The sequence below is a fragment of the Lasioglossum baleicum genome, chromosome 15 (genome assembly GCF_051020765.1).
Source record: "Lasioglossum baleicum chromosome 15, iyLasBale1, whole genome shotgun sequence".
Classification (NCBI taxonomy): domain Eukaryota; kingdom Metazoa; phylum Arthropoda; class Insecta; order Hymenoptera; family Halictidae; genus Lasioglossum; species Lasioglossum baleicum.
The window spans coordinates 1,808,810-1,911,293 of NC_134943.1; the positions used below are offsets into that span (position 1 = coordinate 1,808,810).

At 36.9% G+C, this 102,484-nt stretch overlaps 8 protein-coding genes across 12 annotated transcripts; 4 read left to right on the plus strand and 4 right to left on the minus strand.

The window, feature by feature from the left end:
• The first annotated feature begins 2,926 nt into the window (after positions 1 to 2,926).
• Lov (BTB/POZ domain-containing jim lovell protein) lies at positions 2,927 to 28,760 on the plus strand. Of its 4 annotated transcripts, none has more exons than XM_076438795.1 (3): positions 2,927 to 3,628; positions 11,970 to 12,330; positions 16,502 to 28,760. In XM_076438795.1, the coding sequence occupies exons 2-3, from the start codon at positions 12,140 to 12,142 to the stop codon at positions 18,483 to 18,485; spliced, it is 2,175 nt and encodes a 724-aa protein (XP_076294910.1). In that variant the 5' UTR covers positions 2,927 to 3,628; positions 11,970 to 12,139; the 3' UTR covers positions 18,486 to 28,760. The 4 variants fall into 4 exon arrangements, with proteins under 4 accessions (XP_076294910.1, XP_076294909.1, XP_076294912.1 ...); XM_076438794.1 differs by lacking the exon at positions 2,927 to 3,628 and adding an exon at positions 3,659 to 7,139; XM_076438797.1 differs by lacking the exon at positions 2,927 to 3,628 and adding an exon at positions 7,146 to 7,402.
• A 4,984-nt stretch (positions 28,761 to 33,744) lies between these two features.
• Positions 33,745 to 62,803, plus strand: Nord (neuron derived neurotrophic factor nord). The gene is made up of 7 exons (XM_076439916.1): positions 33,745 to 49,936; positions 57,370 to 57,500; positions 58,374 to 58,683; positions 59,542 to 59,782; positions 60,248 to 60,481; positions 60,644 to 60,799; positions 61,441 to 62,803. Exons 1-7 carry the CDS (start codon positions 49,659 to 49,661, stop codon positions 61,846 to 61,848), a joined length of 1,758 nt encoding a protein of 585 aa, XP_076296031.1. The 5' UTR covers positions 33,745 to 49,658; the 3' UTR covers positions 61,849 to 62,803.
• Positions 62,804 to 63,673: 870 nt separating this feature from the next.
• On the minus strand, positions 63,674 to 67,319 carry Smyda-5 (SET and MYND domain containing, arthropod-specific, member 5). The gene is made up of 5 exons (XM_076439918.1): positions 67,177 to 67,319; positions 66,039 to 66,479; positions 64,569 to 64,946; positions 64,129 to 64,464; positions 63,674 to 64,043 (listed from the first exon to the last, which is right to left on the minus strand). Exons 2-5 carry the CDS (start codon positions 66,464 to 66,466, stop codon positions 63,737 to 63,739), a joined length of 1,449 nt encoding a protein of 482 aa, XP_076296033.1. The 5' UTR covers positions 66,467 to 66,479; positions 67,177 to 67,319; the 3' UTR covers positions 63,674 to 63,736.
• Positions 67,320 to 69,129: 1,810 nt separating this feature from the next.
• On the minus strand, positions 69,130 to 71,681 carry Smsr (Sphingomyelin synthase related). The gene is made up of 6 exons (XM_076439919.1): positions 71,178 to 71,681; positions 70,476 to 70,807; positions 70,052 to 70,380; positions 69,838 to 69,978; positions 69,617 to 69,771; positions 69,130 to 69,545 (listed from the first exon to the last, which is right to left on the minus strand). Exons 2-6 carry the CDS (start codon positions 70,773 to 70,775, stop codon positions 69,142 to 69,144), a joined length of 1,329 nt encoding a protein of 442 aa, XP_076296034.1. The 5' UTR covers positions 70,776 to 70,807; positions 71,178 to 71,681; the 3' UTR covers positions 69,130 to 69,141.
• Positions 71,682 to 72,796: 1,115 nt separating this feature from the next.
• LOC143216651 (uncharacterized) lies at positions 72,797 to 74,267 on the minus strand. Of its 2 annotated transcripts, XM_076439921.1 has the most exons (3): positions 74,244 to 74,267; positions 73,346 to 73,840; positions 72,797 to 73,274 (listed from the first exon to the last, which is right to left on the minus strand). In XM_076439921.1, the coding sequence occupies exons 2-3, from the start codon at positions 73,613 to 73,615 to the stop codon at positions 73,179 to 73,181; spliced, it is 366 nt and encodes a 121-aa protein (XP_076296036.1). In that variant the 5' UTR covers positions 73,616 to 73,840; positions 74,244 to 74,267; the 3' UTR covers positions 72,797 to 73,178. The 2 variants fall into 2 exon arrangements, with proteins under 2 accessions (XP_076296036.1, XP_076296035.1); XM_076439920.1 differs by lacking the exon at positions 74,244 to 74,267 and having other exon boundaries at positions 73,346 to 74,236.
• Positions 74,268 to 75,243: 976 nt separating this feature from the next.
• On the plus strand, positions 75,244 to 80,047 carry Sec63 (translocation protein Sec63). The gene is made up of 12 exons (XM_076439914.1): positions 75,244 to 75,647; positions 76,275 to 76,377; positions 76,459 to 76,573; positions 76,658 to 76,763; positions 76,970 to 77,193; positions 77,272 to 77,433; positions 77,581 to 77,809; positions 77,902 to 78,047; positions 78,166 to 78,313; positions 78,404 to 78,887; positions 79,046 to 79,337; positions 79,612 to 80,047. Exons 1-12 carry the CDS (start codon positions 75,524 to 75,526, stop codon positions 79,753 to 79,755), a joined length of 2,277 nt encoding a protein of 758 aa, XP_076296029.1. The 5' UTR covers positions 75,244 to 75,523; the 3' UTR covers positions 79,756 to 80,047.
• A 166-nt stretch (positions 80,048 to 80,213) lies between these two features.
• Positions 80,214 to 84,905, minus strand: Ikkbeta (inhibitor of nuclear factor kappa B kinase subunit beta). The gene is made up of 13 exons (XM_076439915.1): positions 84,830 to 84,905; positions 84,261 to 84,350; positions 83,959 to 84,158; positions 83,730 to 83,888; positions 83,346 to 83,563; positions 83,165 to 83,269; positions 82,926 to 83,064; positions 82,535 to 82,723; positions 82,225 to 82,433; positions 81,856 to 82,140; positions 81,633 to 81,782; positions 81,256 to 81,555; positions 80,214 to 81,163 (listed from the first exon to the last, which is right to left on the minus strand). The coding sequence occupies exons 1-13, from the start codon at positions 84,843 to 84,845 to the stop codon at positions 81,100 to 81,102; spliced, it is 2,124 nt and encodes a 707-aa protein (XP_076296030.1). The 5' UTR covers positions 84,846 to 84,905; the 3' UTR covers positions 80,214 to 81,099.
• On the plus strand, positions 84,353 to 96,067 carry L(3)80fj (lethal (3) 80Fj). The gene is made up of 13 exons (XM_076439913.1): positions 84,353 to 84,926; positions 85,006 to 85,108; positions 85,874 to 86,069; positions 86,190 to 86,529; positions 86,606 to 90,419; positions 90,592 to 92,077; positions 92,152 to 92,788; positions 92,876 to 93,220; positions 93,286 to 93,479; positions 93,557 to 93,768; positions 93,960 to 94,213; positions 94,461 to 94,682; positions 94,789 to 96,067. Exons 1-13 carry the CDS (start codon positions 84,912 to 84,914, stop codon positions 94,915 to 94,917), a joined length of 7,947 nt encoding a protein of 2,648 aa, XP_076296028.1. The 5' UTR covers positions 84,353 to 84,911; the 3' UTR covers positions 94,918 to 96,067.
• The last annotated feature ends 6,417 nt before the right edge of the window (positions 96,068 to 102,484 follow it).

Here is a 102,484-nt window from a genome sequence, read left to right on the forward strand (position 1 = left end):
GCAGAGTAATCGATAAAGTTGTAGATAATTTTACATGCGCATTATGTGTGAAACTGATAGAATTCCCATAAGATTCTTTTGGCGAATTTTGTGATTTGAACGCCTCGCATGAGGCAAGACGGAAACCTATCAAATACGCTCACACGCGAAATGTCAATATATTTATTGTTCTGATGTTATAATATTGCAATTTACAATTCCTTCTATTTACTGTAATGGACTAGATGAAGTTCAGCATAATTAATTGCCGGTGGATGTAAATACAATGCTGGAAATACATTTAAATATAAATATTTGTAAAGTCATAGAACCTAAAAGGGAATGCTACCAATTAAATTAATTTTTATCAAGTTAAAACAACATGCAGTCGTAGAATGTGATTTGTATACATATTATTAAAATCAGACACACCACAAATGATAGAATATTCAAGTCGATTTCTTGTATTGGAAAAAGAATCATAATTTAATTAATGAACTAAGTTTCTACCAGTGACATTGCGCTGGTAAGGCTGAAGTTATTTAATAATTCAAATTATGGACAGGTTCTCGCTCATCGATACGCTAGAATACTTAATCCTTTTTCACCTCATGTCAGAGTAAACTGAATTAACTAGATGGAAATTTGCATGGCGAAAATAGTTTTAAACTCGGAAAGAACTCTATTTTCCGTCAATATCTCGCCGCAATTAAAAATTACTGATTTTGTTTGAGTAAGGTACTTTAGACTAAAATATTACATTTGTCGCTGTCGGAAAAATCAGTTAATACTTCAAGTACACCGAATATCGACGCCAGTTTAATGCTAAAATGCCGTTTGGGAAATCTCGTTTCTACCGCAATATATTTCATCTTTGTCTACGAGTTTTCATGGAATTTATAAATAAAACAATATAAACTTCATTTAGGCTTTATACAATTGCTTTAGTAACTGATAAATAATTATGTATTAATATATGTTAAAATTTTAATTTAACGTATTCGTATGTGTATTACCAAAGTTGACTAATATATTGTTTATTTGTAAATATTTCTTACAAAGTGTTGTCAGCAAAGTTTACTTAATTACTAATTACTAGACTGCGGATCTTTATGCAAAATAAAAATATTTTACATTGATTGTGAGAAACAGGAATAACATACAAATTGATTTCACCCCTTAACGACTTTGCTCGATTAAAAGCAACATTACAACATTCTTGAATTTTTAAAATCTTTTACTGTTTTATATATTTCGTCCAATCAATTTCTTCATAAATGCAGAAAGATCCGCAGTCTACTAATTACTTACACTTTACACCCAGACATTACAGAAACAATTTACTGTAATTCTGTAGTTCGTTAATTAAACCCTTGGCATACGAATTAAATAAAATTCAACGTGACCAAAAATTCCATTTATTATTCAACTTATTATTTGTGCAACGTTAGCAATGAATTTTCACATATACTCAAAAAAATATGCTATTGGATGATATAATAAGCATGTTGCTAATAATATGTTTTGTTAGTATTAAACAATGTTTTACTTCGGTGTGTACAATGTCATAAACAGATTGCAGATTTTACAAGTATTATTTTAAAAAAGAAATGAATGCCTACGAGGTTTCTATATCTTTTAAATAGCACCTTGACTGCCGCACTAATCCCCATAAAAGTGACCCAAAATCAATAAAACTCGAAAAGTTCATTATAAACGGGTTGCAGATTTTACACATTTATGACAGCACAATGTGTGGGTATAATCCCAAACAATAAAAACCTGGAAACAATGTAAGGATACCGATACATAACCTACAGCTTAAGAAAATTGTTAAAGAGGGTAAGAACTGTTTGATTTGGAAAACATTAGGTTGGAAAAAGAAAGTTCTTGCGGCTTTTATTATAAAATCAAAATAACAAAAACCGTAGAAACATTCTTTCCGATCTAATATATAAAAATGTACCAATTACAGGAATTACATGTGTGTGCGACTTTGCAACTCATCGATCCTAACAAAAATTGTTTCACTTAATAGATTGCAATAAAAATTGATTTTTCAAATTTGATAAAAAGTTCTGTGAACCCTATATGATGGACGTGATACCACAGCGTAGCAGTGAATTTTAGTTAGTTTGCCTAAAAATGCACAACAAGTCATAGAAACGCACGACGTATCTAAATACTCCGACGTCAAATGATTACTAAAAAGAAATTAGATACAATAAAATTTATTTATATTACGAGGCAATAGTAGTAAATGTTTGACACCGAACGTTTCATTGCAACAGAAAGAATCCGTACCGCAAGAGTCTAGAAACTCGTCGAAGGAACGATCTATCCAAGCACGGTAGTAAATCCCTGGGATCTAGCGGTGCCTCGATTACAAATCCTTCGGCAAGCGTGAAACACGCCGGAACACACCCCGTGCCGAGAGAAGTGACCAGTCGGTCGTCGTCGGGCAAAGGGGCTCGCAGGTTAACGAGCAGGTGTATTTCTCCCGAAGGCAGTGATATTTAGGGCAGGAAGAAGGCAAGGAAGGCTACCGGACCTCCGGTAGGTAGAGAATCCGCAGGTATCTACGCGAGGGTGTCTCGAGAGAGAGCATGGGCAAAACGGTGTGTCTAAACCGGCTAGGAGGACGGTAAACATTCGACGGTGGCGTGGGTGCACGTTGCGAGGCCAGACGAAGCGAGGCAGTGTCGAGGCAAGAGGGCAAGAGACAAGAACAAGGCAAGAAGAGGCAGGAGGCAAGGTAAGGGACACACGTACATGTTGAATCGGCGTAACGCGTTCGACGGGCCACCGGAAGGACGGCGTATGGCGGAGAAGCGAAAAGATTGAACAGGACAAGAGAGGAGAAGGAGGGTCCGATGGGCTGGTACCCACCCAGTTGGAGGTGGCACAAGGAGGTGGGACTCTTCGCCTCGTTCTCCACTTTCAGTGGCAAGTCCGAAGAGGCAGTCACAACGCGACTGCTCTAAGAGCCAGGCCGCCCGCCGCCACTCGACCGCACACCTGTTTCGGATCGTGCATCTACGTGCACACCCGCGCCCACACTCTCTCTCTCACACACGCATACGTACATACACGCCTGTCCGAGGTGCATTCACACCGAGCCGTGGTTGACAGTCGACGCGTCCACCACCTGCGGAATTCCACGCGTGCGGCACCGACGCCGGCACGCGTTCGCCAACCTGTGATAAAACACTACCTGGACAAGAACCTGGTCAATGATCGATCAGGCCTGCAACGGTGCACTCTCTCTCGTATGTGCCGGGACGGTGATTCATTTAACTCGATCCGAAGGACGAAGAACGTTTGTTGTGACTCGTGTGCCGACTGTAACAGCTGTCGGAGTCCACGTGTGCGAGCTAGGACGCTGTGATCCGCACCCAGGCCCGTAAACCCGAGGAATTGCGAGCGATATTTTTACACGGTTTCAAAGTACATTCCGTAACAGTGGTATTGTGATGTCCGTGGGGATCGAGATCACTACGATGTACCAACCGCGTCGTTTACGCCGAGATTGCACGTGTGCCGGGACAGATTATAGTGATGTTCTGTGCTGAAGTAGAGAATTTTGCGGATAGTGTGGCTGAGAAACGTGCGTTTCGGAACCGTGTCGAAGAACTTACTGCCCTTTACGGTACGTTTCGGGTCTTGAACTTTGGATTACGTTTCTTGCGATTTTTCTCTATCACATTTTGCTACGTTTACACGATGACGATTTGATTTTTCGACCGGTGTTTAAAAAGTTTTGGGTATCCGCGAAGGTTGATCATATCGCCGTGTAGGTTCGGTTTCTCGTAGATTTTAACGTGTACGGGAAAACGTTCTTGGACGCTGCTTTCGGAAGTAATCGCGATATTTTGGTCAGTGACGTGTATAGAATATGATGTTACTGTTAATGTTCGAGATCGAGAGTAATTTATCGCGACGTTTATATACTTGTGTAAATTTATTTTGCTTCGTTTGTGCAGTCTTGCGTGTTTAAACACATTCCCGACAACACGTTTTCTATTATGACGAACTAGACAATCAACGACATTAGTCTAAATGGTATTTGTACAATATAATGTTTATTGAAAATACGAGGAACGCGGCCCGCCTTCAGTGTGAATAAAACTCGCAATAATAGTATTTATCGATGCAACTTTTTGAATATTCAAAATCGAAAATATACGTGGTCTCAAACACTGCTAGAAAAGTTTTGCCAGCATTAACAATTAGTTGTAAAAGATAACAATTACCCGCGGTATTCAAAAAATTATTCATCACGCCTCTAAATTTTATTTAAACGGATTGTTTTTTAACCCTTTACGTTCATAACAAGTGACAGTGAATGTCCTCCGTTGATAGTTATTATTTTCTTCGTTCAACAAGTGACGCATGTTCATCAATTGTTACCTGCAAATCTGTAAATATTATTTAACTGTGAAAGGATTTGTTTAGATAAAACTACAAATGTTTCATTTAAATCGTAATTTTTCAATAGTTAGTTTACGTCATTATAGACAGTGGATCTTTGTGCAAATCGCTTGATTGACTTTGCAATAAGGGGGAATCATTTCGTTCATTCCTTAAAAGAGTACCAATATCATTAGTCAGCAGTAAACATAACATTGCCGTGCATAATTCAGCTTTGAATCACAGAAAGTTAAAATTTAATCAAGCCTACTGCTTAGTATAGTATGTCGATCAAAATCAACAGGAAAAAGAAAAGAAGACGTACTGTAAAAGTTTACTACTGAAAATGAAGCCTGCCGAATGTAGTTTAAAAATCTTTTAAACTGTTACTCCTAAGTGAGTTAAAATAGACAATTCAGATTTGTTTATCTTATTAGTACTAGGTTCATCACTAGTTACCATCATGAAGGGGTTTTTACAAAAATTGATATATAAATTTATTTATTTGCGTGTAAGTTACGCGGTAAAAGTCACGTCAAATTTCAAAAAATTCAGTCTTGTTAATCGCTATAACAAATCAAAATTAATCGCTGTGAGTATTCAGTACATTCAGTGTTAAATCCTAATACCACATTTCTTACAATCAGACTTGTTGCATTCATACTGGAGGTAAATAACAATCTGTTTTTTTCTTCAATTATTTAATAAGTTGACTGAAGTTACATCTTTCTGCTCTCTCTCTCTCTCTCTCTGTTTTATATTTCACTTACTCATTTTGTTCATAAATGCATAAAATCCACAGTCCACTTATAACCATACAGGTATTGAAATTTATTAAACGTAGGAAATAGTAATACAAGATTCTTCTTTCATTGGAGAACCCCAAAGTCAATAGGTCGATTAGAGTTATTGCGGCAATAAGGGTTTGCTTAACAGCCAAAATAACAGCTGCAGATATGTGAGAAATGAGAACAAGGATATTGAAATGAGAATGATTATTATGTCGACCGCGTTTGTATCGCGACTACTCCCGTTCTAGGGTTCTCTTCTTCTACAACAATCATTGCTAGTATCGCGGATTCCATACATTCAAATTGGCGAACAAAAACGGTGAAAAATTAAAAGAATTTCTAAACATCCGTATACTACTTTCAACTTGTTAAAATTGTCAAACCAAAACGATTTCGATTTAGCTCCTGCGTGTTGCAACTGATGCAGAAAGTTTTGATTTTGTATGAAGATCTTCGGTGAAACGTTTAGATTTTCTGCACGTGAGATATTTCCTAAAGAGTGCCAACTCCGAAATAAAATAAGAAGCATAATTTTACGAGTCATATATCTACATAACAAGGAAGTTTCGCATTGTACTGGCTCGAGATTTCCTCTAAAAATTCCATACATAGTAATCCGGAGCGTATTAATCCTTGCATAGCACACAATTACGGACACGTGATACTTAATATTCGTGTAAGTCCTGCTCACGGGGGAAGGACGGCTCGAGACTTTCGGGCCGTGCTTGCAGTTTATCGCATCGCGAAGTCTACAAGACGTAAGAGTATTCAGCCGGGCGCTACATAAACGCACACAAGCGAGCACGCTGCCAGCATAAGGGAGAGCCCCGCGTGTAGGTGTAAGGTGAAGGAAGGAAACTATCTACAGTTCCTACTTTCCTATGGTGTCCCGTTGCGATTCGAGATCCTTCGAACGGTCCTGAACTTGGAATTCACCCTCTCAGTGCCACCTCCGTCGGCGGCCTTGACTCCTCATCTTCCTCGAAATCTTACCGACTCTCGCTTCGTATTTATCTTCCCCGGTCAGCGATCGACCGATGAACTTCATCCCAGCTTCAGGGCAAACACATCTTCGCTGTAGATAATTTTTTTCCGGGCACAGTGGTCGATCTCTCGGAAAATCTTCGCAACGAGAAAACAGAGGATAGGTACAAACGAACAAAAATTGAAAAATAAAAACTCGTGGATTCGATCGGAGTACCGGATACTTCCGGTCAAAATCACAAGCTCACTCTCTCAGCGAGAAAAGTGTGCGTGTTGCCGAAACGGGGTGGACTAAAATCCGTAGAAATAAAGGTGAAACCGGGGTACGATATCAGGATAATCCACACACGTGGAATCTCCCCACCCCCCGGAGCCCCCGCCCCCTCGGGGTGTGCATGTCGTACTTTTCTTATCGGTTGCATCGGTTCGCGGATAAGCGCATGGATTCGTGCCGGGCGGCGGAGGAGAAGGGGGGAGTGGCACGGAGAAAACGTCCGGCGGTAGGAAACGCGAGTTAGGGCAACAAGAAGGAACGCGTCTCTCGTGGAACAGTAGGTTTCCCTTGAAGTAGAAAGGAAGGAAAGGGGTAGTTGGCGGTCCGCGAATGTTAGAGCGGCAGGACACACGCCAGAGGTGCCGAGAGGTGGTGGTAGGGTTCCTGCGCGCGGGGCGGTAAAGTGACGAAGAGGAGGCGGCGGTGGTGGTAGCGGGGAGCGGGACGGGGGGACAGGAGGGATAGACGGTAGAAAGGGGAGGAGGTCCCGAGGTAAGAGAGAGGGAGGTTGGTTAGTTAGTGCGCGAGCAAGTGAGTGGCGTGTATCGTATAGGAAAAGAGACGACATCTCCCGAGAGGGAGGGAGAAGTTTAAGGAGCGAGAGGGGCGGGGATCTTAGGAGGGGCGCCTAACGTCACGGCGCATTCACTCACCGGCCGTCGCCGACGCCGCTGTGCCGCACACGCAATCCACACGATACGGTCAGTTTTCTCTTTGCAAAGTTTCTTCGATTTCTTTTTCGTTGCTGGTGACACCTGATGTTTTCCTTCGTTCAGTTATCATGTTTTGACGTTTCGTTCGTTCCGTCTCTTTCATTTTCTTATTTTTTTTTCCTCGTTGGTTCTAACTTTTTCGTTTTGATCGACGATCTATCGAGAGATCGTCCGCTCCATCGAAGACGATCGGTGCCGAAAGTGTTCGCCAAACGGAACGATTAATCATCCCCGTGGCCGGCTGATAACTGGTACCAAAGTGATATCGAGTATATTGTATAGTGGATACGCGGGTACACACACCGGGTGTGCCCCGGGAATCGCGAACCAATCCGATTCTTCTGTGAACACGTTTGTGCTTTTATCGAGAAGACGATTGGTGACAGTGAGGAATCAGCTGATCGTTTAGGGGCGCCACGCTCTCTTATCCTTTCTCTGTCACTCTCTCTCTCTCTCTCTCACACACACACACACACACATACACACTCACTCACACTATCACCCGCGCAATCCTCTCTGTCTATCCTTCGGCGACGTCTTCTCTTCCCCTAACACACACACACGGCAGCTACCACGCGGCCCGCCGGCTGTGTTTAGCTTTCCCGCCAACGAACCATCCGCGCTCCAGTCGCGCGTTACTCTGTCGGACCATCGTACCTATAAGTTACCTTCCCGATCTCCTCATATTGTAGACACATGAGTACGCAACGGGACAGTGCCTGGAGAGATCGCTCCACAATGAAGTGAGAGAAGACGAGCTGCTCGCTTGCCAACGAACGCGATGGTATTCGCCATCCAAGTGACATGTGTGTTTTCTCCGGCTCATCTTAGTTATTTCGTGTGCAAAATGGACTGTGCTCTGTGATCTTATGTTCAGCAAAGATCGTTGCTACCGTCTCGCCGGAAACCACCGTGTGTATGCTCGATGCCACGTCGAGATCAGAAGGCGAGGTAACGAATTACGATTGATGTGTGATCGTTCACAAGGATTTGGTTCGTATTTGCATTATTCACGAAGCAAAACTATCGGAAACAGCATCGTTAGATTGTGAATACGCTGATGTCGGATCAGTATCAATGTAGCGGACGCGATCGGTATTGTTATTAATTAATCCGTTTCGATTATCGGGAGTGTAGAGAAGATTTCACATGAATCTCTGTGTCGACTAACCGGCCGTAATTAACGTACGATTTCGAATTTCGTTCCGGGTGAAAACGACTCGCCATCGTTACGGGAGAACAACGAAGGACGTTAACATCGAGAGTATACACGGTTTCATAGATATTTGAACGCGCTTTTTTCGAACACGTGCAAGCTCGACAACAAAGTTACGACGAGTTTTCGACAGGCGCACAGTGACGTAGCACAGGATCGCGAAGCCTGAGGATTCGTCTGACCCTCGGCAAACCAACCCTGGAACAATTTTTTTTCTTTTTCCGCCGTAGTTTTTATCTCGTCGAAACTGCGGTTCGTGTCTGTGAATAAATTCACCGGTTAAATGTTTCGCGTTCCCCAGTGTTTGCCTGTTTTCCGTAGTAGGTACGCGCGATGTTGCGGGGTGTTTTCGCTGGTCATCTTCTTTCGTTGACTTCCAGGTGGTTTTCGTGTGCCGCAAACCCGTGAAAATTCAGCCTGCTCGGTAAATCAAGGCTCATTCGATGCGCATTGTTTACCCCCATAGAGGAATTCAAGTTACAGGTCGAATTGATGATAGTGACGCACATTATCTCGAAAGACAGTTGAATAAATCGCAGCATACGCGCGAAATGAGAAAGCTTGCGCGCGCTCCGCGAATCGGCTCCGAGTATGTTGCTATGGTCTTGACTGTGCGTGCGAAATCCGTAACATTTGCCCTAAGATCGTGCGAACATTTTTGCAATAACGTTTCATGATTTCTTTGCAATTTTTACGCGAGCTTTAGACAAAATGTAAGCAGATAAAAGTAGAAATTTTAATATCATGGTTAGTTATCCGTGAATTTATCTAGTGAATAATAACAAACATAGAGAGAGAAATATGCGAATTCCATTGCCGAGATCAATATTAAATATTAACATCTGCAGCAATTTCAATAATAACAGTTCTTCTAGGGAACAGTATTTATCTGACTGGTGACTTCAATGCTTGATTTTGACGTGCAAATACTTCCAAAATCGAAATAAGTAGGTGAAACGAGTCTAAACAATTCATTGCTTCCAAACACGTAGTGTATTTGTGATCTGTATCCCGCAAACCTGTATACATAGTGATGTTCACACACAAAATATTAGAAGTAAAACGATACTCGAATGAATAAGCATACAAACACGCTAATAATTATTTTGCATTACTCTAACAACTTTTCTTAGCTCCAAAATGTAATGAAACTCTGCACTGATAATCTACGTAACAGCGAAAAGTAATTCATAGTAAATCATTTTATAACGTTCCAAATGGCAAAGTAAACAATGTCAAAGAATCACGTAAAAAGTTTAATTATTTTGTCACATGTGTGTTATATCGACGATAAAGCCTTATTTATTTATTTAAGCAGGTCCTTAATTATGAAAATCACGTTTTCAAGATTTAGACAATATTTTACATTGTCTGAAAAACAATTTCTTTCGTCGTGTTAACATTTGCAAAGTATTACGATCATAGACATTTTGATTTTGTAGTATATGGTACAATTTGTCACTAAAGTTTCTAATTTACTACACAGAGTAACAGCGGATAGCAAATATTTCGTAAAATATCTCACAGTTTAAAACTTTTGATCACTGCAGAGGCATTGCCGTTTTAAACATTCTTTCTTAAATCGACTTGATAAACTACAAAGCGTAGTCAGTGAAAATTACAATTTAAGAAAGAAACACAGCTTCGTTGTCAATATTTTAACAAATACCCACGCTGGAATTGTTCTAAAATTATTCTATAAAGTATTCACTTTTCCGCAAAATTTCTAATAACAAGCGCTCTATTAGCTACAAAACGAGTATTTTTTACAAATTCCTGAACAGCAGGAGACAATTAATGGAAACCATCATGTGTCGCAATACATATTTCAAAACTTTTCTATCACTGCGGATTTTTCGTTCTGAATTTTCCTACCACAATAATTGCTTCTTTCTACGACGAGAAAAATGTTACTAAATATTCCATATGTAGATACCGAACAATTTCTGAAGGGTAAAATATCAATATATAATTTAAATTTATTGCGAAATTAATATCTCTCTTTGCAGAAACTGAGAATCAATGATGTAGTATAACAACGCGCGCCATTACTCGCCACGCCATCATTGCCGCGCCATTTTTACGCAAGCAAAAATTCGCGAGATGCGTGAAATCTAGATCGCGTTGTTTCGGTAAAAAACACAATAGACTATTCACCAGTCTCTTAATATTCAAAATTTACATTATAGAGTGTAAAAAAGTCTCTTCATTCGCGCAATAAGCTCGAGAAATAACTGCCATTCTAAGCATGCACATTTTCTAAATACTACAATTTCCGTCGACTATGTTTAAATACTCTCTTTGCGTACCTATCCCACGAGTTTATTCGTCAACATCCGCTTCATACGTATTAAAAGCGCCCCTCGGTCTCGCTCGCACCGCCGCTAACCATCGCACCCCATACACTCACCTGCTCCTAAACCTAATCGGCCTAATGAACCGTGCGCAGCAATGATCAAAGTGTTCGAAATCGAAGATTTTAAAAGTACAGAAGAGAATAAAGCATTCTCTCAATAACCGGCGATCGTAACCTCGAGCGGGCAAATCCCGCCAAAAACCACAAACCCTTATAACCTGCCCACTGCTAAGTAAACAAAATGTTTATGCGAAAAAATCTTCGCGTCTAGAAAAGTTCAAAACAATCTTCATTGTATATTCTATATAAATAAACTAATTTCTGTTTTGGGAGGGAGGAATTCTAACATATGTACATCGTTGGCCATTACTGTCCACCCTAATCGCTCCAAGTCATCATTTCAATGAACTAGACAAGAAATGGTACAATTACCTCTATTGACTGCATAACTTGCGTTTTTTCTTCTATAAAAACAAGCAAAAAATAGTTTCATTCACTATTTTCCATACTGGACATGTTCGGAACAGATTGGAAGCTCGTTGTTGTTCAACCTTAAATCATAATTAATCTCCTTTCCCCCACCCCTGAATTGTTTTCCTAATGTTTCGCAAGCATTGCAGCTACTTTGAGCGGGATCAGAAGTATCGGTGGTCTCTAATCCCTGATGTAGCTAGCTAGAAGTATCAGTCTGTCTTTTGACCTTCGATGAAGCTAGGTAGATGCATTCGTATATTTTAACCCTGGTGAAGCTAGTTCGAAGCATCAGTCTGTCCTGTGACCACCGGTGGAGCTAGCTAGAAGTATTAGTGTTTTCTGATCCCTGACGAAGCTAGCTAGAAGTGTTAGTGTGTTGTTTGGCTCCTAATAGACCTGGTTAGAAGTATCGATGTGTCTTCTGACCCCTGTTGAAGCTAGATCGAAGCATCAGTCTGTCCTCTGACTTCCGATGGCACTAGGTAGAAGTATTTGTAATTTTTAATCCCTGACAAGTATTAGTGTGGCTTTAGACCCCTGAAAAGGCTAGCTAGAAATACTTATATCTTCTAACTCTTGATGAGGTAGCTAGAGGTATTAGTATGTCTTCTAACCCTTGCCGAAGCTAACTACAAGTATTAGTGTGTCTTCTGGTCACCGATGAAGCTAAGCTTCCCAATATACATGGTTCAAGAAAGGCTCGGATCTCTGTATCCTCGACGTTGATTGAAGTCGTCAGAACGATTCACCATGTGATTTGTTTTGTTTCCAGGAGAACAGCGCCGTTCAAGATAGTGTCGAAGGGGAGGCATCGTTCACGGTACGTGCGTGGCCACTCGCGTGCGTGCATGGAAAATAAAGACGACCGCAGAACCCCGAGGTACGAAGGAGCACGAGGCGGAGCAAGGTGGCTCCGCTAACGACACGAGCGGCGGTGAAAAAATGTCGAGCGCCGCGGACAGTCCCGATGGGATGGCTTTGCAGTCGCACTACTCCCTACGATGGAACAATCATCAGGCCCACATACTACAGGCTTTCGAGGCACTGCTGCACGCCGAGATACTCGTCGACGTGACCCTGGTCTGCGCCGAGACCAGCCTCAGGGCGCACAAGGTTGTCCTTAGTGCCTGCAGGTACGAAACGATCATGCTGTTTTCTTGTTTGTCCATCGTGCTCTCCATTATCGGGACGCTGTTCTTCTCCTCTCGATACACGAACGCGTCCCGATCGGTGTCTTTTGTGTTTTCTGTGTTTCTCTCGGTGCCGTGTGCTTTACTAAACGCCGCGATGGCTTCGCCTATCAGCCGAGGATCGCGCGTTAACACGTTGACTACCGTGTCATCCGTATTTGGCTGACACAATCATTTGTCTGGATTTCAAGATAGACTTTACTGAAATTCTTTGCGGCGCAAGCAGACTGCAGGAGGGTTGGAAGAACAGTTAATATTATAAATCTTAACTTCAGTTCGTGTATAGTTTCATCAAATAGAATAAAATTAAAGGAGAAATTGACGTTCTTCGTATTACAATCGGCGAGGTACCGACGTACGCTGTCTAACATTTATCAGATACCTTAGTCAGAATAGATTATACATAACTAGACTGCGGATGTTTATGCATTTATAGAAAAATTGAGTAGACAAAATTCAAAATTGTTGGAAAATTGCTGGAATTGAAAATGTCAATTGTATATGATTTCTCCTCTATTAAAATCATTAAGGGAAGAAATAACATTCAATTTGATTTCTAATTCTTGCAATCGATGCAGACAATTTTTATTTTGCATAAAGATCCGCAGTCTATACATAACTATTACAAGTTTGAATAACCCTTCGTGAACAACGCCTAATCGACGGATTCTTTCGGTGTTACGGACCTGTTGATGATTTAGAGTTTTTGATATTTTCCGTAGCTGTCTTCAAATTCTAGAAAGTAAACAATGACGTCGTGCCTGGTGGTGGTTAATTAGATTGTTCTGATTTACACAAATATTTATGCGTGAAACAGTATACGGTCAATAAATTTAGAGGAGCTGCTCGTATAAGTACATGAGTACGCGCCACGTGAACAGGTGAACATGTGCAAAATAAAAACAAGTGTGTGAAAACAGAGACAATCGAAACCAGTATGGAGCCTCGATGTCGCAATAATGTTGATATCTATTATATCTTTTACGATGATATCTTTTACGTTCTTCAGCAAACAGAATCAAGCTACATTTTCCTACATTTCTGTAACTTATTAACAAGAATAGTACATAAATACAGGAAGAAGTAAATCATTAACAAGAATAGTACATAAATACATTTCAAAACATTTAATCTCCAGTTTCTGTTTGATATTGAAGTTGCACTAAATATTTTTAATCGGCTAAAGTTTTTACGGGGCTGGTTAAAAATTATTTACTTTTTTTATTTGACTAGCAAAAGTATTCGCAAGTCTCTTTTTATCAACACGTTCGAAATAGATGACACATTTAAGTCTTCGCATGTGAATCCGTTAGATACGTCACATATCGGTCTCATAATAACAGTATCGTCCCTTATTATGATTCGTTTATAATCATCTTATTTAAAAATTGATTTGGTTAATTTTCATAGAATTGCTTGGTAGAATTCAATAACTTTAGATAGACAATAATGATAATAATCGATAGTATACAATTATTGAAAATCCTGTAGACTTCCGGTAGATAAAGTGTTAACAAATTCACGAAACATTTTTATTCACCAATTTGTAGAAAGGAACTGTGCAAAACGAATGAACATTAGCCTCTTGCACCGAACGAGAATTCGACATTTCCTAATATATTTATTAACGACTGTGTTCGGTCAGAATTTATTGATATTCTTCAAAGATATTTCCTAAGTAAAATAACGTGTAGCCATTTTATACGTTATCTATGCTGATAATTTGAAGCATATATGCCGATGGCATTATACTGTTGTACGTTCGGATCAATCTGCCTCAAATAAAAGATTCGCGTGCCTTGTACAAGAATTGCATGTTTATTTTGTCGAATAATCTCTGTGAAAGAAATGTTACACAGCAATATCTCAAATAGATTAACGCGTTATTCATGAAAGTATTTCTGTGCATTTTAATTCGATCTTTTGAACGGAAAATGAATGTATCGCACACTTTCGACGGAAGTGAAACAACTCGGAAGAACATGTTCTCCAGGAAATTGTTTTAGAACATACTTAGGCGTTATTTTATTAATCAAATTCATGAACAAGAAGAATGCTGATAAATTAGGCTCGATAGTGCTTGTTCATAGTAATAGTTCATAATGAAATGTATTTCTCGAATACAACAAAGTATTGTACGAATCGGAAGGGTGTCACAACTTGATTGCAGATTTTAGGGATTCATGACAAAAATTAATAAATAGGAGAAATTGTAAACTATAATAGTAAAATTAGTTTAATCGTCATCTCAAACTAGTAAAATCATTAAGAGAATTTAACAATCTCATATTATTTTCAACCTATTGAGAAATGAAATAAATATCTATATTACTCCATCTGCTTACAATTGTGATAGAAAATTTTGCATAAAGATTAAAATTATCAAAATTATTTAGCTTCTGTTCCCCGCACTTTATCTTGCACAAACATTCGCAATCAAACCATAACTGTTCTCTATCAGACGCATAATGGAAATAAATAAGATTTGCATGATTATCAGAAAGCATTTCCACGAAAATCGTATAATGATAGTTACAAAATTGCGTTTCTTTTGTTGGTTTCGTCACAGGTGTGCGACATGAATGTACGCAACTGATTCGTCTTTAATATCATATAATTATCGTTTATAATTTGTTTTTCTTCGCGGGACAAATAAACCCGAGCAACGCGCGAGTGCAACAACAATTTAAACGACGGACAAGGGTTAAAAGAAGTTTCTCTCGCACAGAAACGAACGCTAACTAAACTTTTTCCTTAACAGTGTAAATTGACCTACGCGATATTTCCTCGTGGCTTACTGGTCAACTCTATCGAGTACACGATGTTAATTCTGCTCTTGCCACGCGAAAGTCTTGTAGCTACCTGGCGATTCGTAAGGGAACGGGGCTAAGTCTTGCTTCAGCTTTTTGCACGCGGTTTCAATCTGTAAAGCATGCTACTCCTCTATTGTCGACTGGCCATACTAAGAACCGAAGAACATATACACCGGGGGGACAACAAATAAATGCCATTTCCGTCCGTGTCCGACGTTAGGCCATTTCCATTCCGTTCAACTCTGACGGCGTAACGATCGCAAATAAAATATCTTCGGTGCGCACGTTTCGGGCACAGTCAGACTCGCTAAAAGAAAAATGACTTTTACCTTTCAAGCAAGTTTAAAAGACTATAAATACACGTGTAGTTGGTACGACGTCCAAACTCTTTTAATCATCGTACGGATTATGTATACTCGGTTCTTGCTGTAAGTAAGGGTTGCGTGTCTGATAATAGCGGAGTAAATCAAGCGTAATTGTCTTATAAGAAGTAAAAGAACTGGGGAAGGTTAGAGAGAGAGAGAGAGAGAGAGAGAGAGAGAGAGAGAGAGAGAGAGAACGAGAGAGACGATAGTACGAAACGCGTGTATGCATGCTTAGGTACCGGTTGCTATGCTTTCTCGTTCCGTACAATGTAACAGTATGAACGATATAAATCTACCTTTAAGGAGACAGTGCAGTCAGGTATTATTTCGTTGACAGATCCGTGTCAATAATTACTTGGTCTCCTATTGTAGGGTTTTAGGATTTTGATCAGCTCCTGACATCAGCCATGGAATCTTCCAACTCCTCTAATCCACACTCGTTGTTTCTTAAAACAATGTCTTAACATTGTAGACCAGAGACGCCGATTGACGTCTGCTGTTTTTCAAACGCTAATTACAGGAGACGCTGGTTTACGTCTTTCAGGTTTCGCGTGTGATCATGTCATACGAGTAAATGTTTCGGAACAATCAACGGGAGAAATATTAGACAGAAACAGATAAAAAGAATTAAACTGCGTCGATGCATTAGCAACGAATTATCAAAATTAATAAAGAAGAAAAACAAATTCTTGTTTGGCTCCACTACCTTGCAATTGATGAGGAACATTTTTATTTTGCATGAAGATCCGCAGTCTTCGTAACACACTTTTGAAAGTATTCATTAATTAAGACCATATTGTGGGATTATGGTGTGGGTCTTCTAGGAATTAAGATCGTATGCAAGCGTTCCGTCCACAATATGATAATTTAAAGAATCCTGATCCCATAGTATCGCATCGATAACCATGTAGTAAGACGATGCGTTTACGTTTTCAGTCCGTTCTTCGAGAGGATATTCGCGGAGCACCCCTGCAAGCACCCGGTGATCGTGTTGAAGGACTTCCCGGGTCACGAAGTTGCAGCGCTGATCGACTTCATGTATCGCGGCGAGGTGCGTGTTGGTCGCGAGGAACTCCCAGGACTGATGAGGGCGGCAGAAAGTTTGCAAGTGCGTGGATTAGCGTCATCTGAGCCGAGGCCGGCGTCCCCACCGGAAACACCGACTGCCGATCTGCTTCTTGGCGAACCGTCGACGCCCGAGGGCGCCAGGCACAGTACCCCTGAAGAAGATGACAATGCATCGGAGAGCACGGCGCCGCCATCCACGCGAGAACCAATGGCGGCCACGGCGCCAACAATCTTTCATCCGGCGAGGGATCATCGCGACAGGTTACCGCACATGAGTCACTTGAACTTTGGGATGCGCGAGCTACGGGAGAGCTGCGGATCGCCGTTGTTACCTCGACGAAAACAGGCACGACCGCGAAGAAGATCCGGCGAACTGGTACCGCAGGATCTCAGTCGACCGCATCCGCCGGCAAGCCTGAGCCCACCGACGAGCGGTCTGAACCTGAGCAATCAGCAACAGTCACAGCAACACCAGCACCATCAACAGTCAGCGATCTCACAGAACCAACAACAGCAGGAGGATATCGCCGAGAACCTCTCGATGAAGAGGTCCCTGTCGCCCAGCGGAACCGATCATCACCACATGAAGGCGGAGAGCAGCGAGGCGGCAAGCAGTCCGAGAGGATCACCATTGACCGGCACGAGTCTACTACACCCTGACGGTTCCCTCCAAGACATTCCGTCTGCGGCAGCAGCAGCGGCGGCGGCGGCTGCGGCAGGCTTGCCGGCGATGTCGGCATTGTCGTTGACGCCACCGCATCATCACAGCGAGTACCTGACGAGTTTGGGCCAGCTGGCGGCCCAGTGGTTGCCAAGTCATCCGCAAGGTCAACTGCCACCACCACATCAGGGTCACCATCCGCGGGAAGGCAGTCCGCATGGGCCCAATAGGACGCATTCGTATCAGCAGTCTCAACAACAACAACAACAAGATTCGCAGTTGACACCGCGGCGCAGCTCCGTCACGTCGATGTTTCCATTGGACAGTGTGGCGTCTCTAGGCGGAGGACTATTCCCTCACGCTGGTGCTCTTGATAGGGGGTCCCTTTTAGCGGATCTCCACGATAATTTTAAACCGGAAACGCTGCACGGACTGTTCGGCGCGGCAGGGCTCGGCGGTCATCATCCAGGGAAGAAGCCCAAGAAGCACAGGGGTGACGGCGACACACCGCGCAGGTGGGGAGAGCATGGTAGTCGAGGTTTGCCGGTAGGAAGACCGAAAGGTCAGCACAGCGCGCCCAGAGGAGGGCCCCCGAGGTCCTGGACGAACGCGGAACTGACCGAGGCGCTTCAGCATGTGTGGAATAAGAAGATGACGACGTCGCAAGCGAGCAGAATCTTCGGTATTCCGTACAACAGCCTTCTGATGTACGTGCGGGGCAAATACGGGAAGAGTTTAAAACTTGAACAACTCAGAAGGGATTGCACGGGCGCGACGGCGGGCGACGTCGTGATGAACTCGTTGAACAACAACGTCAAGACCGTCCAGCCGCCCACGCAAATGACCCACCCTCTTGCTGGACTACCACCTCATCCAGGCGACGACAGTGGATTTCCTCATCATTCGTTGCTCGGAGGTAACCTACCGCAGGGTTTCTTTCCCGACTTCGCGGCGGCGGCGTTCCCCGTGCCAGTTAGTATGGTGCATTTACTACCGCCAAGTGAACAGAAGGCCTTCGATCCAACCGGGAACCCGGGTGGTGGTGGTGGTGGCGGCGGCGACCTGTCCACGTCGCGGAGTAGTCGAACACCGTCGCCGATTGACCATCATCACCACCATCATCACGAATCGTTGCAGCCGCAACCGCCTCAATCAGCGCCCGCGCTACTTCAACAAAACGGTTCGGATTAGAAAAAAATGTCGCTTTACTCGTGATCATAGGTACGCGCGGTAATATTTATTATCCTTGTTGAAGGACCACGGACACGTCGGTGTCCGATCAACCAACCATCCCGTTTAACGATCCCTCGACACGTACACGAGACACATATGCCTCGCGGTTGCCGTTTAGCACGCGAGCAGCGATCATACACACGCGACGACACGGGCGAGTACACACACATACATACATACATATATATACACACACGGTGACACACATGGCCCCGATTTTTCCGCGAGATTGTTCTCTTTTTCACAAGACTGACTATCACCAATTACAGCTCCCGGGGTAAGTTCGACGGACGTTCCGCCCTGCTCAATCCACGCTTAAGCCACGCTGTCACCGCGTTTCACTTCCCCACCTTTTCACTGTTTCTTTCAACTTTCTTTGTCTGTCTTTCTCCGTCAGCAAAAATATTGACGTCGCCCCCTTTGTCCGTCGATCGCGAAACGCCAGACTCAGTCGAGCGTGCCGGCGAAATTCTCTCTCACGAGCGAGATCCGTCTCGTTTCCTTCGGACACGGTCTTCGTCTTCTTGGTTAAAATTAGTGATCTGTGCCCCCGGAGACAGAACGGGGGAGTACGAAGAAGATGAAGAAGAAGAGGAGTCATCACCGGTGTCTTTTCTGGTGCTCGTTCCCTATCTCCCCTAACTCGCCAACCACTACCGCTACCGCTACCACCCCCTGACCTTCTCACGACCCCTCGGTACGCATTTAAAGTTGACGGAAAAGCGGTACCACTCCGGCTAACAAAGATGCAACGAGGCGTTTCGAAGCGGAGATTTTCGCCGGCGTGCGAGACCACTCGTATCATCACTATAAATAGTTCCTGCTACAAGAGCGATTATACCAAATAGTACTGTAAAACGGCTGAGTAAATACGACGGCTGCTGTATGGAATAGCAATTGCTGGAAAAATGCTCACACTCCGATTGCTTGGGGATCGCGGACCGTTCGCCGTGAAAGTGACGCACGATACGGGAGAGAGAAAGAGAGAAAGAGAGAGACGACGACGCGCTTTCTACTTCGAATCATCCTCGTGGCCTGTGATGTACATGAGGTAAGGATCGAAAGACTTGAACAATAGTGTTTAAATGTTATATCTACAGATTGTTAAGATAAACCTGTTCCACATACGCGTTCCGAGGCAGCAAGGTGACACGCGCGCGCACACACATATATACTTCGCAGACGATCGTTACCAGATTTTGACAATCATGCAACTCGCTGACACTGTATACAGAGATTATTTACCCAGTGGCATTTCGTATCGCGGAATATTCTTGTTCACCGAGCAATACTTGTTATCATCCGACACACCGTGTATTACCGTCGCGGTACTTCACACGCAGACCGTTGATTAAGTAAAACTCTCGTGGGATGGTCCCTGGCTGCCTCCGTGGACTGCGTTCAAACGAGCTTCCAGTTGAATATTATTTTATACGTTTCCCAACCACGTTGACCGAGGATATACAGTTTACACCGATACCTACACAAATATATGCGTGCATCACTTTCTCGCGCGAACCGTTCGCGAGTCGTTGCCTGATTGGATTCTGACACCGATAGAACGCCCGCGACAAATACTTGCGAACTCTGAAATCTGCGCTGATTCGTAGAACGACGTTACGATCGGGGAGGGGTTGGTGTTGTGCATTTAAAATATTATACATAGTCACAGGCAGGGTGCTCGCGCGCGGACTCGCCAAGATTCGCCTAATTCTCGCGACACCCCCGGCTTCGGAAGAGTTACGGTGACACGTTGATCCGGTATCGTTTCCGATGGGTCGGTGCAATAACCGCGCGGTTGGATCTGTAAATAATGTTTTCGGGATCGTTACGAACAAACGTCTCGGCTCTATTCGCTGACACTTGTTGCTCCGTTAATTCTTCTTTTGTATACTATCTTCTTCGAGGGCGACCCCCAGCGACCAGCGCGATTCGAGCGTCGGGAACACGGGCGTCGCTGTTACGCTTATAACACGAACAAATCGACCGGTCGACTCGTTGGAGAACGCTCGAGAGGTCGACGCCCCCTTCGAGTCGCTCAGAAGAAAGAAAGAATGAAAGAAAGACGAAAGATCTGCTCCCCCTGACGCTTGTCCTTTCTTCCCGACGGGAGAATATGCATGTCCGTGTTCGATCGCGCGAATCTTGGCGAGCCACCGGAAGAATCGCGAATCTCGCTCTCGGCGAACGTAACAAGAGTCGTATATCATATTCGAAACGAAAAATGCTAGAAAGGAACGAGGAAAAACGATACGGTGTAAAGGGAAATATAAACGGAACGAACGAACGAAGGTACGAACGAACGAACGAACGAATTCGTAACGATTACGGACGATATGAATGCTAAATGGAAATTTTAATCGTAGACCACAATTTCGCAACAATATTTCGACAACCAGACGGAAGCGCAGGGTAACTAACACATCAGGGATAGCCACAGACAAATCTACGATAGATAAAGAAAAAAAAAGCTACATATTAAACTGTAAAAGTAATGATAAAGAAAAAAAGAAAAAAGTAACGTGTAAAACTATAATACATTTACGATGATTATTTCGTTAAAGAACTTAAGAAAATAATAAAAAAAAAGAAAGGATGATTTGCGAGAGATAGAGAGGGAAGAGATAACGAAGAGGAAGCGGCAGGAAAAAGTGATTAATTTCGTTATTGTCACACCTTGCTACATCTAGCGAAAGCAAAATTAAAGATATTATTAATTAAAAAAAAAAAGAGAAGATGAGAATAACTTAAGTAGAATGTAATGACGGGAGAAAGAGCGTATGGATACGACGAGAGGGGGGTTAAGTAAATATTAGAGAGACCACAGGCTTTGAGCCCCAAAATAGCCTGTACAATACAAACTGATATTATTATTGATTATTAATATTATATATAATATATATACAGGGTGTTCTAAAAGAGTTTATAACTGCTTCGACGGATTGTACCGCACGTTTTGCCTCGTACATTACATTGATGCGAATCTTTTTATTGTTTCAATAATATTCTATTTTATTCGCTCCTAGTATCGATTTGACAATAGCTTATCTCTGATTTAGCTTGAACGGTAACCTTGGTTTTTTTTTTAATACGTTCTTGTCGTTCGTCAACCGTATTCATAATTCATCGTTTCGACGTTCACGGTCAACCCTTATGTCAATTACTGGGTACCTGTGTACCCACTTTTAATTTCTTTTTCCAACTCCTTCAATATTTTTTATGAATAAATAGGAAAATTATCGTAGACTTTTAATTCTCCGAGGATCATAGATTAATTTACACACAAATATGTAGTGTAACATCATTAAATGTCGCCGGAAACGGTAATTGACACAAGGGTTAAACGCACGTGATGTTTACACCGATGATGTTTCTCGAGGAGACACTCGAAGCGGTACGACCACGTCGAAAATGGTTTTAACAATTTTTTATCCACTCTGTTGACGCGAGGAAGAGCGAAATAAGCTGTGGCGCTCTTGCGAAAGAACAAAAAATCAGAAACAGTAGGGAGATTGCGTGTGAGAGAAGTAATAAAACGGAGGAGAAATTAAAACGCGAGCGAAAGATTGAATGATCGACCGAACGAATGGTTGTGTGTGCGCGTGTGTACGCGTGTGTGAGCGAAAGAGAGCGAGAAAGAGAGCAAGGGAGACACACCCACACACACACACGTGTCTCCCTGAAACGTTTGTAATTGTACGTAACGCTAGAAGTGCAGATAAAATTTAATGATCGTACGCGTGAGTATGAGAGTGACTGCCAGAAAGAGACTACGTAATAGACATATGTGATAGGCACCCATGTGCAGACTTCAGTATTATTTTGCAGTTAACAGGGGGGGGGGATACAAGAAAGGATCAGTACGTTAGTTAGGTATACTCTTTTTAATGAAAAGAAAAAGACCGAAAAAACAAACGAAATGGAGAATGAAATCTACGCCTGTTTCGTTGTTCGCGAGGCCCTTAGGAGATTGGGGAAACGACTCTCCTGATCGCCGATGGCACATTAGAGCGTGTCTTCTTCTTTCGTGCCCCTAGTACCGAGGGAGGGACAATTCGGGAACATTTTCGGGACGGGGTGGGCAGGGTGAGATGAGGGAACGTAAACGATCGAGCATGTCGAGAACGAAAGATACGCGAGAGATAATCGGACGACAGTAACGGCACGATTGCGCGCGCGAAACGGTGAGAGAGAGAGAAAGAACGATAGAGAGAGAGTGAAAGACTCGTAAGGAAACGTGCGTTGCTTATTCACGAGTACATACGGTCAGCCCGCGCAGAGTGTTTCGGAAACCGTGCCCGAAAACCGGAAGCGATTTTTCGAGACTGGAAATGAGTTGGAAAAAAAAGAGAGGCGACGGCTAGGTACGTTTGCAAAGTCTTATTCGACGCATGCTCGACATTCGCATTCGATTTTCTTGGAAGAAGTGTTACGCGAGAAAATTTCTTTTCTCGTTCTCTTTCAATCGTCTTTTTTTCTCGACTCACTTCTCCGTCACGAATCAACTCCCTTGGCGGTTATACAACGCAGGGATCTTGGAAATACTTTGCGCGTGCATACACGACGAATACACGGTGTTCTCGAATGATTCTTGTCGTTCGGGCCATCGCGTCGGTCGGCCCGAACCGCCGCACGCCGCCGCGCCGAGGCGAGGAATTATTCGAGGCTCGTGTGCACACGCGAACACTATCGAGACTGTCATTGTCACACCGGGATTGTAGATAGAGAAAAAGGAGAACGAGAACGGGCAGGTGGCGTATCGATTGGTTGCTCTTTATTACCGCGAGACGTACGCATGATTACTGCGTGTGTAGTACAAGTTAGTTGAAGTTTTAAAGGGTCGCGATAACCGGTTAATAAGGGTTGCCCCGATAATAATTATTGATTCGTTATTAGAGAGATTTCGGGATACGCGTACGCACGTGAACCGTGGGGACAAATAGATTGGGGGATTGGAAGGGTGGAAAGGTTGTATTCGAAATGGTGAGAAGCACAAATTCCATCGGAACGTTATTATTATTCGTTTGTTACGCATCCACCGAATGCAATTACTAATTTTTTCGTGGGTAACACTATTATTATTACTATTCTCATTAATAAATTTTTTTATCGCTATTATTATTATCACCACCGCTATTATGTATTATTATTATTATTATTATTATTATTATTATTATTATTATTTATCATCAATTATCATTCCTTCTGTTACGGATACGTAACGACACCTAGAAACGCTGCTATTATTATTACGCATTAGTTAACGGGTCGATCCCCGACTGATCGATTTACTCGCGCTTTTTATGATCGCCTCTGGCGGGATACGATCACGACATATCATTAACTCTATCTTGGTATCGTTGACTTTTTAGTTGGTCTCCGACGCGTGTCAACCGTCGGATGCTTCTTCCGACGAAAGTTGATTTTTTGGCCGGGCGACACGGTGTCTCGGGGAACGAAGTGCGTCGAGGAGGTCGCGGTTTCGCTCAATCACGTGAAACTGGAAGGAATATCATGAATAAACGATCCGAAATCGAGTATCAGTGAGCAATCCGGTTCAATAAACCAGCAATAATGAACCCTGAAATAGCATTTTCTATTCGACCATCATCGCGGATACTCATCTCATATTTAAACTGTAAGATGAATTTTATACAAACGTTTTCCATTTGTTAGAATTTGTCAGAAAAACGGTGCACTGCTTATCGATAATACAATCCAACAAAGGTTTATTAATGTATATTCCAAGACTGATATCCTCGAACATTTTCGGATTTTGTCCTCGAGACATCGTTACGCTCGGCCGAGATGATCCTCTTATCAAGATACTCTTTCATACAACGTTGTCCGTTATTTCTTTATTCGTTAATCATTAAGTAAGGATTACCGTCATTACTATTGTTATCAACGACGCAACAATATCGCGATCGTTCTCATTTACATATTGTCGTCGTCGTCGTCGTCGTTGTCATTATCGCGATAACTTCGCAGCCGCCTCCGCGATTCATAGTTTTTTCTACCGTCGCTGCCGCGATCGCAACTATATTTGAAAGATACATACACTGTTACAATTGATACTACCTATCTACCGCTATACGGGCACAGTTTATATACCGAATGGGACACAGGAATACGACAAACGAGAAACACTTTTGATTTTTCTGGGACTCCGCGAACCGAAGTCGCCATCTTAAGTTCCTACAGTACGAGGATGAGAGTGTACGATTTTATCCGAACAATACGAGAGAGGAAACGAATAATGTTGGGAACGAAGCAAATCAGTGGAGAGAGATAGAGCGAGCAGAGAAAGTGGGAAAAGTATTATTTACTCGTTGACAAAAGTGGAGACAGAATGATTGAGTGTCAGAGAGGGAGAAAGAGAGCGAAAGGAATACCGAGCGATAGAAAGAGTGCGAGAGACAGGGAGAGAAAGACAGAGAAACAGAGAACGTGTACGCAAGAGAGCGATTTGCCTCCGAAAAATAATTATTTTTAATTTACGTGAGACTACACTTGTAAATAGGATCAAAGAGCGCGCAGGCGATTATTTATGCGTAATATATACATACATATATATACATATATTATATATATATATATTTATCGATAATTGTGCAACGTGAGCATTGTTCTTCGGATACAACCTGCAATTGAACGATAGGGAAAAATGGATCAACGCAAAAAATTGTGAGCAAGAGAGAGAGAGAGAGAGAGTACGTATAAGTGTATGAGCGAACGCATGTGAAAGACGTAAGCAAGAGAGAGATAGGGGGGGAGGGAAGAGAAATTGTGAGCGAGTGTGTAAAATTAGACACGCGGTTTCTGTTTCGTCGTGCAATATTGTAATTGTGAGGAAGTGTGCGAGAGTTTCCGGAGTTCCGTGCATCGAGTGGAAAGTGCATCACCGTATCGGAGGGTACGCGTCATCGTTGCAAGATGGCGCCGCGAACTTTTCGATCGTTTGCTCGGTCGCGGTGTTATCGGCTGTCGATACTTGTCTCGCGTTCTCGATAAAACAGACGATGCGTTCGGCGCAAAAAAAAACAAAACAAAAGAGGGATATCGTACGGTTCGATCGTTTCGGCGGGAAATTTGATTTTCGAACGGGATTTTTTTGCGGGTTTCTGTTCCGTTTTTCCTAAGGCAGATTTTCACTCGACACGGACAAGGGAGATCGTTCTATCGGTCACGTTCGATCGGGTTTCAAATGGTCGTGACATGGAAACCGTCAAATCGAATTTCACCGAGGAAAGAACAGAGGAGGAGGAGGAGGAGGAGGAAGAAAGAGAGAAACGAAATAACGAAACTCATTGTATAAAGCGACAGAGAAATGAAAACGAAAAAAAACCAGGAAACAGATGAAATAGTTACTTGCATCGGTTGTGCTGTCACGTAGTTCCTAAATCGCCCTAGCCTCGCCCCGAGCGCACGAAAACGAGAAATAAACAAACGATTAACGCTCTTTTCATTCGTGGTACGGTAAACGCTGCGCCTTCGATACTCTTGGTTGAAGGAATAATTATTACTACCTTTATTGCTGATTATTATAAATATTATTCCTCCAACGATCACGAGTTGTGCCACGGGCATGTGACCGTGCCGTGTACATCTAGTTTGAACGATAGCCCTTTATGCGCCACGTCCGATAAGATCGAAAGTTCTTATTGCAATAATTAACATCGTTGTTATATAGTTTTCTTTTTTAGAATATGTATACAAAGAGCGCGCGCGCGAAAGAGAGAGAGAGCAAAGAGTGAGAGAGAGAGAGAAAAAAATTTTTTTACTGTAAATCTCTAAGAAACTATGCTTTAATTCGTGACGGGCGCCCAGAATAAGTGATATATATATATACATAAATATATATAAATATATATATATATATAAAAAATATGGTGCTGAGCTGTATTTACCGTACGACGAACAGAAGCGTCTTATGAAATATAGCAGAAATAATTAAATAGAATGCGATCTGTACGATATGTACGATACACGGTGAAAGCTTGAACCGCGATACAAGGGAGGAAACGACGATAGGAGAAGCGCGCACATCGCAGAAATATAATATAATGATATATTTATACTAATTACGATTGTACCATAACGATTATAATACTACTTATTATATTATACAGAGCCGTCGCCACCCAGTATATTTTTTACAGGTTTACATTGTATTACAGTTTATAAAGTTTGATATACAATAACAATTACCTAAGCGACAGAATACCGTGGACGGAAATTGCCGCCGCGATCCGCCTATTTGTTTATAGGGGGCATCGCGGAACGATTAACGCCACGGCGCTGCGCCACGTTATTAACTACAATACTACCGAGTGTTCGAGGATCGACGTTCATTTCCATCAAAGTGACAAAATCGAAGTCGCCAATCGTAGACAATTCCTATCGGGATCGGGCAAGGTCGATCAGAAGTCGCGAATCTCTCTAACCGGAAAGGGGCGAGACTTCTTTTCCTCTTGCCATTAATTCGATTTTAGAACGAACAGAAATTAATGTTGTATACGTATCTAGTTGTACAGGGTATGCGAAATGTTACCGAAGTCGAGGAGCGTCCTTCTTCGGAATGAAGAAGTTTAATAAACATGAATGCAACAATTATTTGTTTCTTGAGTTTCGAGCGTTGCTCTTTTATTGCATCGAGCAGATACGAACTTTGTAAGGATAATTTCCTTCATGTCCGTTCGCAAAATCCATTCAGTCATCGCATTCATTGCAAATATTAGGTCGTCCCAGAATACCGCGACATGATTCCTTGCATTTCGTTGGGGCATTGGCATTTAGTAAGATAAATAAGTAAAATTGGTAAAGTGATAGCAATGGGATATTAATAAACATTCGCTTTTCATGTAATACGTTTACTGCCACGCGTATTTGAAGAAGAAACGATCAATAATTTTTCTACGATTATTACTAATAACAGTTCGTTAGTTAACCTTACAATCTAGTTAACTTTATGCATTAATAAATTTAGTCGATCATTTTTAACTCCATCGATTTAAGTCATCGATGACCACCGTTGAACGTGTTAATCAATTAAACGAAATTTTTTGAAAATTGGCAGATGTTTATGAAACGATCTAATGCATTGCGAATATCTTGCTTGACAAACGAAAAACTATCGTGTCACATATGAATTGTATCGAATATAAAGTGAATGAAATATAGTATTACAATTTCGTTGTTCGAAACTGTCCAATCGCATAATCGATATGCACGAAAAGAATTATGTCTCCATTTGGGGCAGGGTTTATGTGCATCTAATTCCACGGATTCCAGCTCCCCCTCTCCGTGGAACGATAAATATGTTAAAGGGGAGCCTGTCCTTTGCACGAGACAGTAGTTCACGGAATGAGTATAAAGACTACCTCGGTGCAAACCTTGAAACTCAAGAAAAAATAGCTTCGAGACGCTTTCCTTATTCACGAGTACCGAAGCTCGAATAGCTTTCCACGCATATTCTGTATACGATTGATCATAGCCGCATAATGTGGATACAATTGGATTACTATCGAGCAGAGTTCAGGCTAAAATAGTTCGCGAACGAAAGAAACGAGAAAGGTAGAACCGGAGAGGTTGTGGACTCGCAGTCGATGTCTCTTTGCTCTGCCGGGTGGACAAAGAACTTTTTTGTTTTCACTATATTAAGACGAGGTGAAGGAAGAGACTGCGGCTCGTATTCGGCGATGTATAATGAGAGAGAATAGTTCTCGAACGAATCGAGAACTCCCTGCGCAAACCGAGGGAATCATGCCTCGTTCCTCGAACACTCGTTGCCGATAATGCATAAATGAATGCTACATGACTTGTGATACGTTTACCGCTGGTTACTACAGAGACTTCCTAGCCGGGCCTACGACAGGACCGGCACCACTAGTTCACTCACGCACACGATTCAACGTTTATACGGATTTATTACGGATTTATTGATTAATCGAATTATTACGTACGTAATTAAATTAGATGAAGTATTTACAAAGAGAGATTAAACGAGGATCGAACGAACAAAACGAAACGATGCAGACTAACTAAACGGTGTTGATGCGCGCACGAGGCTAGGACGAGGCTAGCTACCTAAACCCCACGTTCACTCTTCGGACTAAAAATGAAATACACACGATAAAAACACACGTACACACACGACCCAATCGTATTCACCCGCCCTGATAATGAGAATTACTATATTAACCCCAATAAAAACTGTACATACAATTGCAACGTTCGCGGTGTTGTTTCTTCGCCATTTCTTTCCAGCCCCACCACCCTCCATTGTCTTTGTCAACTGTTTTGTGGGAGCCAACTTATGGATAACTCCAGTCTTTATGCAGTTGTGGTAAAACTGAGTGAATAAATTACATTATTTTCATCTTGCTGAAATTGTTAAGGAAACATCTTACATACAGATCCGTAATATAGAAATTAGTACGATAATATTTGGTAAAATATGTTTCCATTGAACGACAATTAGGATTAAAATGAAAAATGAAAATAGTCAATTTATTCAGTGGAAAAACATAATTTATTTCTGACTTGTCGCAGTTTAATGTTTCTATTTTTATACTGTTAACTTATAATTAATGGAGAAGAATTTAAACACAATTTCAAAAACTAATGCGAATACTTTACTTAATCTCCTTCAAAGAGACAAATTAAAATTACTCTTTTCTTATAAATGAAGATTATCAGAAGCTTCCTAAATGAAAATGCTTGTTTATAACCTTGTAAAAAGCATGAAAGAATAAGTTTACTAAATTTCGAGTAAATGTGTGAAAAATTGTATAACGATTAATGCAAAATTTATTTTGTATGAACATTTATTATTAATTCACTTTCCGTTTAGTATTATCTTTGTTGTATGTATACTTCTCGTTATAATGGTATTCATTATATTTTTAGCTAATAAAATTTTATGTACTGGCAGAAGTACATATTTTTTTGTAATGACATTGTACCTAATTGATTTTATTACTGTTACTACATATGCAGAGATAATAATTATTTCAACAGTAGTAACAAAGACTAATAATGGGTTTTGTATATAATGTTTCTTTCAGATATGATTAAAAATATTTATAGACGCAACAATTTGCATTAGCATTATCTACATTTTTCCAAACCAATCTTTAATACGTAGATTAGATTGTCAAATAATTGCCCTACGAGTGGGAGTATGATTGCAGAAAATGATTAACATTAAATGTATTTTTAATGAGGTAATTATTATTAATAGACAATTCTAATGTAAGTACAATTTCGATAAAGCATTTAATTGTCATAATAATCCATTTTTATGTTGCGAGGTATAACACGAGGTAAAAAGAATAGTTAAAAATTAGCAATGGTTATTAGGCAGTGAAATTGAATACACATTTACATTTTTATAGTTAACGATGGCAAGGTAGAATTACCTAGATTCAAACAAAGGGCATAAAATTTCACTTAATGTTTCTGTTTTACTCGTTTTAAAAGATTTTTTAAAACAACAAATTCGCAAAAAACCGTACAAAATATGAAAAATGTGGAAAACAATATTCAAGCTGGCCTGGAAAGAGTAAGTTGTGTGTAGAATGCTGGTGCTCGATCCCGAGGAATCGCGGAAAAATCATGTCGAGCCCGTAGCCGAATATCGACGTACTAATTTTCTCTGGGGGCACACGGGACCCGTTCCCTTCTCTGGTATATACTCTTCGGGAACGAGAGGAGGCCATAACTCGCGAGAAAACGATAAAGCTCGCAAAGGCGGAGATAATTCGAAGCTCTCCGAAGTCTACCGCCCTCTGATCCTTATCCACGGATCGCTAAACGAGCGACGGCCACACGTAGCCGGGGGCAATCGGCTGTCACCCGGATTGATGAGCAGTCGAAGGTTCCGAAACAATTATTGTTATTCTGATTACATAATAAGCCGGAACGTTAGCATCCGTCGGACCATGTCGGACGTTTCTGCCCGTTGGTAAATGGGTGGAACAGAGAGGCGGTGATCCCCTCCTGCCGCTGATAGAGAAAGGTAGAACTATAGGAGATGAAAGAAGAACGAGGGTGGCGGGTGTGTATACGGTACACAAGTTCGAAAAAGGTAGGAGAGGGTTAGGGGGAAGAGAGGTCTGACCGAAAGAGAGGAAGAGGGATCTCGCGAGAAAGAGACAGTCGGAAGGAGACGGAGAAACGAAAGGATCTAAAGGAGGAGGCAGCAGGGAAGAGGACCGAATCTGAAGGAGTGGAAGCATAATTCCGAAGGGACTCGGGCCGGAAGACCAGTTCCGCGAATTCGCGTAATCGATTCCGTCATGTCGCGGACCACCCGGGCACGGTCCTAATAAATAAGTAATACGTCGGTTCAACCGAAAGATCAGGATTCCGGGAGGGGTGAGAGAGCCAAGGAGATGCATTGTATGCCGAGAGCGGTACGCGTACACACTGTTACCGTCCCGCGGGGTGTCCTCCCCATACCATCACTATATTTGCGACTCCGTTTTCTCTACACTCCGCGACAATACTACACTCATGGACAAAATGATAACACACGTGTGCTATTAATCACCTTGCACTACGATTTATTCGATTATTTGGAAAGCAAGTTTTTTCGAGGGACAATGAAACACTATTTTTTATTATTTAGAAGCGACCATTTTGTTCTATGATCTCTTTTGAAAAAGAATATTTATATTTATTATATGTTTGTGTAATCTCCAACTACACATCGGCAACGACAAAATAAATCTTTATTTCGGTTTAAAGGAAATTGGTAATTTACATGTTGTGAATCACTTGTTCAGTCAAAATACGACATGAAAATCCCTGAATTGTGTTAAAAATCAAGGTGGTGCTATAATTTTGGATAATTGCTTTAATGCTTCTCATGAAATAAACAATAACACGGATTTGTATAGTTTTGTATAGAGTCTAGTGTCTCATGTCGTATACAGGGTGAATCACGAATCGTGATCAGTAGAGATTACTCTATTATTAACTGTCCGATCGCAAATGTTTTTATCACACATATACTGTTGTAGAAAAAATTAACACCATTTTTTTGCAATTTTTTTAAATGTTGTGATATGTTTCCGAATTCGCCTTGAAATCCTCTAAAAAATAGGCGTAAAAAAATTATAAGTGTATTTGCAAAACCTTGAAGGTGACCTTGAAAAATCATAAAAAAAAGAGTTGACGAAAAATTTGCTATAATCACGTGAAAGCTGTCTTGAAACCATGTTATACCTGATAAAAACATTTTCGATCGGACTGAAGATAACAGAGTAATCTCTACTGATCACGATTCGTGATTCACCCTGTATAGTGTAGTGGGTGTCCCAAAACCCCTTCGACTCCGGGAAATGGGAGGTTCCTTAGGTCATTTGAAGCAACATTTTCCTTTGCACCAATGTCAGCCGGGGCTTTGTTTAGGAGTTATTAACGAAAAACACGGACCAATCAGAGCGCGATCTAGACGCGCGATGGCACTTTCAGCCAGGCGCTCCGGGAGACGAGCGGGGTGTAACGCCGCGATGCCGCAACGAACAAGAGTTTCTCGAGATTATGTGAATCTTCCCCGATTTGGATGAGCTTTGGATATGTTGTCAAGACCATGATTCTGAACAACATTTCCCTTTACAGTTTTTGTCAGCCGGCTTTAGTTTACGCGATAAATGTAAAAACTTGTAATTGTAAATCGATCGATTGTACTATCTTCTACCCGATTTGGATGAGCTTTGGATATGTTGTCAAGACCATGATTCTGAACAACATTTCCTTTAGACTTTTTGACGGTCGCGGAAGAACTTTACTTGTCAATTCATATGGGTGGATCTCTTTACCCGACTTACGGCAACGTTACCCGAACGAGGGAAGAAGCAGAAACTGATTGTATTAAAAACTCACTTATTCAGCCGTAAATCCATTTGCTGCTTCGAAATGTGTGTCGCTGGGTCACTCGGTGACGAACTGCACAGATGTCTTCAGGTATACGACAGTACCGAAAGCTAAGGGACGTACGGCCAGGTCGACGAAGTGCACAGCCGGTGGTACAAGGCCTAAAGGATGCGCGGTCAAGTCGACGATCCAGAATTTCACTTTCATTTTCGAATCGATAAATAATTCGTATGTTTATTTCACACAGATGCCTTGAAATTTTTCCACACTCACAATCACTGTTCACATTTGTCAACACATAGTTATGCACTAATAATAATTGCCATATCCCTTGTCCTGCTGCACAAATTACAACAATCAGGTAATGCAATCACTAGACTGCGGATTTCATGCATTTGTAGCAAACATGAGTAGGTGCATTTTAAGACACTAGAGAGATTAAAATAATTTCAAAACACCAATGTATTATTTTCAACTTCTTAAAATGATCACAATCAAATATCTGTCTGGCTCCTGTCCCTTGTAATAGCGGCAGCCAACTTTCATTTTACATAAAGATCCGCAGTCTAGTGATTACATTAAATAATCGTTTACTTAGTTTAAGCAATTATTATTAGTGCATAACTATGTGTTGACAAATGTGAACAGTGATTGTGAGTGTGGAAAAATTTCAAGGCATCTGTGTGAAATAAACAAACGAATTATTTATCGATTCGAAAATGAAAGTGAAATTCTGGATCGTCGACTTGACCGCGCATCCTTTAGGCCTTCTACCACCGGCTGTGCACTTCGTCGACCTGACCGTACGTCCCTTAGCTTTCGGTACTGTCGTATACCTAAAGACATCTGTGCAGTTCGTCACCGAGTGACCCAGCGACACACATTTCGAAGCAGCAAATGGATTTACGGCTGCATAAGTGAGTTTTTAATACAATCAGTTTCTGCTTCTTCCCTCGTTCGGGTAACGTTGCCGTAAGTCGGGTAAAGAGATCCACCCATATGAATTGACAAGTAAAGTTCTTCCGACCGACAAAAACTGTAAAGGGTAATGTTGTTCAGAATCATGGTCTTGACAACATATCCAACGCTCATCCAAATCGGGGAAGATTCACATAATCTCGAGAAACTCTTGTTCGTTACGGCATCGCGGCGTTACACCGCGCTCGTCTCCCGGCGCGCCGGGCTGATCGTGCCATCGCGCGTCTAGATCGCGCTCTGATTGGTCCGTGTTTTTCGTTAATAACTCCTAAACAAAGCCCCGGCTGACATTGGTGCAAAGGAAAATGTTGCTTCAAATGACCTAAGGAACCTCCCATTTCCCGGAGTCGAAGGGGTTTTGGGACACCCTGTATGTATGACTTCGCAATTGGCCGTTGCGCACCGCCACACAAATTATCATTTCCAGTAGGAGCTTCTTACGAATCTCGCATCGCGAACGTCTAATTAATCACTTGAACTCGCTAGTGACCGTAACCGATGAGTTATTTTCAACTATCCGCGTGAACTATCCGCCACTGTCCTTCCGATATAATTTATTCGCGATTTATCGGTAGATGACGAACACCGCGATCGCGTCGCCGATGTCGTTGTTGAATGATAAACTATCATGCTGGGCTTACGTTTGGACTCGACGGGTTTGCTTCCGATGAAATGGTGAGATTCATTGCAGCTTTCTCGATTATTGGTTATACGGTATTACTTAAATGTACACTGGACACACACACACAGAGCTAAAAAATGTTTAGTTGGAACATTTTTATGGAAAAGAACTGTAACAGAAACGTATTTACTATTTGTGTTAAGGATGTTGATAGAATGTAGAGAAAAATTTTTGAAAGACGTTACAAATATGTATAATGGTTATGAGTAGGTGTAATTTAAAGCAGTGAGAACATTAGAAGAATTTAAAAATACTGTTATATTATTTCCAACCTATTAACCATATTATGAAAGAAAATAAATTTCTATTTCACTCCAGTTTGTTGCAATTCAGGTAGAAAATTTTTATTTTACATGAAGATCCGCGATAATAACAGTTAATGATTTCAAATTCCTCGATGTATTTCTGTATTAAGCTACACAATTTGACCACCATTGAAATTGTTGACTAGTTGAAATTTTAGCATAAACTTGGAAGATGAAATATAGCCTTACGTATGATGCCCTACACGCGTGAATTCCCGCGAATTTCTACGGTCTTTGCAACTGCTCTGAAACTATTTTGAAGAGACCTATAAATACGTACCTGCTGAGCGCAATATGCGACAAACGTATGTACAGAGACCAAATGTTTGTATTCCGTATGTGCACGAATTGGATCTGTCGAATTAAAACACTGCAATTGACTCTTCAGCATAATTTCCTAGAACCACAATTGACATAAATTTTGCATTCATTTGAACATCGAATATAGTTAGTTACCCTCTAACGTGTACAACTAAATTAATGAAAATATAGAGTTTTATCTGTTCTTAGGATTATTTTACTTGGAAAAATGTAATAAACACGAATTGCGTTTATTTGTAATTAAATATGTGATTGGTTTATAAGAATAGTGTTTCAGTGAATTAGCTAAAATTGATATGAATGTTTAGAAAAATCTCTTTATAGGAAGGCGAGTGTAAGTATTTAATAATTGATTAATATACCTTATTGTTGAAGTAAAAATATGTACATATCTGTTTGTCTGAGACAATAACTGTTGATGTTAAGTAATTATTCAATGCCAATAAATAAATACAGTTATAATGAAAATGATGAAGCAGTGACGGAATACGTTACCGCAATGTTTATTCTGCAAACTTTGGAACGGTGAAGATATCTTTCATATCGTACGTTAAACTGAACGTGAAAATGAAAAGTTTTAATGAAATGCCACATAATTTTTTGTACAGGTGTACTGTTTACTCGGTTACCTCCTGGCCGTACTGCTAAAAAGTTTGAAATTACGAAATAATTTGTATGAATTCATACTAATTTTCGTGGGCCATTTCAATAATGTATGGCATTCTTCTACTTTATCTCCGCTATGCATTAAATCAAAACTGTTAGAAGTGGAAGGTCGCAGGCAAACAACGAATGAAAGTAGGAAGGCTTGTGTCCATAGAGCTTCAAACGAATGAGCGTTTAATTGTTACTGGGAAATTAATATCATTCAGACAATAATTAAAAAGCATTCCAAACCAGAAGAAACATTCCTCAAAATGAAGATTTCAGTCTTGTTTTCTGACATATTCATTCATTATTTTTGTAGTGTTTAAAATTCATTGTCACTAATACTATAATAAGTAGGGCAACGGAACAATCTCCGCCATGATTTTCCGAGAGAGAAATTATACTTATAACTAGTTTTACTTTATGTTAAACCCTATTTTATAATCTGTTTATGAAAAATAATAACTTATGCAATATATACAGGATTTTATTGTACACATTCATAAAAATGTAATGCCAGATAGCACACGACGTCTTAAAGACATCCATTTTACGTCTATTTCAAGTTTGAAAGTCTTACGTCCTAAGAAGACGTCTTTAAGACCATAAACAGTGTGGTTTTTGTAATATGTACCCATAATCTAACAATACTAGCATTGGTATTATTTGTTCGAGTTAGTGTTTTTGCTTCAATTTCAATTTCAACTCTTCAATTTCAACTCTTCAATTTCAACTACAATTTCAACTCTTCAATTTCAACTTCAATTTTTATTATCTTTATAGTGATTTTAATTGCAATTGTTATTTTTATTACACTTTTATGTCAATTCCACATGCTTTCTTCTGACAAAGCTAGATTTAACTTTAAACTCGTTTTTGTCGAAATCTATTTTTACTCTTCCCTTCTTTTAATTTAATTAACATTCGGGACATCTTTAAGACGTCTTCGTACTATCTCGGATATAATACACGACTGATTAAATTGCTATAGTATATGTTCCAAACAATTACATGTGAAGTAAATAGCCAAAGTTTGTATTATCACATAAATGTATGCGTTCATATCTGTTTATACACAAATCAAATTTTATTTTTATAACATTTTGAAAATTACAGAACATACTCTATACGTTTGAGACAAATCAAATAACCATTTATGCTTAAACTATACGGTTAAAGAAAGTTCAACCAGCAAATTAAAAATCACAAACTTTATTTATTACCAATTCTTTTGCACTGAATATCTTTAAAAATATAATGATACGTCTATTTAAATGGATGGTTTTTTGTAAAAAAAGAACTTTTAGTATTTTCAATATTAAAAAAGTTATCGTCTTTTTAAGAGCGTCCGAATATTAATGGGAGTCACAGTGAATGCACAAAGTCCATTCAGAGCGAGTATATTCAAAAGGAACGTTCTGTCCGAACGCACGTAAATCTAGAAACTAATCCGCAAGGGGCGCGTTATGGAGCAACATAAGCGAGCAATATACGTATAATACGTACGCGTGTACCTGTACAAGCTCCGAATAAGATCTCAGGTTGCCAGTGTGATACCTGAGCACCCGAAAGGGACCTCATGTGACCGGGTGAGATTTTCTTGCACGGTTATACGGTAACGCTTGGACCGCGTAACACTTGGAAGGTGTCGGTGGGTCCTTCGGCCAGGGTCACTATCACGAGGTGGTGGACAGCAAAACGCAGAGTAGGTCTTCGCCGCGTGAAAACGAATAGAAGACAAAGGAGGGAGAGAAAGAAGGACGGAGACGACGATAGAGAAAGAGATCAACAAAATAAGAGAGAGAGAGAGAAAGAGGGAGAGGCCGAAGGGGACGAAGGAAAGACTCGCATTTGAGCGAGTTACGTGTAAACTCGATACTCAACTGGATCATCAGAACCTGACATTCGAGGCTCTGCCATGGCTTGTCCGAGAAACGATCGAGCTAGCTAAACCGAAACTCGTAAAAGCAATGCCTTGCGGTGTAAGTCTTTTCGAACCCTTCGCATCTACGACTAACGTCATTTGTTCCAATATGTTGCGGCTAACCACCGGCTCCCTATTACGGCCAGTTTACTACAAACGTGTTTATTCCTGCTAGAATATGAACAAGATGTAAAGAAATGCATCTAGAACACTTTCAGAGAGTGTTGTTAAACACATCGCCTGTCAAAGGTTATTAACATCGATTCACGATCGAAACACACACCCTTACCCTTCGCGCATCTCTGTTTCCCTTATCTCGCTTCATTTTATTTTATTCTGGCCTTATTGTGTGATCAGTGGACTCAGGTTTTTATGCGTTCTTGACTAAAATGAGTAGGTGCAATTTAGAACAGTGAAAAGATTATTAACATATTATTTTCACTACATTAAAATTATTAGTGAAAAACATAAATTTTCTAATCCTTCTAATAAATAAATACACATTCCCATTTTCAAGTTATATCCAGTTAAACAAAAATAAAAATCCCACTGTTTAAAGTATTTGTTCCTGTAAAAATAAAGTGGAAAGCACATTAGCATTATTTCTATTATTACATTAAACATATTCTAGTTACAACTGACATTCAGTGTGTTCATTGTGAAATTAATTATTGTGAAGTTTAAGTATTGAGAAACGTCATTAATTATAGGAAATACTTTGCTGATTTGCTGTTTCATTGCATTCATGCGTTCTTTGATCTTAATATTATTCTGCGTAAAATTAAAAACAATGAGAATTACACTCTCAATTAATACATTCTATATAGGAAACGTTTCTTTCTTAAAAAGTAACAAATGAGTATTTCAACTGGTCCTGAAGTACAGAAATTCTTAATCAATGAGGAAGATCGTGCGAAAAAAAAGAGACTGATCGTTCACCCTTTGTGAAGTCGATGCGACGCGCGATTAAAGGAACGCCATCACGTTCAAGGAACGTTCAGAACTTTCGTAGCGCAGCATTAGCAACAGGGGTAGTAGTTCCTAGCGTTCGTTTTACGAGCACCAGTCTCGAGTTTCACCATTTTCTGACCCGCGGTAGCCTTTGACTTTTTCGAATGAGAGCGAAGTCTGCTCGTGTTTCGTTTAACTGGCTCCTTCGTCTTCGGCGACAAAAGACATCGCGGAAAGCAATTTCGAGATATCTAATGAGAAACTATCAGCACGGGAATGAAAAATAAATGACGTGGGACGCATTCGTTGACCTGACACGCGACAAGGTTCCTGAAATCCTGTTGAACGTTGCCTACCGTTGCAAAATACTTGATCAGTTGGAATAATCACAATCTAGAGAGAATAACAAAATGAACGGTACGTCAATCTACTGTTTCATGAATTTTTGCCAAAAATGAGTAAGTATAAAAACATTTAAAGCAATTTCTAATATTTTTACATTGTTGTCAAGCTACCCGGTTTGATGCACAATTCAGGTTGAAAGTTCTTATTTTTCATACAGATTTGTGTACACTGAAAAAATCGTATGATTATTTAAGTAATAATTGTAAATAATAGAGCAGTTTGAAGGAATAAAACAAAATAAATGAACCGTGAATAAATTCAAATAGCTTTTACCACTGCTAAAGAATGGTGACGTGAATGATCAAATATGTTTTGGATAGTATAGTGTGAATATTTGGTTTATAGTATTTGCAAAAAGATTCTTCGCCGTAATATTTTTCTAACTTCTCTTGCGCTAAGCTCTATCTAGTTGTTAAGATCACCCTGTATACGTTCTTTGCGAATAGTTACGGTAACGTTCGCGGTTGTGACGGTCATTATTTCATTTTGCATAGTTGTTGCCGCAAATAAAGATCAAGATATCTGGTCAGCATGGTTGTCAAGAAGCAGACCTATCCAGTTCGCTCAGTAAAACATTTCCTGCAAAGTTCTCGGAATGGCATGTAAAACGATACCCATTCCTTCCTACTGCATTTAACTGAACTTCTTTGTCGAATGTTGAGATTGTAAGATATCAATATTCTATAATTACGTCGATTCCATTATGAGTGAGTGCAACCAGTTTTATTTTAAACAAAAAATTCATTTAATATAATTACAAACACATTATGGTAACCGGGAAGGAAGGCGGTGTGAAGTGTAAAGGGATTTAAATGAAACGGTGAAGAAGACTACACTTATTGTTAGCTCTTTGTCTGCTACTAAAGTCATGACTAGGCTGCAGATCTGTATGCAAAATAATAATACATAAAAATATGTTTTCTTTTTTGATCGTTTTAAACAACTGAAAAAATGTACTTGTCACTCACTTTCATGCGTTTATAGGAGATAATCTTTATCATTAATATATCATTAATATTAAATAAGTATGTTAAATAAGGTTTAATACAATTTAATACTGTTCAGTTGCTTCTATAGTGACTAATACTTCTATCGTGAATATAGTGAAGTATAATTCTTCACTCTACTTTCTTGACATTCGACTAACAAAATAAAAATTCGCATAAACATTAGCAGTCTATTCACCACTATGATTGCCGAACAAACTGTAGCTTCCACTTGAGAATTTGTAAGACTGTGTTTTATCGTGCAATTATTAATGAATTTGTAAGACTGTATTTTATCGTGTAACTATTAGTTAATTTCGGTATTTCAAGGTGAAAGAAAAAATCGAATTTCTTTATTAAAGCGATGAACTTTAATCAATAAAATATTTTCTTATTTATTCTTATTGGAAAAAGATTTATTTAAACTTATTTATTAAAGTTCATTGCTTGAATAAAAAATGGGGCTCTACTTCACCTTAAAATACCGAAATTACTTTCTTGCCAACCAAATAATTGTGATAATTTCATTTAAAAGGTTTCCAAAGTGGTGTTCGAATAACAAAAAACAAAATGACAGTCGCTTTGGCAGAATGGTTTACTATCATCGTTCTGAACCCTCCGTATGCTATGCAGGAATGATTCGTGACTCCTAGGTGACGCATAGGTACCCTCATCCGAAATACGACGAAGACCGGTTCTGAGCAATTGTCTTATATTGGAGTAAAATGGTATTAGTGAAATATCATAAGCCTAGAACTCGCAGGAGTCTGAAGGTTAATTGTCTGCGAGAAATTATAACAAAGATTAAACAATCCAAAAGGTATTTGACATCAATCTTTAACCCTATATAACCCTTCTGGGAAGGTACTTGTAGAAATCGGTGGCGATCAAGTAGCTGAGAGAAAGTTGCTGAAGAACTCTCACTTTCATAAACATTAACGTGCCAAGTTAACCATTTTGATCACGAATTATTTATTCCTGGAAAAATCATGGCTTTGCTAAGCAGTTCTTTGTATAAAACATCTCCGAGGAGGTCCCCAAGGGGAGGGGGGTGTATCTCTGGTTGTGACAATATGAAGACAACGTTTAAAAACAATAAAATGTACCGAATGTAGATACACCAAGTATTTATTTAGTATGTCTTTATATGAGGACGCCATGACCGAAAGGGTAAAGTCAAGATACGTTTAATTGGGGTGTCATCTTGTAAACGATCGATAATTGTTTTAAAAATTCGAACCTATGGGTCGTTTTGATTTTAACCGGTTCTTTTAAAGAGTATAGTCGGCTACTCGAGGCACGGGCCACAATGTTGCAGTTATAGATCATCCTGCGGCCGGAGGCTACAAAAATAACTACCGAAAAAGGTTCAAGTCCTTTACAGTGAATCTGCCATTTATCAAGACTGACCCGAGGATAATATCGAAACTTTGGATCCATTATATAGCGATCACAGAACATCTACACTACTTTATTGCCCGTAACTGCCTGAAGAAAAAAGGTAGAAAGCAATTAATCCGGAAACACATACGTGGTTGAAAAAAGTTAATGGAGTCCATGTTCGTAAGATTGAAATTAAAGTAGCCCACGTTGCATTTTTTACAACATTGTTCCCTTCGCTCTCCCCCACTTCCATGCTTGCTACAGTTTGTTTGTCTCATATATACATGTACCTTAGTCGAGACAGAATGTATTTGTATATGTATGACGCAGAGGAAATTGAATTCGTTTTCAAGACTCCAATTTGCTTTCACTTAAAATTAATATATACCAATTTGTTTATGACTGTCGTGGTACTTCAATATTATTAAAATTCCGTCAATTAAAACATTATTGCGTTACCAAAGATGGCTTTAATTATTACACCTTACACGACGCAATAATTCGATCTATTTACATTGTGGCAGTACGTAAATATCATTTGACAATAACTGCTGTAATTAAAATTTATATCAATCTTTGCGTTAATTAAACAATAAAGTCGTGGTGCTTTTATTGTATCTTACTAATTTCATACATTACTCGAAGCTTTAAGTTTTAAATGATCTGCACAAACAGTTTAGGTTCATACAATTTTATAATGCTCTCCTCTTTTTTTAATATACTTTCATTCCATGAATTGATTTATTTCTCTCATCAATGTGAACATAAACAATTAATCTGCAGTCGTACTTGACCTAAATATTTTGTATTCATTTTATCGATGTTTCATAAGCTCTTTTAACTGGTTTCAGTTTTTAATTTTATAATTATTTAAATTATAAACATGCTTTAGTTAGAAATTTCGCGAATAAAAAGCACTTTTTGTTTTGAGAAAATTGCATTTGTTGAAGTGCATTCAGTTACCGATTTTGTTATTGTCAAAACAGTACCAAGCCTGCAAAAATATTTAAGGGAATTTTGATAGTATAGTATCACAAAAGAATGCAACATAAATTAGTCATGACGCAGCTATTTCAAACGGTTGGGTATGTATGTGTCTAACCAAATGATGCAGCAATATATGTAGCTGTGTATGTATTATCAATTCGTTCGTGAATATGTAGAACGCGCGATTCAATATGTTGGGTTGAGAAGATAAGGCATCTAAATATACAAAGTTGCACTTACCATTCACCGGTCTCTGTCAGGGTCCTGAACCAAGTGATGAGGCAGCAGAAGATCTGATTTCAATACATCAACTCGTTTCTGAACAATGCATATGTATTATATCATATAAAACGTAAACGTACATTGCAAATATGCGATTGTCGTGGCGATGCAACATGTATATCATTAGGCTATCGCGGATGAAGTTACCGGTTTTTTTAGAGACACCTGATATTACTCGCGGTTATTGGTTTAAATGTTAATCAAATTATATTGGACAATGTGTGGCAATAGGTGTACAATGCAACGAATTCTTAAAGGTTAAAGGAATTGCGAAGAATTATTTCTTCCTGGAACAATGTACAATTTGCATTGACATTCCGGAGACTATTCAAGATTATTATTATTATTATTATTATCTATGTTCAATTTATTATATGCTGTAATAAGTCGATTCTTACGAGTTTCCAGACTACCAACAATATTGTTCGTCCAGAAATAAAATTAAAGGTCGTTAAACTAATGCAATTTTCACAAAATATTTTGGCTAAATCCAGTTCCACTCGAACAAGCCGTTGCTCCATTGTGCTATAAATCACATTTGAGGGCGAGTTGCCAGTCGTGCGTCTTCTAATAATATCTAAACTTCATTTCCCAAAATTTGCATGCTATTCTTTTAGGTATGCCGTTAATGTCAATAGCACTCGCTTTAGTAAATAAATTTACTTCTTAAACTTATGAGACAAATTCCAGAGCTTAGAATCCTACTTTGTGATAGTTATTCATGTAAAATTACAATATATAAGCAAAACGAATTTATTATTTTTCCAGGCCTTGAGTAGCTTTGATTGTTGCATTCTTAAGCCTATTCACTTCTAATTTGCAATAATTAAGTACAGTGCGTTATTTACTGCACTAACCTTTGTGTAGTTTCCACAGCAAAAAGAATGTATATTTCAAAAAGGAATAACTTTATTTCAGATTAATGTTTATTCACCATCCTCATTGTTAGAAAAGTTAGAATACAGTACTAAAATTTTACCTCTTATTTCAACATTTTCAACATGATCTCGTACATCTTATATAAATAAAATTGCGTTTAATTAAGCAGCCGTTTAATTGCTACACAATTTATCAGATTAAGTATTCGTGTTGCGATGCATTATCACGATAGACGATCACTACATATAATAATCAAATACAAAAACAATGGTTAGGTGAATATTATCTGAAATCTTGTCACGAAAAAGAGTGTATATAGTGATAAAGGCACCGATCCAAACGATAACTCGATAAAAAAACGATACCTCGATGAAGCCGTACCGCGATCGTTTTTACCCCTTGTATCGTTTTGCTTCTTCGAACAATGCTCGTTTTTCTTTTCGCTTCTTCTCCCGAGCGTGCCTATTGCGAACATGATCCTTACGAAATCCGGTGTTCTCTTATATGAATTACGTTACATTGTTATGTAACGGGGATGGTTCCGCATTGCGCGAATAACTCGATGCGCACGTGCATCGATCTTCGAACGAAATTAGAGAGCGGGAAATCGTGTCGAAGAACGCATTCTGTGGTCCACTATACATTTCCCTGCTTAATGCACAATATCAATCCTCCCGCAATCGTATAAACGTTCCGCATTTATCTGTAACACTTCCCTAAATTCAATTTTACCCACCTACATACGCTTGCTAACAATCGTTTTGTAGTATTGTATTTAATAGAAATTCTCTTAGTGGGATGAATGCTTTATCAATTCTAATATGCATATAAAAATATTCATTTAATCGCCTGTCCGTCACTACTAAGTACCTACATTAAACCTCTATTGTTTTGAATTTTTATCAGCAATCTACACACTTCATTTATCATTGGACTGCGGATTTTTATGCATTTATGAAGAAATTGGCTGAGTGAAATATAAAGCAGTAAAGGATTAGAAAACTTTAAGAACATTCGCCATGTTGTTTTTAATGCAATGAAGCCATTAAGGGATGAAATCAATTTTTATTTTATTCCTGCTTCCCACAATCAATGAAGAACATTTTTATTTTGCATAAAGATCCGCAGTCTATTTGTCATGTACTAAAATGTCAACACAGCCTGGGGTTTATCATTTTTTCATAGTTCTCTGTGAATATGCTAAAATTAGACATTTCAAGAATTAAATTTTCAAAAGGTGACCATCTAAAAAATATGTAGAAACTATTAGGGGTAGCCATAACTTCTTTGCCAAAAAAATGCTTCTACGAGTGTATGGGAATAATATTACATATTATTATATTAAATTCTTCCTCATTTTCTTCTACATATTTTCATTAGAATTGTTTGCTCATTTGTTTATCAACTCCACAATCTCTTTATCATTTGTAACATTTATTTTATCGCTATTCAGCCATTCGATTATAACGCTTTTATCAGAATTTCCACCGCCTGGCACGTTGCGTAAAGCTATAAGCATTTCATTGTTCTCAGATTCTTCGTTTATTTCAGTATTTGATAATAATTGATTCCACGCATTTTCCAACATGATATATTTGACTCGTGATGAAAATGTCAAACTTACTTAACTTGTAAATTATACAGATTCTATTTTTGTATCATGAATATTCAACTACTGGATTAAATGTTAGTCATATGATAAATATAAATTTGTCCCTCTTGGAAGATTATTAACCACGAAGAGTCCTATAACTATAAATTTAGTTGAGATATTTACAAACTTAGCGCGTCGTTTTAAAGCTCGGACACTTGTAAAAAGTATTTGATCTTCGTCGTTCGCATTTCTAAACGCGATCCTACTTTAACTTGTTACTTTTCTCGATAATACGGCTGCCGAGCTTACCGATTTATCCCAGAAACTTATTCTGAGCCAATCATCGCCGAAACCACGTGAGTAGTGATTTTAGCAATTCAAAATAAATGGCGACTTTCATTTGAAAAACAAAGAACGCGGAACAGTTTTTAATTTTCTTATAGCTGTCTTGCATATATTTTTTTATATCTGTCTTGCAAACAACCCCTCAAAACTGAGTTTTGTTTTTTGGCACTTGTTATAATGTTCGAGAACAATTTGTATATTAATTAAGAAAACAAAAAGGTTCTCATATTATAAGCTCCAATGAGAACAGATATAAAAGAATCCTTGAGATAGAACATTTTCTGTAACAGGAACTGTTATAATACAATACAAATCAAAAATTTTCATCTCGTTCGAACTTATAACACGTAAACTTTTTTAAAAAAAAACGGTATACCACGTATAATAAATTCCAATGTAGCTGATGAAAAAGTTCTGAAACTTTTTCGAAGTCCAAACAGTCAGTTTACTCAGCGAGTATAGTCTCTCTCCGATGAAGGCGTGAATGCAGTTCGTCTTTCGATGCTGGCAGGGACTGTCGAGAATCGATCCTACCACGACATCCTCATAAAGAAACATATTTCTCTTCTACAGGTGTTTCGCGCTCATTTGTCGGTGTCTGTCGTTCCCGAAGGTGAGGTTTTCACATGTACATAATATCGGTTGCACGATTGAATGGTGAGCGGATCGGAGAGAAAAAAAGAGGAGCGAATACCGAAAAAGGCTGATCTCGCTTAACCGGTGCACCGTTACTGATTACACGGGATGTACGGTGCCCTTCATAGTAACAATGCAATACGGTGTATTCATAGCAGATGCACACCTATATCACCGAGAGTTGCCGATCCCGATGCCTGTATCGCATCTCCCGGTGTTGCTATACACGCGCGAGCCTCATACGAGCCTCCTGCGAGATGATGCGAGCGCGCGTGGTGGGCCCGAGCAGAGTAGCAAGCGTGCGCACGCGAAAGACCGTGGAACCGAAGCCGAACGGAGAAAGAGAAAGAGTTATATGCACGTACGACGTACGGTCACCCTGCAATCGACTCACGGGAGTAAAGGTTTTACCGATGGCATACCCCCATACACGCAGAGACGAGCATATAGGCAGAGGTTCCCACACTGCAGGCCATGATTTATTGGCCTGCCACCCGCCAGACCTGCTGTCATCATCATCCCATGGTTGGTCCAAGATACAGTGAAGCGTACCGTATATAACTTCCCTTTCTGCACGATCTTCGCGCCATATCGGCTCCTTCTTTCCTCGCGCCCCGACGAAACAGGAAGGTCCCGTTTGATGCCGCTCTACAACCGTCCATCCGCCTTGCTTTACCTTATGCAGCTCTCGATAGCCGTCGAGAACGACCAGAGAGCTAATAATTAGCTCTTCCTTATCTACGCCACGGCTACTATGTCGGCGTGGGTAGCTCGCGATTCATACCTTTTTGTTCCTCTCTATCTCTTTCTTTTCTTTTCGTTCTCTCCCATAGACGCGTCCCTTTCTAGTCCCCGTGTCACGGAGTCGATCATGGCTGGATAGGCTCGTCGGCGTCGTTGGTCTACCGCTTTTGTCACCAAAGTTGATCATCAGTACTTGATCTCAGGCGAGCGGAATTCGTCGCTCTCGATCACCTCTTCGCACCTGAGTCTCTTTTTCTTTTTCCTCTACCTCTAGCGTTTGCTTCTTACTTTTGTCTTTGATGCGTCCCGTGCCACGTGTGACGCCGAGGCCGCACGCGTTCGGAACATGTAATTTTATAGCTGTAACTGGACTGCCGATCTTTATGCAAACTTCTGAAAATTTTCAAAAAATACTGGAATATAAAATTCAACAGAATCTAGCACGATTTTTATTCATTTCAGATCTATACAAAGGCTACACTGAAAATAAGATTCTATTTAATTGCACTTTCTTAAGTGCTTTATCTGTAAAGTGAGCCTAACTTTTTTTATCAAACATGTTATTCAAACCGAGTATCTAAAAAAAGGAGTAGATTATACTTTAACTGAAAAGAATCGAATTTCATTAAAAAGTGAGCAATGTTGACATCACTTGTGGCAGAAAACTTGTAGATAAGATTTTAGTATCGTATCATACTTGGTACACCCTCGATAATTTAATATTTAACTTTGTACAAACACAGGTACACATGTCAAGTATTAATTAATAGAACATAATATGACATTTATTTTTCTCGTGCCAGTATGGAAAATAATAAGGATATAATCTGATTAAAAAGTGAGCAATGTTGAATCACTTGTGGCACAAAACTTGTAGATAAAATTTTTTTAGTATCGTATCATACTTGGTGCACCCTCGATAATTTAATATTTTACATTGTACGAGCACAGGTACATATGTCAAGTATTAATTAACACTAAACGTACCGAGCCTTAAAATACATGTTCCATTATAAAAATGACAAGATTGATTTTATTTAGATTTTGTGCAGCTCCTATTGTAATATTTCTTACGAAATTATTTTCATTATATCAATAATCGTAAAATAAAAAATCTGGATCCGGTCATTTCAACTGGTGATGGTAGGTTTAATGTTAGTAGAACATAGTATGACATTGATTTTGCTCGTACTAGTATGGAAAATATCACATACATATAATGCAACTGTCTTGTATGTATCAAGTCACTTTGACGACCCTTTATTTAACGTACACTTACTGTAATCAAAAGTTAACTCGGGAAATGTGTCGAAAACGCAAGAGCTTCTCACGGACTACCCCCGATTGCTCTCATTCCTCAAACTACGGATTCAACGTACTTACAATTACAGTACTAAAGTAGAAAAGTAGAATATTCATCCTTGAAACGTAAGTCGCGTATATATAATAAAGTTTTTACGTTTGATGTTTTGTTTCCGAGAGAAACGAACTCGATAATTCGCCGAGTTCGCGCGCGCGTAAGCATTTGTAAGAAGAAACGGTAAGTCATGAACAGACACGTTAGACGCTGATGCCCATTCAGTAGCACGTGCACTCAACCAATTTTCAAACTCGATCTTCTACTTATTTATTTGGATGAAAATCAATTTCTGCACCAATCCATGATAAAAAAAACGGGTATACTGAAAGAAAACGAAAAAATTTCGTTCTTGCACACCGGACGCGGATCTTTCAGTCGACATTTAACAGACCAGCCACTGATGACTGGCGCTTGTTTTCTTAGTGAAATAGTAGTCATTCATAATCGGCGTTGCGATATTTTTTCACATCGAGACAAAATGAATACCAGCTGCTAAACAATTTTTAACAACGTGAGTATTTAGAAACGCGTTACTGCTAAGGAAATATTTAATCATACAATTTGCGCAAAATTGACTTATAATAATTCTAAAAAAAACAGGGTTACTACAATTATTAGTTACTTGATAATAAAGTTCGAAACCTTACTCTAGTTCATTTCAGAACGTGTAAATTGATATTCAATGCCTTTAATTTTATAACAATTATTTTGAACACATTGTACGTCGGCAACATACTAACCAAGGTTTTCACTGTTACTGTATATACACATTAACCCGTTGACCACCGTCATTAATTCACTTAACACCTACTCGTACCGTAGCCGGACAAACGACCAGTTTTGCATATTTTCTTTTCTTTTGAAATTACAAATAACACATACATTTTATCATTCGATCAGATATATCGATCGACCATACATGGGTGACGGAATTATTTGTCCACATTCAAAAATTAATTATTACGCTAATATAACTATTGCACCAAATTCGATTAATATTTGGAAAATGCACCTGGCAGTTGAAGGAGAATGCTCATTATCAATTCACTTATTTTATTATATATGTACGTGACATTTATGGAATTTTCGAGGTTGTTGAGTTTGTGTCGAGGTTATGAAATTGATTCGATAAATTTCTTTCTCCAAGCGTACATATTATATATTGTAATAAAAATGGCAAAAACTGTAAATAAATAGAGCCTTGTCATTTTTGTGAGCAAACACATTTTAATCGGTTTCGGTGCTCGGTAGATCTAGTGTTAATGAGGGGAAACAAAGAGATCGGTAAGTTTTCGGGCTGCATTGTTCGGAAGTATTGCAACAGGCAGGTTCCGAAGCCGGTACCGGTGTTCGATGACCGAGGGTTAATACATATAAACGACGCCGTTGATACGTAACCCCGCGAACTTGGAATTGGTTCTCCAAAGATTCCCTCGAATTAGGGTCACCCACGTACACGTGGTCGGGCACTAGCACATGCACGACAAAACATAACAACGAGTGTGTACGGTTTGATCGGTCGTGGGGGACGAGGCAGGGTTGAGAGTAAGGGAAAGGAGGCAGGAGCGAGGAGAGGAGAGGGAGGGTTCCTTCCAGAAGATGGGGCAAACACGAAGTCGCCTCGGTAGGAAGCGAAGAGGGGTTATTTCGTTTCGTCTCAGCGTGGTTTCCCAAGCGGCAGCCTCGTTCGCTGACTGGCATCGTCTACCGTTCGGCACACAGTCGAACTCGTTCACCACTGGACGACAGACGTAGCGGCGTCTCGGCAGTCATCCTCCACACTCTAGACACAACCCGAATAATACCCATTTCCCGCCTGAGAAAAATCGACACCGTCATGCTCCGTCACATATTGCAAATCGGTTTCCTCCTCGTCAGTGTGTCAGTGTTCGCGCGTCAAGGCACCGGTTGCGCATTCTGCGAGGGACTGTCGCAGCAACAGTTGCAGCTCCGACAGCTACAGCAGTTATCCCAGCACCAGGGATACAGGACAATCGGCAGCCCTAGGCCCTTCGGCGCCGAGCGTCCAACGAGGGTGCAGGAGTTCAACAGGACCGGCGTGCTACACCCCGAGTACCAGATACCAGCTACCCTTCGACCCGACAATGTATCTCAGTGAGTACTACCCTCTCCCCTTCGTGCATTAACTCCTACACTGCGCCGCATGACTGTAGACCATGTTTTCAAGATTTTCTTACTTTCGAACAATCATTCAGCAGAACCATCTCCATGATACGAGAAAACATAGTTTGTCCGTGTCTATATCGAGATGAAAGAGAGAAATTGTTTTCATCCCGTAAAACTATAGCCCACCTTCATTATTAACACCTTTCTTATCGCCGATTTCAAGCTAAAAGCCAGCTCTTGCAGTCACAAAACTTTTCTTCAGTTGGATAGCAGATTAAAGCCTTGTTTTAACAATTTTAGTCTGAATTAGGAGAATTGAAAATAGTTATTAGGTTGGTAACTAAATTCGCGACCTTTTGTTTCGTAATTCTTTTATTGTATCATTATAACCTCGTTCAGTGATCATTCCTTTTGAACTGTATATCAGTGGAAAGCTCTGAATTTTGCGGTTAATTTGATATAAAATACTCGTGCTTAAGAAATATATATAAATGACTTTGTCTGAGAAAATGTGGAGGTCGCGAACTTAGTTGCCAACCTAATATATCGCTATCAAGCCTTCTCGTGTCAGCAACATTCGGAGAATGAAAGACAGTGTGTTAACACTTATGTTATGAAAATTTATGTCTGCACCTACATTTCTAAAATGCCATTAAACAGTCAGACGCTCGTGAAGACGTGAATAGAAATTGGGATCATGTATGTTCATTTTAGACATTCATAAAATTGAGAGCTGATATTCTATGTTCTCCATTTAATGTTGTTCCCTAAATTGTTTTTTCCGTTCAGAAGAAATTCAATCTCGGTGGTCCAAGTGGATTTCATTTATACCGGACCTTCCAAAAGAACCAAAATATTTTTGCAAACGTAATTTCGGTGGAGGAACTCTAGTGCCACAAATTGTGTTTTAAATTAATAATATTTTCACTCTTTTTGTATTATGCAGGTCTTTCCAATTCTTTCCGTGTAGTACTATCAATATTTGGAAATCATTATATAAATGTTATCTTGAAAATTTTAGTGGTGCTATAGTTATGCTCCACAGTGTACTCCTCATCATTCTCCTCGCCGGAATCGGTTTCGATTCGGTTCGATTCGACCGTCGCAGAACGAGTAAGGAGAATAATTGAACTTGCCAATTGTCTCCGTTGTTTTGGATTATATAGTCAAATCTTTTCGGACAAAATTACGTTACTGTAATTACTTACGGTAATGATGGTAGAAAATTTCCATCCAATATTATTTTCTGGGGGATTAAATAAAAGTTCTGTATTAAGCACAATACATAATATCGAAGGATAATGTTACAGGCTAAATTGATATCACAATTATTTTATTTAATGACAATTAAATGCTTGAGACGTGGTGTCGAACCAAGCATACAAACATTGACTTGAACCACTTTTGTTTTTAAGTAGCTCAATTTTATTATTGCGTGCAAGCTATTTTTGACGACTCAACTGCGAGGATTATAAAAAATGTCTATAATTATTAATGTACTGTGAATTTTCGTTTGATCTTTTTTAGTTGTTCCAGGTGAACAAATGTCGATGGGATTAGTTTATAAAATACTGTTTTATGCATTTGCATATCTATTTGGAGATTTGCATTTAAATCGATAGTGTAAAAACCGGTAACAACCATCTCACAACAACAACGACAACAACATAAATAAGTCTCGTTATATATTTATAGTTTCGTTCTATTAAAATCTAGCTTTTTTACTGAAAAACCCACAAATTGTTAATCGATTGTGATTTTAAACTCATTTACAAAAGACATTAATTAGGTCAAAACCTAATGTAACGTATATACGAAATACATATGCAAAAAGTGCAGTAGAAATTACAATATCTTTACTTCGATGTGAACGTATCGAGGACATTAACGGAGGAAATTTTAATTTACTCGAGTAATAACCATATTGCAGTCTAGCAATAAAAGAAGATGGTGTAAGAAGGTCTTTTGTAAAACCTCACGTTTTACTACCTCCTGTCGCGGAATAAAGAAATAGAGTACAAGGTGCACATGTTGCATCAATTACATGCGTAACAGTATACTTTTAATTTCGGTTTATTATGAGTCTTTCATCCTCTAAACCTTTCAGTTCTGGGAGATCTCATTATTCAGGACAAACACATTTCTTATGATTCATTTGCATTATAGTTGCACATACGAGCGCAAATACAAATGTTTATTAATTCAAATTCTTTTATTATTCGAAATACAGATTATGTGATTCATAACTTTCTGTTCGAAGCCCTCCATCAATAATGCATGCACGTCTCAGATAATCAAACAAAATAATTTCTCAAACAGTTTTATGTATGAAATATGGATTATTAAAACAATAGGAAATTTCTATATCTATGTATAATAAAAGATGGATTTGAGTATTTCAGAAGTTGATTAATTGAAGCGGAAAATTCAAAACTGAGTGATAAAACGCTTAAGTAATACGTGATGGATTTGCTTGTAAGAACTGTTTTGCATTCGTGTAATGTATATATTACATTTCAATTCATTCGGAATGCGAGACCCTTAGGTCGGACAATATAACAGAAGCACAGATATACCTGCAAATTACATTACCGAGTACGTATTACTCTTCTGACTATCGAGTGTTCGGATCGACCAAAATTATTAATGCGTTTTTGAAGCCATTATTTTCAGGAGATAATTATCTTCTATATTTTAATGTAATTACTCGTATATATGTAATTTGTATGTGGACGATAGAGTCCGTTTCTTAGAGAAAGAGATTCTCTTATAATACAGATATCGGTGCACTCGTAAAAAGACAAGCTGTAAATATTTATGCAATGTCCAGGTTTTGGAAATCTCAAAGATTGACATCGACTGGGAATATAATTTTCATTATAGAATATTTGAACATGACGAATTAAAACATATATTTTATTAGTAAATCACAATTTTGAAAGGTATTGCTTTGCAAAAAGTATCAAAGTTGCACAACAACATAAACACACTACTCATTATTTGGTCATACATGTGTGGAATAGTTATGTAAATAATACCTACATATTACACAACAATAATATACCTACATATATTTCAAGGCTAACAAATGTTACATAATATCGGCTAAATATTACTCAATTGTTAGAGCCCTTCAAAATAAAACTCTGTGTTCAAATTATTTTTAATACTCTCATTTACTTATTCGAATATAAATATATCCGAACACGTTGGCAGTTTAAATGGTTAGCATTTGTAAACATTTTTTTATAGATTCAGGATGTTTATTGGTTCTGGTTCGAGCAAAAGTTATGATTTTGACAAAAAATTCTCCCCCAACGCGATCACACTTATCGTACGTATGATCTAAAATTAAACGAATCTTAAGAAAGGTGCATTCACTTTTCACCGAACTATAGTAACAATTCGTGTGAATTTCGTTTGCGCCACACAGCTTGTTTACCATGCACGTGTACCAGCGTCCATGGTGCCTCGAACGTTTATACGCGGACGTCACGCACCCTGTACAGTGTTTCATCAACCGTGGCGCAGATTTTGCAAATGCAATTTGACTCATTCTCCTAGCGAATCATCATTGCCCTTCACAGGAATTATTATAATTAAGCGAATGACGCTTTGACTGCCACGTCACTATCATATAACTGACACAATTTGTTTACATTTTAAAATTAATTCTTCAATAAAAATTTTATTGGGATCTACGAGGTGTGAGAAAATAGTGTCTTACACACATGTCACCTGTTTTATATATTTTATTCTACTATTATTGAAATTGTAAAGACTTTTCTATGGCAAATGATTGAATATAAATTTCTTTACTCGCACATACATTTTATAAAAATCACGAAAAATCGAAATAGATTAAATCTTGTCAGTTTTATAAGGCAACACGCACGCGCGCGTGCCAGTAACAAATTCGTAGAAGTTTTAATAATTTAAGAAATGGATCTCTTTACGGAAAATAAAAATCTTCAGCATCATTTACAAGGGGCAAGATTTAAATAAAAATGTATTTCCCATTTTAATAGCTTTAATCAATTGTACTTAATATAAGAATACTTTTATTATGAATGCATAAAATTTACAGTCTAGTAATAAATATATTTATTTATGCCTCAAATATGCCAGTAATTTTTAAAAAATAGTACAATATTTCATCAATGTGACGATGTTCTCTAAATTTACATTTTACCCTTAGGTAATTCAAAAGTTTTGCAATGGCTGTGCTATGTGTAAAAGAAGTTTAATCATTTCGTTCAAATTAGCAATCGCAAAAGAATTTATTAGGCTACGTTGGTCGAGATAAGTTGTTGGTTTGTGAATGAAACTGCGAACGCTATTGAGCAATTTGATATTGACTTAAGTCATCATCGGTAGATAAAGTGTTAAATATGCATTTCTTACTCTTTTGTTTGATAAAAACGACGCAGTTTATCGAACTGCAACGGCGAGCTCCGTTCTTTTATATTACAAAGATTTTTATTACTAAAGGTGACAAAGCACTTACCCCAATTAGCGTTTCACTTTCTAATTCCATGTAGATATTACCAGTATAGAAGTAATAGGTTCTCTACTGATTGCTGACTACATATAATTGATTCTACGATTCCTTAATTATGCTATTATTCTTCTAATTTTTTAATTTTCTCGAATAAATACTCCTTTTCAAACGGTACACTAATTACACTAAACATAGGAATACCTGAATTCAAATACATATTGTTTACTAATGTTAATTTACTATTATCCTTTATTCGTATTTTGAACGATACAAATATTAATTTGTAAACAAGTAGAAAAGTGATAATACGATTTTTATGTATATACCATAAATTAGATCGAGATAGTGCACAGAAATTTTCCAAAAAGTACCTTAATTGCACCAATAGTGTCTCCAAACTCTCTACTTTTTTGCAATGGATCCACGACACTTAATGGTCCGATGCGTCGCGACGCTACGCGTCATAAAGTTTTACTATCAGATGGTTTCCACGAAACTCATACATGTATTTGACTCAAGAGTCAACTTGCACATTTGCTGCGTACATTGATACACCAAGCTGCAATGTTACACATCAAATTAATATTTAAACCATAGACTTTTTACCATAATGCATTACTGTCTTTATAAAACAAGTCGTTCTTCTAAGTATAGGATATGTATATTGAATACATCTAATTTTCCATACAGAACTTCTAAAATAAAAAATATTTTCTCCACTTTCAACTACCATATGTAGATATCAGTAAATACTACACATTTTGCAGATTAACTAAATATTTGAAACTGTAATTAATTTCAATTATAGCTAATTTATTGAAGCGATTTTCTATTACACGAGTTTGAATACGGTGTAGAAAACAAATGAAAATTTTGAAAAATAAAAAGTTTATTGCTAGATTTGTTCAACAACGTACTTTCCATTCTGTTCTATTACTGTTTGCCACTTTTGATGTATCATTTTATTGAATAAACCTATAAATAAATATCTCAATTTTATATTTGAATTTGAGTAGTTGGATCCAAAACTAAACAAGAATCCGGATAGGGTAACAATGAAGCCATAAAGGGTTATAATGAACACGTTAACAACATTACCATCAGAATTCTAATGTTCTAGTAGTGAATTCCTATCATTAGCTATTTATATTCATAACAAGAAGATCAACGTTGACATCAAAGAAATTGATTCACAAATATGTCAAATAAAATTGAGCAGCAAAGAATTGTTTAGCTTTGGCTAGACCATCAGAATCATGCACCTTGGACAGGTTAAAACTAGAACCACTCAAGGAGCTGTCTTCTGAAATGCATTATAAACAAGACACTTAAAATGACAGTGAGTAGTTGGGTCCAAAATTGACCAAGAACTCGAAAAGGGTAATAATGAGCCCGTTAACGCTACCGGAAAAATAGCAGGTCTAGAAAAAAGGGCTGTAAAAATCTATATTCGCATAAACATCCTTTGAACGTTTGGAAAACGTAGTTTGGCAAGGTTCTCGGAAAGTCCATTCAGTGTTGGGCGCGCAGACCGCTGATGAGCTAGTCCCGAAAGCTCGTTCGGATACCTCCTCGTGCGGCGGTGGCCAGGCAAGGCAAGTCAGAGCAAGTCGGAGCATGTCAGAGCAAGCCAGAGCAAGCCAGAGAGCAGGGCAGAGCAGGGCAGGGTCTAGGGTAAGCAAACGGTTGAGGAGACCGTCGTATCTCGTTGGCTCGCGTCGCGACGCCACGCCACGCACCGCGACGCGTGCCATACTATCGGGCGCGGATTTCCAGGAAAGTCGGTGAGATGGCCTAGCCGGGCCGAATGACAAAATCAATTTGGGTTTGTCGTGGGACAAACCGTCCGCCAAAATTAGACGTCGGGGGTCGTAGCTGTGCGACCCCAGACGCCGCGACGCCGGCATTGTGTGTAGACGCTAATTTTACAATAGCCGTTTCAGTGCCAGCCCATGAACGAAAGGCACGTGCGACGTCCCGACGTTCTCTCGAACGATGCTAACGGGACGGGGAGAGTCCGCGGCAACGACATCCTAAGGGATGGGGGCGACGGAGGGGGATGGGCTGAACGGGGTGGGGAGGAGAAGGCAGAGAGAAACAGCGAGAAAGAGAGAGAGAGAGAGAGAGAAAGTGTAACCACGACAGCTATGCCGAGGCGTAAACTTAACCGGTGCGATCTTTAAAGAGGGACTTTTGCACGGATACGATCACACATTATGACTAAATATAAACGGCCGTCTGCGACAGTGTGTCTGCGACGACCCGTGCACACGTGGACGCGTGTACGAATCCAGTGATCTTGGGATTATGCTGGAATCTTGTAATTACACTTGCCCGCCAAATTATACATCGGTATGAAAATTCTTGACACTACCACTTCACACTTACGATGTTGAACAGTATCCCGTCTGAAACGAAAGTTTTTTGAGACGGCTCATGCAAAAGTGACGTAAGTCAATGTTTGTCTCTCTGGTTTCACACCATGTCTCAAGGGTTTAATAGTCGTTAAATAAAATAATTGTAGTATCATTTTTGACGTGGCTTGCATAAAACTTGGGTGCTATTGTGTTGTATTGTCCTATTATTAACCCCTTGTCATTGTTGCAATATTAACGGCTCATTTATCTGTAACCAACAGCTTCGCAAATTAAGGGAGTCCTCTGGTCTAGAGCGTCATTTTGTAGGCTTGTTTGTAAATAAATCAGACGACTGTTTTTCATTAACCAATCGGTATATTACTAAAATTCTATATTTATATGAAAATGTGTAGAATGAATATAATTTTCTCCATATTAGTTTAAGTACCAATTAAAAAGAGCTCATGGTACAGAGTTTAACATTGTGTTGCATGTCGTGTCTGGATACACTTAATGCGTATCGAGCATCAATGTCATACTGGATGCAGATAAAATTATTGCAGGTTCTATTACCTGAGTCCACGCGAAGGCCCACCCCTAACATTGCTTGTTAGCCCCTGTAGCGGACCAATAACATGGACGGTTAGCTACGTCGAACCACCTGAAAACACTGAAGAGTCTGAAGGTGCAAAATGTAAGAACAATTCAATATTGTACTGCAACACGAACCAACATTATTAAACCTCAATTTACATCGATAAATTATATTTCATTCGTAATGTTATATTTTAGAGAAATACATCTCAAAATACAATCAGAAAGGGATGAAGCATTTTACAGTATGTGAAAATAGTAAATGGGCGAATTTTCACCCTGAGGAACGTAAAGGGATTTACACAATTCACTACAATATTTATAACTTTACAAAGGCGGTAGACTCGTTTCCAGAATTGCAAGGGTGCGGAATGCGCGTTCTCATTTCTCGATGATACAAAGATGGAATTTTTCAGAAGTCAAAAGCGCTAGATAAAAGATCAATCTGGGCCGCAATCGCCCTTGAAAGTCCTATTTTTACGTTTATGAGGCGTAATTTACATTATTCGGCAGCATATAGCTGTCACAACTTTGTGAAAATAACTACATGCGCAGTTGTATGCTTCCGAATAATGCAAATTACGCCTCGTAAACGGAAGGAGAGGACTTTTAAGGACGATAGCGGTCTAGATCGATCTTTTATCTAGCGTTTTTGACTACTGAACAACCGCATTTTTGTATTATCGAGAAATGAGAACGCGCATCACGCATCTTGCAATCCTTAAAAAAAACGAGTCTACTCCCTTAATAGAAACGTAATTTTAACAAAAGAAATTGCTTTCTCGGGCATTTTAGTGACACTTGTTTTTCGAAACATTGCAACCCATGATTTAGCTTTGAGTTGTTGTTAACTGATTTGTGAAGAACGGGTCTACTTTGATCGATCTTACGGCATAAAAAAAAGCAAAAGGTACTAAGCTTGGATAAAGCTCGAATATCTCTAATGAATAAAGTATTATGATCGATATAACAGCGCAAACACGATGGCCAGTGAAGACTCTGAAGCCAGGCTCCCCCCTTTTTACGTACCAGGGCGCGGAGGATCAAAATTTTACGATACCGAAGACACGCGCCGGCCTCTACTGGTTCGAAATTAAATCCGTGGACCCTCCCGATGGCAACTTGCAAAAGTTGATACCGAGCACGGTGCTTTTGTACGCGACGTCCAGCGGTTTGGATCATATCCCGGAGTGGTACATGAACGAAAGAGAAAGTCGTCATCGCTCATTGAGATTTCAACAGCGGAGGAGCAAACGTCGACTCACCGTCTCCTGGAATAAAAGGTAACACGCGACAAGATTTTTGTTAGTTCTACGTGTACACGAATTTTGGAATGTTTTATCAATAGACTGCGAATCTTTATGCAAAATAAAAACTATTCAACTATTCAAAGGTATGTATGTAACTCCTTAAACTCGTGGCGGTACCTTATGGAACAATAAACCGAAAATGTTTAATAAACTTCTTTCTAGCGAGAATGAAATTGTCAAGCGTGTTTTTAACCCCCGTACGTTCCTTAGGGTGAATGAACACACCATTTCTGTTTATAGATAGAGTAAAATGTTTAATTTCTCTGTTTGCGTTGCAGAATGTATTTCTGTAAAATTTGATGTTATAAATGAAACTCAATTTAATGCTACGATCTCGTCTGTAACTATTTTGGAGGAGCGTATGAAGGTTAAATACGGCAAGCTGTCTGTGCATTGCCCGCTGCATCTACTTATAACAGACGTCCTACGTCTTCATGGTTACGGCGAGAGTTATTCATAATCGATCTTATCATCTCATATGATAATTGAATGTTTATTAAACCATTGCTTTTCATAAATTTAATTTTTAATTCTAATTTCGGTATTTTAAGGTGAAATAGAGCCCAAGTTTTTTATTCAAGCAATGAACTTTAATGAATAAGATATTTTCCCTTTTGTTCGATGATCTTTTGCCAAAAAGAATAAATAAGAAAATATTTTATTGGTGGAAGTTCATCGCTTGAATAAAGAAATTCGATTTTATTTCACCTTAAAATACTGAAATTACTTTCTTGCCAACCCAATATCTACATAAAAAATCCGTGCAATTTTATCATCAGCTGAATAGCATCCCTTGTTCTCCCTTGAAAGATATAATGTTGATTTTTCCAGCAACATTGACCCTCACCTTTCACGCTACTGCTTAGCTGTCACGTCCGGATCTCAAGCTCACCCGTTGACCCTTTGCGCGGCACAGAATGTCCTCCATGTTCATCCACACCCAGTGAAGGGCGGTTCTTCTAAGGAGCAACAACATCGTGGTGTTCCGGAAGGTCTTCACTGTGTGCGTCAAACGAAATTAACACTGCATCGGATGAAGTACGACACTACGTACAATTTCACGTTATACGTGGTTAGTAATCGAGATTTGGGAAGGTGTACTCCACTCACCTTTATGCTACAGGGCATACTTTCTATAAATATTCGTCAGAGTCGATACCGTACACGTTTTAACGAGTCCTGTTTTGAGACAGAAAAGCAATCTGTTGAAGAAAAAACATTTTTATAACAAAATGGTTCATTCCATTTAATAATACTCAATAATTGCTAAAACAAAATTGGTGAAATTATGAAACATATATATATATGTGTGTATAACCATCGTATTCTCCAAAATTAATATTCACAAAAAATCAATTTCAACCATCTTCATTTGACCAATTGTGTTCTCATAATCTCGTATTTTACACCAGTACATCAAATTACAACATAATCTTAGAAAATAACAAATTTTAACACTTTATAAGATAGAAAATGGGTTGATGTTTACACCAAAAGTTCCCTTTGAAAATTCTAAATGATTTTCTTATTGTTCCAGGTAAACACGCGAAATAATGTTTCAAATCGGGTGGCCACGGACACCATACGATTTCGAAAAACTCCGGAGCTAATTTTACGAACTGGGAGTTACACTACGGCCAGTTTACGCAAGAGCGATGGATTTGTTAATTTCCGATACCGTCCACCGGAGAACACTTCGAGTACATTTCATATCTTTCCCTGTGGCGGTGGCATTGTCAAAGCGAAGTTAACTGCGCCAGGAATATTAAGGGTAATAACTGTTCAATTAATTTCTATTCGCGTAAACCATTATCTACAATGATGCTTGATATTAAGATATTAAGACTTTATATGGAAAAATGGGAATATCTTTCCCGATATTTTCCGCTTTCTGTAGTGAAGTACGAATACTACAAATAATCTACATTTATAGGAAAAGGAAGTAGTAGGGTATGCATCGTTAAGGGTACCACTTTTAACTTCAGGAAAAGCATACACATTGCGAATATCCGCTACACCGCAAGAGTTAGCACGAGTGTTTGCTATCAAGGTATTAGCTACACAGGAATCGTCTACGATATTTCCACAGGTATGTTCTTAGTCATTAAACAGAACTGAGAGCGTAAAAACAATTTCCGAGTACGCAGAAAAGAAAAGAGATAAAAAACTGCATGAATATCCGAAGGAAAGCCCATGCATATTACGTGTCTGTAAATGACTCATTCGTTATAATAACGTTACAATAACTAAACGTTTTACAGTCATTCAAATACATGTTACAGTAAAGTCGCGTTTACTGTCCAACAGCCTGTGTTCTGCACGGACATACCGACATCATTTTTTTATGACTGTGTCTACCATCTTATTGTACCATCAGAATCCCATGAGATCTGAATACATTCAATCCTGTTATTATTATAAAGGAATATGTCTTGAAAATGCTACACGGAATAGCCCCGTTAATATTTTTAGTGTGTTCACAGAAATCTTGCCTATTTCATTCGTACAAACAGTCAGAGTTACTAATAATTATTATCAGTCACTAGATAATGAAGTTTGCACCTTGCACTATATTTTAGTTCGCTTCTGAACGAATAAATTAATATTCAGCGTACGATTAATTTCATGACAATCGTTTCTAAGTAAATCAAAAGCGCCGGTTGTGAGAATCGTGGCAGTCAACGTATTGAGAAAAAGGTAATCATTGGACAATGTGAACCTTGTATTTAGATACCATCGAGAAGTACGCCACGCGAGTACAGATCCTTAAGAACCTGCCACGGCGTGACAATAGGAGTGGAATCGGCGGGTGCAGCAAAGTATTGCATCCTGGTGCGGGAATTGCGAAGTTCCTCGTTGTTGGCCAGCGTCACTACAATTCCGGACCAATGTGGTCTTCATCGTCGACGACGTTCCGAGTATACGTTCGAAGTTTGCGAAGAAAGACTAAGTCCGCCAAAGGATCGCGCGCTTCCTTTCACCTTAACGCGCATGCAGCCAGGGAAAGCGTATCTCTTGCAAGTCACTGCACAACTAAAGGGTCAATCGTTATCTTATCCTTTGCTAGGGGTACGCACACGACGTGCCTGTGCACGTCGTTCCGAAAGTTCCCAGGAAACAAATAAAACCGACCAATGATAAATGTTGACTTCCCAGCCACTCGGTGTGCAGAATTTTTCTGTTCGCTGGTTTGGTACAAATCAAATGTCGTTTCCGTAGCATTAGATTTGCAAAGCCTGTCGATTTTATAATAGAAATCATGAGTATTATTTTTGGCTATACACGCGAGGGGGTTGGGCAAAATCAGAGAAACATGTCGGATACAAAGAAAATTAAAGGGGTAGCTTCATCTGGTAGTTTGAGTGAATCAACAAAAGCAATTAAAAATAACGTAGATGCAGTTTACAATGAATAAGAAACCTATACTCTTTTCTTACTCTTTCAATATAGACAACTTAAATGTGATGCAATGAAATCGCCACCTTTATGTGCCAAAGTGAACAAATAAATACTAAGTATATCTATTAAGCAGATTTAAAGGAAGAGTATATTTTATACATTTGTTACTAAATGGCCACTATACAATTTTCTAAACGCAAAACACGACTTATATTATAGTGTTTCCACTATTTTGTCCAACCCTTATATACGTTGACTTCGATTCGTGCGAAGATCATGATCAATCATCCCCCATATATTATTTGTATATAGTACATTTTTTATACCTATTTCAGTAAATATATATATGTATACATAGTACTAAATCTCTAGTACTAAATAAAACTTTAACCATACGTAGTGTTCCAAGTAAATATCGTATAATTCATTAAAATTATTACCAAACAGTTCTGTACATTTTTCTCGCAGATTAATTAATTTTATTGTTCCACACTTACAAAAACGGCGAGGTAAATAAATGAATCTTCTTGTTAAACAGTTGGACACCAATGGTACATACTTCATGATAACTAAAGCAGACCTGATGTTATAAAAATTACTATATGCCGCTAATCTAGCGGTTTAAAATCTAGATTTGCAAGCGATCGTGATTCGATCAGATTTACCTGAAATTTGCATTTCTTCCCTATTTTAAGATACATCTGTTCTTATAGAATTTTATTATAAGGAATCACACACTAATGTGGTTTTGTCTCTACGCAGTGAAAAAGAAAACGTACCAAACTTTCGCGAACACTTGCGAGTATCTATAAAGATAAATGTTCCTGCCATTTCCACGTTCTTATCTATAAATGCTAGTTACACGTTCATGCTGTACATACAACATAATAGAGAAGTCGTGAAACCTTCATCATTTAATGTGAATGTATTTGGTACACATGTATCCGCCATAAATGCATTAAATCGGTAATTTACTAGTAGGATATACATTTATAATTCCTGTATAACCAATTAAAAAATGCCTCGTATCTATATTGTATAGTATTACAATAAGTATATTGTCCGCATGTAAACGAATATATTCCCAGTAAGCAAAATGCTCGATTTTGAACGGGTATCTACGCACGCATATGTCCGGCAGAAAGACCGGGAATCTGCCCGGCCCGGCTCCAGCACAAGCTGCTCGGCCAGGCCTGGCTGACTGGGTTCTTTCTTTGATAAATCTGATAAGCACTAGTGTCATTCCCTGAAAAAAAGAACAATAACAAAAGTCTCATGTAAAAGTTCACTTTAGAACATGTAGACAAGATAATGTACGAAACTATATTATACCACAACTGATCAGACGTCCGCGTACAATTCTATCGGGCAATATCGTGCCCCGATACTTTTGCACACCATTGTATATCTACTGTATAGTTACGAGTAGTTGTGACATAATTTTTATATCGCATATACATATACAAAAAAAAAGTTTATTTTAATTGTATGTTATACAATGTATACTGTATAGTTGTAAGGTCTTATAATAAACAAATGACTGTAATGTAAGTAGCCATCGTAAATGTAACATAAAACAAAGTAATAAAGATATTTCCGAGAACGCGCGTTTTAGTTTCACCGAATATTACATTTCAACTTCAATTAGGGTTCTAAGCTTTCCGCCAGGCGAACTCGGCGGTTCCGTTTGCAGTAGGGCAATGGCTTCTAATGAAAGACTTTTCCGATTTTGTCCTGGGCAATTCGATAGCTCTCGCAAAGTGACCGCAGTATACAACGACAACCTTGCACCGTAGGGGTCCAATATCTTGGTAGTTTCTATAATCCGTTTGCATAGTTCAATTTTCCTTGGATCACTCCGGGGTAGCAACTGAATCAATGAGTGGCTGACACTGATGCACAGCTGATGATTAGGATGCAATAATGTGGTAAGCCTGAAATATCGAACATATAAGACAGCATTTAACTATTTCATACTTCATTGAGGTAATTCTAGCGCTGTCTGACAAAAGACTTTACCGAGAAAGGAGCTCGTTCAGCGAGCCTTTCGTCGCTTTGCTCATAGCATCGTCGACATCATCTTCCAATTTACCAATGAACTCTGTCACCTCTGCAACTGTTAAAGTCCCAGGACACGATTGGCATTTCCATTCTGAATCGAAATCTAGCGGATGCTTGGGTAAAATGAAACTGTTGTCCTGGGGGCATATTAAAGTGCCAAGGTGCGTACCCAATTCGGTTGGATCGGAGCATCGTTTGCAGTGGCATGAAAAATATTTTGTATCTCGGAGGTGAGCTCTTCGGGTGAACGTTGCCCAAAGTGCGTGCGTGTACATTGTACTCAGGTGCTCCCCTCTAAAAAGTAGAAATGTATATGTACGATTCAAATAGACTAAAACTTTTGTTATACAAAGAACATGCAGGCATACGTTGTTTTACTATTTATCAAATGAACATACTTTTTGATAGAGCAAAGGGCTGACACCGTGATACGAGGTCTCCCCTTATCATCGATCTTAAAAGTATGCCTTGTGTTAGCCAGACAGGAGTGCTCCAGCAGGCACGCTGTTTCGTAAATAGCCACTGAGCCCTCAGGTGGGTTCGTTTCCAGGGCGTTTACATCTATTAAGCCACAAATTTTTCCTATGACATCCTTGCATTCCGGTTTTTCTGACAGAAGGCGTTGTATATGGTGACTTACTTTCATCACCTCATCGTACGCGATTGTTCCCTCACCGCGGGACTCTTCGTGGCTTTGTAATTTTTCTAAAGCCGTCCAATGTTTCGACTTCTTCATCCACAATATGCACATACGGATAACTAAAAGAACCTCGCATCTGCAATAAAGAACAACGATTACATAAATGGAACAACTCACGTTGACCACCGAATCAGCAAGCATATCATTCCATAAAATCGAGAGTATTCAATGAAACGGAGATTTAAAAATTTGAATATATGATGTTCATTACTCCTTCGACTTTCAAGGAACTATATCAAAGAAACAATTATTTTTAAAATATAGACAATACTTTCATCACCCACATATACGTAACGCGACAACAAAAGTATTAATGTTACATCAATGATGAAAAGAATACAGTATACTTTAAGGGCAAAGGTATATTTAAGAAAATAATCACTTGTATACATTTACGTCGGACATGCTGCATGTTTTTTTATTTTGAAAATGATTTTCTTTTCGTTTTTTAACACGCCATCGGCATTTTCGGGTTCTCGCACACCGCTAGCTGTGCTCTATCCATTAAGCTAGAAGGCTTTTAACGTTATTAGGCACCTGCATAGATCTCTTTATAGATAACTAACTTTATAAATAACATTGTAGATAACTTAAACTAGACGACATTATTGATAACAGGGATACATCCCAGCCGCTGTCACGAGCCGCTGTCCGAGTAAGCAGATATTTACGAACAACTATTCTTCTGGTGATAGTGACTCAATGTAATTAAATTCTTTGATGTTCCCTTTAATCTTCATTAAGCTCTGATTCACCTGTCGATCGCTAACTCGCATGTTACTTTGCTTGTTACAGATTAACATCGCTCCACGGGTCTTAAACTTTTAATGCGCGCATAGAAAAATTTTGAACATTTGGTAAGTGTGCTTCAAATACATTATTTGTAAATGTCCATGGTAAAGTTTCTTACCACTTCTGATTGAGATTACCGTCAACTCAATCAACTTGGCAATTAATTACATTTCTTATATTGATTGTAAACGCAAAGGATTAGTTTTGTACCGCAAAAAAATGGCCCGCGGCAGGGTTAGACACTTAAGGTGGTATGTATTCTTGTTTTCGAAGCTGTTTTTTCACCAACTTTTGCAAGAATATGCTAAAACCGAATGCTTAAAAATGAAAAACCAGAATGTATCCCCTTACACGGTCAATGAACAATTTTACAAACCTAGGAACAATCTTCGCCTTTACCAGCAACGAACACTCCTGACCGTGTCTATGCTTATCGCGAAGTCCTGGACAGTCTGATTCGCATGCAGGCCAAAGGCAGATGTAACACCTTGAATCAGCGGATGTGCATTTTTTGCCACAACCGACGCAGACTCTTTGATCCATGTGCAACGCCGGACCCCAAACCAAAGGTGATTCTGTCACGATCAGATCACCGGGACTTAAGTCCCTTGACGCTAATAAATGTCGTCCGAGTTCAGAATTCTCATGAATTTCCCATGCCTGACAAACTGACCGGTGGTTAGGCCAATCTTGTCGCTGATGATCTTTGCTGCAATAAACTTGTTGCTTGCAACTGCTGCATCGGAGAGTCGCGTTTATCCGATCACCACAAATCGGACAGCCATTGTCGGTTCCTGCTGCCATGCTTTCCAGATTACTGAATATTCAATTGATTTAATGTATTTTTCGGGTGAAATTTGAGCCAGTTCAAATGTTTATAGGAAATATTAAATTTAACAAGTTAGCTCCACGAGCTAATAAGACCCTATGACTTTTCAGAATTGCATGTATTACAAAAGAGTATATCTAACAAAAAGCTGCGTATTCTGAATCATAAATTGTATTTGTAAATCACAGGATACACATGAATATTAGCAATGACAAACATTATAAGCACTACCGTAAGTATTTTATTAAGACCTCGACAGCCACGTGAATTTCATTTCAACATATACATATCATTTACTTTATTCAAGCAGAAATTATTATTAACTGCGTTACCAAAAAATTACCATTTAATGGTATTTAGTTTATTCTAATAATTTTTAAACAATTTGGTAGCATCAGTTATTTGCGTAAATTGTGAATTTCATATTTTTGTATTAATTTTGTGTATTAAAAAAAAATAGAGCTTCTATTAACATTTATAATTATTAAAATTATATAAGTAAAAAATTTCGGATAGAAAATATCATAAGAATTATTTGGTATAATAAAAATACATATTATCGTAATCGTTAATCAACAATAGTACAACGATAATAATATATATTTTGTTATTAAGTCATAAATTTGTAAATGAAAGTAAAATTAAATAATTGTGTGAACACAGATTATACATAGACTATACATACCTTATGTACAGTTGGTATCAAATTTATTGCACAAAATTAAAATAAAATATAGTACACTTTTCGTTTGCAACAAATGTTTTATTAGCTTTTCATTTTTCCAAATGAAAACATGAAGTTAATAAGTAGAAAAGCATGGAACTTCTGCTACTGAAGATCAAGTCTGAGACGGTCGTCGTCTGCGCACATCCGATTTAATTATAGACACGGTACACTTGCGTAGACGTTTCTATTTCCGGCAAATAAAATTACGTGAAATTCTCTCTGAAAAAAAGTATAAATGTAACTCAACTAATTATAATAAACAATTTATTGTCCATAAGCGTACTTTTCATGTCCAAAGAAACAATTTATCGAACGGTAAATGAAATTTGTGCATATTACATAAATCGTCATCGCCCATGTTAACATTAAATGTCGATAGAAGAATACATCGTGGAAAAAAGATAATCTTCTCAATGGTTTGTATGTATTTATGATAAACTCAGCACCCTTCGACGCTAATTCTAAAGATAATACGGACTCCATATTTACAAACATCTGATATAATGGATATGCATAATGGTATTCAGTTATTAGATATTAAATCTATCAGATGTGCGTGTACGTGTAAAGAAATACAAAAATATTTAAAATACAATAAATATCGACTAACAGTCGGACTGAACCTATTACAAAATAATCACATAAATATTAATATATATAAATTCATAACTGTTACATTATTCCTTTACTATTCTCGCATTAATTACATGATTAATAGTACGATATTAAGAGCCTCGAGTTAAAATAATAATAAATTCCACTAAGAACTCTAACTGTAGCAAATATAAATGTAATGAGTCATTTTGCAATTAGCCTCTTATCGACTATTAGTTGTCAAAGAATGTAAACTGTTTACTTCTCCTACGTTATTTAAATTGCGTAAAAGAGAGACAAACCTTACTATGCTCGAATTACATACATGTACAAACATTAGATATACATATATACATGTGTGTATTCGCACATCCTATCAGTTTGTAAACATTCAATGATAAGTCTGATCATGGCCGTCGTGTAATCACTAACATTTTGGTCGCTGGTCATCCCTACTATTTCATACAGATTTTTCAAAGGCAATTAAAAGTGACTGACAATGATCAGACGAACATAATCTCTGCCAAGTAGATTCGAGACTTAAAGTTAGTACATAACTCGTACTTCGTTTACATAAAAAATATATACATATATAAATTAAAAGTATAAAAGCTATCGATTTTTCTACTTGGTACCACTCTGCTCTATTTCTCTATTTCGCCAAACCTTATAATAAAACTTTTAGAATAAAATAATACAAAAATTGTTCACCAAAATATTGTTTACATTGCTCTCCAATGAGTCGTCGCAAAATTGAGTAATGTATAATTGATATCCTAACACAACCTTACACTAAACTTGTACCCAATTTACTAACAAAAATAATTCTAGGGCACTACAGTAAATACAAAACTCGTTAACGTTGTATAAAATCGTCACATTTAATCAATATTAAATCTTTCCTACTTAGAAACCATAAGAGATATAACATCATATAGTCAATTTGTTTAACGCTATATCTATACACAGAGGAACATTTTGTCCCATTATAACACAAAAATACATACTCTAAAATATGAATCAAACAAGATAAATTAAAGCCAACATGGAACTGATGATAAACTCTGGACTAAAACAACGCTTTAATCTACTAAAATTTACTTTGGAAGGCCACAATATAATCTAAATGAATTATTAGGTTATGATGACCATTTGATGAATAGTACAAAAATCTAGATAAACCACAGAAAGCCCTTTCGGTGTCAGCCAGAACACTAGTCTGTAACTTTCGTAAAATCAATACTTAAAGGTAATTGATTTTCATTTATCTACTAATGAAATTTATGTTCTCAAACTTATTATCAAACCAATATAAAATTGGTATAACGATTAGTGTTCTTTCTTTTTGTTACTTTTAACATTACCACTTACATTACGCGACGATTTACGGAAGAAAGTAGAAGATTGCACCAAGTGCCAAATATCTTTTCCTGTACCTGCTAGATTACAAATGATCAGAGACGGCGATTCATATTCATTTGGAACAATACCATCAACAGAAGATTCGAAAAAACTAAACAGTGGAAACCATATTCTGGTTCTGTTCGAATCGCGTTGCATCAAAGCTTGATTATTTGCTAATGTATGGTAATAGAGAAACAGTCGAGAAGTAATATAAAAAGCTACAAAAACATCAATGGAGTAATGCTCATGCGCTGCTAAGATAAAAAATATACCAAACATATTGAGCATCCATGTAAAGGTATGTAAAAAGTACAATTGCGCTGGTGTATCTGTAAATAAAATATTTATTGAATGTAACTTCTATCTCGTAAATAGATTTTCCTTAAACTTTAATACTCACATTCTGTAATGAAAAAATTTAACATAGTGAGAGCAACAGTATGGCCACTAAACATATAATCACCACAGGTTCTAACACCTTGAATAGACATGCCAGCTCCACGCCATATTACATAAGCCATAGCAATCTTATTGTAGAGATCAACATATGCAGAACTATTAAATAAAAATAATTATACACAATCGGTTTAGTAATGCTTATTCAAAACAATAAACTATTACCTTGACCAATCATCAGAAACTGATCGTGGCTGACACTGCAGATGTGCACCTGGCACTGACAACGAAGTAATAAGCATTGTAACACATCTTAACAAAAAGACTGTACCAGATAAAGCAAAGAATCTTCGTAATAAAATAAATCTGTAAAATATGTGATTATCTTATATATACATATTAATCCTCATAACGTACAGAAATATTGAAAGATTTTTACCTGTACTTATGAAAAATTAATACAATTAGCCATATTGCGAACAGTATAGTTCCTGTGACTTCGCACATGTCAAATGCCCAAGGAATATGTGGCACATTATCTAAAAATATATCAGGTAGTGGAGGATACTTTTTCATGTCTGGCACTCTATCATGGACAATGACCATCACAAAAGCAGTGATCCATGTAACAATAAATAAATATGCCAAACTAATAAAAGCTTTCCAAATTTCAGGTGGCAAATGTGATGCGTGACCATCTTCCGATACAGATGCAGAATAAAACTCATTTTCTATAGAACCTTCACTAGTTAATCCATTACTAGGTACCTGTAAGGAATATATAATATCCATGTTAATATTTCTTTTGTATATAATCGCACATTTCATAATTTTAAGTGAAACACATAAATAAAAAATCTTACTTCTTGTTTGTGATGATTATAAAATGTTGGCGAAGGAAATAAGTCAACATATCCCAACTCAAACAATGCTGCCATGTTTTCTCTTTTCAATTGGTTTATACTAATATATAATCTTTTTATATCACCAAGTTTCTTTATACACATGCGTTCCGACTTTAAGTCTTCTTCCTTCAAAGTCAAAAGTGCTCTACCATCAATTTCCTGTTCCAGGAATATACAAGAAAATTTTTCATATCCAATTTCATCAAGCCAACTTGCCACATCATTTTGGGTCCAATCAGCTATATTTTTTCCAGGCATTTTCTGTGTCTAATTACAAAATTTTAGAAATCCTAAATAAAATATATTAGAACATTAATTAGGTGACAGTTATATATAAAATTTATGATTTTGCATGTTAAAATAAGGTAGGAAAATAAATTAACATAACGAAAGGATACAATAGAAATTATGAGAACATTTTATAAAAGTAAAAAGTATAACATAAAAAACAAGTATTAATAGTATTAACGACCGCAATAACAACAAAAAATTATCGATATTTCAAAACATCAAAACTAATAATGGTAACGAAAAGGATAACAATTACAATAAACATTATCTCTTTATGAACAGATTTACTGAACCATTTTTTCTTCATAATTTTATATCGTTTACGTTTGAAAACATGCGTGATCTAACCGTTAAATAAAATGTACTTGCCTTAAAAATTTAATACGTGGATTACCAAAACTAGGCATCACAATTTTTAGTGCGTTTAGTATACATAATGGATATACATGATGAAGATCATAGCCTTATTGTCAAACGAAAACACGCATTGGCAGTATTTGTAAACAACTCAAACCAGACAAAATCATTGATCAGAATGTCACGAGCATTTGAACACACTCATCAGTTCATTGTTTCAACGGTTCAAAGAACAGTGAATCTATCTTGACGCATGTTGTAATTATTCAATACAACGCTGAAGCTTCCAGTAAGTTAGTCATACCGATAAATACTGATAAGTTAGTTTGCTCAACAATCAGGAAGAAATTCCCCAATAAAACACAGACCAACACAGACGTAATTAAAATATTCTGAAATGATGTCAACATAACGCAACGATTCAACTAATTAAATAGTATTTCATTTTCTACAAATGTGTTTATCGTAAGACATCAAATGCAATTTTCCATTTCAACTTTCAACTATGCACGTAGTGACTTTCCATTTCCGCAGTATGCGTAAATCAGTGCACTAGCGTAAACAATCTGAAGGTACATATATGTATAATGTATGTGCGAGTGCGAGTATGTATGTCTCACCACAGACAAGGCATAAGGATAGGGATAGACATATCATCTTACAGGAGACTTCGTGTCTCATGTTCTGAAATACCGACTGTTTCAAAAATCAGAGGTTTTGATATGCCCTCTACGATTTAAAGTGGTGAGGTTAGGAATTATATTGAATTTCAGCAAAGAGGATACAACAGGATACAATCGGATACATACTCTGATTTCAGGGCTTATAGCGAGAAAAAGACAGCAACTATACATGAGTTTTCTTCTAAATGAACTTTGCTTCATGATGCTGTAACTTGTTTACATTTTATGTATGTATTTTTGATACTCAAGGACAAAGATCTAATTTTTACAAAATAAATATAATTGTAAATTTATAAAGTATATTTATTCAATCTTCTTTGATACATTTAAAATATTGGTGTCAATTTTCATCGATCTAAGATTTATTTACGACAGATATATATAGCAGCCGGGCACCTGTGCACAAAATGGCGTGATTTTCCATGCTCGAGCCCAGGGCCTACCGGCCGGACTAGGATTCAGCCGATTTGCAAGATTGCAAGGGTGCGGGATTCGCATTCTCATTGCGTGATAATACAAACACGGGGTTTTTCAGTAGTCAAAAACGCCAGATAAAGGTCAATCTAGGCAGCAATCGCCCTCAAAGGTCTTATTTATTAACTTATTATACTTTTGTCGGTAACAAGGGAGACTGCTACGCATTTGCAAAGTACTGCCACATTGATGCGACCCGCCCTGTGTCGCGCATGCGCGAGAAAAGTTGGGCTCAATCGAAGCACTGATTGGCCACATTAGTGTGATACCTTGCTGCCCTCTCAAAAACAGGCTGAATCCCAGCCCGGCCGGCAGGCCCTGGGCTCGAGTTGGCTCGAGCCCCCGGCAGGTGAAAATCGCGCCATTTTGTGCACAGGGGCCCGGCTAAATCGGCCTGTCTTGGTCTCAACGCTGCTCCAAGCATTGTGTTTGCCCGTAACCTGTCGGGCAGGGGCTTTGCTAGCTGGGTCCAGGGAGGGCAATCTCCCATGTATAATGTATGGACCTTAGCACCGCCATCTATCCTAGTACCCTCAACTAAAACCTATATATATAGCTATACGATTCTATAGCTATAGATATATAGCTATAGATATACCTAGTATACCGCTTACTTTAAACTCTAATTGTAAGTACAAGGATACAATAATTTTGTATAAACATAGTTTAATATAACAATTTTTTATTTTAATGTAATATAACAATACATAATAAAATAATAATAAACATAATAAAATATACATAATTTGTCTTGAGCACTCATGGTATCCGCTTGACGGTGAAGATGCTCCATCACAACTTGTGATACTCCAGTCTCGACTGGAATTTTCCTTAGCATCTTCTTCAGTGTTGTTTCTCAATTACACAGCTTCCTCAGTAGCTTGTACGATTTTGCTGACTGCTTCAGAAGTGCCAAGGCCAATATCTTCTCATCCGTCGTGTAGCGCCTTCCCTGAAAACATATTTCATAAAGTTATAAATAAGTTACAATTAAATAACGCAATGAAAATACAGCATTCTTACCAGACTAGATTCTGATAAGGCTCTTGCTCGTTCCAGTCGTGTCTTTAAATCTTCTCTCTTCCTGTTAGCATAACAGTTGCGTTTCAGTAATTTCTTCACAACGCTGTACAATCTGGCTGCAGTTGGGGTCAATTGGCACTTTTTCATGCCCCGCAGCAGTACATTTTGGCTCTTCTGTGGGGTTGAACACTGCTGTAACTGTCCTGATGATGTACTTGGACCAGCTTCGTTGTGTCCATCAATATCCCACGCTGTTTCTTCGTAAACCATATCTATACTTGGCGTAATCAGTTCTTCATGATTAGTGTCTTCATTTCTCAGCGGTGTAGCAGATGCTGGATATTCATCTGCTTCTATATTATCATCTGCATATTCCGTCTTCTCACTTTGCAGATGTGTCTTCTGCACTAATATTATTTTTTCATGCACTTTTTTCACTTTTTCTTCTAACTGCTGCACTCCTTTGCACCTCACTGTCCACTATCCTACAAAAAACTTTAAAAAATTTTGTAATTTATGCACAAAATTCCAAAAATAAGCTCGAAAATAAGTTTCCCGAGTGTCGTTCAATTTTGCAAAATTATTTGTAAAATTGATTTAACACTGAGCAAACTTCTTTTTTCGAGGTTATTAATGTTCTTTTGTGATGATAAAATATAAAATATTATTAAAAAAATCCTGTGAAATCGTCGCTTTTGCAATGGTTCACACAATCTGACACAATCACAGCACGGGGCACGTGATTGACAATTGAACGTTGATTTTGGCGGTAGTAGGTAGTATTCAAATATTAGCGCCAAATTCTCCGCCCAATAGCGACAGGGAATTAAACAGTGCTGTGATCGTGGTGCCATCTAGTCTAGTTCCCTCAACTATACTAGGCGGCCCAAGGCCATACATAAGAGTTTTCTCCCCCTGGCTGGGTCCGGCGGTAGGCTCGGTCAGACTGTGCTGTCTGGACTGTACATATGCGTTATACACATACATACAGTAACTCCGCAGCGATGCCGTGCAATTTGGGTGACGAAATGCGACGTCGGAGAGGGCGGAAGAAAGGTTTTATTTGTCCTGATTGGCTGATAACTTTTCATTACGACAGTGCTGTCCTCACAGTAAAATTAGGCTGCTTATCTTGCTCATCGCTTTTTGTTTTTCAGAGCTGCGCTGGTTTGCGCACTGCTAGATGCGCTATGAAATGGTGGGGATAGAATTGCAGTCCATGACCTATTCACTGCAAATTTGTTGCCTGCATCTGGTAGCAGACTCTGCTGATTTTCTGCCATGGCAGAATTTGGCTGACTGGGTAGAAAAATATTTTCTCCTGCAAATCTCTACAATATTTAATGTAGTTATTTAAATTCCATATGAAAATCAAGTACATTGTAATACATATTGGGTTGGAAAGAAAGTTTGTAACGTAAAATTAAGGTGTTTATTCATATGTTTGTTCAAACATGAGAAGTTACCTCGAAAATGGCAAAAAGTAATAGAACAGAATGGAAAATATTTTATTGAATAAATCTATGAACAAATACCTGAATTTTAGCTTTCAATTTTAATTTACAAACGCTACGAACTTTCGTTCCAACCCAATACATGTATATATCCGATAATAATACAATATTACAATTATATACAAATATAAAAATTCCCATAAATGTCTAATAAGAATACTCAATTACATATATATGATGAACGTCACTTTTTAACAATAATTCAGTCCATAAAGCTGATTTATGAATATGAGTTTATAAAATTCTTAATTGCAGTTTTTTATAATATTACGTTTCAAATATTGCCGCGTTTTTCACTGTTTTTTATTCTTCACGTATAGCCTCTCCTTCCTCTTCTACTCAGTGGCTTATAAAAAGAGCTGGAAAAACGTTCGTAAAGTAAAGAAGTGACAACGTTGGTTTGTAGTAGTATTTCAAGGTCATCCGATTTAGTGACGCAAACATTAATGGTTTGACAGAAGTGGACAGAAGTTTTTCGTGTGAAAGACTAGTCTGTGCCGTGCCGGAACTGGCCTGAACAGTTAGCATTCTGTGCTGAGTTGGCAATATTGACAGCGACAGCTCTGTAACTTTACTGTATATTGGATGGTACCGTAAATTCAAAGTGAAGTTTAGTAATGAATGTACTTAAACAATATACTTAAATATTATTACTTAATGAACTATGAGTGGTCAAAAATTTCAATATGACGAAAGTGGTGGGAAATTTTTCTACGTTTTACTTTCATTTTTGGCACTTCTCTTGATACCTGGGACGTACTATCTTTGGCCACGTTGCCCGAAGCAAGGTTAGATTTTAATAAATTTATTCAATTGCATGTAGAAATTAAGTGACATTACGATAACGTTTCATAATCTCGAATGTTATTCACCGATTCATAAAGTCTCGCTACGCATCAATCTCATTTCTCTCACCACACAACTACACACCTAATTGCGAACATCCCGTTAGTAATTTACTAATAACCTCAATAATGAACTGCAACATTTCAAACACTTAAAGTTTAAACTGCTTGATTTGAAAATATTTAATGTTTCCTTTATCATCTAATTTTCCGTTCCAGATTCATGAATGATATTTTTGAAAATATTTAGTTATTTACGTAGTTTTGTTTTGTTTTTCATTTAATACACTATCATGATTAGCACTTCATGTTGAAAATTATTAGTTCGAAAATAAGTAAATTTATTGGAATGCGTAATGCTTGTTTCAATGTTTGATATGATGTGAATTATATGTTATTTAAGATACACTTGGATTTTGAAAAAATTTTTAGAACAAAATAATATACATTATTTGTAAATTACATTAACCAAATTATGCAAATTCTTCTTTTGTTACACACTCTAAATATCAATTTGATCGAACTAATTACATGATAAAGAAAGCACTTAATACACATATTGAATATTAGATCCAGATCAAGAGGAAAGGGAATGTCAATGTGATGGATGTAAAAAGAAGAAAATTATTCTACAACTTAACGAACCATGGAAAGAAACCAAAGCATTATTTAAGTAAGTTATATTTATTATGTATTATATGTGTACACACAATTTTCTTTAAATGTTTTATTAAATACCGTTATATTATTGCAGAAAATTCCTTATTATATTAGGATGGGTGATTCTAATATTTTTGGCATATAAAGTATCACAATTTGATTATGAAAGGGCTAATTTTGATCCGTTTGAAATATTGGAAGTTTCTTCTGTAAGTATGACCAGTACGTTTAAAAAACCATATTTCATTTATCCTGTTACATATGTATACTTGAAATATTATGATTATTTCCAGCTATCATCACAAAGTGATATTAAAAAGGCTTATCGTAAAAAGTCATTGGTTCTTCATCCAGATAAAGAGACTGGAGATGAAGTAGCATTTATGAAACTAACCAAAGGTTAATATTCGATTAAAGTAATATATCAAATTTACCAACTACTAACAAACACATGTGCTTGTATACTGGCAGTTAGTTGTATAACCCAATTAAGTGTATATTTCGTATGAGTAATAGTTATATTACATATTCGTATATAATACTAGTTTTAGGTATTAAGTTCTAGATATTGTTAAAGATAATGATATTGACTTCTATATTACTAGCTTATCAGGCATTAACGGTTGAGGAAGCACGAAGGAATTGGGAAAAGTATGGAAATCCAGATGGTCCGAGAGCAATGAACTTTGGAATAGCTTTACCATCTTGGATTGTTGAGAAAGAAAATTCTGTATGGGTTTTGGGATTATATTCATTGGTATTTATGTTTGCTTTACCAATCGCTGTTGGGATGTGGTGGTATAAAAGTAATCGTTACACTGATGATCAAGTAAATATCAATTAAATTTTAAACACAATATACCCAAATATTAAGGAAAAAGTTAATATACTAATCGTTTCCACTCAGGTGTTACTTGAAACGTCAAAAATGCATTATTTCTTCTTTCTGAAAACACCATCGATGTCGTTAAAAAGAGTAATAATGGTTCTTGCTGCTTCCTTTGAATTTTGTAAAGAGCTAAACGCAGAAATAGTTGAAAGACACTCGGATTATGAAGAAGTTTATTCGGTAAGACAGAAACTACAGTGTTTTTATTAATGTTTAACATTATTTATATTCTAGTTGCATTAAAATTATTTCTAGTAATTTACTTTTCATATAATGTGATATTTCAAATTTAATCACAAACATAACAAACTGATTTTTAATTTTTAGCTTATTAAACAGTTACCCCAGCTAGGAGTAAAAAACAAGGAAGAACCATTATGCAATTCATATTCAATTAAGGCTAGAGCTTTACTTCACGCACATTTATCTCGCATAGCGCTGAATCCAGAAACCTTGGAGAAAGATAAACAATATATACTAAAAAAATGTCCATATTTAATTCAAGAAATGGTTACTTGCGTTAATAGAGTAATTGTACTAGCTTATGCTAAGAGAGGTATGTATGTTTTAATGGAATATAAATACTCATTTATATACAATGTGTCTCGGTATAACATACATATATTAAATATACTCTTGTTTTTTCAGTTCCACAATTACCAAGTATAAAGACTATAGAAAATTGTATGAAATTATGTCCTATGATAGTACAAGGATTTTGGGAATTCAAAAATCCTCTTTTGCAATTACCACATATAACTGAAGATAATTTGAAATGTTTCTCAGCAAAGAAGGTAACGTTAACTTCCAATATGATTGAAATTATTGTTTTTGTATTTAGCAGATCGTTATCATCTTTCTTTATGTGTTGTAATTATCAATTTATACAATACATACATTTTATTCTATTAGCATCAAATCAGGAGTCTTCAACAATTTGCACAATTGAAAAGAGAAGAAACAAGACTGATCCTTAGAAATTTATCAGACAGTGGATACGAAGATGTTATGAAAGTTCTTGGAAGTATGCCATACATAGACTTCAAAGTACGATCTGAAGGTACAGCTGTATAACACACTGTTGTTACATAAATATCTCCATTTTCAGATTCTGTTTTCTAAATATAATTTTAATTTTTTGAAATTCCAGTCATTGATGATGAAAACCCCACAGTTTATACTGTTGGTGCTATTGTAACTGTGACAGTATCGTTAACTCGGAAAGATATGAGACATTTGTTTGGAGATAATACAGTGAAGGAACAAACAATGATCGATGATAATAAAGGTGGGAATGGTGATGCTCCCGAAGAACCGCCAGAAGAACAGAATCAAGTTGTAAAGAAGCCAGCATGGCATAGACAAAAGAAAGGACAGAAGAGATCTCATAAGAAAGGCACTAGTAAAAAGTCTGCTTCTGTAAAAAATGCACAGTCACAGTCTGCAAATGAGAATGCTCAAAAAACAAATATTCCTAATGCAAAGAAAAAAGAAGATAAAATAGAAAAAGAGTCTTCCAAAGATAAATTATCCGATGTTAGTGACAGTAACGTTGACAGTGACAGAAGTGATGATGAGGATAGTCCTGATAAGAAAGATGTATCTGTTGATGATGACGATACAGAGTGGGAAAGGTAAAAATTTATTTGAAAAGTTACTTTACAATTGACCTTTAACTAAACAATACTTGAGTACATATGTCTATCATACCCCTCCCCCCTTTAAGAGATTTAAATAGAATAATCAGTATAATAGTAATTGTATATTATTAAATGTGAGCACCTTTATATAGATTTCAGCAAAGGATTTCAAAGAGAGAAAAATTTTTGGAGGGAAGGAGTAATTTATCACATGAAGTACACTGCCCCCTCTTTCCAGATGTTAAACAGGAATACTGGTGGGTTTACATATGTGATCGCAAGAGCAAAACTTTGTTGACGCCTCCTATTTTTGTCAAGTCATTAGCACATACTGAAGAAATTCAATTAAAGTTTACAACACCAAAGTGGCCAGGTGTTTATACGTTTACTGTATGTTTACGTAGTGACTCGTATCTCGGCTTTGATCAAGCTCAAAATATTAAGGTATATACATGCGTCTATTTATTTACTTATTACTATATAGAGATTTGCGAGATTCCTGAGAATATTCGAGAACCCTACTGTGCTCGGGAATAATCTAGAAAATTGTTAAGAACTCTACTATGCTTGGGAATCCCGGAAATTTTCAGGAACCCGTCCCGATCCTGAATAAAATTCTAGACCCAACATTTTATGGTTCTCGCACATCTCTATTTATTATAAATAGCAGTTTCATATAACATTAGTGAGTGTACTATTGTCATAAAAATACTTACAGTTGGATGTGAAGAAAGCACCAGAAGTACTTACAGAGCATCCGCAGTGGGATATTTCAGATGAAGAAACTGCAGAAGATGTTGATGCAGCTGACGAACATTCCGAGTTCACAACTGATGAGGACATAGACAGTGACAATGAATAATATCTATTTCTCAGAAAGGTTGATCGAGTGACATGAAAAACAATCTCATTTTCCTATATTTTTTTTACTTCTGAAGTTCATCTATTCTTCAATCTTTCTCAGAAAGTTTGAACAAATTATATTAAATGAACCTCGTTTCCTGTCTTTTTTACTTCTGAAATTAATGTACAATGAACTTTTATACGTGGAATTGCATAATCGTTAATGTATGTGGACAATCTAGGAAAATAGTGTGGTGTGTAAGATTTCTCAGTGCAGAGAAAGTAATAGCAAATAAAAAGCATAATATTTATTTTAACATTGTTGTTTAATCCTCAGTTTAGGATGTGTATACAATTTTTTAATAAAATATATCATAAAATAAGTAGTTATTGTTCTCTTTTACACATCGAATACAGAATAAATAGTATACATTAAACGATAAGCGAAAACACAGCTGTTACTCCTTGTGTAGGTGAAACTTTCTATTAGAAACATTTTTCTGTGTTACATATTCAATCATCCATAACATTTTTTGCTGCATTCAAAGAATAAAACCTATTGGTACGGTACCACTATGATACAGTCGATGTTTGACTTCTGTGATGAATACAATGAATTTGAAATTTACGAATATCTATAACGTGAGTGTATAAAAAATTTAACGCAAGTACAGTTGTTAATACTTTGATTAAGAATCACTTTTTTCACAGGTATTGCAGAAATATATTTTCATATATTTATGTCTATACATTACATTGTGTGTTATTTCTAACGGAGGTATACAATCAATTCTTTGTTACACATATGCATCTTAAACTTGTACTGTATAAATGATTTTTTGTTCTTTACATATCCAAATGAATTCAAAATTCCAGTAAGTATGTGACTGCAAATAAGGAATAATAAATAATTATCTTTTGTACGTGTGCAAATATATGAATTTTCAAATGCTCTGTTAAAAATTCATTTTGGTTTAAGATACATATAACTTAAAGATATAATTAAATTTATTATTTTACAAATCTTTATACATATTCGTATACATATTTTTTAGATCCACTGAGATCATCACGAAAGATGGTGAGATGGAAGAACATTACAAATGGGCCCGTTTACACATTTCTTAAAACGGATAAACACGCTAACATTAAATGGGGGGTGCGGCATTATATTCCAAGAGAACCAAAGAAATATTAGAATAAGCTACAAATATTAATAAGCTAAGAATTATCTATAGTACATCCAACTATATGGAAAACTGAATATTTTATATTTAAACATAATCAAATTTAAACAAACAATAAAAATATAGTTTCCGAAAGAAAATATGGAGATACATAAATACACATCTTACCATTGCAATTATAGTTCCAGATTAATGATTTGCTTGATACTTTCTTGTATTTCACTCAAAAGATTATCTAATCTATTAAGATGAAAATAGAGTATCACTTCAAAATTCTGTCGTTTATCATTCTCATATTTCATAATAAAAATTAAAAGTAAGTATAAACTTACCTATGACGCATCAACAAGTTTTCATAGATGATATTGTCAGATATGATCTTATCCACTTCTGTAATTTTACTGCCCCCAATGGTTGAAGTGTTCGGGCTCTGATTACTATGAAATTCATTTGACATTTTAATGTCATTACTTGTTGAAATACATGTAACTTTATTCTGTGCAACAGCAGGTGGATTGGAATTCGATTGTATTACATTTTGAAATCCATGACGATATACCGTACTCATAACAATAACTGAATCAAAAATTTCTTCCATTGTTAAAATTTTACGTTCGAATTCTTCCATTTGTCTAAAAAAATGATTTACTATACGTTAATTTTGATGATAAATAAATATCGAAATATATAAGTGTGCAAGTATACATACTTTATAATCTCAAGAATATTTGTATTACGTGATAATTCTTCTTTCATCGTTAGAAAGTTAAAGATTAACTTCACCATTTCTGTTGGTTTGGCGTTCTTATGAGGATGTTCCCTTTTACCTAGTTCATATATGTCCATTGCTTTATTGTATCTATACAAAGTCAAAGTATAAATTTAATTCCTTTCATATACACATAAAATTGAATGAAACAATATTTACTTACAATTGTAATATATCCCCAATACAATCAATACGCTGAGCATTAGTTTTTAAGTCATTACTTTCTTTGATTAATGGATTGAACATTAATTTTATTTTGTCTGTCGCCTGTACGACTGTACATATCTTTTTGGAAATCTGTTCCAAACAATTCAGCTTTTCTTCATTGACAGACTCTTCATTCCATTTTACTTGAACCACGGACACTTCAGTTAGAAGAGCGTTAGTATTTGTTGATACAGTTTTTACATTTTCGATATTTGTATTAAGTCTTGTAATTACCAAATCTCTAAAATTTTCGATTATTATAGATATACATATGTAATTAATGTTTATAAGAGATTTGAGAAACAAAAATACATGAAATATTTACATTTTTATGGTCAAAGCAAAAATGTACAGTTGAAACAGATCTAATTCTTGCTTTATGAAATTTATTGCTACACGATAATAATCCATCAGTGTTCCAAAATCCAATGAATTTTTTGAGTGTTCTATCATTTTTTGTATTGGCATAGGAATATCTTGTGTAGGTGTAATCTCGGTGCAACTACTGCCTCTTTTGAAGACAAATAATGGATCCTGTAATAAAATTGTTGATGTAATTTGTACACAAATACAAAAAATAACCGTCTACCTGGAAAAATTTACTTTTTCTAAATTATGTGTACATATTTATATACCTGAATTTCTGATAGAAGCGAAGCTTCATTTGAAACTAGAACTTTGCCAAAATAATTTGTTAAAATTTGTTGATTCACGGGTATATTAGTATCCTCTTCAATCATAATTTGCAGCTCTGTGGCAGTAGTGGTGTCATTTACTTCGTACGCATCAATTTTATATGTTGACACAGAAAATACATATACTATCTATAAAATAAGAAATAAATATCATAAGCAATGAAGATATTCGAATGATAAAGTCATTGAAAAGGTTTAAAAATAGAGCTATTGAATATTGATTACAGTAAATTACACATTTGAGTTTGAAAGCGTCTATGTATTATCTAATTTGTCATTCAGAGCATTTTGTCATATATTTTATTAGATAGTAGTTCATTAAAATAAATACCTGTTTAGACAGAATGGATTGAAGTAATTTAAATGCCACCAGTTGCATTTCACCATTTTCATCGCATTTTTTTCCTCTTGTTTTTGAATCCCATTGAAGCATCACTCGAAACCAGTCTACCAACTTGTTTCTAAGACATCTAATCCATAACATAATACATTAGGCTCGCTTATTCATAATATTTTAATTAGTCTAATCTTACTCTAATTTCAATTTAATATAAAATTTTTTGTCTGTACCTTGATAAATTTGTAGGACCCACAATATTTTGACCAAACACATGGTTTCCTTCTAATTCATAAGCACAGATGTCATTGTATCCTTTATTTTGTATAATCCTCATCCTATACAATTACCAAGAAATTACTGTACATGATTTTATATATTGCTCATATTACAGAATCGTGTCATATATAATACCATGTCATAGTATCTTGCATTCGTGGCAAGAATGGTCTTGTACCACTAATGAGTTCATAAAATAAAATACCCAAACTCCAGTAATCCACAGAACAACTATATTTCTTTTTCCAAAGAAGTTCTGGAGCCACATAATTTAATGTACCCACTAAAGATGCAGATGAACTAGCTTCGCCAAGTTCTTTTGCATATCCTAAATCTATTAATTTATATGAAATCTACAAAATAGTTTCTGTATATAGTATCATGTATTTGTTGTTTTTCTTTCTGTTTTTCTTATATACTATAATAAAACTTTACGCTTAACACGTTTACGACAGGATGTACCACGGGTGGTAAAAATATAGCCTGGTCGTGAATGTGTTGAACTATCACATAACTTACTTCATCATTATCATCCTGCAACACTATATTTTCAGGTTTTAAATCACGATGCGTAATACTATTGGAATGTAAAAATTCAACAGCAGAGGAGATACTCTTCATTATAACAATTGCTTCTTTCTCGCTCACTCCACAACAATTCTCTGCTTTGTTTAAAACCTGTGGTATATAAAACACTGATATAAATATGTGTCAATTTCATTTAAAAAATGATATTTCTATAAGTTACCTTTCTGAGATCACCTTTCCTGCAAAATTCCATACATAATATTGGTAAATCTATTTTTTCATCAGGATATTTGAAAGGTAGTTCTAAAGCTTTTACAATGTTCGCATGTTTCAAGCGTTTCATTATTTGGACTTCGTTGATCCATCGCTCTTTTTGTCTTTCTGTTAATTGCGCAGCATCCCACTTGCATTTTTTAATTGCTAGTTTTTAATAAAGAAAAATAATTACACATGTTTATAATATAAAAATAAAATGAAACACGTTACTAAAGTATTTGTTTACTTCTAAAATAACATACATACCAAGTTTGTCACCAGTTTTATGTGTCCATAATTGGACAATGCCAAATCCTCCTGAACCAAGAGTTTTACTAAAAGTCCAATCATTGACAACTGGTGCAGAAATCATGTTAAATATGTTCACTAACACTATTTAAATCAGAAACTAATTTTACAAAAATTTGAGTTACGAATGACATGAAATATCAAAAAATATTGCTACATTTTATTCTTTTTTGCAAGTGACAAGTGTGTTATACTGAAATTATATTTTTCGGAAGTTGCTTATGTCGTTGTTGCAATGACATTTATGATATGTTTATTTCTTCAAAGAATAAACAAATACGTATATTATGCATCCACCATCGCTCAAAATACACTAAATACGCAAATGTATACGAGTTGTGTTTATAAATTGTGTTTGGTGTCACAAACAAAATTATATTGATATTTTTATTCAAGATGCCTTTTTATAAAGTAAGGTTTCCTACATACATACGCACGTAAAAACGTGTGTATTAAACAGTATTAAACTGTATTATGTAGCAGAATGTATCTACATACGCATATGTACATAATACATATGTACTTACATATATATGTAGGCATGTAATTCGTAGAAATAGGAGTTTTGTGAAGGGTGGCGCTTTAAGTCAGTCCGGTTTTTGAAGAAATATGGCGGATGTTGAGGTGAGTCTGTCACGTGGAAGTCGAGAAACCATATTATTGTCTAATAATTACTAATTATTGATCACCGATTTTGTTGCAGTTATTGAAAGCATTGAAAGATCTGCCTAATCGAGTTCAAACCGCTAGTAAAACCGAGCGGCGAGAGATTTTGCAAAATGTCGACAGTGTTTTGTCAAACCCTGGTAAGGAACGATAATTGATATATTTTTGATAAATAATTATCTATTTTGTGATTGAAAGCATCTACTTGTTTATGAATATAGTAATATTTTCATCTATTCATTAATATGTGTATAAGAAAAATATATGTTTTGTATAATATACTCTGCAAGTTAGACTAAAGAATTAATACACAATATTGTTCAATCGGTTGCAATAATTTTGCTTTCATCACTTGCACATCTTCAGTTTATAAAAATTAACATATCAATTATGAAAAACTTTCAGTGTCATACAGGAATTATTACATTATACATGTCATAATTAACACGTAATTTAACAATTCCATTATTGGCCACTGCACATTGTGCTATGCACTGAACATTTCATTTAGGGCTACATATATATTGTTAAACTCAAAAACTTATTTTTTATGTTTTATTGGTATATTATATGTGTTACTATTTTAATAATCAAACTATAGCCTTTACATTAAATAGTTAACTGATAGTAAAAATAATAGAACATCGGGAAGTATATTCCAATTTTCATGATGTATATAAAACCTGACGAAGAATATCTTTTACCACGTTTTTTTAATTGAATATAAGAAGGATAAGTATAATAAAATACAAAATATGCCATAGTCAATTGAAAGAATAATTAGTTCAAACATTACATAGTATCAGTTAATTTTTGCGTCTATTTCAATTTACTGTTAATTTATACTTTTTTATAAAACAGAGTATGATTGTGTAGTTTAAAGAAATATTGTTTCCACATTTTAGGCATCAATGAGAAGATTGTTAATGGAATATGCAAATCCTTATCCCTCACATTACATAGGTATAAGGATACTGCTTCCCAATCTTACGTGAAGAATTTGATTGTGGAACTGTTAAGAAAACAACCGAAAGCTACAGTTAAACACATGACAAATGTGATTGCAGAACACGCTGCATGGCATAAGAATGTAGTTTCTACGTATGTATCTTTTATACAAATATCTTTTTAAATATACCTGTATGTTCATTTTGAAATTTTATAATTTGTCAATGATATGTTTCTTTCAATCCAATATTTAAACGAAATATTTCTTTTTAGTTTAAGCACTGCTTTAACAGCATATCTGGCATTAAAGTGGTCAACATTAGTTGTTCTACATGGACATAAAAACAATGCAGACATTGATACAGAATTACCAAAATTGATCGAGGCACAAGCCGATTTGAGTGCATCTGCACTGGCAGCCATGGATACAAAACTGACAGAAAAAGTATACATATTATTAGCGCATCAGTGGTCAAGTATTAAAGACATAGAAACAGCGTACATGGACACATTGGCCAAATTGGAAGTTGGAAATGGTGTAATTGTTCTTGCCAGTTTACTTACGAAATACTTGGTTAACGCTAAGAAAAGTGAACTTGTAGGAAAACTGAAGGTAAATTTATTCAGTATTAAACAGAATTGATATCTATTGTTAAAATGTAATAAAAATAATCTCTTCTCTTTTGCAGGCAAACATCATAGATGGTTTTATTAAAGTTACTATTAGCTGCAAGAAAAAACCAGATTTATATGTTGTTGATACTGCTGTACCTCTTCTACGTAGAATAACTCATGACGAATTTAAGAGTCAATTACTGCCAGCTTTGCAAAAAGCTATGTTAAGAAACCCTGAAATTATTATTGAATCTGTTGGTCACATTCTCAGTGGTTTAAGCCTTGATTTAAGTCAGTATAGCCAAGAAATAAGTAAAGGATTATTTGCAAATTTACATTCTAAGGAGGATTTTGTTAGAGATGAGGCTGTTGGAGCTTGCCGAAGACTAGCTTTACAATGTTCAGATACTACTGCTTTGGAAAATTTACTAACATCTGCATTTGCAGTGTTCCATGGATCAGAAGGAAAGCTTACCGTTGCCACTCATAAGATCTCGGTTTTACAAGGTGCTGGTAATCTTAGTTACAATGCAGCATCAGGCAGCGGTGTTCAAAGATTGGCTGAAACAGCATGCAAACACTTTATAAGAGTTTTAGAAACTGAAGTTCATGAGAAAACTTTAATTCATGCTCTTGAGATGATGGCCTTATGGTCGAATAAATTTGTAAGCAATGTTCCAAAATGTGTAATTGATGCATTCAAAGAAGGAATGACTGTCAAGACTTCAACTCCTGCAGTGCGTAATGCTTACATTAAACTGTTCTTTTCTGCACCTGTAGCTTCTTATTCTGAAATAATAACACCATTGCTCATACAATCGATAACAAAAGCTACACAGCAAAGTACACAACCAGCTGCGGTATCTGAGGGTTTAGTAGCTGTTTACTTGCTACTGAAATTTGTCCTTGCTAATCAAGTAGAAAATGATAAACAGATTACACTGTGGAATGCCATCGACGATCAATTATTCTTTTCAGAAAAATTTTTGGCAACATGCGGGGATGATACTTTGTATCATCTCATGCTACTTTGCGAAAGACTTATTACAGAATTTTCTGACAGATTAAATGAAAAGGCTTTGAATGGCGTTTATAAAGCAGTTGTAATATGCGCGACAGCTCCAAAATCGAACATTAGAAGACGCTGTTTCCCATTTGTAAAGAAAATTGTAACCGGTTTGAGTACAAATACTCCTGCACAAGAGTTACTGATGGAATTTAATAAATTTTTAGGAACTGTAAAAATTAAATCTGACACTGATAAAGAAAACAAAGATGATTCTTCAACTGGAGAAATAACTGGCAGGTGTCTTGCAGATGGGTTGCTTGCTATTTGTTCTGGTTCTTTTCTGTCAGAATTACCTGCTATGCAAATGACAAGGGATGCATTGATACCGTCGCATCACCCTGCAATCTTTAAAGCAATGCCGAACCTGTGGTATAAAATAGCAAAGAATTATAATCTTATTCCAAAAGATTTTCTATGTTCTTTCAATAGCGAGATAAAAAAAATGCTGGTACAAAATTTTAAACCCGTTACTAGTTACGAAAATGCTTTAACGAAAGTGGTATCAATTGTTCCAGATATTATATTGCCCACAATAGTATCAAATGTTACGAATAAACTTGATGATTCAGAGATTTTAAGAGTCACTAAAGATGAATATTTTACATACCTGACTCCAGAAGGAGAGTTGTATGATAAAAGTGTATTACCAGCGAATGATGAGAATGATATCCTTAATTCGATGAATATGAAAAGAGAAAGTAAAGCATATTCATTTAAAGAACAGCAGGAAGAGCTTCAACTTAGGCGAGAACTGTATGAACAAAAGAAGAAAGAAGGAAAGATAAAAGAACCAAAACTAACACCTAAACAAGAAGAACTTATTAAATCACAAATGACAAAAGAAACAGCGATTCGTATAAAACTAACTGAATTAAAATGTCGAATCGATAATACTGTATCATTGGTTATGTGCGCAGTTAATGGAAATGGACAAGAACTTTCGTTTTACTTGAAAGATCTTCTGCCACCAATTTTGAAAAATTTGGGATCACCATTAGCTGCTCCAGCAATGTCTGAACTATATATTTGTTTGAAAAATATAGTGAAGATTAGCAATAATCCAGTGTTAGGTGTTCTGGTATCGCATATTACATTGCGACAGTTACAACCACAGTGCGATCTAGATCCAGCTTGGGAAGAAGAAAACCTTGATACTGCAGTAAAGAGAACATTAAATCTTTTACATACAACCACGATAAAACAAAAGAAATTATTTACAGCTCCTGCTTTTTGTTATATCTTTCCATTCATAAAGAAAACTCTGTTAACTTATAAAGACGACAGTATGATTGTGCAAGGACTACAAATAATACAGGAACATGCTAAACAAAGAGGAGATTCGTCAGATACAAGGGATATGAGGCATCCTCGATTACTTCCACGCAAACACATGTTCGACTTACTAATAGAATTGATGGAAATAACAATTGGAAGAGTACAGACTCATGCCGTTGCAACTTTGTTAGATGTTGCTCAATCTGGTAGTGGTCAACCAGGCACTGCATTAGCTACTAGCGAAGATATAGATTCCTTAATCGGAGCTTTACAAAATTCTTTATCTACGACAAGAGATGCAGCCCTGAGAGCTTTAACTGTTGTGAGACATGCTTTTCCATCTCAAAAAGAAGAACCTGTACAAGCACTTCATCTTATTAGAAGAATATGGATCGCCAGGTTTGACGTTTGCGATGAAAATAAAGTTTTGGCTAATGAGCTATGGTACTCGGCAGAGTTAGTAGCGCATGCAGATATTCTTGTTAACGAACTGATTCAAGACATAGCACATCCTGTAGAACCTATACAACAAGCTGCTGCTTGTGCTTTGGCACAGTGTTTGTCTAGTGTCCCCAATCTGGTACCAACAACTTTGGATAAATTATTGCAGCTTTATCAAGATAAATTAGCTATGATTCCACCGAAATTAAATGATTTTGGTCGCGTGGTTGAACAGCCTATCGATACTTGGGGACCACGACGAGGTGTAGCACTTGCATTGGCTCAATTAGCATCTCTTCTTACTGCTGAAACAGTACTAAAACTTGTGCAATTCTTTGTTTCGACCGGCTTGGGCGATAGAAATCAGGCTGTTCGCACTGAAATGTTGACTGCTGCTGTAGCTGTTGTTGATCTTCATGGCAAAGCAAATATAACTTCTTTATTGCCTATTTTTGAAGAGTTCATGGACAAAGCTCCAAAAATTGGGAGTTTCGATTCGATCAAACAGTCAGTTGTTATTCTTATGGGATCACTAGCAAGACACTTGGACAAAGATGATCCACGTATTAAACCTATAGTCATGCGATTGATCGCAGCTCTTTCCACCCCGTCTCAACAAGTTCAAGAAGCTGTGGCCAATTGTCTACCACATCTTGTACCTTCTATCAAGGAAGATGCTCCGAAAATTGTGGACAATTTAATGGATCAGCTATTAAAATCAGACAAATATGGTGAACGTAAAGGCGCAGCTTATGGTTTAGCAGGTATAATCAAGGGTATGGGAATACTCGCGCTAAAACAGCTCGATATTATGACCACATTAACTAATGCCATTCAGGATAAAAAAAACTATAGACATCGAGAAGGAGCGTTGTTCGCATTTGAAATGTTGTGTACAATGCTTGGCAGATTATTCGAACCATATATTGTTCATGTATTACCACACTTGTTGCTATGCTTCGGGGATTCGAGTCAGTACGTTAGAGCTGCCACTGATGACACAGCTCGAGTGGTTATGAGTAAACTATCTGCACATGGAGTGAAACTTGTTCTACCCAGTTTATTAGCAGCATTGGAGGAAGACTCGTGGAGGACCAAAACTGGTGAGTGATTTACAATAATTTATAATGTTCAATATTGCAACCAGTAATTATTGAAAATATAAAATTCTCGACTGTCCCAACCCGAACCATTTTCGGATTCTCGCACACCTCTACTTTTATCATTAATGTGTCAGTTAAAGTCTAAAAGTCACATGATTTCTTATTCTTTAAGGATCGGTCGAACTACTGGGTGCAATGGCATATTGTGCGCCAAAGCAATTAAGTAGTTGTTTACCAAGTATAGTTCCAAAGCTCATTGAGGTTCTTAGTGATTCGCACACTAAAGTTCAAGAAGCTGGTGCAGAAGCTTTGAAAGTAATTGGAAGTGTGATCCGTAACCCAGAGATTCAAGCTATTGTACCAGTTTTGTTGAAAGCTTTACAGGATCCCTCGCACAAAACAGCAACTTGCCTACAGACTCTATTAGACACGCAATTTGTGCATTTCATTGATGCTCCATCATTGGCTCTTATAATGCCTGTGGTCCAGAGAGCATTTTTAGATCGTTCTACAGAAACAAGGAAAATGGCTGCTCAAATTATTGGGAATATGTACTCGTTAACTGATCAGAAAGATTTAACACCATATCTGCCGACGATCATTCCTGGTTTGAAAACGAGTTTATTAGATCCTGTGCCAGAAGTGCGAAGTGTTTCTGCAAGAGCATTAGGTGCTATGGTACGGGGAATGGGAGAATCCAGCTTTGAAGATTTACTTCCTTGGTTGATGCAAACACTCACATCTGAAACAAGTAGCGTAGATCGGTCAGGTGCCGCACAGGGTCTTTCGGAAGTCGTAAGAGGACTTGGTGTTGAAAAGCTTCACAAACTAATGCCCGAGATTATTAGCACTGCAGAAAGAACGGACATAGCTCCTCACGTAAAAGATGGTTACATCATGATGTTTATTTATATGCCAAGCGCGTTTACAACAGAATTCACACCTTACATCGGACAGATCATTAATCCTATTTTAAAAGCTCTGGCTGATGAAAACGAATATGTACGTGAGACTGCTCTTAGAGCAGGTCAGCGTATTGTTACCCTTTATGCCGACTCCGCAATTATGTTACTGTTACCAGAACTAGAGAAGGGACTTTTCGATGATAATTGGCGTATTAGGTATTCGTCGGTGCAATTACTTGGAGACTTATTATACCGAATTTCTGGTGTTTCCGGTAAAATGTCAACGGAAACAGCCAGCGAGGATGATAATTTTGGAACGGAGCAATCGCATTATGCTATTATCAACGCGCTTGGTGCGGAAAGGCGAAATCGTGTTTTGGCCGGATTATACATGGGCAGATCAGATGTTGCATTGATGGTACGTCAAGCAGCTCTGCACGTATGGAAGGTCGTTGTCACGAATACTCCAAGAACGTTGAGAGAAATATTGCCAACACTGTTCACACTCCTGCTTGGTTGTTTGGCTAGTACGAGTTACGATAAAAGACAAGTAGCAGCGCGAACTTTAGGAGATCTTGTTAGAAAATTAGGTGAAAGGGTATTGCCAGAGATTATACCTATCTTGGAGAAGGGTCTTCAAAGTGATCAAGCTGATCAACGCCAAGGTGTATGTATTGGATTATCCGAAATTATGGCAAGCAAAAATAAAGATATGGTGTTAACTTTTGTCATCAGCTTGGTGCCAACAGTGAGGTGACTAATTTTCACGTACAAATTTCCATTTCTCAATGATTAAATAGAAATTAACAAAATGTGATTCATTTTAGAAAAGCATTATGCGATCCATTGCCGGAAGTTCGACAAGCAGCGGCAAAAACATTTGATGGTCTGCACTCAACAGTAGGTGTTAGAGCATTAGACGATATATTACCAGCGATGTTAACGCAATTGAATTCGCCGGATCCCGCAGAAGCAGAAAATACGTTGGACGGTTTGCGCCAAGTGATGGCGATCAAATCCCGAGTTGTTCTGCCGTATTTAGTACCTCAATTAACTACTCCTCCCGTGAATACAAAAGCATTATCAATTTTGGCAAGTGTTGCGGGTGAAGCGTTGACGAGGTTTCTTCACAAAATCCTACCAGCTTTATTAACTGCTCTCTCAAGTGCTCAAGGAACACCAAATGAAGTTCAGGAGTTAGAATATTGTCAAGCAGTTGTTTTATCTGTTACTGACGAGGTTGGTGTTCGGACAGTTATGGATCAACTTATGGAAGCTACTAGAGCAGAAGATCTATCCAGACGACGAAGTGCAGCCGCTTTACTGTGCGCTTTCTGCCGGGATACTCGCGCAGATTATAGTCAGTATGTTCCTCAGTTATTACGAGGACTTATTCACTTATTTACAGATGACGATAAGGATGTACTGCAAATGAGTTGGGAAGCACTTACGGCCGTTACTAAGGTGAGTATTTTCCTCATTGAATTATTTTTAAATCTATTTCTTAGTTAATATAATCACTTTTATAACTCTCTACGTGTCCGCTTTCAGACGCTGACATCCGAGCAACAGATAGCGCACGTACAAGACATCAGACAAGCTGTTCGCTTTGCAGTGTCAGATTTAAAGGGGCAAGAATTATTGCCTGGATTTTGTTTACCGAAGGGAATTACACCAATTCTTCCAATATTCAGGGAAGCTATATTAAATGGTCTACCGGAAGCGAAAGAGCAAGCAGCCCAAGGACTAGGGGAAGTTATAAAATTAACCAGCGCATCGGCACTACAACCCAGCGTGGTGCACATCACTGGGCCATTAATTCGAATTCTAGGAGATCGTTTCAACTGGAGCGTGAAAGCAGCTGTTTTGGAAACGCTTGCGATTTTACTTGGCAAGGTAAGTTAATTAAATGATATTAGAATAGATAAAAACATGAATAATTTATACGATTTTTTATGTAGGTCGGAGTGATGTTAAAACAATTTTTGCCACAATTGCAAACCACATTCTTGAGAGCATTAAACGATAGTAACCGGCAAGTGAGGTTGAAAGCTGCTTATGCCCTTAGCAATCTTATTGTAATCCATACGCGCGTCGATCCGTTGTTCACCGAACTTCATACTGGCATTAAAACTGGTGATGATCCGGCTATTAGGTGAGCGAATTTAATACTGTTTACATTATTTTGTCAAATAATGATTAACTTTATTAATCTTAAAATATATGATTCAGGGAAACAATGTTACAAGCCTTGCGAGGTGTACTGACACCTGCTGGTGATAAAATGACAGAACCAATGAAGAAACAAGTGTATGCAACTTTAACTAGCATGCTTGGTCATTCTGAAGACGTTACTAGGAATGCTGTAGCTGGTTGTTTTGGAGCGTTGTTACGGTGGCTCAGTCCAGACCAACTTGCACTCGCATTTAATGACCACTTGTTATGTAAGTTTCTTACATATTTAGTAAAATTTATAATGAATACATTTATAAATTATGTTGAATTTTTCGATACAAACAATTTTTAAAAAATGGTATGCATTTGCAAATATCTTTTACGTTGATACATTTTTGTTAAAATTTGTATGTTTTATGAACTGTAAGTCAGAATTTTTAATTTAATGTTTAAATTGTAGGTAACGACACTAGTGTTGACTGGATGCTTCGGCATGGACGTTCTGCAGCGTTATTCGTTGCATTAAAAGAAGCGCCAACAACATTATATAATAGTAAAGAGAAGGATCGTGTATGTGCAGTTATACTTTCGTATTTAGCAGCGGATCGAGTGCAAATAGTTATGAATGGCGTACGCGCTTGCGGTTACTTGTTTCAATATCTTATGAATGAAGCGCAATCTGTACCTCAACAAATCTTGTCTCCGTTTGTGAGGGTAAGATGATTTAACAAAATTTTTAAACGATAAATTTGTGCATTGCTCACTGTTCAAGGTTTTGAGTGTAAGCTGTATTCTTTTGGAAATATATTCGCGACTGAATGAGAAAGCGATAACGATAACTGATAACACCTAAACAGTGAGAATTGTGTGTAATCAAACGATAAAAGACTTGAATCTCTGGTTATATTTGCAAAATCTTTTTTTTCTGAATTATTAATTAATTTTCATGAAATCTTTTTAGTCTATGAACAATAACAGCAATGATGTAAAACAATTACTGGCTAGAGTTTGTATTCATCTGGCTCGTAATATATCTCCTGAAAAGATGTCACCAGAATTACTTAAATCACTCTTGCCAATGTTGGTGAATGGAACAAAAGAGAAAAATGGTTACGTGAAAGCCAACAGCGAACTTGCTCTCATAGCAGTGCTGCGGCTGAGGCAAGGTGAAGAAGAACACTTGGTAAGTGGGATCTTTATAACGTATTATAACATGAAGAAGTCATTTTGAAATATGAAAACTTGAGAATCGTGTCGTTTTTAATAACTTATGAGAATATATTTTGCAGCGTTGTATGACATTTTTGGATGCTGGAGCAAGGGAATCCCTGTCGGACGTAGTCAGTAAAGTATTACGCAAAGTTCTTTCTCAGCCTGAGTGCAAAATGGAAGAATTAGATGATACTTTACTTACGTGAGAGATATTGTACGTCCTGGGGCTCATTACAAGCTGCATCCCAACTAATAATCGTACTATCCATCATTATTCAATCGATTTTTATAAAGAGACTTACTGTTCGTGTACTAGTTCCTTAATAAAACAGTTAGATCAGTCAACATTGTATCTCGATAATCAATTAAATAATGTAAAATGTAACAATCAATCAGTGGAATTTATGTTACTTATACTAAGGTGTCCCGTATACCAAATAATTCGATTGATAACTGTAGATATTTCTGTTCAAAATAGTTTTTATGGCCGTCGTATTAATAATACTATTATTTATAATTTGATTATCATTGTACGAAAGTTGTCTCGAGGAAAGCCTATGTTTGTAAGCGAAACAATAGAAAGTGATAATGCAAAGCGTATCCACAAAAGTAAACCAAACAATAGTAGCGATGCACATTTACGACACATTCTCTTCCGATGTGGTGATCTCTTTTGGTATCTGCAGCACATATTACGGTGGAAAATAAATGATTTTGTTCACATGGATATTCGAAAATCTTTCATCAGAATTACATGGTTGTTCCATTTTCTATAATAAAAGAGAAAACATAAATGTTAATCATTTCAAATAAATGGGCGATCCGAGCAAAATGTTTACTTGCTATCAAAGATTCTACTAGTGCCACGCTCTATCGTCGTGCGTACACGACGCATCGTCTTGTATTGTAGTTATATACATCAGCATATAGTTTATATTTTAGAATTACGAATAGAGATTGTTGAGTCGGCTTAAGCCGTTTCATATTGACGCGATACTTCTAGATCCGTGGTCAAAGCGTCTGCGACTTCAATTGTACTTTGTTTTCAATACGAAACTATAGTTCACTTTATAATTTGTTCAATCACTGCTCATGATTTGTGAACGCGCGTATTGTGTGTACATACATATTTCCTATTCTACGTTATAATTTAGTGAAGAAAAATGAATGCACTTTGTACTTTTGTATGTAAGATTCTGAAAGCCGGATAAACATGTGCTCCCATGACCTCCAGTCAAGTCTTTGTACTCTTGTTTCCTAAATATTTCTTTATTTAGTCAAACAAGGATCTCTTAAAAATACTGTTTAATTGATTGAACATCAAAGGATAAATAAATATATGAATGGTAACAAATATCTAACACACGCAACGCACCTTTCATTGTTGACTGAACAATATTATCACGACTAAAATACAAGTTTATTCTTTAAGTATCCGAAGACCATATACTGCAATTTGCTAACAATGTACTTTATAAGGTTTCGTATAAAATGCAAACAGACGATGATGGACAAGAAGTAATGCGTAACTATTGTACTCTAGGTGAATGAAATTACATCTTGTAAGCGATTTAGTCGGATTGTGTCGTTTTTCCTCTCGTGCCCCGGGATCTTCAGGGAATAATGTGTCGGGCTATACATGCAAAGGAGGGTGAAATAATGCTGCATAAATTATTATATACTGATGTGTCGTGGATTCGCTCGTTTCGAAAACAAAAACTTCGTTACTGCTCGCTTAAGACTGAACCGTTCCATCCGCGGCTATAACGAGAGCCAACTGCCACAAAATTTTTTACTTTTCCGAGGTTTCTTATCTCTGCTTGTTGTGAAATTTAATGTTTTCATAATGTTTTACCAATGGAAATTTTTAGTAATTATTTAGTAAAATTTGATTTATTTTCGTTAGTTCAAGAACATAATCAGCATTAGATATCTGAAGATTGAAGAGCGCATTCGGGTCTTATAGGGTTGCTTTTTAATTTCCATCATTTTGCTTTTACAAGTATTCTGCTTTTTACGTACAATAATTTATTAGTTCATCAGATATGAAATAATAATTTCACTTAGGCACGATAGTTTTCATTACTTTTGATTCTCCACTATACCACCTTGTGAAAGATTTGTAGATTTGTTTGATATATGGAATATCAAGCAATCGAAAGGTATGGTGGGTACAATATAATTGTCATTCACTTTAGTTCGTAAAGTGAAAATACAAGAGAATTCAGAAAATAAACGTATCATAAATATGTATTATATATGCATATGTATGATTTCAAGATATATTCATAAATTATATTTCCGGTCTTCTGGATCATCTGAAAGCAAAAGAGTGGCTCAGCGTTTAAAATTTATTTATTGCATTTGAGTAATACATTTATATTTGTTGATTATGTATACATGAATGTATGTAATATAAATAGAATAATGCGTTAAAAAAATAAGTATGTTTATTCTCTTTTTTTACAGACGCAAACTATATTTCCAATAAGAATAACTATAATACGTTCTCCAAATTTAAAAAATTTGAAATCCCTAATTTAATTAGGGGTTTCAAATAAGTGAAAGACTGGCTCGAATAAAACTATTTTTAAATGATTATTATTGAATGAGATAATGTTTCTGCTAAAATTTTAACTTTTAGGAATCAATGATTTTTACCATTGAAAATTCAAATTATTTTTGTTATCTATATACATATAGTGTTGGCTGGAGTTTTTTAAACTCCAATTCGATGGAAAACTAATACTTTTAAATGATTTTAAATCGTTTTAATCAATTCGTAATTTATCACTCTCCATTACATTCATTATCACGAATTTTGATTAATTAATTACGTCGATTCATGTCTGTATTGAATTGGGACACCAGAGTTTAAATTAATACGACTCAAATGTTTCCCGATCATAATCCCTCACATACATCCCTGTGTTGTAGCCTTTATTTATTTTAGAATAAAATATTTCTGTTTTATACTTTGTAATTATATAAATTATTAGTTTTCTAAAGATTCACTTTCATCTTCACCGTTTCCCCTTTGGATTTCGGCTTCTTTCCTTATACAAAGTATTTGTTTAGCTGCTTCTAGTATGATTTCATAAAATTCAAGGAACGATATCTGTAACAATTATAATTTCCATTTTGTAAAATTCGCAAAAGATCAAAGATATGAATTTAGTTTTATAGTTAGTGTATATATATATGTTATACACGAAGAATAATTATTTGTGACCATTATTAATTGTTTTGTATTGATTGAATTGTTAATTTACAATTAGATAAACATAAAGTCATTGTTGCAATATTTATTCCTCAAAACCTATTGTTTTTGTCAGTAGAAAGTTCATGACAGTCATGATTAATTAATATTATGTGCACTATAAATTATAAGTATGCAAAAAGCAATTGTTTGAATAATTAAAAATTATTTATTTATACCTTATAGTCCATGTTGATAATCAAGCCGTTATCAGGATCTTTAATACCAGGGCATACTAACGCCATGATTTCTAACATTTTCATAGCCCCTAATTCTTTGAATATTAACAGTCCGTCAGCTAATACAATGGAAACAAAGCAATTGAATTATGACTCGATACATAATAAACATGGAGATTAATTTGCTGTGTATCTAAAAGTAAAATAAAATCTGTTCCAATCCCTTTAAGTGTTTGATTGTGTGATTATACTCATCCTATACAGGGTGGGCCCGAAATCGTAGTACAACCGAGCAGCGGGTGATTCTACATGCAAAAATAAGTCGAAAAAAAGGAATAATATTTTTTCGTTTGGCAGCTTGTTTTCGAGAAAATCGAGTTTGAATATACGAATACATGTGCTATTGCATAGGAATCGTCTGACGCGTCTGACCATGATCAACGAATTCTACTTTCTGCATACAGTGGAACGAATTAATATTCGAACGCTCTAGAAAAGACGATAACTTGTTTAATATTGTACTATACGATTTGAACTATTTTGGGGAAGCTAGAGCAATTAGTTTACTACAAGATGTGAAAAGAAATGTTTTCAAAAATTGCAATTGATCGGAATTGTAGAAAAAAGACTAATAAAGTTGCATTTTATAACCTTTTTATGTGGACCTATATTGAAAATTTAATAAATACGTTTTTTAGATCTGTGTCAAACATATTCTGAAAATTTCATCAAAATCGGCCGACGTTGCAATGAGCTACAAACGTTTAAAGATGATAAAAGTTGCAGATTTTCAGATTGTGGTTTCTTCCCCCATCAACCGATTTCGATGAAACTTTCACAGTGCATATAATTGACACGGTTGTAACTACGAATTCCGGACCACCCTATATGTATAAGTTAACAATAGTTAAGTACACATAAATGGATCTACGCGTTTATTTAATAATAATCGTAATAAAAGTATGTGTAATACATACACTGGTTACTTCCGTACTGCTTCGTCGTACCCATTTTGTGATGGGGTAGTGGGAAAATGTCATTACCTTTTAACAAGTAACTCACCCTTTCACCTATCGTCACAGCATTAACACCAACCGAAATGCATTTCGCCATTTCGTCACGCACGCAAGAAAAATGCTCTGAACCTACGTTATTCATTCATTTTAGTACACAAATATAATTTTCAGAACTAGACCTTAAGAAATGATCAGACACTGCATTAATATATATTCTGAGCAATTGTTCAGTAATAAAATCTACTGTAAAAAGCAACTCGTTTGATTTTTCCCACGTGTATTTATACGTATTACAGTAAATATTCGATGGACGCAAGGGTCTCGGGGACGCTCGTTTGCATAGTTCGTAGAGAGACACTATTTTGTTGTGCTTCAAAGACCGAGCCGAACGTAGAAAATTAAACCACTAAATACACTTGAAAGTATATCGTGTTTAGCGTCATTTTAATCAGAAAAATGCCACAAATAAGTTGGTGAAAGTCCCATAAAAAAATAATGAAAGATAATGAAGTTTTGCAAATAGATTAGTAGTGGTTCACACCGATATACCCGACCCAAGATCAGATTACGCGGTATGTTCACACTGTGTGCTCGGCGATGGAGGCAGCTTGAGTTTTATGGCCCTGCGGCGTTGCCCCGCAGTGAGGGGATATCTTTTTTGTATCTAACGTGTAACACCTTCTTGCGTCCATAGAATATTTACTGTAGCTACATTTTCAGAATATATTATTAAATTAAATGAAACTAGGTAAATTAAATGAAATTAGGTAAAATTATGAAATATTCTTTTATTTAAAATTGTATAATACGATTAAATACTCTAATAAAAGAACAAATAGTTTTTACCTTTTGAAGTACATGTAGCTCGCAGAAAGTCTTTTGCCGAACATGGATGTCCAATAGTTTGATTCAGTTTGTATACGGAACTCATAGGTAACAAATTTACATATTCACAACACAAGGTACCTGATGCAAAAGATTTTAATAATATATAATACGAACGTTATATTATTAAACCAGAGACTTCGAAGAACACACACGAATATGTATAAATATAATTTTTGATGATGTAATCATTAGAGATACTTTTTAACAAAGTATTTGTTTTATGAAAATTTATTATTATTTAATATTAACATAATTTAATGAATATTTTATACATACCGACATGATTGTGAATGTGAGGGTAAACGTCGGTTTCCAAAAATTTGTGTAAACTGCCAGCCAGTTTTCCATTAATTTCCTGTGTTTCTGCATTATGCGATTTGCCGTACAAATGCCACGAAACTTCTAACAATGCATGTAAAAATTGCCATATTTCAATCGTTTCGAATGGATCATGTGGATCTTTCACGATTGTCGATTCATTTTTTGCTGCAATTAGGTATTTACATCAAAGTATTAGCAGAAATTTTTGTATAAGAATGTCATACAAGTAATAATATGTTACAGTACAATAATTCATATATGATTTACCAATATAGTTATTAATTTGTATCAAGCTTAAGCCTTTCTCATTAATTTTACAATTTCGCCAGAATTGCCACAAACACATTCTGCTCATAACAAGGTTGCATCCTGGCGCTGAGGTTGAAAATAATTTAGCGAGATTTGCATAAATTTCTCGTAAACGTGACATATGCATTGTCAGGCAATGGTATGCCCACTGTTGTTCATACTCTCGCTCAGATTTCATACCATCTTCCATTTCCATGTTTGTATCAATCTTTTCTTCGATTATCGATACATCTGTGCAAAAATTGGAACATATTTAAAAGTACGCACATTAGGCAAATGTTTAATAACAATACTGTTCTACTAAACAAGTTATGACGGAGTAAAATTACATAATATTATTTTACTAAATGATTCAAATTTTTTGATTAACGCAGAATTTGTAAAACAAAAAGAAATATTTAATTAAAAAAGCTTTGAAAATAAATAGTTTTCTGAAACCTCTATGGAGGTATATTTCAGTGTATACATTATTTAACTTTAACAATTGTATGCCTATCTATATTATTGATCTATCGCAAATGTAATAGGACCAGTTTTGGAAATTTTCTTTCAGATTCTTTTAGAATGTCTTCAAATTAAAAGACAATCGGAAATGAACATTCGTGAGAAGTGCTCTTTGGATTGATTTACTTCGAATATTTTCGAAGTAAACGATGATTAGAGTTAAATATTAGTGAGAAATATAAGAGATATAAATTAGTAACCAATAGTTGATGATGTCAGGCAAGAGCAAGATCGATTGTCACAAAAGTAACATTTTCCTGATGGCGCTGAACGTATTAAAGGACCTTCTAAGCTTTCTGGATCCAATAATCGTGTGAGGTAGTAGGACAAAGACGGAAATTGTTCCGGTTTTAAAACTGGCATTATAGGAGTTATTCTTAATTTCCTTGGCTTTTCAACAAAGCTGGAGAAATAATGTTTATTATACAGGTACGAAGTGATATAAACATAAATACGGGCTTTTATATAATTATCCTATTTATAATTAATAATATTAATTCCTTACAAAGATGTACTTTTTCTTGTAAAGAATATGCTTTGATCATCCTCATAGTTTGCTGACTGGCTAATGTTGTTTATGATGTCAGATGAAAATAAAGTATCATTTAGAAATAATGGATCGGCTTCTAACTTTTCTCCGTTGTTCCCTTTAAGACAAACGGGAAGATTATTTCTTGCAATATAATAATGATTAAAAATTTAATAATAATAATTGCTCTATTGACTATGAATAATAAATAATATAATAATACATTCTCTATATCTGTCCGAGTTATTCATTTTTATATTATATATTTTACTCTCTTGGAAATAATATAACAGTATCTTCAAATCTTTCGAATGTTTTGACTGTTTTAAATTACACCTACTAATTTTTGCCATAAATGCATAAAACCCGCTGTCTAATAATAATAATCATCATCCACTTGTAAAAGTAAATCGATGGTATGAGGTACAAAGTCTTTTGTATACGATTGTATACTATTTAGTTTTATGGCCATACCTGCTGCTCGCGGCGTGCCTAAGCTCGACCACTGGCGGTATACCTGAAAAGGTTGTTATAGCAATAGCAGACAAAAACCGAACCGGCCGATTATTTACAACCACCATGCTCCGACAACTTCAACCCTGACAGATGGACAACACGTCCGATAGACCCACCGAATCAGATCTATAGGATCATACATACCGTGCGGAGCACGAGAGAAAACTAGCGAGAAGGGAACGGGGAAAGAAGCCTGACCATTCCGATTGCCTTTGCGTTCCTCTTGCCTCGTTCCCCTCCCGCTAGTTTTCT

Bases quoted from the DNA above. Each gene is read 5' to 3' on its own strand.
- Smsr (XM_076439919.1), bottom strand. From the start codon at position 70,775: ATGCCTGGAAAAAATATAGCTGATTGGACCCAAAATGATGTGGCAAGT. The intron at 70,381-70,475 runs GTAAGATTTTTT...TATTCCTTACAG, and splicing joins ATAATCATCACAAACAAGAA to GTACCTAGTAATGGATTAAC. The intron at 69,772-69,837 runs GTAATAGTTTAT...TTTATTTAATAG, and splicing joins GTTTCTGATGATTGGTCAAG to TTCTGCATATGTTGATCTCT.
- Sec63 (XM_076439914.1), top strand. From the start codon at position 75,524: ATGAGTGGTCAAAAATTTCAATATGACGAAAGTGGTGGGAAATTTTTC. The intron at 76,764-76,969 runs GTTAATATTCGA...CTATATTACTAG, and splicing joins ATTTATGAAACTAACCAAAG to CTTATCAGGCATTAACGGTT. The intron at 77,810-77,901 runs GTATGTATGTTT...TTGTTTTTTCAG, and splicing joins ACTAGCTTATGCTAAGAGAG to TTCCACAATTACCAAGTATA.
- LOC143216651 (XM_076439921.1), bottom strand. From the start codon at position 73,615: ATGGTTTACGAAGAAACAGCGTGGGATATTGATGGACACAACGAAGCT. The intron at 73,275-73,345 runs GTAAGAATGCTG...ATATGTTTTCAG, and splicing joins CCTTATCAGAATCTAGTCTG to GGAAGGCGCTACACGACGGA.
- Smyda-5 (XM_076439918.1), bottom strand. From the start codon at position 66,466: ATGGCAGCAGGAACCGACAATGGCTGTCCGATTTGTGGTGATCGGATA. The intron at 64,465-64,568 runs GTATGTTCATTT...TCTACTTTTTAG, and splicing joins GCCCTTTGCTCTATCAAAAA to AGGGGAGCACCTGAGTACAA. The intron at 64,044-64,128 runs GTAAAGTCTTTT...TCGATATTTCAG, and splicing joins CTGAACGAGCTCCTTTCTCG to GCTTACCACATTATTGCATC.
- Lov (XM_076438795.1), top strand. From the start codon at position 12,140: ATGTCGAGCGCCGCGGACAGTCCCGATGGGATGGCTTTGCAGTCGCAC. The intron at 12,331-16,501 runs GTACGAAACGAT...TTACGTTTTCAG, and splicing joins GTTGTCCTTAGTGCCTGCAG to TCCGTTCTTCGAGAGGATAT.
- Ikkbeta (XM_076439915.1), bottom strand. The intron at 83,065-83,164 runs GTACAGACAAAA...GTTATGGATTAG, and splicing joins GGTCCTACAAATTTATCAAG to ATGTCTTAGAAACAAGTTGG. The intron at 82,434-82,534 runs GTATATAAATAT...ATTTTATTACAG, and splicing joins CGCTTCTATCAGAAATTCAG to GATCCATTATTTGTCTTCAA.
- Nord (XM_076439916.1), top strand. From the start codon at position 49,659: ATGCTCCGTCACATATTGCAAATCGGTTTCCTCCTCGTCAGTGTGTCA. The intron at 60,482-60,643 runs GTAATAACTGTT...CTACATTTATAG, and splicing joins CTGCGCCAGGAATATTAAGG to GAAAAGGAAGTAGTAGGGTA. The intron at 60,800-61,440 runs GTATGTTCTTAG...CCTTGTATTTAG, and splicing joins CGTCTACGATATTTCCACAG to ATACCATCGAGAAGTACGCC.